The sequence below is a fragment of the Acomys russatus genome, chromosome 5 (assembly GCF_903995435.1).
Source record: "Acomys russatus chromosome 5, mAcoRus1.1, whole genome shotgun sequence".
Lineage (NCBI taxonomy): Eukaryota > Metazoa > Chordata > Mammalia > Rodentia > Muridae > Acomys > Acomys russatus.
The window spans coordinates 16,179,909-16,299,503 of NC_067141.1; the positions used below are offsets into that span (position 1 = coordinate 16,179,909).

At 47.5% G+C, this 119,595-nt stretch overlaps 1 protein-coding gene across 3 annotated transcripts; it reads left to right on the forward strand.

Annotated features, from left to right (window-relative positions):
• The first annotated feature begins 39,630 nt into the window (after positions 1-39,630).
• On the forward strand, positions 39,631-113,717 carry Ptpre (protein tyrosine phosphatase receptor type E). 3 transcript variants are annotated; one of them, XM_051145491.1, is made up of 21 exons: positions 39,631-39,783; positions 70,697-70,815; positions 79,192-79,285; positions 79,516-79,589; positions 81,437-81,573; positions 87,055-87,145; positions 91,752-91,828; positions 92,453-92,489; positions 93,781-93,878; positions 96,414-96,533; positions 97,876-98,039; positions 99,087-99,222; positions 99,870-100,019; positions 100,316-100,409; positions 101,237-101,313; positions 102,344-102,478; positions 106,130-106,255; positions 106,998-107,164; positions 109,488-109,623; positions 111,725-111,832; positions 113,487-113,717. In XM_051145491.1, the coding sequence occupies exons 2-20, from the start codon at positions 70,704-70,706 to the stop codon at positions 111,797-111,799; spliced, it is 2,100 nt and encodes a 699-aa protein (XP_051001448.1). In that variant the 5' UTR covers positions 39,631-39,783; positions 70,697-70,703; the 3' UTR covers positions 111,800-111,832; positions 113,487-113,717. The 3 variants fall into 3 exon arrangements, with proteins under 3 accessions (XP_051001448.1, XP_051001447.1, XP_051001445.1); XM_051145490.1 differs by lacking the exons at positions 39,631-39,783; positions 70,697-70,815 and having other exon boundaries at positions 79,120-79,285; XM_051145488.1 differs by lacking the exons at positions 39,631-39,783; positions 70,697-70,815; positions 79,192-79,285 and adding an exon at positions 79,317-79,441.
• The last annotated feature ends 5,878 nt before the right edge of the window (positions 113,718-119,595 follow it).

A 119,595-nucleotide genomic window follows, 5' to 3' on the forward strand; every position in this document is an offset into this window, starting at 1 on the left:
ATCAAGGTGAACGCTTGACTATTGTTGAATGGGCAAGCAATAGCATCTCAGTGGCTGGCCATAGGGGTGAGATGGGCCTTCCTGACCGCTTTGAATGAGATCATACTACAGGTGAACGGCCCATACCTGAACAGGCTTAAGGTACCCGGCATGACTGGGGATGGTGTAGTCATGGACATGGTTGTCCTTTGCAGTGATGAGTGTACCTCTCTCTGTCCCTGCTGTCACCTGGGTCCCTTCCTAGCTGTTGTCTCTGTACTTCCTAGTCTGTACACCTTCAGCATCCCTTGTCTGAAAACCCCAAATGCTTTAAAATTCCAAACAGTCTGAATTCAGACAAGGTGCTCTATGTGCAAAACACACACTCCCATGGCACAGCATCCTGGTCAAAATGCCGGTAGGCTAAAGAAACAGATGAAAATGCAACTTTCCGGGCCTGGGAGTAAGCCCAGTAAAGTATAAAGCACTTGCTGTGTTAGCCTGAGAACCCGAGATGATCTCCAGAATCCACATAAAAAGCAAGGTGCGATAGTTCATGCTTGTAATGACACACCAGGGCGACAGAGAAGGGCAGACCTCTAGGGCTCACTAGCTTACTGCGTAAGTTCCAGACTAATCAGAGACCAGGCCTCAAAAAAAGAAAAACAAAAACAAAAAAACCCTTGAAGCTCCTGAGAAATTAACACCTAAGACACACACACACACACACACACACACACACTCTACTCCACACACACACAACACACCTAACACACTCTCACACACACCACACATACACAACACACACATATAACACATACACTCACACACACAACACACACACACACAGAGTTGCACACAAGCACCTAAATACCTGTGTATTCAGCATATGTGAGACATAAATGAATTTCATGCTTAGCCTCGGGTTCTCTCCCCCAGCTAACTCATTATATAAACTCAAACATTTCAGAAACCCTGAGGGAAGAATGAAAGCTGGAACATCTCTGGCCCTGAGCATTTTGGATAAGAGATGCCGAAGCTGTTTTTATTTTACCTCAATGTATTTATTCTCATCTCCTACAAGTCTATCGGCAGCATTAGGGAGAAGCTGAGCTGGCTCACTCATACTCTGGCAGGGCCAGGCATGTGGTGGGTGCTTGGCAGACATGGATGGATAAGTGGGTGAGTGGGTGTGGTAGGGGGAGGGAACCTGCTGGATTCTTGGCATAAAACAGGTTCTCAGACGTGCTGATGGGGGAGACTGTATCCCTCTATGTATCGCTGGGATGATTCTTTCCTTCACTGAAGCCTGGGAGTTGAGGAGAGAGCAGCCTTGTCAGGCTGGGTGGTTATTTTAAGGGGGGGGGGAGTGCAGAGGCCTGGGTACCCAGCCACTCTTCTCCTGTAGACAGCCCACTTTGACAGAATGTCCCCAGGGTTTAGGAGGCCAGACCCTTTTAAAAATTGCCATACCACTCACTGTACAAGGTGAGACGGGGGTCGCTCATCCCAGGGAAGCAAGTCATATGTTTTGAGTGTTTCTGTTATTGGATCGTGACACTCAAAATAGCAGCCCCTAGTGAGGAAGAGGCCAACGCCCTTCTGGATTGGGTGTGGCAGATTGGGGTGCACCTTAGTGGCTAGGGACCTGCAGGGCAAGTCTGGGGACATGATGGGGTAGATGATGTGCGTCCTGATGGTCAGGGGCTCTGCAGGCCAGGGGTGAGGGCACAAAGGATTATCTTGTTGAAAACATTGTAACTACCCCGGGCCTTGGTAAGGCCCAGATGTGTAGGAAAGCTGGCTCTCAGCACAGTCCAAAGACAAAGGGAGAGCAGGGTGTGTTGGAAACTTTACAACAAGTTTGAGTACCCTCAGACTGCTGAGAAGATAGACTTCGGGCCCCAGGTTGCAAAACACCAAAGGAATGTACATCAGTTGTGGAAGAAGCCATTGATGGCATCTGAGGCCAGAAATATGGGAACAAGCAGATAATCTGCATATTTTGGGGCCCTTCTCCTGCAGGGTGGGGGTGGGGGCTGTGGATGGGTGGCAGAATGAGTTGACACCACCCAAGGCTATGGTGGATGTGGTCTATTTGCTGTAGATGTCATAGAAGAGAAGAAATAGAAACGTCTGGGTATACTCACTTCCTACAGGAAGCCTTCCCTGGTTGCTGGCCCAAGCCAGGAGGCATCTTCCCTAAGAAAGGTGTTTAAGTATGGTAACAACATGATCAGCCAGTTTCAGGATTTGCCCAGCACAGAATAGATGCTCAGAAATGCATTTTCAATGAGTGTACGGTATCCTGCAGTGGGAAATGCTCTTGCTGAAGACTGGACCAGAGTTTTGTTTGGATGGCGGCACTGATGCAAATCCACCTGTAACCGCAGCCCATGGGTGGTGGAGAGAGAGGATTTCTGAAGGCAGCTACATAGCTAGATTACCCAATAGGTGTGTGTGTGGGGGGGGGGGAATCATAGAAGGAGACAGTTGTCATTGGCCTCTAGCCTCCGTCTGCACAGTATCTGTACATTCCTGTGAACACGCACACATACACACACAGGAATAAAATATAGTTTAAAATGGTAGTGATCGTTGTCTGCATCCTGTTTGGATGACAGAATAGAGCCGGCACATTCGCAGAGGCAGATTAGATGCCTCCAAGCCCGGGGAGCTTAGTCACAGGGAAACGAATCTGACCTCACCCGGAGTGGCATTTTGTGAGAGAGAGGTGTGTATGTGTGGGCGAGGGAATGAGAGAGACTGTGAGGGTATGTGAGAGTTTGAATGTGTGGGTGAGTGTGTGGCAGATGGCAGTGTGAACATGTAGGTGGGTGTGGGTGTAGGTGTGACTGTGTGGGGGTGTGAGTGTGAATGCATGAATGAGTATGTGTAACTGTGCAAGGCTGTACATGTATAGGCGGTGACAGTGAACATATGTGAGTGTGTGAGTGTGTGAGGATATATATGCTTGCAAGTGTGGAAACACCAAGCTGGGGTGGCCCTTCATAGCATCTTTACTTTATCATAATACTGATACCAATGCAGAGCATTCTTCTGGGTCTTGGAAAACCAAGAGCCTGGGCAGTTCTAAACAGGGGAAAAAAAAAAAAAAAAATAGGTGTCCTTGTGAGGGAAGGGAAAGGGTACCGGAGTCACCTGAACCTAAACCCTAGCTGGGAATCCAAGTGCCATCCCTCAAAGGTCTCCTCCCTCATATCCTTTGCAAAGGTACTTGGTTACTTTGAAGGCAAATGCCAGGGTCACTTAAAGTCTTTCGTATTCTTCCTTCTGGAATCTTCCTGCCTCCTTGCTCTGTAGCCCACTCTGCAAAGCTGATCGCGTTTGCAGTTTGCAGTTGAACCCAGAGAATCACAGCCCACGAGTCACCTCAGCCAGCAAGGAATTATTAGTTTCAAACTTCTAGGAATGTATTTCCAGAGATGGGGTTTCTAGCTGTCTCTAGGAATGAAGGGAAGTCCTCACATCATTTGTTTTAATCCCTTGTCTATACCCATGGACAGTTTAAAATTTCTAGGGGAAGGATTTTCATCTTTATTAATAAGCACTGTTGCCTGGGCAATCCAAGTCACAGCCAAAGGTGCTGTATTAGGCAGCAGGCACTTGTGAGCTACTTTTGTGTCACTGTGAATGAAATACTTGAGAGAATAATTTCAGAAGAGGGGAAGTTTATTTTGCGCACAGGTTGGGAGGGTTTAGTCTACAGGGACACAGCTCAGTGAGTCTGGATCTGTGGCAGGTGGAATGCACTGAGGGAAAGGGGGGCCGGGGGGGGGGGGTAAGGGGGGAGGTGACAGCAGGACAAGTGCCAGGGGCCACACACACTGTGGATGACAGTCAGTAGGATTTTGGGCTGTCCCATTCAGAGACACACCCCTGGTGACATACTTCCTCTAGCTAAGCCTAATCTTCTATAGTTTCTACACCGCCTGAGACAGCGCCACCAGCTGGTACCCAACCTTTAGGGACAATTTACATAACAAATCCTTGTCACTGAAATGAGGCTGATGCCATTTGAGGCTATGACTTTGGGAATACAAACTCTAAGAACTTTTCAAAAGATGTGTTTATTTTATTTTACAACTATGAGTGTTTTGCCTGCATGTATGTCTGTGCACCACATGTGTGTCTGGTGCCTGTGGAGACCAGAGGAGGATATCAGATTTCCCGGAACTGGAATTACAGGTGGTTGTGAGCTGCCACGTGCGTGCTAGGAATCAAACCCAGGTCCTCTGGCAGAGCAGCAAGCACTCTTAACCGATGGGCCATCTCTCTGGACCCTGGAATGCTTCTTGCAGGTGTACATGCAGGCAGAGCACTGTAGAATAATAAATAAATAAATCTTTAAGAAATAAAAGCTCTTTATACTAATGCCATAGCACTTCATTCCTGGCAAGAGCTTGTGTTAACCTGGGAACTTGGCAGAGCACAGACCACCAATCCTCCAGGACACTGGCCTTCTACAGGAAGGTCACCATACTTCTGTCTCTGTGAGTAACAAGGACCATCCATCCATGCATCCATCCATCCATCCATCCATCCATCCATGCCTCCGTCCTCCAGTTGAAATACTACAAGAGGATCTAGACCTGAGAGTCCCTTTCCACAGTTTCTCAGAACCCTTGGAGAGTGTGCCTTTGACCCCTGAAGGTCTGCCCAAGGTCAGATTCCTTACTGAGATGTCACTGCTACGGTAAATGGCATCTAGTCCATTTGAAGCATCTTTAACTCAAAGCTCCTTGATGGTATTTTTGTGATTATCCAATGGCAGGAAATAGATGCTGCCTCCCTTAATTTTATCATTCCAAATGTCACGAGGATGGCAAGGATCTTTAAAAGACAGAAGAGTCTCATTAGTAACTCCCGCGGTAACCAAGCCAGCTCGATCTCTTCCTTCCCTGTCTGTGGCTATTTTCAGTCCTCAAATTGATTGACAACCCTGTGCAAATGGGGTGGGGGAGCACGGAATACACACATGCCCACTTCACCAGGAGCTGAAGGGCCCTTTTGGACTTTGCTCCTTCACCACATCCCTGGTGTCTGCAGAAGGTGACAGCCAGCTCCTAATGAGAAGTGACTGTTGTTGAAAGAAATAACGGCTTCCCTTTGAGTAGCTTACGTCATAACACAAGGTCATAAATGGTTTCATTTTTAATTCCCCCTTCGGCTGATTTTTTAAAAGACGTATTTTAATCTTATGTGTGTGAATGTTTGCCTGCCCGTATATCTATTGCCATGTTCATGCCTGCACCTAGCAAAGGCCAGAAGATGGTGTTGGAGCCTCTGGAACTGACGTCACAGATTGCCGTGTGCATGCTGGGAACCAACCTTGGGTCCTCTGCAAGAGCAGCAAGTGTATTTAACTGCCGAGCCATCTCTCCTGCCCCTGTGTTTAACCCTTAAGCATGGAGTGCAATGCGAAATGTCTCAGCCACCCTGAAGAACACCGTCATTTTAGTCCGGGGGCTTTAGTTTCAGGTGGCACCCTTGGGTTGGCAGTTTTCTATTTGCAGGGTCCACTGCCTCCTGGGCTTCTCCTGCTGGTAGGAGAAGGAATTGAAGCCTAGTGGTTATGGCACACCCAGATACATCATGGATTTGAGAGGAGCCCTCCCTCCAGCAGACACCTCATCTCAAGTCTTCCACTGATGTGAAAATTTATGATTCAGAGTTCCTCTAAAGAATGAATATGATTTAAATCAGAAAATGTTATCTCCAGGCACACAATGTGTGCTTCCAGCTAAAAATCTTAGTGTATCAGAAATAAGGCTTTGATGACAAATCAGCACACACTCTAGGGTGACATCTCTTGACACTAATGGTCATCTGCCATCCAGCAGGGGGGCTCCCTTGCGTGGATGAAAACACTAGTGACTCTCAGTTGGGCCGTTATTCTGAAATTGAGTTTTAAGACAAGCAAATTTGGTAATTTGTTTCCTTGTATGTGCAGGATACAAAAGCAAATACCAGTTCTAATACACCAAAATGTCAACTCTAATTTTTGTAAACTTTATTGAAATACAAGGTGTTTATAGAAAAATGTGAGCACATAAATTCAAGGAAATTTGACAGGAAGCCACTGTGGATCTAACACTCAGGCCACAGGAGTTAGGGTGCCCAGGCCTCCCCCAAAGCCTACATTAGCATCCTTTCCCCTTCTTTGTCAATGGTTGCCTGCACTGGAACTTATACGCATATATCATGTACTTTTTATGTTTACTGAACAACTACTATGTGCAAGGCATACATGGCTTTTTGCTGAATTTAAATTACTTTTCCTGGCTGTAACCCAGTAGGCTATGTGTGTGGTCACAGTTAGTGTGGACACAGCTATATGTGACACCACAGAAAGTGCCAGGCCACCAGTCTCTTTGTATCATGGGGTGCAAAAGACACAGTCACCCCAAGAACACAGGCATGAGTGCAGAGAGTTATGTGTGTATTTGTGTGTTCATGTGTGTAAAAATATGTGGTTTTTACTGTACGCATATGTATGTCTGAGCCTCTGTGTATATATGTGTGTACACAAGTTATGTATGTGTCTGTCTGTCTGAATGTGTGTGTATCTGTCTGAGCCTGTGTGTGTCTGTGTATGAACCTGTGTGTATGCCTCTGTGTGTACATATGCATGTGAGTGCTATGAAAGCTTGTCTCAACAGTGACTCCTCCACACGGCGTCCAGGTCACACACTGTGTGCTCAGGAAGGCATCACACTTCAGAGTAAGTCATTTGGAAATTGGTGTGTCTACTAGTTCACCTGAATAGTTGGGTTTCTAAGTTGTCAGGAAGTTTCTTGAGCTCACCTCATCTGTGATCTGAGATTGAATAAACAGGACAATGGTGGGCAACAGTCACCCTGAGGTATGGGGAGAGATGGAGGATACCTCAGGAAGCCATCATCCAGGGCTGGGGACATGGCTCAGTTGCTAAGCTCAGCCTCCAAAACTCATGTGCAGAGCCAGATGCCATGGAATGTGCTAGTGCCAGGACACTGAGTCACGTGGATCCTCAGGGCTCACTAGCCAGCCTAGTCCACTTGGCAAAGTCCAACTCAGTGAGAGCCCCTGTCTCAGAAGAAAACAAGGTGGATGGGACCTGAGGAATGACATCCAAGATTGGCTTCTGATCTCCATATGCGTGCATGTGCACATGAACCAACACATGTACCCTCATCCACATATATACATACACGCATGTGGACATACACAAACAAGTCATTGTGTGTGGCAGCCACCATAAGAGACATGATGTCCAGCGAAAGCACAGCCATCAAGGCAGAAAAGTACCTCCCTGCCCTGTGTCTACACAGCTAAGCCACTTTCCTCCACTCTATCTGTGAGCCCCACATCCAATGCCCAGAGCCAATGGCCAGAGCTAGGAAGGGACCCCAATCCCACCCCCACCCTCACCCCTGCCTGCCTACATGCAGCTTGCATCCTGCTGGCTGTTGTTTAGGCAATTTGTGTTCGTCACCATTAGGCACTTAGAGAAAGAGAGCCCAGTTGTACCGTTAATGGTCTAAGTGGATCTGGAGTTAGACGCTGTCTCCCCGACTTGCTCCGGGCTTCATTTCACTGCAATGTAAACCAAGAGGTTATCATAACAACACCTAGGTGGCTGAGAGCATTAAACTGAAACACTTTCATGGACGCACCAGGCAGGCTCAGACTCTCTGTGAGTGCCAGGGTGGTTCCTTTCCCTGGAGATAAGAAAAGATGGCAATTGTGCTTAAACTCAGACCTGAGCTTCCTGGCTGACAGCGCACAAGTGAAACAATGGCTTGTATTGTTCTAGTCTGGTTGAAAGAAGGTTTCTAGTCTTTCAGGAAATGCAAACATTTTCCCGGTACTGCAAACTACAGTCCAAGGCAGCTTTCATTCTGTAGGCTGTTAGGAGCTGCCAGCATGATTCTTACCCTCCCACTCCCACCCTGCCCCACCTCCACCCCCAAAGATAGCCTATCTCCTTTGATAAAAGCTACTAACCTGAGATTTGGTACTGTAAAGCGCAAATTGGAAGGCTAATGGAGTCAAGGTTGCTCGGGGCAAGTCCATCCTTTCACCCTTTTATTGCTGAGAGGGAGGGGCACTGCCCTCGATAGCTCCATTTGCTATGGGGCTTAGTGAGCTGGGGGCACCGGGAAATGCTCTAGGGCAGTGCATTCTCCACTTTCCAAAAGCTGCAACCCTTTAATACAGCTTTTCAAGTTGTGGTAACCACCTCCCCAAACCATAAAATAATTTTGTTGCTACTTCATGACTGTAATTTTGCTACTGTTGTGAATCATAATATAAATGTTGGATATTCAGGAAATCTGATATGCAACACGTACCCTTCCCCCTTCAAAGGGTTGCAACCCACAGGCAGAGAACTGATGCTCCTAGAGCCTTCAAAGATCTAGGTGAGAATGGAGGCCTGGGTGGCCTGCGCTGTTTCCATTGGCATCTATGAAGGAGAAGGTCACACTGAGGCCTTTTCTGCTGGAAAGTCACAGCGCCACTGAGCTGAGACCTGAGAGAGCTGCTGCCACATGCCTCAGCACTTTGTGAAGGAGCTTGTGGGCTCCGGAGCGTCATGGCTTTGTTCCCAGGGCTGTTGGCCAGGGGAGGCAGAGCCAGGAGCCTTCCAGGGATGCTGGCATTGGGAGGTGAAGATGCCTCTTTCTCTCTCCTTGCCTAGAAATCCCCAAATTTGGCTTTATTTGCAACTTCAAACCAAATGTGCAACAGGCCAACTGGATTCTTATTTTTTTTTTTTTTAATAGAGGAACTTAAAACACAAGTGGGTGAGTGCACACACACAAACACACACACACAAATACACATGCATGCACACATGCATACGCACCACATGCACACGTACTATATGCACATAGAACATGTACACCACATGCACATACCCAAATACCACATACATACATACTACATGCACACATGTTACATGCACACACAACACGAACACTCTCACACATGCACAAGCACAATGTATGCATGTGCGCACACACACACACACACACACACACACACACACACACACGCACAAGCACATACAGGCCTCCAAAGGGAGAAGCAAAGATGAGGGAACCACAGAGTGCCACCTCTCTACACTGGGGCTTTCTGGAACTGGGCTTCTAGGTGTCCCCAGGAGCACTCTCAGTCCCAGAAGCTAGCCAGTGGCAGGCAGTTGCTTTGAGAATTCTTGCAGCAGCCACAGCACTATGGAAGGTGGCTTGGTGTTTTCACAATTAGTCAGAAGCACAGCTGCAAGCCAAGTGCCCCATTCACACTCTCTGAGCCACCAGGACTGGGTGCCTGCCCTTTGAGGCCGTCTCATCTCTTCTCCCACATCACTTCTCCCAAGGGACTGACTTCCCTATCACCACCATCAGCAGTGCATGCCCTGTACATTTTTGCTTAGCTAGAAGCAGCTTCTCACATGCCACCAGCGGTGCAGACATGTGATGCAAGGCTGCTGGTCCATCAATGCTGGTACCATGTGTCAGCTGGAAGGATGGCTGAGCCCTGCCTGTAAAACAGCACAGTCTTCCAAATCTGAAGCTTCTGGTTTTGATTCTTCTTTTGTTCCCCTTACTTTGAGCTGAATTTGCTAGAGATGTGCAGACCCTCATTGTGACCACATTCACAAAAACAACCTGATATTTTCTCCTTGTTCTTAGGCGGGTAGCGTTCCTATTCATGAATAACATCTGCTGGAGAACTCTCTCTCTCTCTCTCTCTCTCTCTCTCTCTCTCTCTCTCTCTCTCTCTCTCTCTATCTGTCTCTTTCTGTGTGTGTGTGTGTGTGTTTGATGTGTGGTTATATGCATTCGTGTGGATGTGTGCGGTCTATGCATTTGTGTGTGTGTGTTTGTGTCTGTGTGTGTTGGCTGTATGGTCTATGCACTTGTGTGTGTTGACTGTATGGTCCATGCATTTGTGTGTGTTGGATGTGTGGTATACAGATGTGTTCACATGGATTGTGTGTATATGTATGTAAAGGTATGCATTTGGAGGCTAAAGATGAAACTGGGTGTCTTCGTCACTCCCTCTCTACCTTATATTTTGATTCAGGGTCTCTCATTGAACCCGGAACTCATTGACTCAGACAAACTGCTTGACCAGTGAGCTTCAGGGACCCTTCTCACCCCTCCTCCCCAGCGATGGAGTTACAAACACACACCAGCATGCCTCGTTTTTAAACATGAATTCTGAGGATGTGAACTCAGGTCCTCATGCTTGCACAGCAAGCACTTTACCCACTGACCTATCACACCAAGCCAGGGTCATTTCTTTTGTATTATGAATCTTTGAATGAGGAGCCATCTTTGGAAATGACCCTGCCTCCTTGTAGAATTTACCTAGAGTTGAGACTGAATGAATTTCTGTGTGGTTACAGTGACCTGATGGTGCAGAATTTTCTGTGGTCATCACCTTGTCCCATATCTGTACCAGAATCTTGGAGATGTCCACATCTTCACAAAACAGCTTAAGAATCTTCTTCCTGTGTCTCACACAGAGGTCCTGCTTGTAATGTACTGAATAGAAGTGTTAAACAGGATCTTGACAGGCACGTGGACTTCATTGGTCTCGAGGATTAGCCATACTAATGTGATACTCACAGACTGACAACATTGGTCTACTTCTGCCATGCACATCCCAGTTGGTGGGTACAGATACCCATGAGGGCACGGTTGGGACAGAGTTTGACATACCCACTGGGGCCTCGGTCTCCTTTCTAAGTTGGAGAAGGTCCTTCTCAGCTCTCCATCCCATAACAAGTAGCAAGCGAAACAGTTCCTGCCTGGTGCTTGGCACATGGGGCAGACATGAGGAACAAGAAGAGCCTGGTCCCGTGGTGTCAAGCCCACACAGTTGCCATGGTTTCTGGGCCTCAGACGTCAGTGCAGAGGCAGAATGAGTCCTTAGGTGAGGCTGGTCAGGGATATTTCCATTGGCGAGCCCTACAGGTACCCTGGCTTTTGTTTCTTCACATCTACATCTATGATGAAGCTCACTTTTTGTATGTTTGGGGGATTTGTTTGTTTGTTTGTTTGTTTGTTTTGAGATAGAGTTTCTCTGTAGCCTTGGCTATCCTGGACTGAGTTTGTAGACTAGGCTGCCCTCAAACTCACAGAGATCCATTTGACTTTGCCACCCCAAGTGCTGCGATTACAGGTGTGTGCCAGTGCACCCAGCTGAAGCTCACTTTTAAGTTGGACATAATAAGAGATTTACAACCATAGCTAATAATAAAATAAAACAATTCCACCAACATACTATAATAAAAATGCTGGTATTGCTGTGGGGTCTGAAGTAGCTACTAAGTGGCCAGTGGTTGGCTACTACATATAGCTTAGATAATTTGGGCAAAGATGTGAGTCAAGGCCCTGGCAGGACAGCAAGAGATTTCCTAACTCTCAGAAAGATGAGAAATTTAAAATGTATGGAGTCTTTATTTCTAGAAGTTTCTATGTGCTATTTTTGAACCTCAGTTGACTATCTGTTACCTAAGACAGCAAAACTACTCATACAGGGACACTGTGTGGCTCATGGGGAGACTCTCAGATATGAAAAATATGTAGTAAAAAGAGGCCAGTTCTAAATTGGTACTCCCAGCTTTGTAGTGTCTCAAGACCCCAGCCAGGCAATGGGATGCTCACTCATACCCGGTAAGTTTCTGCAGACAGCCAGAGAAATGCGTTCATTGTCACTTCTGATGTCACCCAACAGTCCTCAGCCATAGCACAGAACTTCATGCATTTTCTCAAATTCAACTATCAGAATTTTACCAGTTTAGAGACCCAGCCTGGGCTCTAGGCTCCAGTACATGTTACAGAGGACTTTTCTTGAATTTGGTCTTGAATCTACTCCGATGACTTTGCTTTGTATGGAAAGGTGACACTTATTTGTTCTCATCTGGGGTACGCACTGGCAGACAGCTTTGTAAGGATGTGGTGGTGATTGACCACAGAGCATTATGGGGAGGGAAGGGTCACGGCCAGAGCCCTTCCTCTAGTCTGCTGGGTCCTGACCACTTCCCCCGGCTCTGCCTGGAAAGGACTCCTCCCTCCACAGTCTGTCTCTCAGGAAGTGGTTCCTGGCCCTGTCCCCAAAGGTCTGAAAGGGTCTCCCTAAGACTGGGGCCTTTTGCTGGGCAGCGGTGGAGCACACCTCCCAACACTTGGGAGGCAGAGGCGGGCGAGATCTCTTAGTTTGAAGCCAGCCTGGTCTACAGAGTGAGTTCCAGGACAGCGAAGGCTACACAAAGAAACCCTATCTCAAAAAACAAACAAACAAACAAAAAACCAAACCAAAACAATAACAACAACAAATAAGACTGGGGGCTTTCCACTTTCCACTTCCCCTAGGCTTTGGAGTCTGACACAGCTGGGTGTGGATTCTGGGTCCTCCTTTTACTCAAGCAAGTCACTTCAGACTTGTCAAGAGGATCAGATAGGACACTGAATAAAAGTGGTGTGCCCAGCACTTTGATGTTGCAGCAGGCAGTACCATGTACAAAGTCCAAGCTTGAGAACTGCACAGATGAGTTCCACAAATAAACTCGTACTGTTTAAAGTAAGCTGATGAAGGCTAGGTGTGGTGACACACGCCTTTAATCCCAGCACTCCGGAGGCAGTGGCAGGAGGATCACTGTGAGTTCAAGACCAGCCTGGTCTACAAAGTGAGCCCAGGACAGCCAAGGCTACATAGAGAAACCCTGTCTTGGAAAAATAAAAAGCAAACAAACAAACAAAAACCACACAAAATAAAGTAAGCTGTTGATCCTGTGCTGTGCTGCAGTCACAGTTCTCCTCAGCATCATACAGCCTATGAAAGCTACATGCTGGACACACCTGATAAAGTTCTAGATTGTCCTAGTAAATGTGCTTAGGTGGGGTATGTGGCCCTGCCCAGGCCCTCTGCTCCGGCCCCAGCCTTCCCTGTGCCTGTGGGCAACACTGGTTCTTGCGGCTCCATCTTTGCTCCCTCGGGACTATAGAGGGACTACCAGACTCGTGGGTGGCAAAGGACGGCCAGCACACAGCAGTGCCACTCTGCCTGACCTCTGACATCTTTGCTTTCTGCCAAAGCCCAGAACCACCAACTGTGCAACCCAGCAGCTCACGCACATGTGTCTTGAGATGATTTTTTGTTTGTTTGTTTAAAGGAAACGATTTTCTTTGGAATGGGGGCGGCGCTGCCTGGCCAAGGAAGCGGGCAGCTGATCTTTCTAGGTGATTGAAGCAGAATTCAGTCAAACTCCGCACTTGCGTTGCAGCATATTGTTCCAACATGGAGCGCTGCATACTTTTGTCATAATGCAGTTTTTGTTTCCCCAATGAATACAACAGTGTTCTTTTCTGTGGAGGAGGGAGGAGAGATTCCTGCTGAATTCACAGAACTTTCTGGGTATGGGTGTGTGTGGGGGGGCGGTGTAGGTACATGTCCTGAGCAATGCTGATCAAGGCTGGAGATGTATTTGCTCATGGCCTCATGCTTTGTAAACTCTCCAGAAGCCACGTTTCATTAGGAACTGTGTAAGTGGAGAAACACAGCTTTTCCTCCAAACGATGCAGCTGAGGCTCACGACTCCGTCTGCTCTGTCTCCCTGTCTTAGAGCCAGACTTGGTTCTGAGAATTTTGTGAGATCACCCCACCAAAATATTGGAGGGTGTGCTAGCAAAATGACTATTGGTTGGCAGATTTTCCTCTTGGGTGGCTTTGTAACTGTCAAGTCTTCCTCAGAAATGTCTTCCAAACTGCTCTGCTCTGGTTAAGATCAGGGTGGCGTCCCCTTTTCTTACAATGTGAATGTCTTATCTTAGTAATGTCCCTGCACTTCCAGGAGGAACACCATGCAGCCCATAATAGTTAGTTCCCAGTGGCTCTGTGGTGGGAGACTGCTGGGTACATGGCCAACATAGGTGCCCTGCTTCGGTGTCACCGCCCACCCTGGGCTTGCCACCACCCAGTGCTCACTGCTGTACTGTGGTGATGCTTTTAAGCATCTCTTTTAGACTTAAGACCGTGAGGGTCTGTAGGTGGTGGGTTTGTTTGTTTATTTGTTTGTTTGCTTGCTTGTTTTTTAACTTCTCAATCCTTAGCAGTTGCCCTGTCACTACCACAAAGCAGCCATTCGGTATGTGTTAAATGCTGGCCTAAGCATTGTATCCATTCCTCTTTCAGGATGCTCAGAGCTACTAGTACACACTCAGAAACATTATGACACTAAATTATAGCAGTTATAGTTTCTGCTCAGAGATCCCCGAACCAACTGAGTCTTCTGTGTCAGCAAATGGCTGCCTCTCATTTTTGTCACCTAAATATAAAATGTGTGTGTGTGTGAGAGAGAGAGAGACAGAGAGACAGAGAGACAGAGAGACAGAGAGAGAGAGAGACAGAGACAGAGACAGAGACAGAGAGACAGAGACAGAGACAGAGACTGCTATGGTGACAAAGATAGCTTTCTTACCGTGAGACACAGCTAGGGAGGTACTGCTGGGAAAGGAAACCACAGACAGAGACACGAGGGAGTTAAAGAGGTAAGAGTGCCAGGAGTAGGGGTCTGGGAAGTTAGGACACGGACAGACAAGATTAAATGAGGGGGCAGGAGAGAGGAATCTGACAGGTTCGGGTGACAGAGCTGTGGTTTCCCTGTGAGTGGGACCCTCTAGAGGCCATCACTGTAGCATCTTCTGATAAAGACACACACATTTTCCTTGTCTTATCTGCCCCAATCCATCCCTTAGGGGAGACACTCAGTTTTGCTCAGGGTGGCCACTGGGACCTATTCGTGCTCTGCTGTAGAGCCATTCCACCCAGTCTCCAGCATAGTAGTAGAGAAACTCCTAAGTGTAAGACCAGTCTTCAAGGTTACTAGGGGAGCAGGGGCCATGTACAGTCTACCTGGGCCAAGCATCAGCTCACCAGTTTCACTACAAGAAGTCTGGCTCTGCGAGTACGTTATGAAGTACCTCTCCATGTACCGGTGTCCAAGGCAACAAGCTGAAGAGCACACTTCAGTTGGCTGAATCCCTAGTGTGTTCGTGGATGTTGAGCTGTCTTGGGGTCATTTTATCCCACACAGCAGTGTCAGTGCAGAAGCAGAAAGTAGTAGAGAAAAGATCAGAGTGTATCTGTTGCTTTTCTTGGGGTAAAGATGTTGGGGACTGTCTGGCAGAAAGCCGGAGGCTGCAAGCTGGCAATGGGGAGACCGGTGTGGGAAGGGCATTGGCTAGCACAACCATGGGAAAGGCCGAGCTCTGCTCAGTTCTCCACACTTAAATGGTATGGTGGGTGAGGGGAAAGAGACGAGAACCACCATCCAGGAGCAAGCAGTCTAGGGGTGGCTACTGGGAGTGTAGAGGGCTGAAGCCCTCTTTAATAGGGTGTGGCCAGGAAAGCAGGCTTGGCCACAGGTGTGCCACTCGAACCTGGGAGGGGGGGAAGGGGAAGGGACAAGCTGACAAATGACTCCAGTGTGGAAGTGAATGGTGGATAGCCAATGAAGCAGCATGGGTCAGCCCAAAGACCCACGGGGGTGGGGGGTAGGGGTGGGGGTTCTGTATGAAAAGTGTTCGCTTCGCCACTGCTACAGAAAAAATGGGGTCATCGTTTGTAAAGTTGATGTTATGGATTTTTTTTTTTTTTTTTTAATTCTGAACCATTCTTTAGTTCTTTGGATGCTATTGAGGAGGTGCGGGGACAGGTTTGTTTCCTCTGCCAATTCCAGCATTAAAAAGTAGGAAATAACTATTTCTGGGAATCTTGGGGAGTCCCAGCCGCCATCATCCATTACCTAGGCAATCAGGGTCCTCTCTGGGGGTTCTTGGTGTTATTAATAAAAAGAAGTTAAGAGCTGACACAAGTAGAAGCTGGAGGACAAAGAGCAGATTCAAATGGAAGAGCTCAGGGACAATTTATTGGCCTTTAAAAGGAAAAGCCCTGGGCGAACAAGCTGTAAATCTTGCAGCTGCCTGGGAGAGAGGAGGAGAATGAAGAGGAGAAGGAGCAAAGACTACATAGCTTGGGATAAAGTGGTGTGAGGGGGGTCGGGGGAGACAAGAGGGTGGGGGGACCAAGGAGTAGGGGGCGGGCGGCGGGGGTGGGATCAGCTACCAGGGCAGCAAGCAGCCACACAGCAGAGCTGGAGCTTCAGAAGAAAGTCAAGGAAATCCAAAGCCTTAGGGAGCTGGGAAGCATCCTGGGCCTCTAGACAGCATCCAAAAGCAAAAGGAGAAATAGAAACAGTTACATCTTTTAGAGTCAGATCTGGTTTAAAAGCCTGAAGACCTAGCCAAACCCCAGGGCTACTTGCAGAGACTGCCCTAGAGGGTGGGAAGTATGGGAAGGTGAAACCACCGTCCCTGTCCTGCCCTACTGCATTAACCCTTAAAGGAGGAGACAAGGGCGTGTCTCCACCTAGAGGCGGTTTTCGTTCCTTACACTTTGGGTCCTTAGGAAGTGAGCTGGAGGAGTTAGTAGGGGATGTGCCTTCTAAGAGAGAACAAGTAAGCTTCAAGGGTCCTGTCTTCCTGAGTAACGCCGGTATCACGATGCTCAGAATCTCCCTGCAAGACCCAGGGCTGAACTCAACAGAAGTAAAGATTGTGGATGTGTGAGGTGATGGGTGGGTCCATGGAGCCAGGCCTTAATGTGAGTGCTGTGGTCAGAAGGTACATCCTCAGGGGAGCAGCCTTGGTCTAGCAGGGCTTGGGGCATGAGCCAGCACCAACATCCCAGGAAGAGGATGCTTCTGCTTCTAAGGACCTCATGCAGCCAGTTCTGCCTAGGGAAGAACTCAAGGAGGCAGCAAAGCCTGCAAACCAGCTCTGCAGGCACCACCCTGTCCAGCAGTGGGCAAGTGTAGCAAGTGCCTCAGTTTCCCTGTCTACTAACAGACTCCTCCCAGGAGTACTAAGAGGCTAAAGTGGCCCTGGTTGTGACGCCTCTCCAAGGGGCGTAGCCAGCCTGCTCACACTGTTCTACCTTCAGGGACAGGAGCCCAGATCCTAGGGGGAAGGATCTAAAGTGTGTATGAGTGGGTCAGGTCCAAACCATGGAAGTGACGACTGTCCCTGTATCCATACCAGAGAAGTGTGTGTGTGTGTGTGTGTGTGTGTGTGTGTGTGTGTGTGCGCGCGCGCGCGCGCGCGCGTGCGCCCTGCACCAAGAGACAAACAAGTCATTAGCATTCCCCTAGAGTTGAGAGCACCTGTGCCTCTGAAGAGAGTAGAGCCAAACTGCTTGTGTTCCTAAATTCCAGGGCAATCGCAATGCTGCAGACAGATATAGCAATATGGGAAACACCAGGCCTCTGCTTGCAAACAAGGGTTCCCCTAGCTTACTAATATGCACAGTTCCCAATGCAAAGAGGGCACCCCACAGTGAACAGTTAGAGAGGTGTCACGTGTACTGAGTGGAGAGCGGGCAGGTGGCTTGCCTGGGAATAATTGCTAGAAATTGTAGAATATTTGGAAAGCGCACTTGACAAAATGGATAGTGAGAAAAATGTCACCTTGGTGACATTGTTTTGAAGGTTCCCCCTCCTTGTCAGGGTAGGTTGTACCTATGAGGTGGGCAGAGGAGCATCTTACCACGCTCCTTTGGGATGGAAGGGGCACTCCTCTTTCAGCCATGATTTCTAGCCCTTCTTCAGGGCATCGGGAGATGGAGGAGTAGCAGCTTTGCTGGCATCTGCAAGGTAAAGGAGGAAGCTGTAGGACTCGGCAGTGTGAGGCCAGTGTAATCTGCAGCCTCGGTGATTAAGAAACATGACACGTTCTCGTCACCCCACACCCCCCTGGCAGCACAGTGTGTCTGTCTGATGGAATGCAGGCAAGCCTGAGGCATGGCTGGGGCACAGCAATCCCCATGGCCTGTGGTTCTCTTGATAGGGCCTTGGTTTCTATCCTATTTATACTAGTGCCCTGCTGTTTGGCCAGTCTGTACATTCATGACTATAGCAATTGGGCTTGGGGGCCATATGGCTGACAGTGGACAGCAATTCTTGCTCCCCCAGTGGTCTTGACTCATTTACCAGTGCCTTCTGGGAAAACCGGATTCTCAAGAGAATGCAGCTGGAATGGAGGAACTTGACCAGGTCTGATAATTCACACAGTAAGATCTGTTTAGGGCCAATGGCCCTGGTATTTTGCCACATAAGGTTTTGTGTACCTTTTGCTCTATGGAATCTTCAGCCAGAATAAACACGTTCACATTTAAGATACATGATGCACATAGAAAATGTGCGCTGGCATTTTAAAATAAAAATGCAAGCGCTTCCACAATTCTTAAAATCTTATTGCCATTCAAAGGAAAAGTAGATAGATAAGCTGCAGGCAGCAAAACGCCGCCCACAGGAATTCCCGAGATGAGCGTGGGCCAAGGGTGTGTGGAAAGGCATTTTGCTTTTGTCTGAGTTCAGAAAGCTTGGCCAGCTCTGTCCACAGCAGCAGCAGCAACGGTGACTTTATCCTCAGCCAGAGCAGTTCCATGGCCTTCTTCTAACACCGCCGCACTCTGACACTCCGAGCATCTTTCTTAGGAAGTTTGGCTGCACAGTAACTCAGTCTGCTGGGTCCTTCTATCTTGGGAACCATCAGGGCCAAAGCCTAGCTACCGGTCACTTCCTTCGGGAGCTCTCTTCCCCAGGCCTGACCTTGCCTGCCCTCAGGCTTTCCTCTGGGTGGATTTCCCCTTTTCTGATGTCACCAGCCTCTTTCCCAGGATAGGCCGAGCTTCCTCTCTCTCTGTTCCATGGAAGCTGAATGGATGTGGCTGTGTGCTCAGGTGCCACCAACCCCTGTCCTCTCTGTGTAGTGGGTCAGACCACTCTCAGAGATTTCTCCCCCCACCCTCCAGAGGAGGGACGAGGTCTGGCTGGCTCTTCCCAGGTATTTCTGGTCTAAAAACAGACAGTGGAGCTCTCCCCAAGGGATTTCGAGCGATGAATCTGCCAGGGCCATTCTTGCCCATAGCAGAATGTCATTCCCAGGCTGTGGCAAGCAACACCCAGGGCACTGGGACTTTAGAGAGGAAAGACAGCGCTGCCCTGAAGGAAGTACAGTTTCACTGAGAGGGCAGAGCTACCACCCCCAAACTGTGAGCAAGCAAGGCCAGGGGGACAGGGAAGAGGAAGGTGGGAGGGCATCCACGGCCCCTACTTTCTCATATGCAGGCTGCAGGGTCCTCATCTTTAGGGAACACCCCTCGCCTCTTAGGAGAGCCGAGGCGCATGGAGGGAGGAAGTTTGTCGCCTCAGCCCGGCTTCCCTCCCATGTTGACCAAGCTCACGAATCTCCGACCTTCCCCTTTTTAGAGGATGCTGGCTTTCAAGATAAGAGCCGGAAGCCTCCAGTTTGTAGAAGGATGTTGAACAAACTGCCCACATCAACTGCCACCCCCAACCCCCAGGTTTTAGATGTTCCTTGTGCATCCTTAGAGGTTTTGCTCAGTGTTACGGTGACTGCCTACAGGCCTCAGGCTAAAGGAAGTGTACAGTCGGTAAAGGTTTGTTTTAGAGCCTGTTTTGTGGGTTTTTGTTTTTTTTTTCCCTCTAGTTCTGCTCTTAGTGAAACTGAAAGGCATTAGACCATGTGCGTGAAGAGCAAGCCAAGAGTACTCACTCTACTGTACCAACTGCAGTTCTGAGAATCCAAACTTTTTTTTTGTTTGAGGCGGGGGTTTGGTTTGGTTTGGTTGGTTTTTGCTTTTTTTTTAAAGATTTATTTGTTTTATTTATTGTATGTGAGTGCTTTATCTGCAGAAGAGAGCATCAGATAACATCTTAGATGGCTGTGAGCCACCATGTGGTTGCTGGGAATTGAACTCAGGACCTCTGGAATAGCAAACGGCACCCTTAACCTCTGAGCCATCTCTCCAGCCCTGGTTTTAGCTTCTTAATGCCACATTGCTTCAAAGTTCAGTTTGGAGTTATCAGTTTAGTTTTTGGTTGTTTGTCCAGCTATTGACAAAGGAGCTTCTGCTTCCACAGCAAACTAGCTTTCTCCCTTGTGATTTTAGTCTGGCCTGACACAGCCTTCTACCTGCAGCTGCAGCCCTGTCCCGGCACCTTCTGTACATTGCTGGTCTTTGTTCCATGTTGAAATGAGTCAGCACAGCACAGAAGGTAGTATTGAGTCAATTACGCCGGGAATGTGGAGGCTGTGTCCATTTTGGTGTTTCCCATTTGATTGACTCCAAGCAAACGCTTTCCAGCATCATCTCTGGGTGCTTTAGGGTGAGGTTTTATAATGAAGGGTGCTACAAAAGGCGACTTCCCTATCTGCAATAACCACTTTCTGCCCTACACTCAGAACCTCTGCCTTGTGCTTGGGCGCTGTGTTACAAGGGGCCTTGTGGCATGCTGGGGACCCTCTGTGACTATGTGACTCAACATGCTGTCTCTTCATTAGTTCTGATCCCTTCCCTAGTGACTGATGGCATGGCACACAAACAGATCATGTTCCTGTTGGCTTGTTGTTAACAAGTGAATGCATGGGGCCGAAGCTATAAGTTTCCCTTAGTATGGAATTAGAAAACAAACAAGGCCACCCACTGTTCCCTCAACAGTGTTTTTGTGAACATGTATAATTGCTGTTGATATTTCTGTGCTGTCTTTGCCCCGTGAGCTAAGTACATGTATTAGCTATAGGGACATTTTTATTCTTTAGGATTCTCTACATGGACCACCATGCCTCCTCAGAAATAAGCTTTGTACTTCTCCTTTTTAGTTCCTATGTCTCTTTTTGTTTGTTTGTTTGTTTGTTTTGTTTTTTTCCTTGCCTTATTCCATTGGCTAAGAGGCCCAGTGCAATGTTACATAGCAGTGGTGGAGGAAGATAGCCTTTGTTCCATTAAAAGTCTATTGAGCACAGATTTTTCCCAAGCAGATTTAAAATTTCTCAGTTACCTGAATTAGTTCTCTGGTTCTGTGGCTTTAGGACTACTTCAGAAGTTAACTTCTAAATGTGTTACCACATGATAGTTTATAAGGACTTGTTATAATCTGTCCCGCACACACAGTATTATACTCGATGGCCTTGCCAGGACTCTCATCGCAAGCAATCCAGTAGGAAGCAGCATGGCATGAGCTGGTTATTTTAAAATAGTGACAACTGAAACTTGATCCTGCCCCTTTAACTGTTCAAGTGAGCACTCACAGCCCAGCCTGGTTTCCAACCACAGGCTAAGGAGAGTCTGTAAACCTTATGCAATGGTGCCTGTTTCACAGAAACACAAAGCTGTGTCCATCAGCCGACTGATGGGTAAACAAGTGCAGGAGTGAAAGATCTGTTAATAAAAAGTACTAGAGAATTCTATGGGATGGACGGAACTCGGAACTTGGAAACATTGTTTTCAATGAAAGAAGCTCATCGCAAAAGACCATATGGTATGAGTCTATTTCTACAAAATGCCAAAAATAGAGAACTCCACAGAAAGTAGGCAAGTGGCTATCAGGAGGCCAGAGAGAGGATAGAGTGATGGACAGTGAACTCAGGAGTGTGTGCTTTCTTTTTGCAGGGTGAAAATGATCTAATATTAGATTTGTAAGTCTTTTTTTTTAATTGATTTTTACTTCAATGTGTATAGGTGTTTTGCCTGCATGTATGTTTGTGTACCATATGTATGCAAGGGCCTGAGGAGACCAGAAGAGGCTGACATAACCCCTGAAACTAGAGTTATGGATGGTTGTGGACCATGTCCATGCTGGGGCTCAAACCCTAGTCCTCTGCAAGATCAGCAAGTTCATCTCTCCAGCTTCTTACATTGAGTTTTAACAAGGTTTTTTAAAAAAAAAATTCCTGAGTATAAACTGGGTACAGTGGCACACACCTGTAATCCCAGCATTCAGGGAGGGAGAGGCGAGTGGATCTCTGCGAGTCCAGGCCAGGCCTCGAACTCACAGAGATCCACCTGCCTCTGCTTCCCAAGTGCTGGGATTAAAGGCGTGCACCACCACACCTGGCTTGAATTATATCTTAATAATGCTTTTTTAAGGAAAGAACACGTGAGCTAATTAGTGGTCAAGCTAGCTAGAGATGACACAACAAGTGTGGAGTGAAAAGGCTGCCTTGAGCTTGAAAGGCCATCTTCAGGGAAGATGAAGGGACTGCTATGGGTGGGAACTTTACACCCCTCACTAGGGGAAGCTACCTGCTCAGGTCCTTGAGGGTTGGCAGTCAAACACTTCAGACCCTGGCCAGCCACATTCTACCTTCAACTGGCTGCCAGAGAGCGCAGAAAGTTTGGTGTAGGGCATAGGTGTTGAAAGCCTAGGCACATAGCAAAAAGGAATGGCCATCACGCTCAAGCAGTCTCCAGAAGACCCTGGAAGGTGAAGTAAAAAAATGGGTGTTGGCCACTAGCACAGTTGGAAACCAATGATTCAAATGAGCAACCAACACTGTCGCCCAAAAACTAATGCTATTTTTTTTTTCTTCTTTCTCTTTCAGACTATAGCCCTCATTTTCCCTCGGTGAGTACATGGCTCTCTAAAAATTGTTTCTAATGTGTGATTAGTTTGCTAAAAAAAAATGCCCGGGATTTAATTGTTGTATAAGATTTATCTTGTTGAGAAATGGGCCATATGGCCAGAGGGCGACATGCGAAGTTAGTGCCTTAACTTGCTCAATGGCGCACATCACACTTCTCATTATTATTTTTTTTTCCTCCTGGCATTTGAAATATAGCTCCGCCTCCCCAAGTCCTGAAACGTATTGTTGAGAGCAGCTCCCACGTGTCTTCCTTTCTCTGTCCTGTTTCTTTTACAAGGGCCTTGCCTTATCTCGGCGGCACACATTCAGCACCCGTTAGATTGCACGATGGCCTGCTGGGAACTCTTTCTCATAAGTGGGTCTGCTGCCATGTGGGAAAACTGCTAAGAAGATGCTTTTCTGAATGGCAGTGTTGGTAAAAAAAAAAAAAAAAAAAGTATCGGTGTCATGGGGTCTTGTGTTTTACCCACTTGGAGTCCAGGTAGCAGCCAAATTCCACATCTTTGATGCCTGTAAGAAAAGTCAACTTTCAAACGCCATAGCCCACACCTTGTTTTGTTCTGTCTTGTTTCAGACAGGCTCTCCTTGTGTCAGAGCTGGCTTCAAGCTCACCATCCTTCTGTTTTGGCATCCTTAGTGATGAGATTGCAGAACTATCCTGCCATTGCCCCCTTGAAAGCCCTTTTCAAAAACATGCTATTCTCTTTTCAAAAGAAAGGGAGAAGCCAGGTTGGCAGGAGGTGGGGGGGGCACCACACGCCTTTAATCCCAACACTCGGGAGGCAGAGGCAGGTGGATCACTGTGAGTTCAAGGCCAGCCTGGTCTGCAAAGTGAGTCCAGGACAGCCAAGGCTACACAGAGAAACCCTGTCTCGAAAAACCAAATTAAAAAAAAAAAAAAAAAAAAAAAAAAAGGAGAGAGGAAAGTCGAAGAGGTTTGTTGTTTTTATTTGTTTGTCTGCTTGCTGAGAAAAGGCTCTGTCTTTAGGTCTGGTTGGCCTAGAACTCACTATGTAGACTAGGCTGGCCTCAAATTCATATGATCCTCCTGCCTCTGCATCCCCAGTACTGAGGTTTAGGGCACATTCCACCAAGCCCCATAGACTCTGAGTTTTGAAATGGCCGCAGAGTGTGGTCACCAGATGCACAGAAGTGTCTTTTCAAGTGGGGCATGCTACTACATTGCCAGTAACCCCAGAGCTTCAGAGGTGGAGGCAAGAAGTTCTGGTGTCCAAGGCTAGCCTGGTCTACATGAGACCCTGTCTCAAATGACAAAACAGAAACAACCACAAAAAACTTTTACTGTGTTCCAGACTTTAAAGTGGGTTAGACTGGTTCTTTCATCGATCCAGCCTCCTCTGTTAGGCCAGGGGCCTTTCACGGTATTTCTCCATCTGAACGTAAAGGGGTATGGTTGTGCCTGATTTTATCAAAGGCAGGTTAGTTGCATTGCTGTTTATATTTTATCAAGCGAAGAAGGAAACCTATGTTTGTACTTTCTGAGTTTTATGGCCGTGCTATTTGTTACATCATTGTTAGATGCCATCATCAATATGAACGGCATCTGACTTGGCCTGGGTAAATAGCAACAGTGGGAACAGAGGGGAGGCTCGTTACCGGAATGATTTTTTTTTTTTTTTTTTTTTTTTTTTTTGGTAGGATAAAGGTTTAATTGCAAGTCAGCAATCCCCATTGTCTTAGAACCTAAGCCAGCAGTGCTGGCTTGTGCGTGTTGGCATGAATGCACATTAAACTCGACACTGTGGGTTTGAGTGGTTTGTTTTGTTTTGTTTTTAATGTGCCTGCCATGCTGAAGTGAAGGATTCATAGGTCAGGCCCCCATGGATTTATCTTCTGAAACACAGGACACAGATTCTGGTTGGTTATAAGTGTGTGGCCTCTGTGCTCCTTGGCACTTGACTCCGGACTAGCTTGTTCAGAGCCAGCCTTCCTTCCTCCCATTCTAGGATTTCCTAGCCTCTTGCCCATTGCCCTGAAGCCCATCAGTGGTCCAGCAGCTGGCCAAAAGACAGCTGCTTGCCTGGCCTCAGCTTCCCCTCCCCCAAAACCATGCTTTAAATCCAGCAGGAGGTTTGAAAGCCAGTGTCCTGCCCAGCAATGCTAAACTGACTTCCGTGCATATGTGTTTCCGATGCAGAACCACGATACCCAGGCAGCAGCTCCAATCCCCTTGGCACTGACCTTTGCCTCTGTGTCAGTTCCGCTTTAGTCAGGCATTCAGCTCCTGGCTTCACAAATATAGGGCTGGGATATGGCTCTGCAGTAAAGCCCTTTCTGCACACGCTTGGGGGCCTGAGTTCCAAGCCCCAGCATTCACAGGAGCCTGCAGCTGCAGTGCTGGGAGTGGAGTGGGACGGGAGAATCCTGAGGGCTAATTGGCCAGCCAGTGTAACAAATCAGCATTAGGCTCCAGGTTCAGTGAGAGGCCTTGATTCAGAGAGTAAGTGATTGAGGAAGACATCCTAATGTCAGCCTTTAACATCCGCACTTGCCAACAAAGGCAAGTGCACGCACACACACACACACACACACACACACACACACACACACACACACCTGCTTTTGACCTCAGGAAGCGTTCTCTTTGGCATGAGGAATATTTGAGGCGTGGACAAGTTAACATATTCTGCCTCCCTTAGGAATCTGCCTACTAAGCTGCAGACAAGATTCTCTGGCCTGTTTTGTTTTTATTGGCAAATACTTGAGACTAGGCACGGAGCTTCGGGATCTCAGTGAATAGTCAGAGAATTATTTCTAACTTCTGACTTCTGAAACTGGCTTTTGGGGGACTTAGAACTTTGGACAATCTGCTTGCACAGTGCAGGTAAGCTCCCTGAGGTTGGAGACTGTCTCAAGCCCTCATCCATGCTTTGTGGGATGGCTGCAGAGAAGCCAGACCTGCAGCCCTAGCAGAATGGACACACCAACTCCAGAAAATCTCCTTTCTTCTGACAACTTTTCCCAGGAGGATAGGGAAAGTGTAAGTGAGATTATGCCCCACAAAGTTCATAAACCCCAGCTACCATGATCACTGCTGCTCCCATGTTAATGTTAATCTGGCTATTTCCAGCCTTTAAAGAGTCATATAGATTGGGCCTTGGTATGTATAGGTACCATACTGTATGTCAAAAGGCCTTCATTTTAGTAGCATCATCCTTGAATTTCCATTTTAAAAAAAAACTATACTAATATTGGCTTTCAAAAAGGAGTCTGATTTTTTTTCTCTTTTGTTTGGGAAGAGTCTTTTAAGCAAGGGCCACTCCTTTTCATTTTGCATTTAACAATAAACTTAATAAAGTTCTTGCTCTTCAAGTGTGAAGTTTCCTAGCAAGCATATAAAAAGCTGGGTGTGGAGGTACACCCTTGGAATCCCAACACTGGGGAGGCAGAGACAAGGCAAATCCTGAGGCAAAGCAGTGAGCCCCTGGCTTAAGGTGAGAGAACCCGTCTCAGACATAAGGCAGAGAGCAGTAGAGGAAGATGCCTACTGTTGACCTCTGGCCTCTTCACATGCACACATGAACAGGCACACACACACACCACACCACACAAACAAACAGAGGAAGGCACCTACAGTAGACCTCGGGCCTCTTCACATGCACACATGAACAGGTACACACACATACACACACACACACACGCACATGCACACATACACGGACCACCCACAAACTCGCACACAAAAGGAAAAATACGAAACAGTAGGCTTGTGGAAGTAATTCTGTCATGCTTATCTGCGACCAAAGGTCTGTCATCCAGAGAGTGTTGCAGCTGAGTGGGTTCCTGTGGCGTAGAATCTAACACAGTGGAATGTGAGAGTTAAGAACTTATGGAAGACAAATAATCAAGGCTTAAATAGATACTCTAGACGCAAGGAGCGTCTCTATTTTAAACCCTAAGGATGGCCACGGCCAAGTGAAAACAAATAATGCTGTAAGGTCATGGTCTCACTTTGGCTCATGGAAATACCAAAGGGATACAACTGAACGAACGTGCTAATATCAAATAGCAGCTGGGCATTCACCAGCTCACCCTTACTGACCTACATTTCCTCCCCTCATACTTTCAATGCATGTTTAGTGTTTTCCTCTGAGTCAATGCTTTTTGGTTGTGTTGGTGTGGATGACAGTAAGACAATAATCTGAGATTTTTTGAAGAATAGTTTCTGCCTCTGGTCTTTGAGGTGGGGTGCCCTAAGGTGGAAGTCTGGGGTGACTTGAGCAGGCAGAGCAGGAGCTGCATACCCTGATCTGGTCTTTGGAATCACAGGAAGGAGCAAGCATGAGTGTGCACAGCACAGGAAGAGGCACAGCTCTGTAAGGTGTGTGGCCGCGACCCTCAGTGAGCCCTTTGCACTCACTTGGGCTTTCTGTCAGTTCCTGGCTCTCTGAGCTTCCTCTCAGATTGGCAGAGTTTCTGGAGCCAGTGAGCAGTTCCTTCGACCGCTGACCCTGGACGTTGGGGAAGGTCTGGAGGGCACTCTGGGAACTGAGGGTGACTCATGGGCCTGCAGTCCCATTCTCTAAGGGAGCTTCCACCTTTTTTCTAGAAGTGTTAACCAGAGGAGTCTAGTAGGAAGTCTATTGTCACACACAGAGGCGGGCAATCCCCATCAGTCACCCTTTCCACCTGGAAGGGCAAAAAAAAAAAAGGAACTTGGCTCTCCATATAAACTCCTGTCCCTGTCACCGCGCCTGCAGCAGGCCCTGACATTCATCTCAAAATCCATTTCATCTGACAGAGAAACATGGATTCCCCAGGGCCAACGTGGCAGCCATGCATCGTCCCAGTTGGACAAGAGGTAAAGAGGGAACCCGAGGGGAGCCTCTCTTGACATTTCAGATTTCTGTCATGCTTGCTTATCGCATCATTTCTAAAGTACCCAAAATTTACATTAAAGAATATTATCAAGGCTTTCACTAAATGAAAGTTGGCAAGCACCATTGTTAACTCTGTCTAGCCCTGTGCAGGAAATCTGGATTTGTCCCAGAGCCAGTTTGCAATAGCCCCAGTTTGCCAGCCATGCATTGTGCCTAGGAGGGAGCTGTGTCTGTTTGGGCCAGGAGGGGTCTGGAGGCCCATCAGATCACCAGCAATCAAAGGGTGAAGTTATTCTTTCTGGTGACCTGAGCCATTTCTACCTGTTTTATCATCAGGAGTGCCCTCTTGATATTGTCCCTTGGGGGAGTGACACTTTCATTAAAAGTGGCACACTGAGAAAGAAAGAGGAAGTAGCAAAAGCAAGGCATCGGTTTTCCTGTCTGTGGAGCTCAAATGGTAGGGACAGATGGTGTGAGCAACAACAGAGCAGCACTAGCTGCCTGGGGTAGGGGATGGCATCGTTCACAGTGCATTGTGTGTTGGGGGAAGATAAGAAATACATGATCCCATTGTGGGTGTGAGTTACAGGGAGATTTCTCAGACCTACTGACCTCTGATTTAAGCACAAGATGAGGTGCCAAATGCAAGGACAGACACACAGTTGGGAACTTGCTCTAATGGCATCTCTACCAACAAAGCGTGTCCCCATGGCGGTTGGGACATCAAGCAACAGATTAGACAGCATCTTTTAAAAACCTGCCAATCTAAACTGAGTTTCCAGAGCCCAGTCTGATGTGAAGTTTAATACAAGGTATTTAAAGTGGTAGAGGAAGGGTCCCCATGGAACTGCTGAACAAAGAGGCCTCACGTCATGGGTTCTCTGCATAGTTTAACAGAACTAAGCGAATGCAAGAGGAAAGAGTGGGTTTGTGCTGTTCTGTGTTGAGGGCTAATTGGATCTCAGTGACCTTTCCAGAACATGTTGATGATACTGGAATGTTAAACTGATGCCAGGCAGCTCCACAGACTGATCTACATACGATGAGAAATGATGCAGACAAATGAGGCATGGAAGCCCATGCCTATGAACCCAGGATGTGGGAGGCTGAGGCAGGAGGATTGCTATGAGTTCAAGGCCAATCTAGGCTACATAGTGAGATGTGTGCCTGTTAGAGCTGCCACATCACCATGTGGCTGCTGAAAAAAACAGCATGCTGGTGTCGGTGGAAATGATTATTTGGAGAGCAAGGCTTGGTCTATTTCCTGCTTTGCTAAATAATTTAAGTGCCTTATGCTTAAAGCACGAATCTCATTTATTATAAGGTGCATGCAATATAGGACACTCGACAGTTTATAAAGCATGCTCAAGTTTATTATCTCCTCATACATGCTTGAAAAGAGCCTGGGTGTGCCTTGCCACCTCCACCTTGAAGATTAAAAATCAGAACCTGGGGCTGGAGAGACAATTAATGAATAAGAGCCTGTGCTGCACAAGTTTGAACACCTGAGTTCCAATTCCCATTTACAATGTACAAAATCAGGTGTCGCCACTTATCTGTAACCCCAGTGCAGAGACAGCAGGATCACCACAGCACGCGAGGCTCCACAGTCAAAAACGGACTGTCTCGGGGAATAAGGCAGAGAGTGACAGAGTAGAGGCTCTTCTGGCCTCTGCTCCTGTATTAATGCACACAGAACACACACGGGGGTGGGGAGGAGAGAAAGGGAAGGAGGGAGAGAGAGAGACAGAGGGAGAGAGAAACAGACAGAGGGAGAGGGAGAGGGAGAGAGAGAGAAACAGACAGGGAGAGGGAGAGAGAGAGAGGGAGAGAGAAACAGACAGAGGAGAGAGAGAGAGAGAGAGAGAGAGAGAGAGAGAGAGAGAGAGAGAGAGAGAGAGAGAAACAGACAGAGGGAGAGGAAAGAGAGAGAGAGAGAGAGAAACAGACAGAGGGAGAGGAAAGAGAGAGATAGAGAGAGAAACAGACAGAGGGAGAGGAAAGAGAGAGAGAGAGAGAGAGAGAGAGAGAGAAACAGACAGAGGGAGAGGAGAGAGAGAGAGAGAGAGAGAGAGAGAAACAGACAGAGGGAGAGGAAAGAGAGAGAGAGAGAGAGAGAGAGAGAGAGAGAGAGAGAGAGAGAAACAGACAGAGGGAGAGGAAAGAGAGAGTATAGAGAGAAACAGACAGAGGAGAAGGAAAAGATAGAGATAGAGAGATGGAGAGAGAAGAACGATCAGACAGAGGGAGAGGAAAGAGAGAGAGAGAGGAAGAGAGAAGATAGAGATAGAACAGACAGGAGGGAAGGAGGAATCGAGAGAGAGAGATATAAACAGACAGAGGGAGAGGAATATATAGAGAGAGGAGAGAGAAACGACAGAGGGAGAGGAAAAGAAGAGAGAGAGAGAGAGAGAGAGAAGGATAGATAGAGGGAGAGATAGAGAGAGCGATCCAGGCAGTTAAGAGAAAACAAGTACAGCGAGGACAGGGAGGCAACCTCATAATATTATAGTTTTGAGCCTCTCTCTCTCTCCTCTCGTCTCTCCCGCCACTCATCCTCTCTCAGCTCTCTCTACATCCTGTCAAAATCACTTCTCTCCTCCTCTCTTTCTCTCTCCTCTCTCTCTCTTCTCTCTCTCTCTCTCCCTCTCATCCCTCCTCTCTCTCTCTCTCTCTGTGTGTGTGTGTGTGTGTGTGTGTGTGTGTGTGTGTTCACATATGAATGCAAGCGGGGCGGAGGCATCCCCTGTAACTGAGTCTGTAGGCAGTTGTGAGACATCTGACTTGGGTTCTGGAACTGTTCAGGTCCTCTGCAAGAGCAGCATATGCCCTTAGCCCCGGAGCCCTTTCTCCAGCCCCTATATATGCTACCTCGAACATGAACTATGTGCCATTGCCTATAGCAGAGCAGTTGATCGATCTTGGCAGAGTTGTTTAAAATCCATTAAAGAAAATCAACAAATCCTTCCCAGTGTCTCTTTAACTGACAGAGTACCTTTCTCCCTTAATCACTGTCAGCTTTCCTGCTCATCGCCCAAGGCTAGGCCATATATGCTGAAAGAAAGGATTTCATTATGAAACAATATTTTACAGCTGTGCAAGCCCACAGAGCACACTGACAAATCAAAACATTCTCTGGGCTGTGCGCGTGGCTAGTGGGTGGCTCGCTGTATTTTGGAACAACTTCCTGACCATCAGGTTGATCTTGGCCAGGGTTCCCAAAGATTTCTGCGTGTTATCTGCCAACCAAATTCAGTTTTCCAATCTCTTTTCACACCCTCGCCTGGTTTCCTTCCGGGACAGCCTGTCCACTCCCTTACTGAATGTTTATCAGTACCTCCTGCAGGCTCATAGTTGTATACGTTTAAAAAACAAAACAAAAACAAAAACAGGTGCTGTTGGGACTGGGGAGAGGACTTAGTTGGAGAAGTGCCCGCTGTGCACACATGAAGACCTGGGTTTGTATCCTTAGCACTTTATAAAAAGCTGGGCATGGCAGCACACACCTATAATCTGAGCACCAGGGAGGCAGAGACAAAAGGATTTCTGAGCCTCTCTGGCCAGCCAGTCTAGACAAATCAGTGAGTCCCAGGTTCAGTGAGAGACTTTGAAGAGTGATTGAGGAAGACACTTAACATCATCAGCTTCTGGCTTCCACCCATACCCTCACACACATGCATGTATGTGTGTGCGCACACACACACACACACACACACACACACACACACACACGCACACACACACACCACAAATTACAACAAAAACAAGTGTTAGGTGCTAGGTCTGATTGAATTTGCAAGGTCAGTCATGTCTGAGGTCTGGCTCTAGCAAGAGCAAATGTGGATTTTGTGTAGGAGTTTAGAGAAGACCTGGATAAAGGCAGAAAATAAGCCGGTGCAGACAAGTTCTCTGATAATTTGACGGCATTGTTTAAGAAAGCCAAACGACTTAGACTTGTTCCTTCAGCCCCGAGTCACAACTTCCTTGTCTAAAATATGAAGGACTGGGTAAAGGACTTTTACAAAGGTCTCTTTAAGACAAAATTCTGTGACAGCTGGATTTGAGCTAATGACAGAGATGCCCATTAGACAATGACTGCTGTGTGTCAACCATGACTGTGGGCTATGGTGGTAGGCCCCTTCCCTACTGGGAAGGCTTATAAATTATTTTCTTTGTGATAATAATCTCTGTTTTGACAGCAGCTATCCTGTGGGCCCTCTTCTCTGCTCACTTCTATTTGCTCTCAATCTGCAAAAAAAAAAAAAAAAAAAAAAAATAGTGACACATAAGGAAGGTTTTGTTAATGGAAAACTTTTATTTGAAAAGCAGTCAATTTTCTTCCCCTGCTGCCACTAACAGTTAAGATGAAAAGACAAACACTGGGTCCTGTGGACTCCAGCTTTACAAAGTAGGTCTGGGCTGTAGCTGGGGGGTCAAGCACTTGCCTAGGGTGCAAAAGGCTCATGGTTTCACCCCAGAAATGCAGAACAAGAGGACGGCTCCCTACTGTCCTGTCCTGAGAGCCATTCTTTTTTTTTTCTTTTTTTCTTTTTCCATTTTTCGAGACAGAGTTTCTCTGTGTAGCCTTGCCTGTCCTGGACTCACTTTGTAGATCAGGCTGGCTCCGAACTCACAGTGATCCACCTGCCTCTGCCTCCCAAGTGCTGGGATTAAAGACGTGCACCACCACCACCCAGCCTGAGATCCATTCTTGGGGAGTTCGGCAGAGGTCAGGTTAAAAGATGTTTGTCCTGGCGATGTTAGAGGCTCCTTACACACACATCGGTCCCACGAGTTTCTAGTTCACAAACCTGTTCTGGCTTCCTTCCAATATGAAGCCAGCGCTGACATTCTCTTATGCTGTTTCCTGTTGTGGGCGGATTGATTTAATTTTTAATGAGTGATTCACTGTCCGTGGCCGTGTGTTTTCCTCCCGTTGAGCTGAGTATTAAGTCATGTTTCCTTTAAAACATTATTTTTTTTAATATCAACTGAGCAATGTGGTGCTCAGCTGTGGAGACAAAGGACTGCAGTCATGTCCCTGAAGGGATGGCATTTAACCTGCCCTGGGAAATGACAGTTGTGAGACCGTGACTGTTTCTTTTACCACAGTGTGTTTCAAAGCTGTGTAATTTTAAGAGCAGATTCAGGTTTTTTATTGTTAATCTAGAGACCCTTGGAAGGCCTTGTGGGTAGACTTTCCTAACGGGAAGCCTGGCTGGAACATCAGGTCCCCCGTGTTTGTAGGTCTTCTTCCATGTCTGTCACTCCATGTGCCTGTGCTGTCTGCTTAGCTAGGCCATGACACAAGAAGTACACTGACCCCGCCCCCAGATCAGCTCCTCTTCTCTTTGGTCCCCTCTAATGACAAACTCTCACCCAATGGCCCTTCTATAGGAGGTACTGAAGTATAGACCACCCTGGGCCTTCTGAGGAGACTCCCTTCCTGGCCTGAGCACTGGGCAGGGAGACTTCTGGGTAAGCTGTCACAGCTTTCCCCCTTCAACCAACTCAGTGATACCACAGCATTGTATTTTACAGTGATGCCCATGGACTTGGGAATCCAGAAGGGTGATAAACACAGCCACCAAAAAGCTCACAGAGGCAGCAGAAGAGGAGCAGGGCAAGTGGCCTGCTGGATAGGGTAGGTTATGAAGAAACAGTGGCAGTTGCAGGAATGAAGGCCGGTGAGATGACTCAGCAGGTAAAGGCACTTGCCTCAAAGCCTGATAAAGGAAGTTTGGCCCCATGTGATCAAGGAGGGAACCAACTCCTTCAACATGTTTGTCCTCTGACACACACACACTACACATACACTACGCACCCACACACACACACACACACACACACACACACACACACGCAGTGCACATATACTACATACACACATACCAGACATACATGCATACACATGCATGCACTACACATGCGGTATATACACACACGTTACATACGCACACTACACATATACTATATATACTCACACACACACATGCATACACACTACAACATAACACACAAACTCCATACACGTGCGCTACATACACCACACACTACACACACACACACAGACACTACACATATACTACATATACACAACACACACACTACACATACACTACATGCACACACTACCTACGCACCACACACACGCATGCACGCACACACGCGCACGGAGGCATGCACACATATTACATGTAAGAAGACCAGAGTAAATGCTATTAATAAGACAATTGAGAAGATGCTCGCTCTAGCTGTATTCCAGTGGACAGAAGAACAAAGGAGCAGAAAGCAGTTTTGCTGCAGGTGAAGATTGCTTAAAGTGCAAAGGGAGCAGGCAAGGGTGCCCTGCTTCAAAAACAATCTGCCTTTGTTTTTATTTGGTGCTGGAGATTGAAACCAGGGCCTAGCACACGCTAGACAAGAGTTCTATCTCTGAACCCCTCCTCTCACCGCCTTCCCCCAACACACTAATCTGTTCTTAACCCTGATTGAGCCTGGGCTCAGGCTGGGCTGGGGCAGAGCAGAAGAGACAGGTGTGCCTGGCTCTCCTGGGCCCACTGGAGCTCAGGAGACACATGTACACTGTAGCAGAGAAACAGTGAGCTGGAGCAACAAACCTCGTCCCCGTGCTGATGTAAAAACCAATCACCACATCAGAAATCCAAATGCCTCATCAGGGAACCAAACTCCGAACTGGAAACCCTAGGTCCTCCTCAAAAGCCCAGGATCCACAGAACCAGTACTTACTCTAGATCTGTACCTCAAGCCCAAGAGATGGTTAGGAAAGCAACCGGAATGGACAGGCGGTCCTCTTCCACAACCCTAAGCCCTGGTCAGAGAGCCAGGCTTCCGTTCCAGACATCTGTAGCAGTCACGTGGACAGCAGCCTCCATCTTTCATCCGGGTGTGTTGGCCTCCTGAGGTTCTTGGGGATTAGAAAATGAGACTTGTTTTATTTCACTTGAGCTCGAGTGTGCTTTCTGGACATGTCTGTTATGCTGTTCCTTGCGATGTGGTTTTGTATTTTAATTGGAATGCCAGTAGCCACGAGAACTAAAGGAATGGACAGCCTGCTGCCTCCAACCTAGACTTAGCGAAAGACAGGGTCCTATCAGGGGCCTAGGATACTGGGGTTAATTGTCTGAAATCAGGCTGGCCTCAAACTCACAGTGATCCGCCTGCCTCTGCCTCCCAAGTGCTGGGATTAAAGACGTGCACCACCACCACCCAGCCTGAGACGCCAGCAGTCAAAGGTCTCCATTAAGGTAATCACTGAGAGAGAACGGAAGGCCACAGGGAAGGAAGAAGCAAAGCCAGGACCCTGGCCCACTGACACAGAGCCACCACGCAGTCCAGGACCCTGGCCCACTGACACAGAGCCAGCACACAGTCCAGGACCCTGGCCCACTGACACACAGCCACCACGCAGTCTAGGACCCTGGCCCACTGACACACAGCCACCACGCAGTCCAGGACCCTGGCCCACTGACACACAGCCACCACGCAGTCCAGGACCCTGGCCCACTGACACACAGCCACCACGCAGTCCAGGACCCTGGCCCACTGACACAGAGCCAGCACGCAGTCCAGCTGAAGGAAATGCTTATTTTCCTATTTCCTACTCAATCCACATTTTCTATAATATGTGACTCATAACTTAAATCATGCTTGGTCAGATCACTGCCCAGGGCAGAAGAACATCCATTTTATGCCATCCGACTGTGACATGAGGGTGAGGGCCATCGCTAGTCAATGAACTCATTGTCCTCGAGTCTGCAGGACTCGCCCAGCACCTAGCAGATCTGAGAAAACTTGAAAGCTTTTCTGTGACTATGTGAACAAACGAGCAGACTGGCATGGGGAGAGGGCATTCTTTCCTCAGCCCAGGGCAGCACTCACCGTGAACAAGGCAGACGCATCAAATGCCGGGTCACTTGATCAAAGAGCGGTGAAGAAAAGTTTCTTTCTTTTCTTCTGTTTTCCCCTCTGGACCCGGCCTAATCGGTTTGGTTTTGTTTGGTTTGCTTCTCTTTAATATCATACTCCCCTAGGCGTCGGGGTACTCTCAGGTCTTGGACTTGGCAGGAGGAGGGAGGCCACACAACCTCCACTTTCCTGTCATTGAACCCTGTCTTCTGCAGGGCACTTATGGGAGGGGCAGACAGTAGAAGATGCACCCCGGGGAGTATGGCAGAATGTGGACCAGGTGTGGATCAAGACGCCCAGTTCCTGGAATGTGCCCCACTGCCCATTTTACCTGCGAAACACAAACTCAAAAGATAACAAATTTAGAATGAATTTCAAAGCAAGAGTTCAGAGCCTTTTGGCATCTAGACAAGCTTCTCCTCAGCAGGGCCTGAGGGATTTCCCTGAACACACTGGGAGTGCAGAGTGGGGGTCAGCTTGCTGTGTGCTCACCCATGGGTGTGGTAGAAACAAGAACATGTGTCCTTTGCAGTTAGATTCTAGTAACTCCTGTTCCCTTATCTGTTACTGGAAAGGTCTTCCCTGTCCAGTCACAACAAATGCCCAATACCCAGTGCACATGCACTGCCTGCCTCCGTGTCCTACCTAGCTTCATGCTATCACAGAAACGTATCCTACTGCTTAGACTTGCTGTGTTTGTCCATCCTTTCCCCGTAAGATCACAAGCTTTCAGGACATGGATCTCTTCTCTTCTCTTCTCTTCTCTTCTCTTCTCTTCTCTTCTCTTCTCTTCTCTTCTCTTCTCTCTCTCTCTCTCTCTCTCTCTCTCTCTCTCTCTCTCTCTCTCTCTCTCTCACACACACACACACACACACACACACACACACACACACACACACTGGTACCTAGGAAACCTGGATGTCAAGAAGGAAAAAAAAAAAGGAAGGGAGGGAGGGAGGAAGGAAGAAGGAAGAAATTGACTGACACCCAGTGTGCCTCAGGCAATCTTCGGTGGCCCTCCTTGTCAACACCACTGGCTCCTGGGTCCTCTTTGGAGGATATGGCCAAGTTTATTGTGCTGTTTTGGGACTGTGCAGGCAGGAGTCAGGTGGATGTGTTGGTACTTGCCGGGCTCTCTGTTCGATCACAGGGGAGCGCCCTGCTCTGGTTCTGTGCCAGCACCCATGCCAGCCAGGACTACACTTTTCAATTCAACTTGGAGCTTTGAAGCCACTTGTCTTGCCAACCCGGACTTCCACAGTTTCAGAGAGCTAATAGATATGACCGCTGATTAAAGCCACTTACTAGCATTGAACTCCTGTGTCTTGATGTGTTTAGTCGCTTAAACCTGTGTCCAAAAATGAGGCTCTGGAATCCAGAGGAATGGGCCTCCACTTGGCACCAGTGCTACGATGCCTCTTTCCATGCCGGCAAGGTGTAGCTGCTGGCAGGAGAGGCCTCCAGTGCAGTCTGGTTCTAAGAGACAGCCAGCAGTCTCTCACATCTCTCTCAGAGATGAGGACCCAAAGCACGTCTCCCAGCTTCTGGATTCAAGAGTGAGGTGAAAGGTATGACTGGATGGCACAGACCACTCACCAGTCCATGGTAGGAAAGGCCACTCAGACTTCCTGAGCCCTGATGCCTAGTTTCTCCCTCCCCCGCCCCCCATCCATTTCCTTGAAGACCCGGATGTGTATGGCTTCCTGCTAAACTTGTCCCTAAGGCAAAGCAAGCTGGAAGACTTCAGCTATTGTCACTGGAGCAGCCTGTGCAGATACGGCCAGCACAGGGCAGAATGGAGGAGAACTATACCACTGGGCAATTTTGTGGGGAGTAACTGGAGGTTACCCCACTTTCCTGTTAGAGGGAGGAGCTGGGTGGTAGGGAGGCTCAATTTTCAAACACAGTACCCATGATAGGTGGCTCAAAACCACCTGGAACTCTAGATCCAGGGGCTGCAGTGCCCCCTTCTGGCCTCCAAGGTTAACTGCACTCATGTATACACACACACCATGATTAAAAGTAAGATAAAAATATTTTAAAAATAATAATAAGTAATAAATGTTCAAAATGAGGTTTCAGTCAGGTTCTCAAGGCCGTAGATCCAAAAAAGCAACACAAAGTTGCCCCTGATGGCTTGGCTAAGGGTCTAATCACTGAACGAGCATTGTGGAATTGGACAGTACCCGTGGCTTCCTATGATTTAGTTAGCAGCGTCCGCAGTAGGTTATTTTAAACACCTGTGTGGAAACCTAGTTGCCAAGTATGCTGCAATATTCACTTCTTATTTTTTAAAGGGGTCACAGGTAGCTACAGTAAGCCCCACCTACACTTACTGGGTGCCAAAGGAATATAGTCCAATTATAAACCTAATCATTTCCAAACCTAATCCTTGCCTCATTTAACCCATGTTTATCTTAGCCATGCATGCATATACTAAGAGTTCTCTTAGCTCACTTTGAACCAAATGGCTTTGCCCTCTATTTATAAAATGTGCCTTAGTGTGAATGAGGGAGCTTTCTTTCAGGGTTCAGCAAGCCATCTGCCTCTGGCTTGTTCCTGTGTTAGATGTCAGCCTTGGGGTGAGTCTCATTTCTCTTGGAAAATTCAGGTCATGGACATCTTGTTGCCAGGAATCAGTGTGATTGACTTTTCATTTCAGAGTGATGCCAAGGCTTGTGTTATTCCCAGGGTGGACATGGAGTGGTGAATGATGTCTGATTATTTAGAAAGGAGTAGGTTTCTTGAAGGATGTGCTGTGTTGGGGAGCTTCTGTTGCCTGGCAACATGTAACTTTACCGGTGTGTCACCAAAGGCATTTTAAAGGGCTAGAGACACACACACTGAGACAGCTGTACATTAAGAGGAGACCTGGAAGCTGCCCTGTCAGAGCCGCCACTGCTTCCACTGTAGAAAGTAAACGCTAAAGAATGGGTGTGGGTGGGGGCTGGGTGCAGAGCACACGCCAGACACAGGCGTCAAAGAGTCAGGCTAGCCCCACTTTTTGCTTGCATCTTTCTAATTGTTGGGTTAAAGTCTATTAAAAATTCTCTCTCTCTCTCTCTCTCTCTCTCTCTCTCTCTCTCTCTCTCTCTCTCTCTCTCTCTCTCTGTGTGTGTGTGTGTATGTGTGTTTGTGTGTATGTGTTTGTGTGTGTGTGTGTGTGTTTACACTGTACAGATGCCTGTGCATAGACTTGTGTGGAAAGCAGCTGTGGACCGTGGGTGTCTTCCTTTGTTGTTCTCTGCTTTCCTGTTGTTGTTTTGTTGCTGTTGTTATTGTTTTGTTTGTGTTTTGGGGGGGTTTTGTTTTTGTTTTTTTGTTTTTTGAGGCAGTGTTTCTCACTGAGCCTGGAGCTCAGCCTTTCAGCTAGACTGGCTCATCAGGGAGGCCCAGGATCCACGTGTCTCCACCCTCCCGGTCAGCACTAGAGTTACAGGCCAGCACTACACCTGGTCACTCTACGTGGCTACTGGGATTCAAACTCAGGATCTCCTGCTTGCACAGCAAGTAATTTACTCACTGAGCCATCTCTCCAGGCTTGTTAGATCCATCACTTCCAAGTCTAAGGTCTGCTTCTGAGTATATCTCCCTACAGCTTCCTTCTGCTCTCTTTCTCTCTCTGCACCACTGTAATAGAGGATGGTTCAATAAACGCGTGGCTGTGCAGTCCATCACCTAAGTGTCCACTTCTGTTCTCAGCCTTGTTCCCTGTCAGAAGCTAAGCTCGTGAAAACACTTCTAATGAGGAAGGAGGCAGGCTGTGCGGCCAGATGCAGGGCTGGCATGTCTAGGCTGCTGTGAGTTACTGTAAATGTCGCAACCCTCATTTCTTTTTGAGGTGGGTGTCGTAAGGAGTGCATCAATTTATGATGGCAACCTGCATCTGAGGTCCCCACAGCATTCTTTCCTGTGTGGAGCATGTTTTCTTTGTGTCGCTAAAACAACAAAACTTCTCAGCCTGCATTCATGCCATGGGGAGGGGACTCAGGAAGGTGATGTGAGGGACACAAAGCAAAAATTAAAGAAAGAAAGAAGAATGAAAGAAAGAAAGATCACACAACTAAAATGATTCAAACTGGATTAACTTACTTTCCATCAAACTTAGATTTAATATTTTCCTTGTTGGAGTTCAGCTTCATAATTACCTGCTTTTCCCAAATAGCAGCCCCTAATATCTAAACCCCAGGGTATTCCTGCCTTTTTAATAACACCACCCCCACCCCCACCCCCCGTTGGAGTAGAAGCTGACTACTGCCTTGTCTGTCCTGATTGGCAGGAAGAGTAAAGGGAAGCTCTCAGGGGCCACTCACAAGACAGCTTCCCCTGTCCTCTGTAGCTGCTGCTGGGCTAAGGCATCAGAATTCTACTCCACAGCTGTATCCTTAGGTTAGACCCTCAGAGCATCAGCATCCTTGAGTTCAAGTCCAGTTTGGCCTTTGAGTGGTTCATCTCTCAAGAAGCCAGGACACTGAAGGCTGAGAAGTGCAATAACCTTCGTATTTCTTAAGGTATAGTTCTCAGACAGACTAAGTTCTCTCTCTCTCTCTCTCTCTCTCTCTCTCTCTCTCTCTCTCTCTCTCTCTCTGTGTGTGTGTGTGTGTGTGTGTGTGTGTGTATGCAATAGGGAAAGCAAGCTTATTTACTAAAGACTGTGTGATGGTTAGTTTTAAATAAAAACTTTCCCAGCTTAAAATCACTCGAGAAGAGAGCCTCCATTGAGGGATTGCCCAGATGAAATTGGCCTGTGGGCATGTCTATGAGGATTGTCTTGATTCTTAATTGTCATAGGAAGACCCATCCCATTGTGGGTAGCACCATCCTCTAGGCTGGGTCTTAAACTGTGTAAGAGGAGGAAAAGCTATTTGAGCAAAAGAAACAAGTAGGCAGCATGGCTGTTTGTTCTTCTTGGATCTTCTCTGTGGATGTGATGGGACTAGGGGCTTGAGTTTCTGCCTTCACCTGCCCTCAGTGATGGGACAGTGACCTGGAAGTGTAAGCCTTTTCCTCCTCCAAGATGTGTTTGGTCGGGGTGCTTTATTACAACAGCAGGAATAAAACTAGATCTGAGTGTTTATGGCAGATCTTCCAACAAGAAAACATGTAGCTCCCCCTCCTTCTGCATTGCTTCTCCTGTTTAAAAAACTATTTCTCATATTATCAAAGGTTCTCCCTAACCATTTAAGGCAGGGACTAAGTTGATGCATTTTCAGATGTTACTTCCTTTTCTAAGCCCCACTGCATCCATAATATTTATGCCAGCATGCACACACGTGGTCCTCTGAGCTGCCCTTCAGCACTGTGGGATGGAGCTAAGAGTCCATTTAATGATGTTGTACATGACGAGGTTTTTGTTTTCAGCAGAGCCTGTACCATGTGAAGCAAATGGCTTGATTTAAGTGTGTGGTGTGACTGCGATTGCGAACTGAACACACAGCAGCAATACTGCAGCGGTCACCATGGCAACCAGCAGAAATAATGGCCCCCTTCGGGAATAAAGGGGATCTCGGATCCCCCTCGCAATCAGCGGTGTCGGTGGTTTGCAGTAGAGGTGGTTTTCAGTGATTGTTTCAGACTTTCCTTATGGACAGAAAGCGAATGAATGGGCGAGAGAATTTTCAGAAACTAAATGGATTTGTAGACAGCTCATGTGATGATATCAGCCACGGAGGGAAGCAGGACAGCAGCTCTAGCAGCTAATGAGTAAGTGCCCAGGGCATCCCCTCCACAAGGCTGTCTCCTGGCTGTTAGAAGCCTGGTCCCTGTCCCTGCCACATAGAGCCACACTCTGAACAACCCCCCTCCCTTGGCCTATGTGGCCATCAGAGACCTTGCACGCCCCTTATTGGAGGCAGAAATACTAGTGAGCTAACGGAAATAGAGCACGTGAGTACACAATGCCACCCGGGCATGTGGAAAACACCCGGTGCTCAGTGCTTCAGATTCTTGGTTTAAAATGAAAGCAAGTGCCTTTCAAAGTATAAAATGCAGGATACTGTGGCGAGTAGCTCTCCTGGAAGGATGAATTGCCGGCTGCAGGGGTGTCCCTGTTTCCCCCTGTGAGCCCTGATGGTTTGTTAGAACTCTGTGCACATCTGGGGTGCGCCTGCACTACTGCCCTGAAATACAGATGCACGGCTTCTTTATGAGGTTGCACGTCCCTAGGGATTTGATGAAATGGTGGGATCTGAAGTAAGGACCCTATCTGAAGAATGCTCCACTCCACCGCAGGGGAAAGAAGGCTCCCTCAGAAGAGGTGACCGAGGGAGCATCAGGCTTCCAGATAACAGGATGGGAAGCAAAACCCGAGAGCTTGTTTTCCTTTTACTTTAGGATGCGCTGTGGGAGAGATAAGTTTTTTGATATGAGAAGTTATCCCTCCAAGGTCATGTCACGCCTTGAAATAGAAGTGTTTTCTAAGCTGAGGGGAGTGGGAGCCATTAGTCAACGGATGGATGGAGAGCTTCAGTTTTGGCAAGGTGCCTCGAGCCCAAGACACCTCACTGTCTGTTATCCACTCAATCATCTGTTAAAAGGGTTATCCTGATTTAAATGTGCACACATTACAATAAAATGAAAAATCTCTAGATCACATTCAAGGAGAAACACTAACCCATGTGCCTAGGAGACTCCTGGCCTCGCGTCTTCTTCACTTGGCATGGCAGTTCAGTGAGCTCGGCACGGCAAGCATCCTTTGAAAGGGAACTGTGAGCACTGACTTTCATTTGCGAGCTGAGTCAAACCCCCAAGAGGAGCCCATGTCAGAGGCCTCTTGTCCTTTCTTAGTCCCTGTGGACTGTGAATCTACCTTGTTCTAGGAGTGAGGCCCTCTGGAGGTCCACTCGTCTCTAAGCTTGGTAGGCAGAGTTTTTCTAACCACCATTGGTGCTGTCCACTAGGCAGGCCCTGTATTTTTTTTAAGTGGTATTTCCTCTTCCTCCTCCTCCTCCTCCTCCTCCTCCTCTTCCTCCTCTTTTTCTTTCTCCTCCTCCTCTTCCTCCTCTTCTCCTTCTCCTCCCCCTCCCCCTCCTCTTTTTCTCCTCCTCCTCCCCCTCCTCCTCCCACTCGTCCTGCTCCTTCTCCTTTTTAAAGTATACTGCTTATGACTTAAGACTGTATTCTTTTGACTGAATAGCATACGTTCTCATGGAAACTGTATTTGTAACGTGTTCAGATTGTTTTAAAATTGCTAATGGTACTGCTGTGTGGGTAAGCACAGGCACTGGCTTACCTAAGAAGTGTTCCTGTTGTTGATGAGATCAGCCTTCCTGCTGAGAATAAATATCAGGTTTCATTTTATGTGGTGGTTCCTTTAAATCAGCTTATTGGTTAGCCCCAGTCTTTAGCCTGCAAAGCAGAGAAAGCACTACAAGCTCTTGGCTCTCCATCCAAAGGCTTAGCTGCTCCCATGGTGCACTCTAAGAATTCAGCTAGAATTCATGGAGCTCGTTATCCAGAGTACAGAGCAGTGCTCTGAGGCTTCTTGTCTCCATAGGTGACAGTGTCCAAGGGTAGGAAACTGCTGTCTGGGATTCTGCAACTTCCCAAGGAGCAGAGGATAATTGGAGGGTCCCCGAACATGTGAGCCTCCACACAGCACATCTGTAGTGGGATCTGTAGTCCACTTTAGTGTGTGCCTTACTGCAGTGTATGTTTGCAAAGGCTGGGGAGGACAACCTGATAAGACAGGACTTCTGTTACCTTCCTGTCAGCTTGGGATCTGTGGTAACTGTTCTGTATTAAGAAGCCTCGGTGGCTTGGTCACTTAGTGTGTTGAACAAAAGCTTACAGATAGGAAAACCTGAGCACTGGGAGAATGCTACAACTTTCTCTGCAAGATATCCTGTCCCAGGGTGTAGATGGGTGTGTCTGGGATGTTTCTCCATTTTCTGATAGCGACTGAAATCCTTCTGCTCCCAGAATCACTTCTGCAGAGGCGTTTCAGCATTGCTGCCTGAACCTGGGATGCCTCCTCACCCTTGCTCTGCAGACAGGCTTCTCGGACTGGGGGCTGGCACACCTGCTCAGGGCTGGCCCTTGGGGAAGTGCCCTCACTATATAGACTACACCCCGATGCTCTGAACCTCCTGAGGACACTGAAGTCTTCTAGGTGGCAATAACCATGGGGGAGTTCTCAGATTAGGGAAGTTCTGCAGTGGACTATAGTGAGATTTTGTAAACATTGCCAGGGTCCTGAGGGTCCTGGCTTCTCCTTTCTGTCTTAAGCTCATTCTGTCCTTTTTGCAGAAGGGGCAATGGTGGTGTTCCCTCTCATCTGCTCTCTGTAGGCTAGAGGGCAGCCCTGCCCCAGCTGCTGTACCCAGCAGGGCCTGGCTGCTGTAAACCACCTCGCTGTGCTGAGGGAGGAACTTCAGTTCTTTGGCAGCCAGATGCTCACAGAATGCCTCCAGAATCCACAGTGGATGTGCCCTGGGTTGAAAGGGCCAAGTTGCCACTGTGTAATTTGTAACTAAGCCTGGGATGTTCCCAAGTGCTCAGTTTATAAATCTCAGGGCCACGGGAGAGCTGGGAACAGCAATCCCCATCCAGGAGGAAATGGAGGAGGAAGCTTCCAGGAAGTCTGTGTCATAAAGGAGGACACTTACTCAAAGGTTCCTTTAGGTAAGGCAGGGTTCTGCTGGGGAAAGCTGGTAGTGAGCACTACTTTCTAGTCCCAGGGGCCTCAGCAACTAGGAACAGGTGGAATTAGGGCACTGCCAAGAAAAGAACTGTGCATGCAGAGAGGGCTGGTGCCCACGCTTGCTCAGCACTTGCCCCTCTTTGGACACTCTGTGCAGCACAAGGGACGTGCTCAAGCAGGTGAGTCATAGGATGAAGATGGACAGATAAATGGCGCTACATCAACTCTCTCTGCAGTCCCAGGGCACCCTGGGTCTCCCATAGTATGGTCCATCTCTTTACATGCATTTATGCACTTCCAACACACGCAGGTATGGAGAAGAAGAGTGACCTTCGGGTCAGAAGCCAGGTTCCTGTCCCAGCTTGTCGCTTTCTTGCTGAGAGGTAGAGGTAACTAGACTTCTGTAAGGTGCCCCAAATCTCCCTGATGCCCCTCGCAGGGCACTCAGCAGGACGCTACCTGTGAACAGGCCTGCAGTGCATGGCTAAGGCAGCAGTCGGTGGTATCTGTCTGTAGTCTCCTAACGATACTGGTTACTAGTCACTTTTCATTTAAAGAAAATAACTTTTAGCCAGGCGTGGTGGTGCACACCTTTAATCCCAGCACTCGGGAGGCAGAGGCAGGCAGATCACTGTGAGTTCAAGGCCAGCCTGGTCGACAAAGCGAGTCCAGGACAGCCAAGGCTACACAGAGAAGCCTTGTCTCAAAAAACAAACAAACAAAACAAAACAAAACAAAAAAAGGAAGAAAGAAAAAGAACAGAACTTTAAGCTGGGGAGATGAATCAATGGGAAAAGTGCTTGCTGTGACAACACCGGGGGTTAGGGAGGAGGAGACAGGCTGGTCCCTGGTAGCTCAGTGGACAGCCAGTCTAGCCGAATCAGTGACTCTATGTTCTGTAAGATGGCCTGTATCAAGAGTAAGATGGGAAACAATTGAGGAAGACATTCGATGATCTCTGGCCTCCACACACATGAGCACACAAATGCACATGCCCATGAACCTGAACATATGCATGCTTACATGAACACATGTGTATATCTTAACACCCACCTCACACACCCACTCCTCCCACACGCATGCAGTATGAACACTGAAAGTTCTGCACGTATTCTGAGTTCATTTTTTTTTTAAAAACTATACTCTGCTCCATCTATCCTGGGAGTGGTGTGAGCCAAATAAAAGGAAAGGAAAGGCTAAGAGCTCAGGCTGTTCTTGCAGAGGACCAGGCTTCTATTCTCAACACCCATGTGGTAACTCATAAACATCTCTAACTCCAGTTCCAGGGGACCTAATGCCCTCTTCTGGCTTCTGTGGCCATTGTGCGTGTGTATGCGCGTGCACACACACACACACACACACACACACACACACACACTCACACTCAAATGGTTTTTTTTTAAGGAAAGAGAAAGTGACTCACCATATTAGCAGGCAGGTCTTTAAAATATCACTTATGTGTGTATGTGGGGGTGTGCACACATGAGTGCGGTTGCCTGGGGAGGCTGGAAAAGGCATTAGATCCCCTGGAGCAGGGGTTGTAGGTGGTTATGAGCTACCCAGTGTGGGTCCTGGGAACTGCACCCAGATCCTCTACGAGAGCAGTATATACTCTTAACCACTGAGCCACTGCTCCAGCTACCTTAGCAAGAAGTTTTAAAGGTAAGATTTCGAAGTGCTTGAAAACGAAAACACACCGTCTTCCGCCCATTCGTGGCTCTTCACAGGCCGACAGAGGGCTCTGGAGCCCTGCCAGCATTTTAAAATTATAGCTAAAGAAACGATCCCAACTTAATTAGTGTAGATGTTGCTGGGTAACTTCGAATAACGTGTGCAATTTGCGATACATGCTCACCATGTAATTTAGCACAATGGGGCCCTCAGAACGTAGGATTCATATTTAATCAAGACTCAGGATTAATATAGACAAGAACAATGTCTAGGTCCTAAGCCTTTGTAGGGATGGGGGGTCAGTTTCTGTGGGTGCTCAGAGTGAGATCCTAAAGGTACCACTGTTCCCAACAACCCAATCATATCCCACAGCGTTTATCTGGTCCCTGGAAAGGAAGCAGTGTCACTCATTTACCTGGAAAGTGTCTCATTGTTTATATACCTCAAGTTTCCTATCTGAAATATGAAAATGATCTAATAAAGATCATAATAATATATAAGAATTACATAAATTGTATTGGTCATAAATAATGTATAATAATGAGGAAAAATAAGGCTCTAATATCTTACTGTTGTGGGAGTTGAGTAAATTGGTGGTGTCAGGAACTTAGAAAGTAGCACACAGCACTCAAAAGACGTGGCTTGCTATCATAAACGTTAGTACCTGTGATATTATTGCACCCTGAGCTAAAGAAGGTGTCCTTCGTGCCAAAACAAAGCATGTGATTATATCAGGCAGCTTTTCGTTGCTGTGAGGACAAAAGTCCAAGGCTTTATGAAGTAAAGAGGTTTATTTTGGCCTATAGTTCTGGAAAGAAAATGTCTGAACATTGTGGTATGATTTGGCCCCAGACTGCATCGTGTCATGGTGGAGTACTTGCCTATTGCTTTCTGTGGATTGCCCTTCCCTCTGTTCCTCCTGCTGTGACCAAATACCTGACGATAGCAAGGATTTGTTTTAGATCTTGGTTCGAGTGTACACTCCACCATGGCAGGGAAGGCAGAGAGGTATGGTGGGCGGGGGGGGGGGCGGCAGCAGCTGTATACCTTGTCTCCCTAGCAACCAACTCCTTCTTCTATAACTCGCTTTGATCACGATGTTCTGTCATAGCCACAGAAAGGAGCTGATACATTCCTAACTTGTCTCTCTTGAGGTAAAATTAGCCATGTTAAAATATATAAGCTGTTTGCATGTGTTCATAGACGTGCTGTGTGCCCAGCTCCTCTGCCCGGTTTGAACATATCTGTATCAGTTCAAAAGGAAATTTCATCTTCTGGCCACCAACTTTCTCCAGCTAGGTTTCACCCGCATAAGGCTCCACAACCTCCCAGAACAGGACCAACAGCTAGGGACCAAGTGTTTAGCACACAAGCCTGAGGGGACTTTTTACATCCTACCCACAACACCCCTGTACTGTGCAACAGTTAGGATTGGGTTGTAAGCAATTCCTCATGCTCCATTCTGATGACTAGCCAAACCTTCCTCTAAACTCCACAGTTAACGTGTCTACACTTCCAATACCATTAGCTTATGGCTTTTGGGGTTTAAAGTCCTGCATGAGTTCTGGACATGAACCATGTGCACACCATGGCAACATTGATACCTGCATTGGCTTGGATGAGAATGCACCCCATAGGCCCCAGCATTGGTCCTCAGTTGTTGGCACTGTCTGGAGAGCTTTAGATGGTGCCACTGGAGGAAATATGTCACTGGAGGTGAGCTTTGAGATTAAAATCCTCCCACTACACAGAGTTTGCTCTCTTTTCTCTGTGCTTGTGGTTGAGGATGTGAGCTCTCAGCTTTCTTTTACCGGATGACATTGCTGCTGCTCGCTTCCATGCCTCCCCACCACGAGAGACTCTACTCCCTCTGGAACCATAAGGCCAAATAAACTCTTTCTTCTGTCAATTGCCTTGGCCACGATGTTCTATCACAGCAACAGACAGTGACTGATACAATCCTGGAGGTGGCTTGTCTTTCTTGGGGTAAAATTAGCTATGCTGAAGTGTCTCTGCCATTTGTATTTGTTCATCCAGGGTGCTTGTGCATCCATCCCCTGTGCCCAGTTCCAACATATCTGCATCAGTACAAAAGGAAATCCCATCTCCAAGAAGCACCCCTCCTCCCAGGCCTTGGGAACCACCAATCTGCCTTTTACACCTATCAATTTACACATTCTGGTTACTTTATGTAAATGAACTCATACACTATGTGGCTTTGTGAGTCTGGCCCCTTTCCTTTTGCAATATCAGCTTGGTGACAGTGTGTATCAAACCATTCTGTCCTGACTGGGGAGTATACCAGTGTCTTGTTCTGCTAGCCACTGGGCATTCAGCTTGTTTCTGTTTTAATGAATATCATAAGACATACAGCTATGAGTATTTGTGGATTTGTGGACACATTTTATTTGAACACCTGTTTCAATTCTTTGGGAGCACTTACATATTTGCAAACCCACTAAGCAATCTCTTCAGCTCATGGTGTTCTTTTACCCACATTGGATGATTCAATATTTTCACATCTGGAGGTTCACAACTACCTTTAACTCCAACTCTAAGACAGCTGATAACTTCTTCTGGTCTCCAAGGTACCTGTACTCTTGCACTCTCGTGTACATATTCACATACAGATGCACAATCAACAATGAGATCATTTTTTTTTTTAAGTATGAAGGGAGGAACCACCTTACCTGATGCTGCTGGGATGAGGCCTCCCAGCTGTCTTTGGCTTTCCTGGACTATGGTTACATTGCTCTATTTGCTGTCTCAGCCTCTACTTTATGTCTGCTCCTCTTACAAAGACAAGTCTGTGGCCTTTCCCAGCTCTTCATGACTTTATTTTAACTGCTTACAACTACAGATACCCTACGTCCAAATAAGGCCACAGTGTGAGGTTCCCGGATGACATGAACATGGGAGAATCCACTCTGCCCTTTGCCTGTCCTCATCTTTGAAGATCTTAAGCATTCCCATACTGTGGGAGATTCCAAGGCCAGCTTCTGCCTCCACTCTACAGTCCTAGCCTTAATCCGTGTCCCTGGTGCTTTTCACAGACAGAGGAAGAGTTGGGGGGAGGCGAGTCAGAGGCAAGGCTAAGTCTGAGCATTAAGAATTTTATGCTTAATCAACTTCTGGTCTCTCTTAGGTACTTAACTAGCTTAGAAAATCACTGTTTAATCGAAGACTATTTCCTCCAGTCTGATCTAAGTATGATCCAGGAGATGGGTGGCCTTTAAAGATTCTTCAATTGATCGCTATAGTTTCCAATGGAAATAAAAGAATAAACAATATTTGGGCCATGTTAATGCAAGACTACATTTCAAATTTTATTAATTATTATCTCTGTCTCTCTGTCTCTCTGTCTCTCTGTCTCTCTGTCTCTCTCTCTCTCTCTCTCTCTCTGTGTGTGTGTGTGTGTGTGTGTGTGTGTGTGTGTGTGTGTGTGTGAGAATACTCAGGCACAGTCATACCACAACATGCATGTGGAGGTCAGAGGACAACTTTCAGGGGTCAATTGTCTCCTTTCACCCCAAGAAGGTCTTGGGGAACAAACTCAATTACAAACTCAATGACAGCCTTGGCTGTAAGCACTTCTATGAAATGAACCATCTCGCCAGCTCCATAGCTCTATTTTTGTGGAGACGTTGAGGGCACACAGTTGGGCAATGTCAAAGGGTGGGTCTTGAGTCCTTTTTCTCATCTATCTCACTTAGAAAGGACTTGGGTTTAGGAGAAAGGTTTGGGGTAAGCAGACCTGCACAGCTGACAGCATGAAGACAGTTTACACAGGGACCAATGAGGGGCCTTTCCCAAGCCCCAGGACCGTGGATGTCTGGTGCTCACCAGACAAGAGTATTCCTGTTCTGCCCCCTCTCTGTTCCTCCTGGCCTCTCCACCTGCAAGGTATGATGCTGTGTTCAAAAAAGGCTTGAGTCACAGCTCCGCCCACCCTCCCTGCTCTCATAGGTTGCACCCTGATCTGCTGAGAACAGTGCTAGGCAGAGTGGAATAAATTCTGAGGAACACCACAGCCTGTTTCTGCTTCTCTTATTACTCTTCTTCCTAGTGGGTTGTGACATTTCCTTTTACCGAGGTCTCTTCCCCTTTTAACAGAGCAAGGAGCTCTCTCTGAAAGGACATAATATTCTTGACTCTCTGTTGATAAATATTTGAGGCAGTGAGACTCTATGTTTATAGAAACGTTGGTTGTAGGGGAAGGAAAACTGAAGTTGGCCCTTGGGGTGGGGAGTAAAAGCTGTTTCATTCACTCACTGGACAAATATTTATTAAGTACCTATTTTAAGGATGAGGAGGCCTTTCCCAGGTAGAACAGGATAAATAAAGCTTTGCATGCGGATGTTTAGAGTCCTAGACCCACAAGATGCTAACACTGGCGTCTGCCAAAAGAAGCAAAGGATATTTTTTCTTGACTATTGGGGGAGTTGGTAAATATTTTTCAGTGAATTTTTTTGAATTTACAAAATGTGTATTCCATTTGTCCTGAAATGAGGCATTTGCTTAGATGTGTCCCACACTCATCCTAATAAAATCCTACCAAGTTCAGGAGCAAGAGCGTGCCCAAGACTGACCAATGAACTTCAGCCATGGACATGTGGGTGTCTGTATTCTGGGCACTTGGCAGATTGCCCAAGTTTGAACTTGGGCTTTGTCACTTTACTAATTAAGTGTCAGTAGACTTGTTGCCTGACAGCTCTGATCTGTAGTATCCTGTTAAAAAGGCGCCCACTGTGGAAGCCTTGTATTGTCCCAGAGAGGCCAAGAAGATTGGACCCCAGTCTTGTTTGGGTGGGGACTAGATGCTATCTGCTGGTTTTCCTGGACTGGGACTTCTTAGTGTCTAAGAGTTATAAGATCAGCTACAATGTAGTGCTTTCTGGGTCCTGTCTCCAAGCTCAGACAGAAGTGCCTGTTCTCCTGGTGTGGGAGGCTCTATGTCCTGTGTACTTTGGAGTTTGTGTCCTTGGAACTTTAAAAGCATAGTTTGTGCCCTCCTCCCACCTCAGATGCCTTGTTCAGCCACCACCAGCATACACAAAAAGAAAGAGAGGTAAAATGCATTATGCTGTCTTCACCTTGGTCACTTGTAATGCATTTCAAAGCATTTATTTACATCCCTGAAAGCTCCATCATCAACAGCAGGGGAGCTGCATGTCACTTTATTCCTGAGAGTTAGTGAACAAGTTCTAGAGCAGTGACTGCTGGGTATAGATGGCCTTGATTGGGTGAGCACCCTGTCAGGCCTCAGAACATTGTTGCAGAAGGCTCCCATGGGCCAGGCAGTGCCAAGGGCTTCCCTCACCTTTCCAGCTTCCCCAGAGACATGAGAGTTTATGCTTTGCCCATTTTATATGCCCAGTGAGAGGCAAAGGTGGTCTGAGACCACTCAGATGGGAGCCAGTGTCTTAACTTTTTGAGATCCAGGCATTTCCAATGAGCACGCTGCAGAGATAGCAGCCATAGTTAGAAAGATGCTGGAAAAAATGATCAACAGCTGGACACTTTAAACTTGATTTCTCAATTCCTTAATTTCTTAAACATTATTATTGAAATAGTAAGGGTTATCTATTGGAGGGTACGTATAAAGGCAATAGAATTTCTCTCCCATTTCTGTGATGATTATCCATCCTGTGTGCCACATAGTCAGAGAACAAGTGATTGATTGCCTCTCCAAATCCTTGGTGAGAGAGGGATGGGCCATAACCAGCCACAGCCCTAAGCCAACAGTCCAAGGCAAACATGAAATGATCACTCTGTTTTTAGACCATACCACAGTACTGAGGGGCATTCATTTATTCACTCATTTATTCATTCACTCATTCCCTCGTTCAGCAAGTCCTTCTTGGGCAGTCTCCAGGTGTGCAGTCCCCTGCAGGCTATGAGCATGGCTTGACTTTCCCAGCCCCTTCAGCCCCTGTCATTTGCTCTGCACAACTGGCCTTACTCATTCCATCCTCAGTGTTCCCCTATACAGAGACCACAATTGGTATGATTTTCCCAAGCTGCTCTTGTACTTGGAAAATGATAAAGCCAAGGGGCTTGGAAACCGGGCTCCTGCCACATGCCTGGCTCTGCAGAGAAGACTTGACTGTGAACAAACCCTTTTCCTTGGCTGAGAACTAATAAAGCTGCCCACTCTGTGCAGAATGAGCACCATCTACACAAGAGGCTATGCTGTTAACAACTTTTCTCCCAGTGGCTGTCCTTGTTGGTGTATTAAATAGCCAATAGCAGACCCATTAAGCAGCTGACAGGTAAAAGCAGGTGTCCCCAGAGGCCTTGCTACGCCCCCTTTAGTACCTCCTAGATATGTATATGTATGCACCATGAGTTAAGGTCTCCAGAATAATTTATTTTAATGTGTATGGAAGAGTCGATGCTGTGGGATGAAAGCCAATGTCCTGAATGCACCACGCTATTTGATGGGTAATTTCCTCCCAGCTCTTTTCAGCCAAGAGACTTCCACTGGAATGTTCAATTTCTTGACTTGGGGGAGGAATGAGGGATCCACTTATTGTAGAATTGAACTGAAAATGAAGAGATGGGGCAGTGAGGGTGCCTGCTATGGGGAATTAAGATGTGCACCCTAAAAGGCTAGTACCTAATTAATCGCTTCAACAGTGTGTGAATGGAAGGAGGGGATGTCAGAATTCTGTCCCAGCATGGCTGCGATCGTTATTTGGGTAGCAATGGGACCAGACATCAGACTTATAAAGTGAATCTTTAGAAATGCTGGTCAGAAGGTGACCTTTGGGGACACACTGAATTAGTTAGGAAGGCTTGAGCTCTCTTAACCAGGCAGCAGCAGGCTGGTGTGGGTAGATGGTTCCATGGCTTCCTCGTGGCTCCCTCTGCTGGTCATCTTGGCATTTGACCTCTAGTTTCAAGTACACAAGTGCAAAAACAGCTCCAGAACTGCTTTCAAGTTCTGGTACTAGGCTGAGCAGAGTCCCGAAAATGTTAGCCAATAATGCTTTATTTGTGCGAAATCTCCTCTTAGACACCCATCGGCTACCTCTCCAGCACTCAGCACTTTGCTATGTGTGTCTGCCCCCCTGGGCAGTGAGTGAGCACTTGGGCATGTGTCATCATGTTGGACCCTATGTTCAGGAGGTGCTCAGCTGTGGGTGTCCCAGATGAGCTGGAACAGAGTGGTTCCAGGAAGTACGTGTGTAGTATGCTGTGGTCACTATCCTCTTGTTGATTGTGAACAGGGCCCATCTGGGTTCTCGATCACATCCTAAAGTTCACATAGGGTCTCAGATCACAGAGCCTCAGATTATGAGAGTCCCTGAGAGGTTTGCAGAGCAACAGGTATCGAACCCAGGTAGTAAGTGCCTCACCCATCTGTCTCCTTGTTCTCAGTGCACTGCCAGGCTGATTTCAAGACACTAAAATGCTCAAGACGGCTCTTGTATCAAACTTCTCTGGAGCTCAGCACATCCATAGGCAATAACATAACTTCTGCCTGCCCTTGGCTTGTGAGATCCAGACCAGCCTTGCCCTGTGTTGAATATAACAGTATCCAGCATTGCTGTTGACTCTGGCTTAGCAGCAAATTAAAAAAAAAAATCAAGAACATCGTTCTATTTCCCAAGGCAGGACTGGTGAGGGCCCCTGGCCTTAGGAAGACTTTCTCCAGGCAGCCATCTGTTGACCACCTGACTGACGCTCTGCTCAGATCAGGGGCCATGTAGGCATGCCTCCAATATGCCAGGCCCGGAAGAGCAGTATTCCGTGCTCCCAGGAGAGAAGTGATGTCAAGGATGCAAACATCGTCACCGCGGCTTCTCCAGTGCTCAGTCTATTTAGGTGGCTGTGTGGGGGCAGGCCAGGAATACCTTGAACTCATTGAAGTCTTCGAGTGGAGAGGGTGCTCCACCCCATCCCAGTTAGAGTAGAAATGCTTAAAGGGAGTGTGTTTGTGTAGCCTTGCCAGCTAAACTAGACTCTGTCCATGATATGGAAAATACCTTCTGAGCCAATAAGCAAACAAATCTGGACAAATAAAAAATAATCCTTATTACTATCTGCTGGTCACACTAAAATCAGCTTTTCTTTAAAAATGCATGAGCTCCGGGATGTTTCCCGGTGTGAAAGCAAGCCATTTTTTTAAATTGGTGTTGCGTTTTCTATTAAAAAGGAGAGTATCTACTTATTAATATTCCCAAAGGGTAGCTTTTGGGTTCTCCGCTGTGCTGCTGTTATAATTTTCTATAATTATATGGTGCTGATTGTAGTTTGCCAACAGAGCGTCAATAAAATGAAACGTAACCCTGGAACTAACACACTCACATCACCACTCTCTTTCGCAAGAATGCTCTTGCTCAGAATGTGCAGCATTACAATGATCAGGGGCTCAGGGAGGCAAAAAAGGAAGTTCCTCCCCGAAATCCTGATCACAGAAGGAGCACAGAGCTGTCCTACAGAACTCACTTTGTGCAAATAAGAAGGAGGGATTCTGTCAGGAGACGCGCTGTGATGATCTAGAAGCAGGAAGAATCTTTGTTTTTTGTTGTTATTGTTGTTTTGGGGGGGTTGTTTGTTTTTGTTTGGTTGGTTGGGTTTTGTTGTTGTTTGCTTTTTTATAGTGATGGAGATTAAACTTTTGGTCTTGCACATATTGGCCATATTACACTCGGTGACACACCCCACCCATGAATCCTCTGAACAGCACTAGGAGCCAGTGGCAGAAGAGTTTAATAGAAGTCAGAATTAGGAGACAGTGCCATCTAAGAGGCAGGAAGCAGATCCCTCTAGACACTAAATCTGCTAGCAGCTCCATCTGGGGTAAAGCTCTGAGGAGTTTCTACTTTTTCTCTGCCATCGAATCTAAGGAGTTTTGCTCTAGGAACCTGAACTGCAAAGGAGGTGGAGGTCTGGCTTTATTTTGTTCAACTTTGAACACAGTCCAGTTAGTTGAATGACTGCATTTGAGTGAGTGAGTGAGTGAGTGAGTGAGTGAGTGAGTGAGTGTGTGAGTGAGTGAGTGAGTGAGTGAGTAAGTGTGTGAGTGAGTGTGTGAGTGAGTGTGTGAGTGTGTGAGTGAGTGTGTAAGTGAGTGTGTGAGTGAGTGAGTGTGTGAGTGAGTGTGTGAGTGAGTGAGTGAGGGTGTGAGTAAGTGAGTGAGTGTGTGAGTGAGTGAGTGTGTGAGTGAGTGAGTGAGTGTGTGAGTGAGTGTGTGAGAGAGTGAGTGAGTGCATGAACACATGGATGCATGTGTGTGAAGGAAGCTACCACAAACTGACTTGGATTGGACTAGAATATGACCCTGCCGCTTCCATATGTGTCTTGGGCCAAACAGGTTCTGGTCTCTCTGGGTTGTGGTCATGGCAGTAAGAAACCTGTGGCGAGGAGCACGCTGTCCCTCTAAGCACTGTGTACCAGACAAGCAGGTGGTAAACTGGTAGTGGTTTGGTACTAGAAACAGAGTGCCCTGGCTGAGGGTGGAAGCTGCAGGAAGGCATGGGCCAGGCAGGAAGGGAAGAGTCAGGAGGAATTTTGATGGCAGAGCATGCGCAAGGGAATGTCCCACACACAGACCCAAAGCTACTAGAATGCAGAAGGCCTAGGAGGCTCCTGAGGCAGGGGCTCCAGTGAAGATGCTGGAAAGGCAAGGTGGGGGGAACCGCCCATGCCCACACTGGCCTCTCCCAGGATCCTCTCTGAGCTCAACCACTGAGCATGAGGAGATGGCTACAGTCGGTTTTCAACACACTTGATTTTTAGAGTAGGTTTAACCCATTCCTTCCTGATTCTCAGATGTGCTGATTCTTCTTTCTTCTTTCTTTCTTTTTTGCTTTTTTTTTTTTTTTTTTTTTTTTTTAATGAACCAGAAACGCCTGGGTTCCAGCTTTCTGTGGACAAGTGTGTTTCTGCACTTGATAGTGACATTGATGTGGAGGCACTGTAGGAGGTTCTTACTCATGTTTCAAAGATTTTACATTAATTTGGAATATTTAAAAGCCTGTCCATCCACATAAAGTCTAGCGACCTAGCCTTCTTTGAGGAGCTCTGGTGTGGCCTGCTTCACTGGGCAACACACAGTGATATAGCTTCACCCCCATTTCTTGCCCTATCACCCCCATCTGCCTCTTCTCTTACAGCCTATGGTGCTACTCCACAGGTGGACATGATCTCCAAAGGCAGAAGGCACAGGGTGCTCCCCAGCACCTTTGCTGGAACTCCCACAGGATACTAGGAAAGGGAATTAGGGAGAAGGAAGGCCTAATTTTTATTTCCTGACTCCGAGCAGCATCCTTTTATAATTTCAAGTGAGATACCTCATTTTTCAGGCCCTCGCCATGCCAAGGTGTGGGAGAATTTTAATTCAGCTTTGTTCTTCCATAATTTGTTGCAGATACACACGTTTTAATCTTCTTTTATTAAAAATAAATCCAGCCTCCTCACTTGGGTCTCCTGTGTATATATCTAATTAGGGCAGATGCATGGCCTGGTCCAACGGGGGTGTGTCAGTGTCCCTCAAGAAAGAACTGACTTCAAAGAGCTGCCCCTGCCACATGAGCAACGTTAATTGAGGCAAAGAACATGCATGAATTATTTATAACTGCTCCGCTGGTTATTTGGTGACAAAATCTGATTCCAAAGTGCAGCTAAGAAACACAATGCCCCCGCATTATAACTCAGAGGAGTGTTTTGGACCCTCTCTGGAACACCTACCCATTCCAGCACTGCACATGCATAGTTTCTGTGGTGCCTGAGATGTCATGAGGAATGAACCTGCCCAGGCTCTGGAGCAGCTAGCTAATCTGTGCAACCTCTTTCCAGCATAGCCTTGGTGCTCCTGGGGAAGGGTATAGGGTACTGAGGGCTGCAATCTCACCTTGCCACACCTGCCCTACTTCAGGGAAGAAGAAACTAGGTCTTTTTCTACTGCTGAGATGATCACATAGCCTGAGTAGGGTATAGTTGCTGGTTAATGCATCTTCAGGCACAAATTTACCTTACATTTGCTTGGATGAGCATCACCACCTATGTACTGAGCCCTTTTCATTTTTTCTATTTTTAAAATTAAATTTATTTATTCATTCTATAGCCTGATAGAAGCCCCCCTTCCCCCTCTCCACTGAGTCCCACTGCCCCACACTCTTCCCCTTTTCCCTCCTCAGAAAAGGGGAACACACAACCCCCACCCCCAGCCCCATACAAACTGACCCTGGCACATCAAGTCGCGTCGGTACTAAGTGCATCCTCTTCCACTGAGGCCAGGCAAGACAGTCCAGTTAGGGAAAAGCAATCCAAATCAGGCAACAGAGTCCATGTCAGAGACAATTCTGCTCCATTTGCTAGGAGGCCCACATGAAGACCAAGCTACCCATCAGTTACATATGTGTCTGGGGCCTAGGTCCAGCCCATGCATGCTCTCTGGTTGGAGCTCCAGTCTCTGTCAGCCCCTATGAGCCTAGGTTAGCTGACTCTGTTGGTGTCCTTGAGGAGCTCCTGTCCTCTGCAAGACCTTCTATCCTTCCCCCGACTCTTCCACAAGACTCCCCAAGCTCCACCCAATGTTTGGCTGTTGGTTTCAGCATCTGTTTCCACCCACTGAGCCCTTTCTTAACAAAAGAGGGACAGGCAACATGTGGTACTCTCCGCTAAAGGTTTAGTGCAACAAACCATCGAGGCAAAATAGAATCATGGTAATAAATTCATACCAATAACATCGGGACAACATCCTTTCTGCCTGTCCCCTCGCCTCCCTCAAGGCACACTGAGAAAGCTGTCTCCTTACCTCAGAACTAGGGTTCCACGGTGCTGCGCTACAGGTGAAAATGCATCACAGTGTAGAAACTACACGTTGGAAGCTACTGATGGGGAGGGACCCAGACAATGGCTCCTCTGGTTTCTTTGTGTTTGTGATAGGGTTTCTTGTAACTCAGACCAGCTTGGAGCTCTGAATGTGCTATGTAACCAAGGATGACTTTGAGCTTCTGATCCTCCTGCCTCTACCTCTGGAGTGCCATAGGTGTGCACACTGCCTCACTAGTCTCATGTCTCATGCTGGACTTTGCACCCAGGATCTCATGAATGCTGCCAGCATTCACTGTATTCTGAAAGCATCCCCCCTTTTAAAGGTGAAATTACACAGTGAGGGTAAAAAATATGCACAGACCTCAAGCTTACGGTTTGATGGATTTTGACAAAGGCACGTTTCCCCATCACTCGAACCCCCAAGAAGTGACACTGACTGTTCTCCTCAGAACTTTGATGGGTTGCTAATGTCACTGATCTAGGGAATGATGCTCATCCCTTCCCCTCTGGAATATAACCCCTTCATATGGTTTCTAGAGCTTTCTACTGTCTGTGGCTGTGGAGGGCATAAGTTAACCCACTGAGTCCTAGATGACAGCACAGACCTAAATTCTCCAGCCTGTTTCCTCTTGGCCTCAGTTGGGTGGGAATCACCATGCTGCCTCCTGGTGGCACTGGGTTACCTCTGTGGGCTCTCTTTCCCCAGAGCCTTGGAGCAGGCAGGAAGATCAGTGGTGTCGGTGTGGCAGCTTCTAGCTGTAAGTCAAATCCTAGTCATCTCTGCCTCTTGAATCTCTTATCTTGAGGCTCTGTTCATGCAGCTGGTTCTTGCTACTTCTGAACACTGAACAGGGTTAGTCGGGACCTGTGCTGATGACAACCGTGCCCTGGGACAGTGGGTCTGAGAGATGACCTAGGCAGGAGGTAGAGGTGGTGAGATATGCCATCATAATTAGAGGTCCTCGCTGTCTTCTAGAAAGGCCTAGAGCTGCCCCCATGGTGATAGGAAAGGGAGTGGTTGAGGGAGGAAGGAGAAATGGTAAAGGAAAGAAAGGAAGAAAGGAAAGAGCAGGAAAGATGCTCAGTGATTACAGGATCTTACTCTTGCTCTTACAGAGGACCTGAGCTTGTTTCTTAGCACTCGTGTTGGGTAGCTCACAGCCTCCTTTCAGCCCAGCTCCAGGGGAATCAGGTACCCTCTTCTGGCCTCCTCCCACATATTTAGCCACTGAGCCTCGGTAGAGCCAGGCGCCGAGGTGATTGGCACATATGCTGAGGCAATTATCCCGAGACTGCAGAAGCTGATTTCAGCATAGAGAACGTGAGTCTATCAGAATGCTTGCAAGTCTCCCCTAGAAGCAGTAATGGAAGTGTTGGTTTATTTATGGGTCTTGATCGAAGGCCATCACTAGCTGATTTATAGTCCAGATAAAGTCAAATAAAAGTCATGATGGAGAGGAAGTGATCTTTCCCTGAATCTCCCATTGAAAATGTCTGTGCAAATCCCTGGAGGGCTCCCAAAACACTGCCTGCATTGCACAGTTGTCTCTTTCCAAGACCTCAGGTACAGCTGGCATCCGTATCCCTGATGGGTACTCCATGAACAGGATGCAGGGTGAGATCATAGGAGAAATGGAGCTGGGACATGGCTAATGAAAATGGGGGAGCTGCCTTCCACAACTTCTTGTCCCTAAAAGCAGAATCTTGTAGCCCCACTTGGGAGCTATGTTCTTGGGGCTCTGACATAATGCAGGTTCATAGAAGGAGATGTCTGAAATGCAAGCGCCAGGGGCCCTGAAGGAACAGCGCATATCCGTCTTGCCCCTCCAAACACATTGACTCCTAGGCTATAGGTACCTACTTTTCCATCTCCTGATAGAACCCCTACAATTTTCCTGGGTACCGTTGGGAGTCAGCTTTTCTTTCTCCTCCCTTCATTCTCTCTCCTCTCCTTTTACAAAACCACGAGGTGGCTCTGATTCACAAAAATGCACATTCAAGTTCAGAAAAGCGCTGACAGGGAGCCCAGGGAGTGAGAGGCAGATGGATAGTTGTCACCACTGATCAAGTGAGGGTAATCTGCATAGAGTGGAGGGCTGATGTGGAGATCAGGGCATCCATAGTGGCTGGGGAGGGGCCCAGAAGGCAGGTGAGATGCTGATGAGGTGACAGTGAGGTAGCTGTTCAGGATAGCTGAGTGAACAAGGGGCTGGAGAAACAAGAGTAGGTTGTAGCCAAGACCCCCATCAATATAAAGCCACATGTCATGTTGGAGTAACATCACAAGCGATAACATTGGACATTGTTATTAATATGAGGACACAATAGTGGTGAGAGTGAAAACAGTTGTACTTTAAACATGACACACATGCCCCCAAACACTCATGACGTTCTGAGACTAGCCCATGGCCTTTGGGAAGTGGTTTGGTCACAAGGGCTCTGACTTCATTGGTTGATTAATCAATCCGCTGATGGGTTCGAAATCTGATGGTGTTTAAGGTGACACTCTCTATAAGTTGTTGTCCTCAGGTGTAGTGTCACAGTCCCCGAAAGCTGACTAACAGAGAGTAATTAGGGCTTCTTTCCCAGTGAGTGAATACCATCATTCAGATTTCCTTTACATGAATCGACCCAGAGCCATGAATTTTTCTGAATGAGAAAGGAACAGAGACTGGGAAAGTGCTTAGGGAAGGGTCTTACTATCACTCATTTCTAAATCTGTGAATATTGAACTTATTTTTCTACATTTTTTTTTCTTAATCACCAATATTCACTCACTAGTAAAAATTTGGGTTAACTGGGCATAATGGGCCCAGAGACTCTAGCTGAGCTTTGCACACAGGCTCAATGGCCCTAAGACTCTGGCTGGTCTATCCACACAGTTTAGGCCCGGAGTTCCGGGCTGAACTCAGTGCACAGTGTGAGTCCAGAGTCCCTGGCTGAGCTCGGTGAACAATTCCGCCTGGGAGACTCGGGTGGAGCTCAGCATGCAGTTTGGGGCCAGAGTCCCTAACTGTGCTTGGCAGACAGATTGGGCCCAGAGACTCTAGCTGAGCTTTTGGTACAGTCCCGGCTCTAAGACTCTAGTTGGACACAGTGTGCAGTTTGAATCTAGAATTCCTGGCTGAGCTTGATGGACAGTTCGGGCCCTGAGCCAATATCTGACCACAGCACGCACTTTGGGCCAAAAGCCCCTAGCTGAGTTTGGTGCGCAGTCCTAGCCCAAAAATTCTGGCTGGACGCTTTGTGCATTTTGGGCCCAGAATCCCTAGCTGAGCTCGGCAGACGGTTCAGGCCCTGAGAATCTAGCTGAGCTCAGCCCATGGTTCAGGCCCAGTGTCCCTGGCTGGACTTGGCAGGGGACACAGAAAGCTGTGAATACCTTGGCCTGACCCAACGCTCATTCAGAGACCCAGAACAATTGCAGGACCCACAGCACAGGGGAGCTGAGGATCACTGGCTGTGAAAGTCCAAAACGACAGGACTAACCTCCTGCCATCCACACCAGTGAAGCATTAGAGCTTCCAGCCTAGGGAAATCGTGAGAAAACAAGTGAATCTACCATTGGACTCACTCCACCCAACTCTGGAAGCTACCCAACAAAAACAAAGATGGCAAGATGTCTAAAGGACAGCGTAAAAGCACACGCAAAAAACCCCAAAACAACATGGCATCTCCAATTTCCAGCTATCCCAAAGAAAACAACCCAGAGAATTCAAATACAATGGAAATACAAGAAAATGACCACAAATCCTTAGTAATGAGGATGATAATGGAGGAAACAAATAAAATTTATAATCAAATGCAGGAAGACGCAGCCAAACAGGTGAGAGACATAAAAGAAGCACATAGAGTGGAACTGGAAATTTTTCAGGAAAATGCAAACAACCAGATGAAAGAAAGAAATAAAACAGTTCAAGCTCTGAAGACCTATAAAGAGGCAATGGAAGAAACTCAGGAATATACAAAGAATCAGGTGAAAGAAATAAAAAAATCAGTTCAAGATCTGAAAATGAAAATGGATTCAATGATAAACACACAGACAGAAGAAAAACGAGAACGTGAAACCTCAGAGAAGAAGGCGAGCAACACAGAGGTGAGCTTTTCTAACAGAATCCAAGAGATGGAAGAACGAATCTCTGGTCTAGAAGATACAATCACAGATCTTGAAGCAACCATTAAAGAAAATGCCAAATCTGAAAAACTCTTGACACAAAACATCCAAGAAATTAAGGACACCAGGAAAAGAAGAAATCTGAGGATAATAGGCATTGAAGAAAGAGAAGATATCAGACTACAAGGCCCAGAAACTATTCTCAACAAAATCATAGAAGAAAATTTCTCCAATCTAAAGAAAGAGATGCCTATAAACATACAAGAGGCCTACAGAACACCAAATAGAATTGACCAGAAAAGAAAAACTGCCTGTCACATAATAATCAAAACACAAAACATACAGAACAAAGAAAAAATATTAAAAGCTGCAAGGGAAAAGGGCCAAATAACATTTAATGGCAAACCTATCAGAATTATACCCGACTTCTCAGCAAATTTGTGGGATAAATTGAAAGCAGTGCTAAGAGGAAAATGCATAGCACTAAGTGCCTTTAAAAAGAAATTGGAAACATCGCACATAAACATCTTAACGACATAACTGGAAGCCCTAGGGAAAAAAAGAAGCAGAAACACCCAAAAGGAGTAGACGTCTGGAAATAATCAAACTCAGGGCTGAAATTAACAAATTAGAAACTAAGAAAACAGTCCAAAGAATCAACAAAACCAAGAGCTGGTTCTTTGAGAAAATCAACAAGATAGACAGACCATTAGCCAAACTAACTAAAAGGCAGAAAGACAGTATTGAAATCAACAAAATCAGAAATGAAAAGGGAAACATAACAACAGACACTGAAGAAATACAAAGAATCATAAGATCCTACTTTGAAGGCATATATGCCACAAAATTTGAAAATCTAAGGGAAATGGACGATTTTCTTGATCAAATTCACTTGCCAAAGTTGAGTGAAGAACAGATAAACAAGCTAAATAGTCCCATTTCCCCCACAGAAATAGAAGCAATCATTGATAGTCTCCCAACCAAAAAAGCCCAGGGCCAGATGGTTTCAGTGCAGAATTCTACCAGACATTCAAGGGCGAGCCAATACCGATACTCTTCAAGCTACTCCAAAGGATAGACATGGATGGAACATTACCAAATTCATTCTATGAGGCCATAGTCTCATTGATACCTAAACCTCACAAAGACTCAACAAAGAAAGAGAATTTCAGACCAATTTCTCTTATGAACATCGATGCAAAAATACTAAATAAAATACTTGCAAAACAAATACAAGAACACATCAAAGATATCATTCATCATGACCAAGTAGGCTTCATTCCAGGCATGCAGGGATGGTTTAATATATGGAAATCCATCAATGTAATCCAACATATGAACAAACTGAAAATAAAAAAACCACATGATCATCTCTTTAGATGCAGAGAAAGCATTTGATAAAATCCAACACCCATTCATGTTTAAAGTTTTAGAGAGATCAGAGATACAAGGCACTTTCCTCAACATAATAAAGGCTATATACAGCAAGCCAATAGCCAAAATTAAAGTAAATGGTGAGATACTCAAGGAAATTCCTCTAAAATCGGGAGCAAAGCAAGGCTGCCCACTCTCTCCATATCTCTTTAATATAGTACTCGAAGTTCTAGCCAGAACAATAAGACAACAAAAGGAGATCAAGGGTATCCAAATGGGAAAGGAGGAAGCTAAATTATCCCTATTTGCAGATGATATGATAGTGTACATAAGTGACCCTCAAAATTCCACCAGAGAACTCCTACAGCTGATAAACACCTTCAGCAAATTGGCTGGATACAAAATTAACCCAAAAAAGTCTGTAGCCTTCCTATACACAAATGACAAGCTTGCAGAGGAAGAAATTAGGAAAACTACACCCTTCACATTAGCCACAAGTAATATAAAATATTTAGGTGTTACTCTAACTAAGCAAGTGAAGGACTTGTTTGAAAAAAATTTCAAAACTCTGAAGAAAGAGATTGAAGAGAACCTGAGAAGGAATGATCTTCCTTGCTCATGGATCGGGGGAATTAACATAGTAAAAATGGCCATCCTACCAAAAGTAATCTACAGATTCAATGCAATCCCTATCAAAATACCTACACAATTTTTTAAAGACATTGAAAGTTCAATTCTGAACTTCATATGGAAAAACAAAAAACCCAGAATAGCTAAAACAATCTTGTACAATAAAAAGTGCTCCGGAGGAATCTCCATACCTGATTTCAAACTGTACTATAAAGCAATAATAATTAAAACAGCATAGTACTGGCACAGCAACAGGCTGGTTGATCAATGGAATCGAATCGAAGACCCAGATATGAATCCACACACATATGGTCACTTGATTTTTGACAAAGAAGCCAAATCCATTCAATGGAAAAAGGATAACATCTTCAACAAATGGTGCTGGTCTAACTGGAGGTCTATGTGTAAAAAATGCAACTGGACCCATATTTGTCACCTTGCACAAAACTCAAATCCAAGTGGATTAAAGACCTCAACATAAAACCAGAGACACTAAGTCACTTAGAAGAAAAAGTGGGGAAGAGCCTGGAACATATTGGCACAGGAGACAACTTCCTGAACAGAACACCAACGGCCCAGGCTGTTGTCAACAATTAATAAATGGGACCTCATGAGGCTGAAAAGCTTCTGTAAGGCAGGAGACACTGTCAGGAGAAGAAAGCGACAGCCTACAGACTGGGAAAAGATCTTCACCAACCCTACATCTGACAAAGGTCTAATAGCCAAAATATATAAAGAACTCAAGAAATTAAACACCACCAAACCAAATAACCCAATTGAGAAATGGGGCTTGGAACTAAACAGAGAATTCTCAACAGAGGAATATCAAATGGCTGAGAAACACTTAAAGAAATGCTCAACCTCCTTAGTCATCAGGGAAATGCAAATCAAAACAACTCTGAGATTCCATCTTATACCCATCAGAATGGCTAAGATCAAAAATTCAAGTGACACCACATGCTGGCGAGGATGTGGGGAGAGGAACACTCCTTCATTGCTGGTGGGAATGCAAACTAGTACAGCCATTTTGGAAATCTATCTGGTGGTATCTCAGAAAAATGGGAATAGGGCTTCCTCAAGACCCAGCTATTCCACTCCTTGGAATATACCCAGAAGATGCTCCAGCACACAACAAGAAAATTTGCTCAACCATGTTCATAGCAGCCTTATTCATAATAGCCAGAACATGGAAACAGCCTAAGTGTCCATCAGTAGAAGAATGGATAAACTGTGGTACATATACACTATGGAATACTACTCAGCTATTAAAAACAAGGAATTCCCGAAATTTGTAGATAAATGGATTGAGCTAGAAATGATCATAATGAGTGAGTTAACTGAGAAGCAGAAAGACTCAAAGGGTATATACTCACTTATATCTGCATACCAGCCCAAGGGGCATGTCCCACGAAAGCCTTCACTTACCAGGAAACTGGGACAGAGGGGAGGACATCCTATTGGGACTCTAGATGAGAGAAGCATGGGAGAATAGCGAAGTAGAAGGATCCAGAGGGTCCTAGAAACATACAATTAGAACATTATGATAGGCAGATTTGGGCCCAGGGGTCCCGCTCAAACTAAGGTACCAGCGAAGGACAATACAGGCGGTAAACTTTAAACCCCTACCCAGATCTAGCCAATGGTCAGAACATTCTCCACAGTTGAGTGGAGAGTGGGATATGACTTTCTCACGTACCCTGGTGCCTCACATTTGACCATGTCCCCTGGAGGGGGAGACCTGGTGGCACTCAGAGGAAAGACAGCAAGTTACCAAGAAGAGACTTGATACCCTATGAGCATATACAGGGGGAGGTAATCCCCCTCAGGAACAGTCATAGAGGAGGGGAGTAAGGGGAAAATGGGAGGGAGGGAAGAATGGGAGGATACAAGGGATAGGATAACCATTGAGATGTAACAAGAATAAATTAATAAAAATAAATAAATAAAAATAAAAAAAAATTGGGTGAAGCAAGATAAAACATGATTCCAACAAATTACTTAGCTCTATTCACGCGTAACTTTTTTGTTGTTTGTTTTATCTAGACAGGGTTTCTTTGTGTAGCCTTGGCTTCCCTGGAACTCTGTAGATCAGGCTTGGCCTCAAACTCACAGAGATCCACCTGCCTCTGCCTCTGCTTCCTGAGGGCAGGGATTAAAGATGTGAGGCACCACCACCCAGCTTACATGTAACTTTTAATGAATGAAGAATTGACTGTGACCCTCATTCACTGGTCTTGTGTGATTCCCCATTCACTCTTCTATGTGGCCCATGCATTAGTCTTATGCACTCTTAATGCAGGTGCCTGCTGTAGGTTTTCAGTGTCTTCCTCATTTCTCCAGTTGGAACATTGAGGGGTTTTTTTCTAGCTGGGAGAGTAAAACTTATCCCTAAGAGGCTGGCTGCCCATATCTCATTTGTCCCCATTGATGGAAATGCTGCTAGCTTCCTGTTCTCTAACCCAGTGCCTTCTCAAACTTGACCAGACACTTGCTGCTTGTTGATTATATGAATCCAAGTACGGTTTTCCGGTCTGTGAGAATGTACTTACAGAATTGGTGTGGGGAAGGGGGGGTCCTGTGATTTCCGTGATCTGGTCTTGTTGCCTGGATGAAAGAGACTGAATTCCTACGGAAGCGGCTCATCCCTTCTTACTCATTTTCAAGAGGGCTGGGTGAATAATTGGAATTATGCAAATTAGCATGCACCACATGGGGAATTGAAATCATTCCCTAACAGGCCTGCTGAGGGCTCACAGGCTCAGGGGTCCTTCTCGGTAAGCTGTGTCAAGCATCGTTTCCTCTTCCTCCTTCCTTCTCTCTCCTCCTCTTTCTCTCTAGCTGTCTCTCTCCTCCCTCCCCTCCTTCCCTCCCTCTTTCCATCTTTTCTTCCTCATCTTCTTTCCTCCTTCCAAGTGGCTGATACCTGATTGTCGCCCCTCTGTGTACATCTTCACATCCCCAGGATGACACTTGCCTCTAGCAGGTCAGCTCTTACCTGTCCAGATAGCCAGTTCCTTACCCTGACCCTGGAGGATCTCTATCCATTGACTTACAGCCAGGGCTGGGACACCCATCACCACATCTCTCCTCCTCCCCCCACCCCACCCCGACCCCATCCCTGCCTGCTCTTTTTGCTTTCACTTTTTTCTTAATGTGAGGACCCTTTGCCACCTCTCTTTAAAGGTGTTTCCATGTTTGCATTTACACATTCAATTAACTTTGCTGGAAAGCAATTAAGTTCCATCCTTTACCCACTGAGCAGAGGACTCCCCGTGAGCATCTTTTCTTTTTCTTTTTTTTAAATAAGCAAAGCCATCTTCAAAGAAGCAAGGTCATATGGATACACCTGAAACATGCTGTGTCTGCAGATTTTAATGAATATATATATATATTTGTGTAAATCTTTCATCCCTTTAAGTATATTCACACTGAAGTTAGGAAAGGTCTGGCTTTTGTGTCTTTTGCCAAGGAAAGATACTGTTTTATCTGAGGTTTTGCTTTTTCCTGGAGCATTAAAAAATTATTATCTTGCCAAGTGAAGTCACCCTGTCTTGATTTTTATAGAAAAGGGCTATTAGAAACAGATACTTGGGGCTGGAGAGAAGTCTCCACGGTTAAGAACACACGTTCTTTTGCAGAGGACCTATGTTTGGTTCCCAGCACCCACATGGGGTTGAAGGGAAGGGATCACAGTAGGTTGTACCTCCAGTTCCAAGGGATCTGACACCCTCTTATGGCTTCCCAAGTCACTGTCCTCATGCCTTACACAGACAGCCAAGCCCTTGGAGCTTCTGTTGGTGTCTGTATAAGGTGTGGTTAAGGCAAAGAGGGCCAAGCCCGGGACCTCTGCTTGTGTTACCAGCCATTATTTCATAGTGCTAGTACCTTCTGTCCCAAATCTGGACTTCCTACATTGAACTGCAGCCCATGGGTGTAGTGTGCCCAGCCTTAGCTGACTAATGCCTATGGGTGTATGTCATCTGTGCTGCAGCTGAGAGTGAAACACCTGTCCATTGTCACTCATGTTTTTAGTCCTCCTGAAAAAAACCACCTCTGCTGTGGGGGGGGGGTGTCATAGATCAAGTTTAGCCTGCCCCCGGAGCCTTCTCTATCCTGCCTATGCAAGACCCAAGGGTAAGGTGTGTGCCAAAGCGAAGGACCCTGGGAATAGGACAGTGGTCCTGGGAAAGAGTTCCTAGAACATTCCGTATCTGCATTCATGTTCCCTTGGTGTGGAGATGGTTCCCTCCTCCCTCCGACTCAGGAATCTGAGAAGGAATAGTGATCTATAACTTTGTCGTGTATAAACCTATCACTCTCCAGGTATGTAGATTTCCAACATCCACTGTTGGGCCATGGGCTGTTAGTAGACAGGAAGCCTGAGGAAGCACATCACCAGCTAACGCGTTGTTCCACAGCTCTCTCAATTCAGCCCCAGACTTCCCACCCTTGCTCTTTGGATCTTCCTAGGAAGCCGAGCTCCTGTGGCCTAAAACAAAGATTTCCCTGACTGTAGTTCATGCCCAGCTTCCTTCAGGCTTCTGTGCCATCCCACCCGCTGACAGGTCTGGGTGTATGATTCATTTCTGAGGAACTGTGATTGACAGCCTCGGTATGTGGTCACTGCCTTCACTCCTTAGCTGGCCCTCTACAGCTTCTAATGGGGCTGCTAGGACTGCGCTTGAGCTGCTTTTCCAGACCACAGGACCTTCCCGGCCCACAGACAGGCCTTGGCCCAGCTTTGCAAGCCCAGGTCCTGGCAGGCTCCTTGAACCTTGGCATGGGAAGTACTGGAAAAGTATTGAATGGAATAAGAAGGCTAGACCTATAATCAAATTGATAGATGGGTGGATTTTAAGTAGAGTTAAAATAAAGTGTGCTTTTCTGGGAATAGACTGCTTTGTTCGCCCCAGCTCTGCAGACTGCACACGCTACCCGGGCCTCCTGTGCTCTGCACTTGGCAGGCACACAGCAAACACTACTCAGCTACAATCCTTAGAGTTTGGCGTAGATTTCATTCCTCTTTCGCACATTATCTCTGCACAGATCCGTGTCTGTGCTTACTAAGTAGCCTGCGCAAGTTTTTGAGAGTGGATAAACAGGGAGCCTCCGACAGGTTGTCACTAGCCTTAGAATACAAGTGGGACAGTAAAGAGACACCAGATGGCTGGACAGGTTTTGATGTCTGCACAGTTTCTCTCCCTCTACTGGTCCCATCAAGAAGTTCAGCTCTGAGAACTTGCAGACAGCCATCCCCTCACAGCAGGGGGTGGGGGAGGGAAATTGAGCTACCTTTCTCCTCAGGGGTGCTGACCTAGCCTCCTCTTAGATCACTGAGTGCTTGGTGAGGAACGGTTATTAATGCTTGGGATGAAGCACAATGTTTCACCCAGGAATTCTGCATCTCTGGAGCTGGATGAAGCCAATTAATGATTCCCAGTCAATTACCCTGCAGTTTCCTCTGGTGTACGGAAAGTACCACGGCAGTGTTCAGTAACAGATTGCAAAAAGAAAAGGCAGTGTGTGGCAGTGTGTGTGGAGCTTCCTGAAGTCTGACTTTGCTCAGTCTCTCACGCACCAGGAGCCACGGCTTCTCAAGCCTTGAGAGGGTTCCTGTATACACAACACCCATGCAAGTGGCAGCCTAGAGCAGGTGCACACTCAAGCACATAGCTCTTTGTGTCTGTGGCTCATTTTACAAATCTACACTGTGCATTTGGAAACTAGGAAGAGGAGATGCCATGCACGCTGGTGGCCTCTAATTTCTGTGAGGTCATTGTTGTAATGTACTTGGGATCCTCTCATCTTGATGGTGCTGCCTACTGAGAAGCACTGGGCTTGCTCCTTCCACATCTTCGTTAATTACAGACATTAGTGCTCCCTGCTGGAACGGCCAGAGTGCCGAGCGTCTACTGGCCTCAGTTCTGAGGTCTTATACTCCAGAGACGCAGAATTCCTGCCTGAAGTTCTTTTTGGAGGCTTTGAGTAGTAAAATGTCTCTCAATAGGGATGGGACAGAGCCCCTAGGCTGGCTGCGGATGAGGTTCCATGGGCAGGCACTGTATGTCTGCACTGGGGAAGTGCCACTGCCTGCCTCCAGTGCTCAGGAGTCCTCAAGAAAGGTTTTCTACACCACAAGGTGGTCACTATCACAGTCACCTCTAGTCATGGTTGAAGATGATTGGGAGCCAAGTGCCAATCTGAGGACACCACCTGCAGGGTCCTAGAATGACAGAGCTTTCTCTGTGTTGAACCCCTGGTCTGTCCTCTGCACCCATTCAACCCAGTAAACATGGAGCTCCCTCCTGAGCATGAAGGTGGCTCTGTAGAAGTTAGCATCATCAGGGGCAAGGCCGGGAGAGAGGGCTGTTGAAGTGGGCTGGGAGAGCATATCGCCACAGGACGGAAGAGGATAGAGAAGAACCCTGAAGCTGGCCTCAAGGCTGCTTGGCCAGGAGCTCCTGAGCCAAGATTGGGGGGGGGGGGGCTGGATTTGGTAGGCCTAGTGGAGGGGCCCAAAAAAGCACACAGGAAGGCTCTGGCTTCTATTTACCCAAGATAGCACAGCCACCATGGAAACAGCTTGGCTAGGGAATGGCGGTGGAAGGGAGGTGGATGAGCAGTGGGTATCTGAGGATATGGTATCTGAAATTGCAGGTGATTCATGCAGATGCCCCTCAGCCCACGGTATGGACAAAGTGAGGGTCTGGTTCCACTCCACGCTGGTTCGCCCTCAGATGTGGGAGCCGTGAGCCTTGGGTCATCTGGCTGGACCTGCAGATGACAGTGACTGTACCACCGTAGTGTGGGGAAGACAAAAAGAGACTGTGAAGTCAGCAGAGATGCTGGCTTCCTGGAAACCTACAGTGAGCTTCTCTTCTGTGTCTTATTCCTCCCTGTCGAGTGACAGCCATGTCCAGAGCCGGCTGTCCATGAGCATTCTTGGATCCCAGGGAAGGAAAGAACTGACTCCTACAAGTTGTCCTCTGACTTCTTTCTACAAGTACACTGTGGCATAAGTGTGCCAACTCATATACCCATACAGTTAGCTAATTAATTAAACAATAAATTCTGAAAGCTCTGACTGTGTAGACCCCTGTGAGGAGCAACTGCGACCAAACACTGACCAGTGGGATGGGCAAATGTGAACATTACCTTGATGGTTTGTTGTGCACCTTCTCCTGAGTGAGTCCTTATCTCTTTGCAGGTGTGCCATGGAGCCCTTCTGTCCACTCCTACTGGCAGGTTTTAGCTTGTCGCTTGCCAGAGCTGGCAAGGGCAACGACACCACCCCAACAGAGAGCAACTGGACTAGTACAACTGCAGGTAAGGACCAGCTTCCCCAGCTGCCTCTCACAATCCCACCCCACCCCACCCCCATCCCCCGAGCACCTAGGTCCCCTGGGGAAGAGGTTCATTGAATCTTCCTGTATGCCAATTAGGAAAGCAGGTGTGTACCCATAACCAGAGCCATCTAAGTATGTTCAAGAAGGGTCTTCCACCTGCTGAGGGGAGGGCCTCAGCCTTGCTAAAAGAAAGAGAGAGGGAGGAAGTCTGAAAGGAGCCATCAAAGTGACTTAAAAATGGGACAAAGTGCTTGCTGTCAGGCCTGGCCACCTGAGTTCAATCCCTGGGACCAACACAATGGAAAGGAGAGAACTGACTCCTGCAGGTTGTCCTCTGACTTCTACAAGTGCACTGTGGCATATGTGTGCCCACTCATATACACATACAATCAATTAATTAGCTAATTAATTAATTAAACAAACAAACAATAAATTATGAAAGGTCTGACTGTATAAAGCCCTGGTTGGGCAAATGTGAAGATTGGCTTAGTGGTTTGTTGTGTAACTTTTCCTGAGGAGATATAAGCAAATACCTAATTACGCAAGGGAGGACACCCACCACTGACCCAAGAAACGACTGTGGCCCTGTCTAGTTTGGTGAAGCAGTGAGTTTCTTGGGCTTACTTAGAGAAGCATGGATGACTCAGAGGCAGCTGCTTCGCTGGAAAGCTCACTCCAGCCTGGGTGACAGCTCACAAATGCTGTATCATTGCAGTCTCCTGTGCAACTTGTAGGCAGTTCCATTGAAGAGTCTGTCCACCCAACCACACCCAGGGCAAATTGGTCTACGGCTTGTAGAACCTCAGGGAGGGACCTCACAAGTCTTGTAGCTTTCTTATACTTTGAGAGCTCCCTGCCTTCCTTTCAGGAGAATATGATTGAATATAGAGGGAGTTGCCACGCAACAGGGCTAATAACAGAGACTAAGAAATTATTATTATTATTATTATTATTATTATTATTATTATTATTATTATTATTACTATTATTATTAAATATTGGTATGTAGTGAGGTTCCTTTTTGTTGTTGTTGTTGTTGTTGTTGTTGTTGTTTGTTAGTTTTGGTTTTTTTTGGGTTTTCTGAGACATGGTTTCTTTGCGTAGCCTTGGCTGCCCTTGGACTCACTTTATAGACCAGGCTGGCCTTGAACTCACAGAGATTCGCCTGACTCTGCCTCCCAAGAGCTGGGATTAAAGGTATGCGCCACCATGCCTGGCTCAAGGTTCCTCTTTTTAAATAACAACTGTTATTTTTAGGGATGAATGTGGAGCATCCTTGGGCATGTCCTGTCTCCCTGGAGGTGGAGTTTCAATGGACAGCGTTGTCCTATCCTCATGAGAAAGTTAGGACAGATACTCCCCAGGGTGGGCATGGAGGTTGTTTAGTCTGCCCCCTCATCTTGTAGTTTAAAGATTAAAGAAGAGGAAAAGGCAGAGTGGCTCCCACTTGACGTCAGAGACATTCCTCGTGATACAAGGAAGACACAGAAAGCCCATGATGTAGACTAAGGTAGGATTCCATTGACAGGAAATACCCAGGACCTGAAAAGCATGGGCAAGAGGGTTAGTGAGCACTTGCCTGGGCTGAGGATAAAGACAGGAGCAGTCCTACAGGGACAAAGATATGCTTTAAAGGTGTTATCACTAGCCAGAGCTGCCTACCCTGCCTACTCCATACATTAAAAATGAGTTCATTCTATAACATGTAAACTTCATCTCAATTAAATGAGTAAATATTATGCAAAGCCCAAGTAAGGAAGAGGCCAAGAGTGGGTTTTCTCAACTCTCATTGCCTGGGTTCAAATCCCATCTCAGTCACTTGTTAGCTGAGTAACCTGGATGCACAGCGCTGATGCCTCCCTGCCCCGACTCAAGAGGTGCAGATGGTGCAGCCCCTGCACTTGGTTGCAATGCAGTGACCTTTTACAGAGACAAGCAGGCTGGACAGTCTTCAGAACACAGCAGCACTCCTCGGCGTTAGCGTCTGCTGAGGGCTGTGGGGAACAGGTGGCGGACTCAGTCATCTGGCCGGTCTGACAGCCAGCAATGCTGATGCTCCAGTCCCCCAACTCCCTCATTGTGATCTTTATGGATTGTGCCATACACAGAGAGAGTCAGGCTCAGGGTAGATGGGTGAAGTCAGGGACTCTCCCTAAGGAGCTGACAGGGATTTTTTGCAGCATGCCTTGGTGGCAAAGTCAGAATGAGACTGCAGGAGCAAAGACTAGCTCCTAACTTTGCACCCGCTTTATGCCCATTCCTCCGTACATACTTGCTCCTTTCTTGATCGGGCAAAGCCTACCCATATTGAGGCAGACCATGTGCTTTAGTCAGTCTATGGATACTAGTGTTAATCTCATCCAAAAATCACCTGTGATGGTGGTCTCTAAATGTCTTGGTAGCCATGACCCAGTCAAGTTTACTCATGAAATTAAGCAACATGCTTGGCCCTTGCAAGGCTTAAAGAAGACTCAAGTTGTCGATATCCTTACAGAAAAAGCATCTTAGAAAAAGTCAGCAGAATTTGATGCTCTCTCAGTGGATCAGAGACTCAAGTTTCACCCCACTCAAGGGCTTTCTGGGGTCTCCCGACCCTGGACTATCTATCATCCCTACAGATGTAATAATGGTCTTAAGGGGAAGAAAGACATGTAACCCTGGCATGAAGGCAAACACCTGACTGAGTGTGCACTCTAGCTGTCACATCTTCCTCCTTGCCCTCATACCCCAAGGAAACTGCACAGCCACAGCCACTGCCACAAAAGCATAAAACGGACACTGCAGCATGTGTGCCTCTGCAGGTGGCTTTCCTTCAAGCCACATCCCTGACTTCTCTCAACAAATACTATACAACTGGCTATTTAGGGGTACACAGAAATATGTTAGCACGTTCCTGTGAACATCTTGAAGCCCTGGGGACAGAGCATCCATCTCCTCACAGTAGAGGTAGGAGTTGTCAGAGTCAGGTGGTACCTGAGTCTCCCTCAGGGTGGCCTCACCATCCAAGTTTAGGGCTTTCTACGTTCATTTGGAAGCAAGATTTATTGATTCATAACATTGTCATGGGCAGGAAGTGTTTCAGGAAGAAAGGGCTGTCACATGACCTCAGCACCCAGAATAGAAACAAATGTGAAACTTACTCTGGTTAGGTCTCTTCCGGTCCTCAACACACTGGCAACAGCTTTGGTCTCACTCTCAGGAGCTACGGGAGGCCTCAAGTTACATGACTGCTACTCTGCCCTGGGATTCAGGAGGGCACTCCAAATGCTCTTTGAAAGATATGCCCCCCCCCAAAAAAAACACGAAAGTATCCCTTGAGGGTTAGCACTTTGCCAGAATGTGCCAGAACAACAGGAAATGGTTTCCTTTCATCTCTGGCCAAAATGAATTCAATATTCATCATGCCGCATTTTCTTAGGCATTCATTATAAATGTGTAAAAACTGTGAGGAAATGGTGTTATCCGTAATACACACCAGAAGAATCCTTTAAATTAACATGTGAAAGAGCACAGTAGGGAAACAGAGGCTGTTCTGGGCTACTTTGCTACTGACCAGAAGCACCCCGGAGAGGCAAGGGTTTACTTGCCTTACATACATCAGCAGTGGTCCATCGGAGGAAGCGCAAACAGGAGCTAAAGCAGAAACCATGGAGGAACGCTGCTTACTGACTAGCTCACTGACTCAGGCTCAATTAAGTTTCTTATACAGCCCTAGACCCCCTACTTAGGTCTGAGGCCTCCTACATCAATTGGTAATAAAATGGACCACTGACATGACCATAGGCTCTTCTGAGCAAGGCAGTCCTCAGACAGTTCCGGGCTGTGTCAAGTTGACAGCTGAAGCTATTAAGAGATGCCACAAAAGCAAGCAGGCCAAATCAAAGTATCTAATTAATTTCACTTTAATCATCATGCAAAGGTCCCAAACTCTCTAGAAATTAGAGGAAAAAAATCCCATTTAAATGTTATTGTGCTTTTGCCTGACTAAATGTGGGAGGATCATTAGCGTCCAGGGGAAAGTGGCTCTCTTGTAAACCCCAGGCAAGCATACATGTCGGATGCTTTGGGAGGCCATATGGAAATTTCTATTGCTGTTTGGTAATGTGTGTAGTCGACACAGGGGTCCATTTTTAGGAGATGCCATACAGAAACTCTGGTGAGACAAAGTGCACAAGTTAGGTACTGGGGAGGGGGCTCGGAGCTTAAGAGCGCTTGTTGCTCTTTCAGAGGGCCCATGTTCAGTTCCCAGAACCCACATGTCCCTTCACAGCTGACTAAAACTTCAGCTCCAGGAGATCAGACACCTTCTTCTGGCCTACACGAGCACCTGCATATGCATGGCACAAATGCAGAAAGGCACACACATGCCTGCAAACACAGAAACAGGAATATATCTTTGTTTTTCAGTGTAGACGTAGGAGGGGTGCAGGGGATGGCAAAGTGGGGGTGTGCTCATGCAATCTGGGCCAATCAAAGTGTAGGGCTGCAGGCAGCCAGGACACAGAATAAATAGGCTCATCTCACATGGCAACTCTCCAGGATCAGTGAGAGAGGTGAAGTGGGGACCTGCACAGAACGAGCTTCATCCGCTCACTCCATACATCTCGTTAGTGTTGAGATGCATCAACAAGTGGATGGTTCTCTATAATTATTAGCCTGGAGATGTTCCTTCGCTAACAACTTGTGAAATAACAGTACTTCCTTCATTCCATGCCATTTTGGATGACGGGAGGGAGTAGTGTGTCTAATTTAGTTACCAAAAACCTGCATGTTTATGAGTTTAGCTTCATAGGAGAAAATGCTGGTGAAGATGCATCTGGCCCAAGCAGCGTTATGGGCTAGAACCCAGAAATCCCTCCAGCCCTGTTCTCCAGGGGCAGTGCTCTCTTCAGAGCTACTAAATGGGCTCCCTGTCTTTCCTTCTCTCTTCTCCTTCCCTTACTCCACCTCTGCCTGCTCACTGGGGACCCCCTAGAGATGGAGAGTGCCCCTCACTGGAAGGGCACGATCTGTTGCAGATTGGTGCAGCGCTCCATAGGGTCTGGAAAGAGCTTCCCTCAGCTGGCCCATGCCCCTCTGCATAGGTCCTTCTGATGCAGCAGATGAGTCACTGGGGGAATCTGTGTCCAGAGTAAAAAGTTCCAGGCCCCACCTCACACACAGCTATTGTCTTTCCAGTGTCAGGACCAGATGCCGTGTAAGCAAATGTATGCATACACACATGTGGGTATGGCTATGACAAAAGTCTCCACGAACACACATGTACTAACTCACATAGGGTTGGGAAACCCAACAACACTTTAGGAAAACGGTTGAGCCATCTAGAGAGACCTGTCTTCACTGTCCTGCTCTGGCCCTTTGGCCATCCCCCAGAGGCAGTATGAACTGGAAACAGAATATGACTCTGGGAGACCTCATGCCTCCCTGGGTGGAACACCACTGGGGCTGAGGAGACATGACCCAGTATGCATAGGGGTTTCTTTTCTGGCCCACACGGTTTATCAAAGTTGAATTTCAATCTAATTACTGCCCACACAATTTCAAAAACATTTATATGAACTGTGGTTTCTTCTTTTGCAATGTGTAGGCTTCACCTTTTCCAGACCTGTTTTATTTAGGGTTCTTTAAATGTTTACACCTCCCTTCCAACCCACCTACCCTAGAAAGGAGAGAAAGGAGGCTTATGGGAATAGGGGAAGTAGATCTTATTGGATTCAGTTCCTGGGAGCAAGTCCCCTGGCATAGTCAGCAGGGTTTCAGCCGACCAGCAATTCCACCAAAGTTGCTGCTAGAACCTGGAGCAGTCAGAACCCGGAGCCTCAGTTGGAGCCCAAAGCCTGGAAGCCTTTGCTGGAGCAGTTCTCTCTTGAAGCATCTCGAAGTGGAGTGATGAACAGCCAAACAATACCAAGACCCAAAAAGCCCCAGCCTCCTGTTTAGGGCATATATATCCTCTCAGAGTCTGTACTAGGATGTTTTTCAGCTGGCAAAAACCAAGTTCCCCCCGCCCATGAAGTGGTTGGACTTCTAAGGATAAACATTATCTGTTCTCTCACAAGTCTGTTCTCCATCCCACACTTGGGATCAAAACAAAAACATGTTTATATCCATTTGTTTACATCCATTACATATCCCACACTTGGGATCAAAACAAAAACGTGTTTATATCCACTAGAGCAGTGCTTAAGGTAAGAAATACCCTGGACCCATCTTCCTATAGACTCTGACTCTGTAGCCAGGACATGTCCCACATGGCTCCCTGTATTCCACCCCAACCAGCCTGGCTTTGGATGTTTCTACTACCCGTGGGAAGCCTGAGAGGTTCTGGCCCTGACCTCTGCCTTCCTGGACAACACTCATTAGAAGTTACAGAAACCAACTTGAGGGATAATAAGCCCCTCTGGGCCATCCTTCTGCCTCTGCAACAAGCCATCTAGGGTTTGAGTCGTCCAACCTAGGCCTTGTGGGATCCCCATGTCTGTCACCATAGCCTATACTCTGAGAACATGGACATAAGAGTCTGGTCCCTCAAGTCTTTGACAGGGCCCAGGGGAGGACTGGCAGGGCCCAGGGGCCCCTGTGTCTGTGACAGAGTGGACCTCATAGCTGGCCAGTTTAAGTAGCTGCTTCTGCAGAGCACAGGCTGACCTTGGGCAATGCAGAAGTGGGTAGTTTCACCATGGTGACACACCGAGAAAAGACAGTGAGCCTTCCCGGAAAAGGAGAAGGAGACTGGCCCCTGCTTTCTAATGGCCTTTGACCAAACATGGATGGAGTTGAATCACAGTACCCTGAGCAGTGGGACTCCTTGGGATTGACTTAGCTCTGCCCTTCAGCGCCAGGCAGCTCTGAGGCCCAGGCTAAATTTTGTTCCAGGTCCTAGTCCACGATAAAACACTCCCTGGGAGCCACAGACACGGACACCTTAGGGCTAGGCTGCTCCTAAAGAGTCCCAGCTGGGCAGTGTGAAGGTTTGGGCTGGAGGGAGGAACAGACATTCCCAGCCATTAAGCCTATTATAAACCTGACCTTGCACATGACCGGAACCAGCTCCTCTGGGCAAGGGCCACGGGTGGCAGGCTGTAGGTCACAGACTCTAGTTTGGATGCACAGGGGTGGAAAGACAATGCCCATATTCCAAACTCCTTCCTGGAGCCCTGAGCTTCGAGGGATCCAGCTGGTGCATGGAAGGAGGGCCGCGGGCACTTCAACACACACTCCGCTTGGAAACAATGTTGGGCACTTCTGGATCTGAAGAGAATGGAAACGGAGTGACTGACCTCCAGGGCCGTCCATGGGGGACCTGCTCCCTCCCAGCGGCATGTGCTCATCAACTCCAGAGCATATGGCCCCCATCTAGACCAGTTTGAGAGAGGAGCCAAGCTAATTAACTGGAGTAACAGGCTTTGAATGGAGCCCTTTGGGTGAGAACTTTGTGGAGATAAGAGGGCACACTCACTCTAACAGGCTGAGAGAATGAGTGAGTTGATGACCACAAGGTCACCAAACCTAACATACAAGGGCAGGGAGGGATACACCTCTCTCTGAGGAAGGTGGACCTGAGAGGTATCCTGGATGGATGGACAAGATTGGTTCTTAGAGGCCAAAAGCCTCTGCACTCTTGACATTGTGGCAGAGAGTTCACTTTCCTCAAACAAACAAACAAACAAGCAAAACAAACAAACAAAAAACAGGCCACAGTATGCGCAATCCTCAATAACTGTAAACTCCACCTTGGAGCCATGATGTTCCCTTATGTTGGCTGCTCCTGCCCCAACTGGGCTGGGACACAGCAGCTGTTCCCGGAAGGAGATCCTCCTTCCTCCTCCTCCTCCTCCTCCTCCTCCTCCTCCTCCTCCTCCTCCTTCTCCTCCTCCTCCTCCTCCTCCTCCTCCTTCTCCTCCTCCTCCTCCTCCTCCTCCTTCTCCTCCTCCTCCTCCTCTCCTCCTCCTCCTCCTCCTCCTCTTCCTCCTTCTCCTCCTCCTCCTCCTCCTCTTCCTCCTCCTCCTCCTCCTCCTCCTCCTCCTCCTCCTTCTCCTCCTCCTCCTCCTCCTCCTCTTCCTCCTCCTCCTCCTCCTCCTCCTCCTCCTCCTCCTCCTCCTCACTGCCAAGAGGGGCTGGCCAGAGGTGCTCAGAGAAATAGTGGACTAGCAGTGCACAGTAGGGGTATGGGGAGGTCACCCTTTATCAGGGACCTTGGAGAAATCATACCATCACACTCCTGGCCCAAGGAAAGAAGCAATGGGAGCTAATTTGCAAACTGTACTGTGTGGTATGCTGTGAGAATCCTTCCTTACCCCTCCCTACCCAGGGTCCTGATGGGGCCTCTGCCCTCTACCACCCACCCAACCTACAGGCCCTCCGGACCCTGGTGCCTCCCAGCCGCTTCTCACCTGGTTGCTGCTGCCTCTGCTCCTCCTTTTCCTCCTCCTCGCAGCCTACTTCTTCAGGTAGGAGTGTCCCCAGGCACTGACGTGCTCTTATGAGGAAATGAGTGTGCTGGAGGCTGGGGGTGTGGGCCCAAACAGCTCAAACACTAGCTGGCCAGCCCGAGCTGCACACAGCTCAGCCATGAGCAGCAGAAAGAGTTTCTCCCGGCTTACCTGGTGGGTATCAACGCTCTGGGGGATTGGCGATCCCTACTGTGCTGAGATTTTAATGGGTGTCTTGTACCTCCAAGGTTCAGGAAGCAGAGGAAAGCTATGGTCAGCAGCAACGACAAGAAGATGCCCAACGGGATCCTAGAAGAGCAAGGTACTGCACACTGGGTCTTGGTACTGACACAGAAAGGGGCCGGCGGTGGGCTGTCACTCAAGCTTTCTTCTCTCACCAGCTCCTCCTGGGCTCCTGGTAACATAGTTTCTCTGTTTCAGAACTTAGCGGCAGAGGTCATTTTCCGTGCTGAGAGGAGCGGATGTCTGAGACATTTCAGTTTGTGGGTGTTTTTTTTTTTTTTTTTTTTTAAAGAGACCACTCACATCCTGTCAGTTTAGCTGGGCTTTGCCAAGTAACATTTCTCATTGAGGCTTTTGAAGTCATCCTGTGATAAGGTTCTCACTCACGACGGAGAAGTGTTCCATTGACACTGTGCTACCTCAGGATCAAACTGGAAAAGGACTCCGCTCTGCCAAAGCTGTTCACTCTTTTGAAGGAGCATCGGTTAGGCGACATGCCTAGCTTAGATTCCAGCTGTGTTATAACTTGTCAATGCTGCTTTTAAAGGCCTGTTTTTCTTTCTCTGTGTTTCAATGGTAGACAGAGCAAAGGCTTTTAAACCTTCAGGTTCTGGCCGAGTGGTGTGGTACAGGCTTGTCATCTCAGTATTGGAAGGCGCTTGCTGAGGAAGAAGTGTCACAGATTCAAGGACAGCATGAACTCCATAACGAGCTCCTGCTTCAAATGAGCAAGGGACCTGGAGATGTAGCTCAGTGGCACAGCACTTGCTCAGGATATGCAAAGTCCCAGCTTCAATGCCCAATGTGACAACTAAAAACCCAAAACAGTGGTTGACACCAGTGGTTTCAGCTTTCTGTCATAACTTCCTACATAGCTGTGCCTGGCTTGAGATAGTAAAGGGACTAATGCAACCTCTCACCCTCACCCCCAACCCCCGCCCCTCTGTGATGGGGAGAATATGAGCAACAGAGAACTCAGCTGAGCTGTAGCATTGCAGGGCTTGGGGCCCCCCGAACTCCTGCATAGACCGTCACATGGTTCCAGTGCACCTCCGTTCTCCATCCAGCTCCTCTCACCCCACTTACACATCCCAGAAGCCAAGGCAGAGGCAAGAGTATGGCTGGGAGAAGCACAGAGGCCTAACGGCTTCTACCAGCTCACCTGGCTGAAATGAAAGGATGTCTTGCAGCAAAATCTGTGGCATAGATCAGTGAGCCCTACAGATGGGACAAGGCCTTTGGCATGAGTGATGACAGCTGACTTATTCGACTGACTGACTGACTGTGAAGAGAGACACCCATCCCTGACACTGCTTGCACCACACATTCTGAGCTTGCAGGGCTGACTTGGCCAAGCCCCTTACCCCACAGCCCACCCTCTCCTTTGCAGTGTCCTTCCCCGCCGCAACCCCCCAACCAGACCCTGCCTCAAAGATGGTTGGTTTCTCTGCACTGTAATGTATGAGATTTGAGGAAACAGGCCTGTGTGTTGCTAAAAAGAGAAGGTTGCAAGACAGACAGCCTGGCAGATCCCCATCTGTGCTGAGCTTATACTCTGGACCCCGTGATTACTCTTCTCTGGTCCCAAATCTGGACCTGGCTGCAACATGAAGCTTCAGTGGGCCTTGTATAGGAGCATAAGCCAGAGGCAAAGGTGGGTGGTGGGTGAGCTAGCGAGCAAGATCAAGAATAGGGTGTCTGTGATGGACAGGAATGTTGACATCACTTGCTGAAAATAAGGTGTGCTGGAAAGCAGATGTTTGATTTAGTTTCTCAGGGCTTGGTTAGCCTCAGGGTGTGTGATTTGAAAGGACGGGTCCCCTCCCGCTGTACAGATCCATCAGGAATGCTGTCAGACCGTCTGAGGAATGAGTCACCCATGGGCAATGGAACTAAGCATCCTCTCTCTTTCTCCTGACCCTCCAGAGCAGCAGAGAGTGACGCTGCTGAGCCCATCTCCATCGGGTCCCAAGAAGTATTTCCCCATCCCAGTGGAGCACTTGGAGGAGGAGATCCGTGTGAGATCGGCAGATGACTGCAAGCGCTTCCGTGAAGAGTTCAATGTGAGTGTACCAGGGCTCAGCCACCATGAGGAACAGCAGGACAGTCAGAGCCAGCAGTTCCTGGGACTCAGGGACCTTGTGCCAGCAGTGATGCTGCTTAGAAGTGGGATCCGGAGAGCCAGGTCCCTAGTGCAGTGCTCCCCACTGGTGCTCATTGCTTCTTTTGGTTGAGGCTGATGCTCCTGAGGGTTGTTGCCAGCCCTGTTATTGAGTACCCTAGTGTGACACCAGTTATGATCAACACATTATTCTACCACATGGTGCCTAGTGCAGGTGGCAGTTACATGCTGAAGGCTATAGAGATCCTCCCACCAAACATCTTGTCACGGTCCCCAAGAGGTCCAGCTTCTAATCAGGTAGGCAGTTGTCTCTCTGGGCGGCCATCATGGCCCAGTTTGGTATTTATGGTGACTGTCCACTGAGCACACTAGCTTGTATCCAGTGGGTGTGTGTCTCTGTTGTTGAAGATGAATCACTCCCACAACTCCGGAGGAGCAGTGGCTCACTGAGACACGCCCCTGCCCACTGACAGTCTCCATAGTCATCCCCAGAACTCTGAACTCAAGACACAGTGCAGACTGGTCACCCCACCCTTAAAGTTTTTCATTTCCCTTTTTTTTAATTTTCATTTTTATTTTTATGTATGTGTGAGCACTTCATATATGTATGTGCACCACATGGGTACAGTGCCAGAAGAGACCCATCAGGTCCCTGCGAACAGGAGTTATAGGTGCTTGTGAGCCTCCAAGTAGGCTCTGAGAACTGAACTCAGGTCCTCTATGAGAGCAGACAGTACTCTTAACCTCTCAGCCATCTTTCCAGCCCTCAAGCTGTTGATTTCTTTTTTCTTTTCTTTTCTTTTTTTTTTTTTTTTTTTTTTTTTCTCTTCTTTCTCCCTCCCTCCCACCCCCTGAGACAGGGTTTATCTATGTCACACTGGCTGTCCTGGATTCTGTAGACTAGGCTAGCCTCGAACTCACAGAGTTCCTCCTGCCTCTGCCTCCTGGATAAAGCGTGCGCCACTATGCCTGGCAATTGTTGATTTCTTAATGTATGTCAGACTATGCCTGGCAATTGTTGATTTCTTAATGTATGTCAGATGGGTAGGCATGAAGTGTTGTTTAAGGTACAGAGCCCCATACTGTTGTTGTTGTTGTTGTTGTTGTTTGGGTTTTTTGTTTGGTTGGTCGGTTGGTTTTGAGGGGTGTGTGTGTGTGTGTGTGTGTGTGTGTGTGTGTGTGTGTGTGTGTGAGACGGAGAGGGGTTGTTCAAATCTTCACCTGAGCAAGAGTGGGTGTCCATGGATAGCTGCCTTGGCCTGGCTCTCTCATGGCAGTTATTCTATTTCATGCCGCTTCCAACACCACCAAATGGTGCCTGGGAAAGGAAACCATGACAGCATAAATGTGAGCCCCAGGTGAGGAGCTTTTGAACAGTGCAGTGTGGTTGTTTCTAGAGATGGCGTGGATAGTACTGAGCTGACTTTTCACACAGAGATGTCCACGATGACAGGGGAAGGGGGTGGTGCGCTCACCACACTTCACTTACTTTTCAGCATCACGCCTTCCCCTTTATCTTGCTTCCCTTTTTATTGCTGCCAAGTGTGTTTTCCTCTTTTTTTTTTTTTTTTTTTAAAATTAGGTCATACCACAAGACAGCACCAAGCACTGTTGTTTTGAAGATTTACAATTAACAACAGAAGTTGACTGTCCATTTTTAAAATAGCTGCTGCTCACATTGCTGGTAGAAGCCTGCCCCTCCCTGCTTATCCCACTCCTCTTCCATTTCTGCTGTCACGTGTGGGGTGCCCATGACCATACTGTTAATAGAGGGTCTTGGAGTAGGCCAGGAACAGCAGGGTGAGGCAGGTCAGGACTTGGCTCAAGTGCAGAATTCAAGAGGACACAAAAGGCACAGTTGTCAAGACAGGCCCTGGTTTAGTAGCTTATTTAGAATATGAAGCGATGGTGAATGGAACAGCCTGGTCACCATTTAGAGAGAGCCGTGTCAGTGTATTTCCCTGCTGCCCAGGGCTCCACTAGGGGTTGTAACATGCAGTTATGGATTCTACCATTATTTAAAAGTTTGATGTCTTCACTATTACAAATTTTCAATGTTAAAAATTAGCTTTTTAGAAAAGATGTTGCTGCTGCTGAGATGGCTCAGCAGGTAAAGGCACTTGTCACCAAGCCTGACAACCTGAGTTCAATCCCTGAGACCCCACATAATGGAAGGAGAGAACTGATTAATGAAAATTGACCTCTGACCACCACAATCATGCCATGGCATGTGTGTGTGTTTACAGGCATGCACACACGCACAAATAAATGCTATCTAAAAATTTTAAGAAGAAAACATATGATGAAAAACAAAAACAAAAGCGAACATGTTGCCTCAGAGGCTTGTTTCTGATGATTCTTGGCTTTTTCTGGGGCCCCTGTAACTTCTATACGCGGAACAAATGCTTGCCTCTCCTGTCCCTCCCAGCCTGCCTCTGTGTATCCCTCAGTTGTACAGAGCCCCCACTGCCTGACAACAGTCAGCCAGGCATACAGTGTGCATGCAGAGTGCATGCAGCCTAGCTCTTCACTCCACTGAGGACCTGGCCCTGTCCAATGTCATGCTCCTGTGGCATCCCTCTCCTGGCCAGATCAACCATTCCAGTTCTCAGAGAACACATGTAAGTTCTGTTTTCCTGCCCCCTCCCTTTTTCTGGTCTGATGGCCTCTGCCAAAGGCCATGGGAGGGATCTGGAGGAGTCTCGGTGGGTATTTGGACATTGCTGTACTGCCAGGCTCACTTCAGGTGAGCATGAACTTGAGGAAAAGAATGGGTTTGGCATTGGGATCATCAACACAGTGGGATGGATGCTGGAGCCCTGAGTACTTCTCTTGGCCCAGAAGACTTGGCCTCTTTCCTTAACCTCTGCCTCAGTTTCCTCATCTGTGAAGTAGGGATTTCCCCTGCCCTATAGGACTTTGATGACACGTAAACAAATAAGCAACACGTAGCATGTGGATAAGATGCTATCTGCTAGCTCCTCCTGGAAAGGACAGATCTCTATCCTGTTGCCAGCTCCTGAATCCAATCCCCCAAAAGGAGACCCTTGTGCAGCTACAGCTCCTCTCTGGTGAACATCTTCCCCAGCTCTGTCCCAGCAAGCTCTGTCAAGCCACGGACCTGGGACCACCCTATGGCAAATACAGTAGAAACACCTACAAAGGGAGTTGTTTGTATACAGAAGTCCCCGCACAACACACAAATCAGAGCCATCCTGTGGGTCTTGATGGAATAAACCAGGCCTCCTGGAGAGTGCACAGATTGTAAGTGGGGCTAACCATCCCAGGCACTCTTACTTCCCTGGGGCTCCCAAGCAACTGAGAAACCTAAGGTCTTGGGTAGCCTGAGGGCAAGAAGACATACCGGACCCAATCTGTGTTGATCTTGCTTGGGTCTGGGGTCAGGTATGGAGGACACAGAGAACTCTGCCTGGTTTGGCCCACTACCCTCATCCTATGCTTCAGGATGCTGAGGAGGCAGGGGATACCACCTCATCTCTGTGTCTCACATCTCAGAACCACATAGCTGTGGAACGGGTGGTCGGAGCCAGAGTCATCTTATCATTTAGGCTCCTTTGGCGATCACATTGCAGCTACCTTGTCTTTGTCTTCTCCAGTTTGTTGTTTTTAATAAGCTTTATTTTCAGAGCAGCTTCAAGTATGCAGAAAGATCACACACACCTCAGAGAGTTCCTTTGTAGCCCATCTCTCCCACGGAGCAGGTTCCTCTGTGGCGAGCCCTCTGTGGAGGAGTAGTTCACTTGTTACAACTAATAATTGCTGTTGGCAGTTATAACTGTTGCTCAGTTGTCACTGAGCTGGTAGGATCTGCTCGTTCTGTGGGCTTTGCCAGCCCACAGTGCTAATGTGCCACTGTGACCTTAACATGCCTGGTTTTTGTGTTCAGGGCTTAAGCTTTTTGAGGAGGTTCTAGGATGTCACCACAAATTCAGTGTCCACTTAGGGTCAAGGAGATGGTGTCAAGCCAGCTCTGGTGGTAAATCAGAGCTCAAGGACCACAGGTGTTCACAGCTGCCCTCAAAGTTGAGAGCTCCTCACTGGCATGGTGACCTCTGCTTGGTCCCTCCACTCTGGCCCTAGCAGAGCCTCTGCCTGGAGCTACGAGATGGTGTGGCCCCAGGCCCCAGAGACAGGCACTCACTCCACAGTATTCTGCTGTAAGACCTTGTGAGGAACTGAGTCAGCCACTGAAGGAGCTCCTGCCTCTTAGAGTGAGGTCAGGGCCCTGACACAAATAAGAGCAAGCTCGGGACATCATGGCTGTCATCTGAAGCTGGTCCGTGAAGCCAGACTCTAACTCCCTGGGACTTGGAGAGGGACACAGAGAACAGGAAAACTGTCCTGTTTTCCCACCTTATGTAAGGGAGTCCCTTCAGGCCACATGACCAGGGTCTAGCTCTTCAGCCAAATGACACCAAGCACATTTCCAACCACTTTTCCCCGGGTCTCGCCCCACACCATCTGATCATAGGCTAGTTGTGAGGGAAGGAAGATGAGCCATGTATTTTCTCTGTGCCCGATACACCACTTTCAGTAAACAGTAACGCTCTTTCCTTGGAACCCAGTGGTCCTTGGCCCAACGAGAGTCAGGTTGAGTGTTGAAGGGCACGATTTGAAGTTCAGAGTATGCTTAGCCCTGACTCATCTGAGCCCAAAGAGGAGCCCAGAAGTGAGCAAATACCGAACAGCTGGAGGCAAACAAAATTCCGAGGCAGGTGGCTTCCGTGGTAGAAGGAAGTAGAAGCCCACATGTCCACTTTACTCCTTGGTGCAATGCTTTCTGTTTTTAGCATTGTGGCAAAGTGAAACTCCTGCTGCATATATTGACACTCCTAGGCTGAGGTACAGCAGTCAGTAGAGGGATACATCTGGAACCACAAAGACCCCTGAGCTTCTAGAGCTTCTGGAGATGCAGCTGCTGATTCTATTGAGTGGGGCGGGGGATGGGAGAATCAGTGTTTCTAGGGAGCTTCTAGGCCTGGCCCTGTTGACCTGCACCCAATCCACAGAGACAGCTGAGTATTGACTATGGATCCCGCTCCTCTCCCGCAGCCCAGTCCAGAGGTCTGAGCGCTCTCTCCTTTGGTAGTCTTGGTTCCTCTGTCTCATGGCATCGGAGCTCCTTTTGGCATCTGTACCCAAGGAGACCCTGCCTGCGCCAAGACCTGTGTGGACTGGTGTATGCTGGGCTGACCTCACAAAGTTTAGGATGTAGACAAAAGACCCTGAAGAAAGCCCGTAGCTGTGTCATTCATTGCCGGCCCAGTGTCTAGTGTGGGGCCTTTACAGACACGTGCATGGTAGACATATGGTAGTTTTCATTCCTGCGCTTGGTAGGGAAGCCGATGGGAACCTGGGTTTAGATTCATTAGTGTTCACTCTACTCTCCATTTTTTTACAGTCATTGCCATCGGGACACATACAAGGAACATTTGAACTAGCAAATAAAGAAGAAAACAGAGAAAAAAACAGATACCCCAACATTTTGCCCAGTAAGCCTTTTTGTTGTTGTTGTTATTTATTGTTTGTTTTTGCATGGTCTGTGACTTGTGGGTTATACTTGACACTGCTTTGCAGTTGCTGGTGACTGTTGTAACTGTTCAATGCTTGCCCCAAGAAATCCAAGGCCATACTTTCTGAGTGCCCTCTTTCCCTGCATGAGGTGTGGGCATATTCACTGGGGCTGAGCACTCTCGTTGCTAAGCATACAGGAAGCAAGCTGGGAAGGAAAGCTCCCCCACAGACTTGGGCACCAATGGACAAGGCCTCTCCTGCCAGATTCAGTCTTGAGTCCCAGTCTAGACCCGTTGGTAGCCTTGAGCAGTGCCTTCCTTCATATTTAGTGTTTGAGGGTACCAGGAACAAATCCCCAGTGTGTTCTATGGTCCAGAACCAAAGACAAAAATGGTAGAATGAAAAGCCCACTTGAGTTTGGCACTCTTGAGGGAAGGCTTAGCAAACCCAGTTCTAACCTCAGCAGCAAACAGTCACCATGAGGTGGAGAGTGTGGTGCCAAGGAAGTGTCAGAGCTAGGGTGAAGGCTGCTGTGGTCTGGGCATCTCATGACCTGCTGAAGCTGGCTGAGCCTGGGCCTGAGGTGCCTGTCTCACTGCCAGAACAAATTCTGCGTGTTCCCAGCTGCCTTTTCAAAAGCTGGCCCAGGAGGGTTGTGGCACACTGCCAAGCCTACAGCCCTCCCCTCCTCCCAACCACAGCTTCACCCTGCAAGCCCACAGAAGAGCAGCCTCAAACAGCTCCACTGAACTTGGGCTTGAATCCTGAACAGAAGCCTCCTACTGGTCCCAGAGACCTTTGCTCTTGAGGAATGCCTGGTGGAATCAGGGAACTGGCCTCAGCCAGTTTCAGTGTGCTGTGTGTACATGGAGCTGTGACCTGTCCAATATGTTATCCTCAACTTGTGGCACTTTCTGGAAGGATCTCTTCCCCGATGTCCATGCACAGGGTTAATAAGTGATTTTTGTAAAGCCCACCATGATCCTAGGATCCAACTAAACCTAGAGGAATTAACTAATGGGTTTTTGTTTCTCAGGGCCAAGGGAGGATGGGGTAATTGTACAGCTAGGATGTGGGGATGGTTTGTCTCAAGTTTAAAGTCTGGACACAGTAGCTTTACTGCTGAGTGGACTGTGGAGATGCCAGGAAGAGGGATCTTCATCTACTGTGGCTCAGTAGCTCAAGGGAAAGAAAGGCTGCATCAGGAGGATGTCTGGGCTTGTCAGAGCAGTTGTGTCAACTGATAATTGACATACTCAAAGGTCTGTTTTGACTTTTAACTTAATACTTCACCTTCCTTGATGAGTTTAACTTATGCCTTGGCTTGGCCCGCAGGTGTTTAAGGGCACCTTAGAGCCAAAGACATTCAAGGCATCTTAATTATCTCTCTTTACCATTAAACCCATTATCCCCTAAGGCTAGCACACATAGTCTTAAACAAGAATATTTCTGATCCAGAGGTGGCAATGTATACCTATAGTACCAGAATCCTCCAGGCTGAGGCAGGAGGCTCTCCAGATAGAATCTAGCCTGGGCCACATTGGGCGGGGGACTGGGGGGGGGAGCGGTAAAGGAGAAGAACTGAGGACAGAAAGGGGAAAAGAAGAGAAAGGAAAAGAGAGAACAAGAGACAGAGAGACAGAGACAGACTGACTGACAATAGAGTGCTAATTCTTGGTGAGAGCTCAAAGAAACAGAATTCATGGCTAAGTTCCTGCAACAGGCACAGGTGAGTTGCTCAGCTCACCAAGTAATCACGCTAGCACAGGTTTGGTGCCTTCCAAAATCTTTCTGTTGCGCACAAGTCTGGGTTGCATTACAGAAGAAATTCAGCCTGCCTTTTTCCCCCACACGAAAGTGTGACAGCGGTATAAACAGTCCTGTTCAATGGCCCCATAAGCTTCCTAGCTCCTGCCCCAGGGTGAGGGCCAAACTCAGCCCACTCTACCTAGGAGTAACACCTGACTTGGGATGTTGACAGCTATCCAGGACTGTGTGTACTTAGTGTGATTCACAGACTTGCTGATTGTTTATTGTTTGAGTTTTCTACAGCATGGAAACGCCATGCCTGTCAAAGACCAATAGTGGCATCCAGTTAAGGAGAGACTTGTTTGGCTGTATGGAGTGGTTGGTCCTGCTCAGGCAAGACAGTGGGCAGAATCTCATGCAGGCAGATTAAGATCAGCAAAGCAGGATGGGAGGATCCAATGCCCACAGCTCCAGGAGCCCCCTGCCTCTCCTGGTCTGCAACAAGCCAGGGCAGACTTGCAGTAGGTTCAAAGATGCCTCTAGGCTGAAGTGTGCACTGTAAGCTTTGGCCTGGGAATCTTGAAGGTGGACTCAAGTACTCTGTGTCCTAAATATTGGATATGTGCCTGCAGGGACTCTCTGTGGCCAGCAGCCTGATGGCCCTCTGCTGGAAGGATATTTAGAAAGTGATGTTTTGACAACAAAGTGTGACTCTTCAGAATGTCGAAGCAGGAAGCTCTTAGAAGCTGTGAATGACCAAGTCTATGTAGTTGCTATTTCTTGTCCTGTGTTTCCATAACTGTCCCACGTTGTAAGTCATTCTGAATTCTCTTCAGCCAGCGTGGTATATGCTGTGCCACCGCTGTTTCCACCCTTGAGCGCCTGAGCAGGAATGCAGATGTGTGGCAGTGGATTTGGGGTTTGACATCCTGCCCAGTATTCATGGGCTAGTGACTGTCCCCAGAGTTGTGCCATCCCCTCCTTTAGCCAGAGTAGGACAGAAACAGCTCAGCAATGAAACTCAGTCAGGGAGTCTGAGGTAAGACACACAGCCCAGGTGACAGCCTTCTATGTAAAGCTCAAGCTAGGCTGAAACTCTAAATCCTCTTGCTTTGGCCTCCTGAGTGCTGGGACTACAGACCTTTTTTCATTTAAGCCATCTTTTCCTTGACCTGCTAATGCAGAGATAAAGCAGCAATTTCTGTGGAAAAAAGGCCTGTGGAGGAACAGGGGCCACAAATGCAGTGCAACCCTAACTACAGCTCCCTGGTGCACAGTACATCACCGAAACACCCCGCACCTGACATACACATAACACATAAACACACTGTACCATACACCACACATAATAAACGTACAATCATGCCAGGCGTGGTGGTGCACGCCTGTAATCCTATCACTCAGGAGGCAGAGGCAGACAGATCTCTGTGTGTGTTCAAGGCCAGCCTGGTCTACAAAGTGAATCCAGGACAGCCAAGGCTACACAGAGAAACCTGTCTCAAACAATCAAACCAAAACAAAACAAAACTTCACAAACTCAAAATCAGTATATCCTACCACACAGTACATACTCAGCACAGTCAAACATATGTAGTTGTCACACATGTCCAACATACAATACTACAAAAATACCCACCACCACAAATATAGCACATATAACCACATAACACATACTTAGCACACTCAAGCATATGTATATGGCACATGTGTGTAACACACAATACCACAAAATGCACACACCATACACATACAGTATATATAACTCAAAGCACAATACACACCCCACCACACACATATATACCACACCAATACACCGTTAACACATATCACATGTATGTGACACACAACACTGTAGGCTCAATTTTCTTAACAATTATATTCTATTATGAACTTATTAAGTGAGCCTACCTCTCTTACAACCCAACTAGCCTATGTAAGAGGGAAAGGAGATTAAAGAACACAACAATGAAACTTTAAGGATATCCATTCCGAGGAACGATTCTCCCGGTGTTAGTCAGCAGGACCTCGGCAAACCCGCAATTCAACCAACATTGCTGCTGGAACCTGCAACAGCCGCTGAGGCCCAGAGCCTCAGCCGGAGCCCAAAGCCTTGAAGCCTTCCTTGGGGCAATTCTCTCTAGGAGCCTCTCTCAGAGTGTTGATGAACAGCCAAAGCAATCCCAAGTCCTCTCTCTCTCTCTCTAGCCTCTTGTTTTGGGCTCATATATACATCTCTCAGAGTCTCTCCTGGGATGTTTTCAGCTGGTAACATCCAAGCTCCCCCATGAAGTGGTTCGACTTTTAAGGGGATGAACATCCTGCTCTCTCATTAGTCTGTTCCTCATCCCACACTTGGGATCAACACAAAAACATGTTTATCTCTCTTCATAACACCACAAATATGCATAAACACACACACGCACACACACACATCTCTGGCTGCCCTCCCACTCTGGAAAACACCCTACAGAGTCAGCTAGACTCCATAGTCAGTGGTCCAACATAGGCAGACCCTCCTAGCACTGGGACAGATGAAGAATGCGTATTAGAGGTCAGAGTCCCAAACCCTTTACCCACATGTCCTCTGGAAAGCCTGCATGAAAAGACCTAATTATTCATCCTGAGGCCCATGTTTGTGACCATTGTGAAAACACAGTCAATACGCTAGCTGCTGTTCTACCTGTGTGGTCATGGGAGCACCTCTCCTCCTCCCTAGCTGAGGCGCAGGTAGACCAGGCAGGGCTCAGCAGGGCAGTGGTGCCCCGTTCTGACCACACACACCCCCCCCCCGCCAGCTCCTTGTCCTAACACCATGGGTTTATTTGCCTTTCCCAGATGACCATTCCAGAGTGATCTTGAGCCAAGTGGATGGAGTTCCCTGCTCTGACTACATTAACGCCTCCTACATAGATGTGAGTTGACTTTCTTTCTTTCCCCTGGCCTGGCATGAAGCTGGCACTGAGCATTCAGGGGCTGAGTCTGAACCATGATGTGTGGGTGCCTTCTTCTCTGACCCTGACTATGTGTGGTCACACAGAACATGAGACCAGCATGTTTTCCTAGCTTGCATCTGCACCAGAAGACACACACCTTACAGATCCAGCGAGGATAATGACCTCAGTAGACACTGAATCCAGTTCCTTATACTGTTGACAAACTAGAACCAACCAGATGCGTCTGACCAAACAAACCACAATGGGCCGTGGAATTAATTTAGTTATCTTTGAAATACCATTTAAATTTTTAAATTTCTTACTTGACATATAAAGAAATAGCAGGATTTGTACACATGAGCCCAATTAAAAATATAAACATTGATATGTTTGCTTGTGCGTGTGTAGGAAAACAGAAGTATAGTAGTGAAGGCTGTAGGGAAATGCTGTTTGTTGTCTGAGGTTGCTAGTAGGGTTTATTTTCACCTTATTTTTTTTTCTGTTTCCTACATTCTCTGAGGTAAATCTTCCCTCCTCTTCTCTGAAGGGCCCCCAGGTAAAAGATAGCCCCAGCTAATTACAGGTCTGGCTTTACTCTTCTAGGGTTACAAAGAAAAGAACAAATTCATAGCAGCTCAAGGTAAGCTTTCGATCTAGTTAATGCCTGCATAGTATTTTTATCAAGTGACTTGAATATCTAACTGCCAACAATTCATATTGGTTTTTCATGTGTGCGCACCACTGTGTCACTGTGTTGGACACCCAATGCTGTGTACTCCTCTGGGACTTCCACAGCACATACAGGGGACCTGTGGTTACCTTTCTGCCACCCTGAGACTCACATTCAATAGATAACTTGGGCTCCTCTCAGCTGTCTGAGCTCCCGAGGGCTTCTACTTTAGGGGAAGACAGAGCAGGGGCTGGTGGATCAAGGTCATAGCCAGCAATTGTGTCCTTGCCTTTGCATCTAGTTTCCACCCGTGTGTATATGTGTGTGTGTGTGTGTGTGTGTGTGTGTGTGTGTGAGAGAGAGAGAGAGAGAGAGAGAGAGAGAGAGAGAGAGAGAGAGAGAGAGAGAGAAGAACAGAAGTATTGGAACACTCCTACCATGTGCTTCAAAGAAAACACACACACGTAGCACCTTCTAGTCAGCCAGAGGCTGTCTTTCCAGGAGATGCTGCAATTCCCAACGGATCAGTGAAGCTGAAAACTAGACTTCCCCTCCCCCTCCTCCTAGGCCAGATTTCCTAGAAGGAGAAGCACTTTTACGTAGGGGACCACGCCCTCTGTAGATGAGAGAAAGCCCCTCAGACATTGGTGGGAACTTCACGTAGGCTTCCATTTCTCTCTTAAGCACCAGCTCATCCCAGGAAGATGTCTTTAGCTCCCTGTTCCCTTCTCCTTAGCAGGGGACTCTAGCCTCAGGATTGCGAAATAGTTTTTGTACCCTTAGGCACTGGGTCATATTCTTCACACAGGAAGTGAGCAAAGGGCAGAGGAGTTTCTTCTTCCTGATATCCCTCCCTCCTCCCCCTCCCCTTCCTCCTTTTCTTCCCTCTCTCTCTCTTCCCCCTCAAGCATGCGCGAGCACGCGCGCGCGCGCGCACACACACACACACACATTTGCGTTCCTATTCAGCAGTTCTGGTGGGCCTGCAACTCTGAAGGACTCAAGCACAAGGTGGCCTCCAGCCACTATGAATGCAGAGCAGAGACTGCCCTCAAATGTCCTCCTGTGGTCCCCCCACTTTTTTTTTTCTGCCTGTGAACCAGCATAGCCACCCAGACTCTCTCTGGCTCCACAGAAAGCTCCCAGCAGGCCAGCAGGCTGCAGGGCTGGTCAGTGTGCCTGGGGAAGGTGTGATCCTTCCAAGGCTGAGTTCAGACACCTTCACCCTGATCCTCACCTCTTCCCCCCAACTTCCACACAGGCCCTAAGCAGGAGACAGTGAATGATTTCTGGAAGATGGTCTGGGAGCAAAAGTCAGCCACCATCGTCATGCTGACGAACCTGAAGGAAAGGAAGGAGGTAAGCTCCCTGGCACCACTGGTCCTGCAACCCTTCCCTCCCTGTGGCCCCGCACTCACCAGTGAGGCCTTCACCACTTCCTCTGCCTGGGCACCTCTCTTCTATCAGTGGGAAAGCAAACAGCCCCCTTCCTATCTTGAAGTCATCTTACCATCCTGCTCCTACCTAAGGAGTCAGAGGTTCCTTTCTTTGTCCAAGGATCATCGTGGCCACCTGTGGCTTGAACCGCACTGGAGAGGAGCAGATTTTAGAATGAAAGCCACTGGTGTGTTTCACATGTGATGGGCCTGGCTGCCAATGAGTGCCACTGCACAGGTCTTTGCTAGACTAGAGAGATGGTTTACAGCAAGAGGCTCATGGAAGGTACAACTGAATTTGAAAGCATCAGCTAGGAATAAGAGGTACAGTTATCCGGTCTCTTAGCAAAGCCTGGTAGCCTGGTAGCATCTGCTGGACCTGTGTCTCCATTCGCAGTGCCCAGGACTGGCTCAGATGCCACCTGGAAGCAAGAGCAGCAGAGCCCTGGGAGACTTGATGTCCTGGCAGACCTGTTGTTTACACAGAAATCTTTTCCCAAGTGAGAGGAGAAGGGACTTGGAAGCCTGTGGGAAGCGTCCTCTGGTGGGGAGACCCAGCAGGGAGACTGTGCTTCTAGCATGTTCCAACATGAAGTCCAGCTTAGCAGATGGGCCTTGCTGGGACCCCAACTAGTGCTCTCCCTGTGCTTGACACTTGCCAGGTCTTAACAGTTCCTCATGTGCTGAGGACGTGGGCCAGGCCTACAGGCTTTGGATGGAACACCCAGCCCTGGGGTACACAGGAGAACAAGTACGGGACTCACCTAACAGGCAGCAGACCACTCTTGTCTCCAGGTCACCTAACTGGCAGGCCCCATGCCCAGTAACATAGGGAAAAGCCTGCGGTGGCCACGTCTAGTTTTCTGATCTATCAGAGAGAGGACGGGGCTTTGTTTTGTTGTTAAGACAACAGTGGGGACAGAATAGGAACTGCTATTTCTTTCTCCCTGACTCCTACCCTTGTTATCCTTTGTCACAAATGGAAAGAGTGATGGGAGCAAAACTGGCAGAGCTCTTGCCACAGATTTCCTGCCCTGTGAGGAGTGCCCCCCCACCCCCACTTCTCTAGACAGGGAGGCTGACCCTCACCAGAGCCCTTGGGTCTTTGTGGCCAACTGCCTACAGAGTCCAAGCCTCCCAATGGTTGCTTCTCCAAAAGTCCAGTCCCACAGCCCAAAGCAGAGGTGGAGGACCACTGAGGACTTCTGTCCCCCTGTGTCTTGGTGGTGTCATCTGTATCAATGTCCACTAGAGCATCCTGCTGTATTCTTCTGCCCTGGTGATTGGGGCTGCCCAGTGGTTCTCTTGGTTTCCACTACCTGAGGTAGTTTCCACTACCTCAGATGGAGTCATTTCTCAAGAAAGTTCCTTTTCCTCCGTGGCTCACACTGTGGTCTTCATGATGTCCACATCCTGGGCAGAACATTGCAAAACCCAAGTGGCATCTTATGACCTGAGGGTAGGACAGCCAAGAGCTCCCTGAAGCCTGATACCCCATTCCTATCTTTTTAAGAGCCTTGCAGGAAAGAAATTGCATGAGAGTCCCCAGAGCCCCAGGGGGACCAAGACTCACTCAAAACAGACCATTTGAGTGTCGATAACTCACTACCTTGTGACTGTAAGCCAGCTTAGGTCAGGATATGTGGAGGGGTGATGTTTGTGACAAGGATACTGGACTCCATGGTGCTAAGTGCCTTTTTACTTTAGGAGCGTATTGAGCCTGGAGAGCTGGCCAGTTTGCTGTACCTTTCACTGGCCATTTCTGGGACAAGCTGTGAAGTGCCCGGAAGGCTTGCTAAGTTTTAGAGATTTCTCCAAGGATGATAGTACAGCTTTTTCCCCCTCCCAGGTTGGTCCCTAGTCATCCACACACCATGCTGATGAACAGCTTACTGCCTGTTAGGTGCTGGGGCTTCAGGAAACAAAGAGTGCCTAGAGCTTGTCTCTAGAAAAATATCTGCCTCTGTGGCCAGGAACACCTCATGGGTTTTTATGTTAATGTGACCTCATGAATGACGTGCAGGGTGGCAAGCCCAAATGGCCTGACCAGAAGGAAACGGAGTGCCATGCCCCAGAGAGATATCTAGGGAGGTTATTCTGGGGGTGTCGGGGTGAGGCTCACTCCAGCCAGAGAGTTGTTGGGGGTCAGGCTCCCCAACTCTAAAGGGAGCAAGTTCATGGACAGCCATGGCTTGTATAATAGGACATGAGAGATGAGAGACCAAGCAAATGAGATATTACTGTGTCCAACCCAAAAGCCAGCCTGGCTGCTCCACAGCCACATTTGTCCGCTGTGAGGCTTCTCTTTCCCTTTCACAAAAGACACACTCATGCAGGGTTGATCCTTTCCACTCACAATGTGCTGACCGCTGACACGGGTCCCTTGACCTTATGTGGGTGGCAGAAAGCCATGTCTTGGACAGTGTCTTGACTCTTTTCCTTCAATTGCTCCTTACAGGAGAAGTGCTACCAGTACTGGCCAGATCAGGGCTGCTGGACCTATGGGAACATCCGGGTGTGTGTGGAGGATTGCGTGGTTCTGGTGGACTACACTATCCGCAAGTTCTGCATCCATCCGGTACATGGGAATGCCTCTTGTTGGCTTCTCGGGAGCTAGGTGGGGATGCTCTAGAGTGTACTCCTGGCATGGCAGGAACACTCACAGAGGCTGCAGCTGCAGATCTGCAATGTGTGACAGACTGGGACAGGGATAATGGAGCAAGGAGCTGAGTCTTCAGAGTGCTGAGCGCTTTGACTCCCAACAGCTGTACTGCCCCCCCCCCAGGAGGTGGTTGAGCCAGCTGTAGAGGTCGGAGATTTAATGGGGGACCCTTTCCCACTGCACCAAGCAGGCACTATGCCACCAAGCTATACCCAGGGTCCAGTATGATGCCTTTTACACCCTAGCATTGTGAAACAATTGTTTGAGACAGGGTCTCACTATCTGGTCCATGGTGGCCTGGAACTTTGTATGTAGAGCCTACTGGCTTCACACTTACAGAGATCCACCTGCCTCTGCATCCAAAGTGTTGGGATTAAAGACGTGATCCAGCATGTTGAGTGACAGAATTGTCTTACGACAAAATTGTGTTCAGAATCTCCCCAGTGTTTTTCATGCTCATTTCATGGCAGCCTTCAATAAAAATGCTTGTGAACAAGGCAGAGGAAATGAAGACTTCAGAGACAGGCCATTTATTAGGAAGCAAATGTAGAGCAATTGCTGTGATTAGGTTGCAAGATCTGAAAGAAGTTTCTAGAAGCTTCTGCAGAAAGCTTTGAAAGGTGGGCTGGGGGTGTGGCTCAGTGGTAGAGCATGTGCCTGAGGCAGCCCAAAATTATTAGCTCTTGCTGGCCTCTCTCCTAGATACATAGAACACACACACACACACACACACACACACACACACACACACACACACACACACAAACACACACACACTTCTAAACACACTAGTATTGTCTTTCTCCACCATCAAGGGCAAAAGAACCATGCAGCAAAGGCTTGGAGACTATGAGAGAGGGGGTTGGAGGTCTCCAATGTGTAGGCTGATCTTTCATCTTTCCTTCTCAGACTGAGAAGGAGTATAGTGGTGATGGCTCGCATCCCCAGGAGTGAGGTGGGACTGTGTAGACAAAGCAGGCAGACCCACCTCACAGCTGGAGTATCTGAGCATTAGGACCAGCTTTTGGGATGATGTTTAGCGGGATGGTGGCCTGGGCATAAACAGATGCCTGAGCCCTTTGTCAGCCCAGAGCTGTGCATCGTCACATTTGGTACAGCACCCCTGCGCCCCAGGGTGCTCTGTGTTTGCAGACACCGAACTGGCATGAGCCCTCGCTGTCCTTCAGAAGGAAATGCTGAGTGGTTAAGGTAAGGTCGTCCCTCCTCCCACCTCTCACTTCCTCCTTATCACTTGCAGCAACTCCCAGACAGCTGCAAAGCCCCACGACTGGTCTCACAGCTACACTTCACCAGCTGGCCTGACTTTGGGGTGCCTTTCACCCCCATCGGAATGCTGAAGTTCCTGAAGAAAGTGAAGACACTCAACCCTTTACATGCTGGGCCCATTGTGGTCCACTGTAGGTATGTCAGGGAGGGGCAGCCACCATGGGAAGAATGGCCAGTAAGGCAGTGGTGGGGTGGCCAGAACTAGGGTAGGTGGACATGAAGTTTCATAGCAGCTACATAAAAAGCTCAAAAAGCTGTGTGTAGAAGCAGGAATTTAGCCCATACACACACACACACACACACACACACACACACACACACACACACACAACACACACACACGAAAAATAAAAAAGAAAGAAACCCAGAAAAGGCAAGGAAAGGAAAAAAGAAAAAAGAGCTAGCAGTAAAAGTTTTTAGCTGGTTGTGGTGGTGCGTACTAGTAGGATTTGCTGAAGGAGGCGGAGGCAGGAGGATCACGAATTCGAGGACAGCCTGGACTACACACTTATTTGGGTGTGGTGATGCACACCTGTAATCCCAGCACTCCAGTAGGCAGATAGATCTCTGTGAGTTCGAGGCCAGCCTGGTCTACAAAGCAAGTCCAGGACAGAGGCTATACAGAGAAACCCTGTCTCGAAACTCCACCCCACCCCCCAAAAAGTTGGCTCAGTTGGTCACTAAAGCACCTGCACAGTGGTGTTTGAATAGAACCCCAGTATGTAAAACTCTTCAAGGCTGATAGGCCCAGGTTGAAGGCTGGCCTGGGAGCTCTGGGGAGGTCTACTGACCTTGCCCTCTGTTCTACCTGGTACCCCAAGGAGCATTCAATTCCCATACCAGAACATAACCACATTAGTGATAAGAAGAAGACAACACTGTTTGGGGAGTAGGAATAATGGAACAACACACACACACACACACACACACACACACACACACACACACACACACACACACACACACCCCTCTTCAATGTGGCTAGTCCCAAGATAAATTACTTGGGCAGCAGTGCCCTCTGGTGGCTTTGTATAGATTTGCTCCTTATTCTTCCAAGTTGCACCCTACTTAATTTTGCCCTAGGCTGTGTCCTTTGTCCCCCAGGTTCAGGCATCTTCCCAGGCTTGTCATTTGCTTCAGGGGAATGTGACTCACGAGGTGGCATCTTTCTCCTCCCTGAAGCGCGGGCGTGGGCAGGACAGGCACCTTCATTGTGATTGACGCCATGATGGACATGATACACTCAGAACAGAAGGTTGACGTCTTTGAGTTTGTGTCTAGAATCCGGAATCAGCGCCCACAGATGGTCCAGACGGATGTGAGTGGCACCTCTCCCCGCCCTGGCCCAAGCATCACAGAACACTCAGCTGCCTTTGCGCCACTCCACAGGCCCTTTTGAAATTTTTATTTTTACTGTGTTTTTGTTGTTTTGTTTTTACAGTCCTGTAAATTCACTCTACCACTGAGCTATTCTCTCATCCATCCTTTCCCTTCCTGAGACTTAGTCTTACTGAGCAGCCCAGGCTAGCCCTGACCTGGCTCTGTAGCTCGGGCAGCCCTTGAACTTGTCATCTTCATGGCTCAGCCTCTCAAATAACTGGAGTTTTAAACCTGCACCACCAGGCCCGGCGTGTAGGTCTGGTTTTGATACCCTATGAGCATGCCCAGTGTCAGGCCTGGTGTGACTCTCACTCTGGCATTACCTCCCATGGGAGTCTCAAAGACTGGTGACCCTGATCCTGAGCTTGTTCATATGCCATGGGGGTGATTCTAAACAACTGGCATAGCCCCTGGGGCCGTTGGGAAGCAGTAGCCATTACTGTCATCTTATCTCACCCTGGGTGACCAGTCTAAGTGGTCATTGATGGGCCCCTGCCCCTCAGCCTCCTCTTACCAGTAAAAGGAGAAGCGTGTGCTCCTTTGGGCTCAAGGGCCAACTTGAGCAGCACTCCTGTCTCCCTGTAGGTTCAGTATACGTTCATCTACCAGGCCTTACTAGAGTACTACCTCTACGGGGACACAGAGCTGGATGTGTCCTCCCTGGAGAGGCATCTGCAGACGCTACATGGCACAGCCACTCATTTTGAGAAGATCGGGCTGGAGGAGGAGTTTAGGGTGAGTGCTCGGAAGGGTCTTCTGCACCCTAGAAGAGCTCAGGGTGAGTGCTGCAAGGCAGCTTCCATGGCCTGGGGTGGATGACAGAGGAGCCAGGAAAAGTGGTGTCTACTTACAGGAAGCCTCTTGAGCTCAGAAAGTTAGGAGATGGGGGTCAGGTTGTGAGCCCCTGGAGAAGAATGACAGTGCAAGCTACATGCAGGATTATTTAATGCCCCAGTGTCAAGGCCACGTCTGAGCAGGTCTCCTGCCGCAGACCTGTCACGCTTTGCCCTAACTACATTCCTTGGCTGCAGAAACTGACCAACGTGCGAATCATGAAGGAGAACATGAGGACGGGCAACCTGCCTGCTAACATGAAGAAGGCCCGTGTTATCCAGATCATCCCATGTAAGGCAATGGGCATGCGCGCCTCAGGGCCTGGACCATCCATACCTTTGTACATCGTTCTAGGGGGCAAGTGCCTCTGGACCCAGTTGTGGGATCTTGGGAGCTGTGTCCAGTGCCAGGAAGAAAGGACCCAGAAGCAGGAGTTCCAGGAGGATAGGCAATCCATCCCCGGCCGCTATCCCTTGGTTTTCTGAGGCTTCTGTCTCCTCTATCTAGTCAGCTGCAGGTCCTATCTGGTCACACTCCCCTTGTATTTTTTTAATGCTGATAGTTGGGGACACATTATACTGCTTCATGAGAAATGAAAATGATATTCTGTGCTTCCCTAATCCACTTTATGGACCTGTTTGATAATAGAGACTTCCCTAAAAAATGGCCTTAATAATAGTCTTAGTCTGTGCCTTAGTCTCTTTCCCTGTTGCTGTGGTGAAATACCCTGACAAAAACAACCTAAGGCAGAGTTTATTCTGGCTCACAGTTTGGTTTGAGGGCACAGTCCATTGTGGTGGGGAGGTCAAGGCAGAGGGAGCTGGAAGCAGTTTCCCACATCCTATCCACAGTCAGAAAGCCAAGAGCAGTGAGTGCATGCTGGTGTGCACTCGCTCTCTCTGTTCTACACAGTCTGGGACTCCCTGGGCAGAGAATGGCTCTGCCCACCATTAATATGGGCCTCCCCATCAATTACTATAACCACGATAATCTCCCACCAGTTTGCCCAGAGGCCTGTCTCCCTGTGAGTCTAGATCTTAGGAAGTTGACCATCTTGCCCACCACAGCCTATAAGGCAGGGTCATATCTACACTAACAAAGGAACTCCTGTCTTGCAGATGACTTCAATCGGGTAATCCTGTCCATGAAAAGAGGCCAAGAATACACAGACTACATCAACGCATCCTTCATAGATGTGTGTACAGCAGCCCTATATGTGTTTGGTGCAACATGTGACTCCTTCCTATATGAGCACGTGCTCTTGAGTGTGAACATTGCTTTACACACAATAAGATGCACTGACTCCCTATTTTCTTGGCAAAACTATTTTCTGTTAAAATAGTGAATAGTAAGCCGAGTGTGGCGGTACACACCTGTAATCCCAACAGTTGGGATTTCGAGACAGAAGTATTAGGAATATAAAGCTAGCCTCAGCTACATAGGGACTTGGAGGCCAGCCTGGACTACATGAGAGACTGCTTCAAAGCTGCAGATTAAGGGGATGATGCCATCAGCTAAGAGCACTTGCTGCTCTTGCAGAGGTCCTGAGTTTGGTTTCCAGCACCACATAATGGCTCCCAGCCACTGTAACTCCAGTTTCAAGGGGGCTGAAGCTCTCTTAGTCTCCACAGTCACCAGGTATGCACATGGTATGCATGCATACCCACAGGCTAACACTTATACACATAAAATTAAAAGGCAGTAAATCGTTAAAATTTAAAAAAAAATCAATAAATAATGACCTCTGTAATTGGAGCCTAGTCTCACTGCTGAATAACCAGCTGGTTCCATGTAACATTTATTGGATAGCATCTCAGCATTTGCATATGCGTGACATCACAGTTACATGTGCAGAGCACGTGTTGGCTCATGAGTGATGTCTGTGACGTGATCCCACATAGACTGGGTGATTTAGCTGTGTGGGCACACAACTGGAGCCAGTCTCCATGCACAGTGGAGTTGGCAGAGAAAACAATAAGAACTGTAGCCAAATGTCCATTAGCATTCTATCAGTACTTGAAGGAATTTATGGAGGTGTTGAGGCTGGAAACCCCCTGCTCTAACCCCGAAGTCAGGCCCTCTGATTCACTGTGATGGGAATCTAGCTGTGACACACAGAGCCCGTTAGAATCAGCCACTGGGTGCTTTCCTGGTAACCTTGAGCCTCTGACAACCCTTAGAGATGAGCTTGGCTACTGATGGCCCTAACCTCTGCTTCCCTCAAGGGCTACAGGCAGAAGGACTACTTCATGGCCACTCAGGGACCTCTGGCTCACACAGTTGAGGACTTCTGGAGGATGGTGTGGGAGTGGAAGTCACACACCATCGTCATGCTGACAGAAGTGCAGGAGCGGGAACAGGTGAGCAGGCCGTGACAGCGGCCACCTGTGCACTGGGCATATGGAGGGGCGTAGCTAATGGTATGATGCCTCATGTGAACACATGAGTGAGACCAAGCCAGGAGGGCTGAGAAAAGAGGGAGAGAGAGAGGGAGGCCGGAATGATTGAGATCTTACTTCATGTTTGCTTTGGGTGGACGGAAGGGTGGTTAGCCATAGTCTCAGCCTTATATCTCTTTGCATTCGCCTTGATGTTTCACCATCTTTTAAATGTCAGAGTCACAACCTGTGAATGCAAAAGGCATTTGCTTACGGTTTGTAAGACATAAAGACAGACATTGATCTATGCCCCTGGTTGTTGTCCTAATAAAGTTAGATGGCTTCAGCATTTCCATTTTCCCAGAGATCCACCTGTGGCCTAGTAATGTCACAAAATCAGAAAAAAGGAAAACAAAACAGGCTTTATCAATACTGAGCATATTTCTAAGTGCTACCCCAAAACATGGCTACAACTTTGAATCTATGTTTTGGCTTCTTAGCATTAAAAAGCAAAATTTACTGATTTATGCTGCAGTCAGGAAGCAATTCATCTGTTTTTGTTTTGGTTTGGTTTTTTGTTCGGGGGTTTTTGTGGTTGTTGTTGGTGGTGGTGGTTTGTTTGTTTTGTTTCTTTAGTGTAAGAGTGCTCTGCTGCATGTACAGCTGCATGCCAGAAGAGGGCAGCAGATCCCTTTATAGATGGTCATATGCCACCATGTGGGTGCTGGGAATTGAATTTATGACCTCTGAAAGAGCGGCCAGTGCTCTTAACTGTCTCTCCAACCCTTCAGTCCTTCCTTTTGAGGGAACACTCTTTTAAGTATTAATGTGTTCACAGTGTTGGGCAAGCATGACTTCTGTCTAACTCCAAACTATGGTCACTACCTCAAAAAGAAACCCTGTTCCATTAATAGTCAGGCCACCCCTGCCCCTCTATGCCCCCAGACAACCACTGGCCAGCTTTCTGACTCTATTGACTTGCTTTTGGGACATGGGTATAAATGCAGTTGCACAGTATGTGCTGTTTGAGGAGTGAGTCCTCATTTTCCATCATGTCATCAAGGCTCATCCATTTGTAGCATAAACAGGATTTCATTCTTTTCTTTAAACAATTTAACATATATCAACAATGCATCATGATCACATCCTCCCATTCCTCTTCCCTCAGGTGCCCCCAGCATGCTCCCATCTTCTCTCCTCAACTTCCCTTTTTCTTGTAACCCACTGAGTTCCGACTAATGCTTCCTGTCAGGATGCTGTCTGGTTCTTAGCTTACTCTTGAGTGGGTCTAGAGCCAGTAACTAACGTTGCAGTGAGTTCATTAAGGAATGGTCATGCCGTGTCCAGAAGGTGGCATGTCACAGCTCTGCTCCCCATCTTCTGGCTCTTCTCTTGTTTTCTTCTGCCCCAGCTTCTGTGATGCTCCTTTTCCTCGGTGAGGCCAGGACAGGGCAGGGTCGATTAGATGTCCCATTTAAGGCTGAGCACTTACTACTGACTTCATTCTTTAGTTTTTGACAATATTCCATCGTGTGAATGGTTGTGCAGTTTGTACTTGCCAGTGCAACAGTTGATGGACATTTGTACTAATTCTACTTTGGGGCTCTTGGAATACTGCTGCTGGGAACATTTGTGTTCATGTTTTTGCACAGGAATAACATGTGTTTCTCACCTTCATGCCTTTGAGTGAAATCGCTTCCTTATAATGTAATTATATCATACACTTTGATGACTCAACATTTTCAATATTTTAAAAATTATGTGCTTGGAGGGGTTCATATAAGTGACCAAAAGAAGGGGTCAGATCTCCTAGAGCTGAAGTTGTGGGCAACTGTGAGTTGCCTGATACAGATGCTGAGAACCCAAATCTGGTCCCTCTGCTCTTTGCCTCTGCTTCCTCAAGCCCATTTACACTCCCAATCCCAGGGTTCAAGGGCTCTGACTTCTACACATTCTTGGCAACATTGCTGTTTTGTCCTCTGATTAAAGCTGTCCTAGTGGATATGTTATTTGATGGTGTGTGTGTGTGTGTGTGTGTGTGTGTGTGTGTGTGTGTGTGTGTGTGTGTGCATACAATCAGCTGGACACAGTGTATGTACCTATAATCCCAGAAATTTGGGAAGTGGCAGAAGCAGGATTAGAGAATTTCTCTCATCCTCTGCTATGAGGTAAGTTCAAGGCCAGATTATAAAGCCAACAGAGGGGAGCACCTTTAAATCATATGTATTTGTGGCTGTTAGGAGCACTGGATTCTTCTCTAGAGGACCTAGGTTCAATTCCCAGCACCTACATGGAAGCTCAGAACCGTCTGTGACTCCAGTTCCAGGGGATCCATGGCACCAAGGCATGCACATGATACACACACACACACACAAATATACACACATACACACACACACACACACACACACACACACACACACACACACACATATATATATATATATATATATATATATATATATATATATATATATATGCATGCAGGCAAAATACCCACACATATACAATAAATAAACCTTTTTAAAATGTACATTCATGCCTAAAAAACAGTTACTTTATTTTGCATGTATTACAAATTTATATAAAGATTTTCATTGTGTGCAATCTTCTGGGGCTTGATTTTTCTAGATAGAATAATGGCTTTGCTGGTTTTTTGTTTTTTATGCTTCTGTCTGTGACTGTGAATCAGCCCTTTTTTCATTGTGTTCTGATAACCCAGAACACACATCCTGCATCCACTTATTCAGGCCTCCTTCCATCCTTGACAGCGGGGCCAGTGCCATGCTGTTGCACGGTAACCAGTGGTGATGTGTTTTCTTGCTGCCAGGGGTTAGCAGGTGCCAAGTAGATGAAATGTCACATTGCAGTCTGTACAAGAGTGAGAATTCCTGGTTGCTATCCAAAGTGGTGTTTAAAATGAATATCAACAGTGAATGAGACATATTCATTGGCATGCCTAGTGTGCTTGGAGGGCCTTGAGTTCTCAGGCACCCTGATCCTTGCTAGGTGGATGTTAATGTAGGTTTTTGTGGCTTTGATTGGCATTTCTCTCATGCCCACAAGGTGGAACATCACCTTACATATCTATGAATGTTGGGTAAGATGCTTTCCTGTGACTCTTACCTGTGTTATTAATTTCCTCACTGCTATGACAAGGCACCTCACAAAAGGCGTGTTTCTTTTGCACAGTGAGTCTGGAATTCAATTTCATCTTCCAGTTCCACCCAGTGAATAAATCCTCTTTTCTCTTACGCATCAAAGTTCCAGATATCAGAGTCTTTCCCGACCTGTTCTCTGCTCATGGTCAGCAGATAGTTACAGGCTTCATATCCAAGCTCACATAAGATTTTTCTGGTTGGGGCTGGAGAGATGGCTCAGAGGTTAAGAGCACTGACTGCTCTTTGAGAGGTCCTGAGTTCAGTTCCCAACAACCACATGGTGGCTCACAACCATCTATAATGTGATATGATGCCCTCTTCTAGCCTGCAGGTATACATGTAGGCAGAACACTGTATATATAATAATAAATAAATCTTTTTTAAAATGATTTTCTGGTCACATGAAACAGCCTGACATCAATTCTGCACCATAAGTTGCAAGAGCAAAAAACATCTTATTTTGTCCCCCTAGGATAAATGCTACCAGTATTGGCCAACAGAGGGCTCAGTGACTCACGGAGATATAACTATAGAAATAAAGAGTGACACCCTGTCTGAAGCCATCAGCATACGAGACTTCCTGGTTACTTTCAAACAGGTATTACTGCTGTGATCCCCCAAACTCCAATGGGCCTCAGAAAGCATCATCACTTGGGATGTGCTTCCTGCTGTACCAGGGTGGGCCCTGAACTTGTCACCACCTATCTGTTCTTAAGTCCCAGACTAGTGGAACATCCGGTGGTAGACATCCCATGAAATTCTGGCTTCTATGGCCACCTGCCTCCTGCTGGAGAATGAGTTTGATGACAAAGAGGTTAATTTACTGGGTCTTGTACCAACCACCGCTCCTGGGGAGAGTGGCCATAGCTGGGGATAGAGGAACAGCGGACCTGAAGGATCGTGAGGAAGCCTCCTGGGCCCATTCTAAAATTGCTCACTGTCCCTGTCCATACTGGACCTTTAGCTCTAACTACACAAAGCCTATGCCATTTGGCTGGGTGAGAGGTAGAAGAGCTCGCAGGGTGGATCACAGTCAGTTTGGGAAAGCTCTACTTGTCAGCAGTGGATACCTGAGCCCTGGGGTTTCCTCCAGCCCCTAGTGAGAGCTCAGAGCCTAATTTCCCAAGAATTGTGAGTCTTATCTTTGAGTGAAGCCCACCAAGGAACCTGAAAGGGCTGGGCAGAGACTAATGGGGATCCAGAAGGAAGCCTTGTCACTGCTAGCCAGGCCCTGGACTACCTAGGAGGGGCTTCAAGACCCAGAAGGACCCATGGGCAGGCAGACAGGTCCCTGCCCGGATGGAGGACAGCCTCCACTGAGACTTCTCTCCCGTCTGTAGCCCCTGGCCCGGCAGGAAGAGCAGGTCCGCATGGTGAGACAATTCCATTTCCACGGCTGGCCTGAGGTCGGAATCCCTGCTGAAGGCAAAGGCATGATCGACCTCATCGCAGCAGTGCAGAAACAGCAGCAGCAGACAGGCAACCACCCCATCACCGTGCACTGCAGGTGAGCCGCCCCTTCCCCACAGGTCCTGTCCCAGCTGGACAGCCAAAGCAGGACATATGTTCCTAGAGACCTACTGTAGCCAGGGAGAACCGGATAGCTGCTCTGGGGGGATTGTTTCCCTAGACTGTGTGTCACCTTCCCTTTCATACATGTACACATAACTTCACAGGTGGGCACAAAAGCCACTTCATTACATATGCAGAATGCACATGCGGCAGCGGGGGCGGGGTGTGGTCAAGATGGACACAGGGTACTAGAGCCTGTTGAAGTCACCTAAACCTCCCAGGCATAACCTTCAGATGCCCCCCTGGGTTTCAGCTTACCTGCGCTCACTCTGAAAGGCAGCTGGGGCGTTGGCTACCACCTCCCTCCCCACTACCCACCCTCTACCACCCTCATTACCCACCCTCTACTTCACTCCTCACTACCCACTTTCTCTCTCTCTCCTGGCTTGGGAAACGTTCAATGTAGCTGAATGAAAGCACAGGATGAAATATGCGGACCCCTATGAACAGGTCTAGCTGGGTCTCTCTCTCTCTCTCTCTCTCTCTCTCTCTCTGTGTGTGTGTGTGTGTGTGTGTGTGTGATCATGAGATAGTATAATCCATGAAGGTCAGAGGCCAAGCTCAGGCATAAACCACCTTCCCTCGGTTTCACATTTGCTGGTTAAGCTACCTTGGGTAGCCAGGGAGCCCCAGGGATCCTCCTGCTTTCACCTTTGTGCCCAGCTTTTTTTTTTTTTTAATGTAATACCTGGAGATTGAACTCAGGTCCTTGTGCTTACATGGCAAGTCCTTTACCAACTGAGCTATCTCCCTAGACCCCAGTCTGGGATCTCTAAAGTAAACTTGTTCCAACATCCAGGCTCAAGACAGCCAACTAGCCAGGCCCGTGGCAAGAAGCATATAGAGAGACAGTGAACGTATGGCAGACTTGCAACTCCCCTGCATCCCTGGCTGAGCTGGTCCTGCCTGCCCTGAACTATGCCACCCGCTGCAATCATCTTGGCCACACTTGCTAAGCCCTGGCAAGCAGCAGTTTAGAATGGTTATATTCTTGGGTGATTCTCGCTAGCTGCTGGAGCTGTGGTTGTTTCATTTCCTGAACATTTCACTCCAACTTAGGGACACTCTTTATTTCCACCCACTATCCTATCCTTGCTGTCCAAAGAGCCCCTGTTTAGTAAGAGGGATGGACACTCTCCCTGTGTAGATAGCCCACCTACTGCAGTCCATGCCTGGCCAGCAGGTGGCGCTCGCACCTCGGTTTTCAGACTCAGGAGTCTCTCCAGAGATCCCTGAAAATGAACTAGAAATGCTGAGTGTCTCTTTGCTCTGCAAAGCTGGAGGTGAGTTCTGCAAGCCCAGACACCAGGTGGCAGCCATGGGAATAAACCACAACAGTAGATCCTGAATCTCCACGTTTGTGGAAATTCCAAGAGGTTCAAAGACAACCATGACCCTCCAGAGAGTGCCTCCTGTAGCCTCTTCTAGACCTCTTCTGAGAGGCCTGGCTCATCAGGTCAACCACCATCTTCGGGGGAGCTCCTTATTCCTAGCGGAGAGCATGCTATTATGCCATCCCTGAAATGCTGCCTTTAGGTGTCAAATGCGCTAGAAACCAGGCCTCGGTACTCACCAGGGTCTCTTCTGATACTTAAGAGAAAAGGGTTGTGTTTCTAATGCATCCTAGGTAATGATGAGCTGATGGTCCGGTCCGTCAAGGAACCACTACTAAAAAGCATCTAAGTTGTCCCCATCCATTTCAGGCAGTGCCTGACTGCTATGCTTAGGGAAGGAAGCGAGGTTCTGCTTGCTGGATCTTGCTGTTTTGTGTATGCGTGCATACCTGCTGGTGTGCGTGCATGTGTTCATGCATGGGTGCGTGTGTGTGTTCCTCTAAGCTTTAGTCAAGGGGCTCGAGAGATGGCTCAGTCAATATTGTGTTTTGCTGTACAATACAAGCGTCTTTACCCACATAAAACGCCAGGTGAGGTTGTGCGCACCTTTCGCACTAGTAGAGGCACAGGCCCCTAGGGGACTGGTAAGCAGACAGCCGTGCCACAATGAGTTCTAGGTTCAGTCAAAGAGCCTGTCCAAAAAGAAGGTGGAAAACAACAGAGAAAGGCAGCAAACATGGGCCTCTGGCCTCTACCTGGATGTGCACTCACAAACTGTCAGACGTGTGTGGTGCCTTTCAGTGACTGACACTGCAGTTCTGCCCTGGGGTTTCGGGGGGGGGGGGCAGGGAGGTCAAGTGTCCGGGTCTCATCCCGAGAGCACTCTTGTTTGCCTTGCCTTCACTAAGCGTGTTTCCTCCACAGCGCGGGAGCCGGTCGGACGGGTACATTCATAGCACTCAGCAACATTTTGGAGCGAGTGAAAGCCGAGGGTCTCCTAGATGTGTTTCAAGCTGTGAAGAGTTTAAGACTTCAGAGGCCACACATGGTGCAAACCCTGGTAAGGCTCTGAACGGTCTGATGTTCCAGAAGAGTCGAGAATTGTTTCATGTATTTGATGTGGGTTTCATTAAAGGAACACCCGGTGTAGTGGATGGGGTGGGGGTGGGGGTGGATGGGAGGATACATGTCCCAGAGAGCCTGACCCAGCTGCAGCAGCCTTTCACAGGAAAGCTTTGCCCCCAGTCTTAGGGGGAGTCTTCCCAGCAAGACTCAGGAGAAGGAGCTCATCACAAATTTTATTTCCATTTGAAAACACTATTACGGGGAGTTCAAAAGCAGCCCTGAAGTTCAAAGGCCTGGTGCTTCTTAGTTTCTGCGGTCCACTGTTGACATTTGGTCTGTCTGTCTGTCTTTGGAAGGTCTCACTCAACCTCAAGGGTCTGGCCAGGGCGGGGGCGGGGGGGGGGGCGCAGCAGGTCTCCTCACATCCAATTGCTCTGCATATTCTCTTTCATTACCCAGGGCACACTTCGTGGATATAAGGAGAGACTCCGCACTGAGCTCTAAAATGTTTCATGTCTAAGGAGCAAGTGCAGAGTTAATGGCTGTTCTCAGTCAGTGTTTCCCTGGGGCCTCCTAATTAGGACTTCTCTGCCACCTGTTCACTCTGCACACGTTCCTGACAGGCAGCCCGACCCGAGTGCAATAGTTGGGCTGTGGCGGTAATAATAGAAGGGCTCCACACAAACCTGAGACATTTAGTCTTGCAAATTCTAATGACATTTGTATCAATATAAAATCACTTGAGGGCTGGAGAGATGGCTCAGAGGTTAAGAGCACTGGCTGCTCTTCCAAAGGTCCTGAGTTCAATTCCCAGCAACCACATGGTAGCTAATAACCATCTATAATGAGATCTGGTGCCCTCGCAGGCATACATGCAGGCAGACCACCGTACACTAAATAAATAAATATGTAAAAATAAAATAAAATAAAATCATGAGCCAGGGGTGGTGGCACATGCCTGTAATCCCAGCACCCAGGGAGGCAAAGGCAAGCATATCTCTGTGAATTCAAAGTCAGCCTGATCTACAAAGCAAGTGCAGGACAGCCAAGGCTACTCAGAGAAACCCTGTCTCAGAAAAAAAAAAAAAAAAAAAAAAGATTTTCACTTGCTTAATTACAGTTATAAATTAGGCAGTGTGAACTTTACTCTTTGATGTCAGAACTATGGTTCTTTTTTCTACTTCAGAAATAGTTTCCATGCAGATGTGACGGCACATGCCTATAATTCCAGCACTTGGGAGATTGAGGCAGGAAGATCATGAGGCTAGGATGAGCAAAATGAAACTCTGTCACAAAACAACAAACCACTCTCTCCCTCCCTCCTTTTCCCACTCTCTCCCTTTCCTCCCCCCTTCTCTCTCTGCTCTTACATACACACACACACACACACACACACACACACACACACACACATACACCCTGGCCTTGAGAAACAGCTGTATTGATAAAGCTTGTCTTGCAAGCATAAGAACCTGAGTTTCATTGCCCTAGGAGCCACACACACACACACACACACACACACACACACACACACACACACACACACACACATGATAGCATGTGCACACACATGTACTTGTAATCCCACACCTGAGCAGTAGTGACAGGTTTCCTGGGGCTCACAGGCAGCCAGCCTATTCTACTTGGCAGTTTCTAGGCCAGTGAGAGACCCTGTCTCAAAAACCAGTCAGACAGCACTTAAGAAAGGCCACCTGAGGTTAACTTCTGCTCTCCACATGCAAGCAAACACATGTGTACCAGCACACATGCAAATGTGCGCATAGGTCGGTGCACACATACACAAAATGTTTTCCAATGTCAATATGAAAGCAGACTTGCTTTCCTAAGACCATTCTGGAAATACACTAGTGTGAAGCTAAAATTTGACGTTTTTCACATGGAGAAGCAGCTTGGTTTGGAGCATGTCTCGTGCCTCAAAGCCATGTTAGGTAACAGAAGCTGGTGTGTGGGAAGGAGCCACAGTCTTTGACGCATCAACAGACTGACCTACATCTGGTCTTCTCCCGCAGCCTCTGATTAAACGCATCAAGCACTGTGTGGAGCAGCTCACTAATACACTCTCATTTTCTTTTCAGGAGCAATATGAATTCTGCTACAAAGTGGTACAAGATTTTATCGATATATTTTCTGATTATGCAAATTTCAAATGAAGATTCCTGCCTTAAAATATTTTTAATTTAATGGTCAGTATATTTTGTAAAAAAAAAAAACGAAAAAGAAAAGAAAGAAAGAAAAGAAAAGAAAGAAAATCATGTTAATTTATTTCCTAGTGGACATTAATATCCTTCCTAATTCCTTTGTATATATTTTTGTTATGTTCTAAAGGCTACCTGCTGTGAGGTTATTAAATCTTAAATGCCCTTTTAAAAATTGGAATAATGTGTTAAGGTCAAATACTATCTGGGAAGATATATATTTCTGTTAATATCAGTCAATATCTTAATTCTCCTAGATTCACATCATGTGATGTCACACGTCATGCATCTGTAAATGTAACTCTTAATATGTCAAATGTGTTTGTGAAAGGCACTAAACACGAAGGCCCTTGTGGAGAAAACGGTTGAGGAGTCAGAGTCAGGTCATATTTACCCTCTCCACCAACTGTCGGACCCAGGGCATCAGGGTGTGGCAAACAGTGTCCATGGAGGCTTGGGTAAAGTCCTGGGTCTCAGCCATGTGGTTCATCTGTAAATCCAAAAGATCAGAGAAGGGACCAGGCATGGCAGTGTGTTTCTAGCACTTTGAGGGGCAGAGGCATGAGGATTGCTTTCAGATCAGGCCAGCTTGGGCTACAGTGAGACTCTGTCTCAAAAAAATTCATGTTCAAAACAAAACAAAACAGAAAATATTTTAAAACCTAAATCCAGGTCTCAGACCCACAAAGGGTAGGTGGTGACTTTCCCATGAGTTTTAAAGGGCATTTAGTTATGAGAGCTGTGTCTCTGCCACTGTAGACTTGATATCTACAGTATCTCCCAAGCTAACTATCAGAGCTGTGTTCCTGGAACCACCTGCTGCCTGTCTGACTGGCTCAGAATCCAGCCAAACTCATTTCCAGTGTCCCTCTCACTGGCCCTCCTGCCTGTGCTGGCCTTAACTGGTCCTACAGGCCCAATGCAAAGGTACTTTCCTCCCTTCTACACTGAGATAAAGTGTCTTACACACACACACACACACACACACACACACACACACACTGGTAGAACAGGTAAAATGACCACAAATAATTGCACTGTAAACTTCCTGACAGGCATATTTTGGTATATCAGATTTTCTTTGTAAAAAGTTAAGATGGTTTGTAAGAAAGGAAACCTTAAAATCTAGATTTGTACAGTTTTTTTTTAAATGTCCCACTCCTCGGTCTTTAATTTAAAAGAAATGAGAGAGAGACAGAGAGAGAGAGAGAGAGAGAGAGAGAGAGAGAGAGAGAGAGAGAGAGAGAGAGAGAGAGAAATCCTAACTTGAAGTCTTACTTACCTTTGAATGGAAGTGCTGCTGAGGCCTCCGAGTGCAGGCGGCAGTGACGTCACACTGCATGAGAGGAGTAGGTTAGGGGAAGGACGGGGGTGGGAAGGGTGAATGTAGAAACATTGACTTCAACAAAATGATCTTCCTATGGCATTTAGATACCTAGCAAATGAGCACAATGTTTAAAAAAAAAAGAGAGAGACATCTGGTCTAACTCACTGAAGGCTTTGAACATACGCAGTTTGGGTACGTTTTGGTTTTTGTTTTTGTTTTTGTTTTTTGTTTTTTTTTTTACTTTATTTTTTACTTTTTAAAAAGAGAGTCTCCATGAAGGACTGATCATGCCTGTTTGTCCTTGTTCATTTATAGTGTGTACGGGGGACAACCCCAGGGTCGGTCGCCTCCTCATAAAGGGGAACAGGTCACCAAGCTTCTCTCAGCCCCCACAGCTCTGAGTTCCATCCAGAGGCACAAGCCGGCACCCAGCATGCAAGGGTGCAGTCAGACAATGGCCACCGTGACCATCAGCAGCTGCACCCAGGGCTAACTGCGTGCACTGAACTCGGCCTCCCCTTCTCCGTGCAGCGGTGGAGCATAGGCACAAGACTGTGATGATGATGATGATGACGACGATGAGAGAGCATGGAACTTTCCCTGGCCAGTAGTCTCATTTGGCTCCATGTTTGACCTCAAGTCCAAGCCTTGCTTTGACTGAAGCAGGACAGAGGGCAGTAAGCTTCTACTCTGTACCCCAAGCCCATCAGAACAAAGGTGACCTCACACTGGTCCCAAGCCAAACAAAGTTCGGCTATGCGCCTTGGCACCCCAGTTTGGTCCTCGAATGCCAGGCACTTCTTGTATCAAGAAATGCCTTTAGGGTCGATCTTTTCAGGGTGTCTAGAAAACTGTTGGTGTTTTTTCCTCCTCACCTTGGGGATGCCCCCAGCTTCCTCTGCAGGAGCCCCGCCCGTTTCTAAATAGCTTGTCCCATTCCAGAGAGAAACAGAAGCCACTCTCCTGTGGGCACAGTTGGGGCAGCACTTGTCCTTCTGTGGAGTGGTCAGTCCCTCTAGTCTCTTAATGCCACATCCAAATTCAGCAAGGGGCATCCTAGCAGGGCCTCAGCATCTTCTCTGTGTGTTTGGCATGTCCTTCTCTTCTTTCAGTCAAAGAAGGTCCAGTATGTGCCAGCGGACAGCCTGGCACCAACAATGGCCTTCTCATCTCTCTGTTGAATGCATGCAGTTGTGTTCAGATGCCAAATAGTAATCAGAGCCAGGGGTTCTGATCAGGTGCGTCCCTTGGTCACTGTGTGACCTGTTTTTACTTTCTCTCTCCGTATGCTCGAAGAACAAGGAATGCACACTTGTGTTTTCCAAGGTATTTTTTATGTGTTTTTAAAAACTTTTTTAAATGAACCTGATACCTGGGTTTTCAGCATTTGGAGACACGGCCACGTTGTTGGGTTTTGTTTTGTTTGTTTGTTTTTCTTTCATGTGTAGTTACTGATATATTCTCATTTGTAACCAAGCCATGTTTAATTTATGTGCACTTTATAATATGTGTATATGTGTCATGGTTCCAGCTCTCATATATTCTTTGATTATATTTACCATTTGGTCTTGCTGATTATAATGCCAGTGAATGTCGCTGAACTCTCGGGACATGTGGACTGCAAGATCGGAAACATCCTGATGCGAGAATAAACTTTTGACCACCGGCCCTGTACCTGTGCATCTCTCGTCACATTTCCAAACGTCACCCCTAGGCCTGAAGCCCAAGTCCCTTTACACACAGCGTGCATTGAGGGCTGGGAGCATAGCTCCACGCTCCAGCACTTACTCAGCATGTGTGAGGCCCCAGGTGGTTACAACCCCGGCACCAAAGACATTGATTGGGTTTACAAAAACAACTTACTCTTATTTTTAAGTTAATGTGTGTGTGTGTGTGCGCGCGCGCGTGCGCACGCATGCATGAAGGTGCATGAGTGTGCACACAGGTGCATGAGTGTGTGCACAGGTGCATGAGTTCACAGGTACAAGTGGAGGCTAGGGGACAACCTTGGGAACCTTGGGTGTCATCATTAGGAATGCTGTCCATTAGGCATGCTGCTCACCTTCTTTTTTTTTTTTTTTTTTTTTTCCTACGTTTTTTATTAATTTATTCATATTACATCTCGATTGTTAGCCCTTCCCCTGTTTCCTCCCATTCTTCCCTCCCTCCCACTTCCCCCCTCCTCCCTTCCCATATGTCTGTGATTGAGGGAGACCTCCTCCCCCTATATATGCTCTTAGAATATCGAGTCTCTTCTTGGTAACTTGCTATTCTTCTCTGAGTGCCGCCAGGCCTCCCCATCCAGGGGACGTGGTCAGAAAAGGGGCACCAGAGTTCGTGTGAGAGTCAGATCTCACTCTCCACTCAACGGTGGAGAATGTCATGTTTGTCGGCTAGGTCTTGGTAGGGGTTCGAAGTTTACTGCTTATATTCTCCTTGGCTGGTGCCTTAGTTTGAGGAGGACCCCAGGACCCAGATCTGCCTGTCATAAAGTTCTTCTTGTAGGTTTCCAGGACCCTGTGGGTCCTACTATTTCCCCATTCTTCCAATGCTACTCTCGCCTAAAGTCTCAATAGGATGTCCTTTCCTCTGACCCACTTTCTTGGTAAGTAAAATTTTTCATGGTACGTATCCCTTGGACTAGTGTTTTGATATAAGTGAGTATATACCGTTTGTCTCTTTTTGCTTCTGGGTGAACTCACTCATTATGATAATTTATAGATCAATCCATTTGTCCACAAATTTTGGGAATTCCTTGTTTTTAATAGCTGAGTAGTATTCCATAGTGTAAAAGTACCACAGTTTCTTAGTCCATTCTTCTACTGAGGGACACTTAGGCTGTTTCCATGTTCTGGCTATTATGTATAAAGCAGCTATGAACATGGTTGAGCATATGTCCCTGTTGTGTGGTAGGGCATTTTCTGGGTATATTCCAAGGAGTGGGATAACTGGGTCTTGAGGAAGCCCTATTCCCATTTTTCTGAGAAAGTGCCAGATAGCTTTCCAAAGTGGTTGTACTAGTTTGCATTCCCACCAGCAATGAAGGAGTGTTCCTCTCTCTCCACATCCTCGCCAACATGTGGTGTCATTTGAGTTTTTGATCTTAGCCATTCTGATGGGTGTAAGATGGAATCTCAGTGTTGTTTTGATTTGCATTTCTCTGATGACTAACAAGGACGGCTGCTCACCTTCTTTAAGAGAGGACATTTAGGCAATGCTGCTGGAACTGGCAGCCTGGCTGGCTCTGCACAGGTATACTGTGGCTGTGGGCTCTCACTGAAGCAGAGAGGGACCTTTCACTGGCCTAGAGCTGACCACTTAGGCAAGGCTGGCCAGCCAGTGAGCACCAGGGACTTTCTGATCTAAACTGCCCCTGTGCTGGGATTACACATGTGTGACATCACACCCATATTCTTCATATGGGTTTTGGGGACTGAACTTGGTCCTCATGCTCACAAGCCAAATACTTTACCAACTGAACTAGCCAATCCTACTTTAGGCTTTAAAATGTAGGTCTGACATAGGCCAGAAACAGCTTCTGAGGGGGAGTGAGCACTGGAGAAGAGCAGTAAGTCTCAGTGTCCTATGGAAGGCCGGTGTCATGCAGGAGGCACAGATGCTGACTCCCTGTCCAAGTTGTGTTCTGTCAGGGTCCAGGGAGGATTGTGAGCCAGCAAAGCAGAACCCTAGGATTTCCAGGGAAGATGGCAGCAATCTTCGATGCTCATAACCAGATGGGATGAGGAAGTTCTTCTAGTGGCCTTTCTCCAAATCCAAAGCTCTGTTTCACCTCCCTTTGCCAGCCCTCCTGTGTTCTTTACGCCCCACCCCTGCCTCTTAACTCCCCCTCCACTTCCCCTCTACTGTAGTCTGAGTGTGAAATGTACCTCATTGGCTCATAGGCTTGAACCATTGGTCCCTATCTAGTAATACTATTGGAGAAAGTTGTGAGACCTTTAAGAGGAATAGGTCACTTAAAGTTTTATAGACCAGCCCCACTTCCTGACTATGGATGCACTGACCAGCCAGCCATGCCTTCCTCATTACGATAGACTGTATCCCCACAAACTGTAAGCCAAACCTTCCTCCTTAAGTTACTTCCTGTCCGATATTTTGTTCCAACAATGAAAGAAGCAGCTAGCATGTATTCCTAGCCTCTTAGGCCCAATATGGAACTTAAAAGATTCTCCTGCTGTGTTGACTTAATAAATCAGGTGGCCTTGCTATATTTGACGATTTGAAAAATCTTTAATTTCTTTCTAAACAAACCTTATCAGTTGTGGTGGTGGTTGGGGCTAGTGTTTTAGCCACTACCTCTTATGTTTGTGGATGCTAATGTTTCTTTCTAGCTGTGCAGGATCTCACTCTGTCCTGTTACAATTAATTATTAATAATAATAATAATAATAATAATAATAATAATAATAATAATAATACAGTGGTGTCACATACCTTTAATGCCAGCACTCAAGAGGTAGAGGCATGTGGACCTGAGAGTTCAAGGCCAGCCAGGGTTATACAGTGAGATGCTGTCTCAAAGTACCATATCAAACTAATCAGTTTACAGCCTACCTCCTGCAAAATACTAGGCAAGCAATAATCTACTACATACAGAGCCACCTGCTTATCCATATTCATTGCTACTGAAGGGACCAGAACTGGCTAAAGACCCCTAAGACCAAATTCTCAGCATAAAGATTAGTTTGCCCCAGAAGGACAAAAGGCAGGGACTGTGAGACAAAGATAGGAGATAGAGGAAGAGAAAAAGGAGGAAAGGGACAAGGGACAAGGGGAACGGGTGTTTGTCCCAGAGGAGGACAAAGGACAGCCTCTGGATAGACAGTCTATAAGCAAATGGTGGTTTATAAAGGTGAAGGGGGAAACCCGTGTTAGGATGAGGTAGGTGTTTAACTTTTTCGTTTTTGTCTTGTTTTGTTTTGCACAGGGTTTCCCTGTGTAGCCTTAGCTTTCTTGGACTCACTTTGTAGACTAGATTGGCCTTGAACTCCACCTGCCTCTGCCTCCCAAGTGCTGGGATCCCAGGCATGCACCACTACACCCAGCCAAGGTGCTTAATTTTGATTGGGCATGTTAATTAGGTGAGCCCAAAGGGGGCTTTTGATCGCTGGACTTCAATACTTTGATAGCTGGACCTTGGTAGTCAGCCTCATGGGAGGATGTGGCCGAATAAGGGATTAGACCTTGGTGGCTACCTTTAGAAACGTATGTCATCTAATGGTTTTTTAGGAAGGCAGAGGACATGGGGGAGAAGGGCAGGGCCTGCCAGAGCCAATGTTTGCCATGCTCAGGCTGCCTACAGTCCCTTCAGCTGCTCTCTTCAAAAAAAAAAAAAAAAAGGCAAGAAAATAGAAAACACAACTATCCTAGATGTTTGTCAGCAGATAGATGGGTGCTGAAAATGTAACACACACATACATTGCAATTTTATTCTGTTGTAAAGGGAACGAAAATTTTAGGGAAAAAAAAATCAATGGACATGGAAAGCATTATTAAGTGACTCAAATTTAGAAGGACAAAAACCCACATGTTCTTGCAGATGTAGCCAGTAAAGTGTGTGGGTTGGGTCGGGGAGTAGATATGGATAAACAAACAAACAAACAAACAAACAAAACCCGAGGGGACCAAGAGAAGATAAAAATAGGTGATGACAAATAATAGGTGATGAGGTGAGGGAAACACGTGGGACATGAAAGAAGAAAAGACTCAGGTGGGGAACATAAAGGGGAATCCACATAACGTGGGTAGGGAGGCCAGGGAGTGAGGGTGAAGGAAAGCTCTAAACGCACCTGTGAAGTGCCTGATGCCCTCTAACACCCGGTGTGGTGGTTTGAATGAGAAAGTTCCCCAGTCTTAGGCATTTGAACACTTGGTCCCCTGTTGGTGACACTGTCGGAGGAGGTTTAGGAGGCACAGCCTAGCTGGAGGAAGTACATCACCAGGGGGTGGGGCTTCAAGATTAAAATCCCCCCCCCACCTGATCCAGTGCACTCCCCGCTTAGTTTGTTTGAAGAACTATGCTCTCAGCTTCCTGCTTCCGCAGGCATTCCTGCTGTTTGCCGCCATACTTGCCTGCCATCAGGGACTTGTATCCCCCTGGGACTGTGAGTCAAATAAATGCTTCTGTAAGTTGCTGTTGGATGGGTTGTTTTAGTAAACAGAAAAGTAACTTATACAGAAATTGGCCCCTGGAAAACATGCTATTGCTGTGGCAGACCTAACCATGTTGTTGGGGGTAGGGATGTTGTGGAATTAGAGGCTAGAAAAACCATTGAGTGCTCAGAATGTAGTGAAGGATTGCTTGGGAACTTGAGAGCTAATGCTGAGAGGTATGAAAGATGGAGGCGGGGCTTGTCAAGTCTTAGAGGGAAGCAAAGACTACCGGGCTGTTTGTGTGTGTGTGTGTG

Coding starts and splice junctions, on each gene's coding strand:
- Ptpre (XM_051145491.1), top strand. CDS start 70,704: ATGGAGCCCTTCTGTCCACTCCTACTGGCAGGTTTTAGCTTGTCGCTT. Junction 93,879..96,413: donor ACCTGAAGGAAAGGAAGGAG/GTAAGCTCCCTG, acceptor TGCTCCTTACAG/GAGAAGTGCTACCAGTACTG. Junction 96,534..97,875: donor GCAAGTTCTGCATCCATCCG/GTACATGGGAAT, acceptor TATCACTTGCAG/CAACTCCCAGACAGCTGCAA.